Here is a 144,179-nt window from a genome sequence, read left to right as displayed (position 1 = left end):
AGTCTGCCCGAGCAGATTCTGTAGCAGAGAACATGATGATGACCTTTTAGAAGCAGGGCTTTGGTGTTGCTCCTCCTCAACAGTTGGGGTGTCTTCTTCCTTCATTGTGTTAATGCTCTGGGTTTTCCTCCTCTTCTACCCTCACCTCTAAACACAATGAGAAGAACAGGTAAACACCAAAGCCTTACATGTCCAAATCACAATGTCAGTATTCTCAATCTCAGCCAAATTTGAACAAAATTATTAACAAAACAAATGTACTTGTTCTAATTCAATATCAAAAACCTTCTATTATTATGGAATAGTTGTTATTTGTTCAATTGTAAGTTAGAAAATTAAATGTCTTAATCCCAGAGTGCCATTTTACATGAAATAAAATGGCAGAATAACCTTTAGTGACGCAGCCTCAGCAATCAGTCTTCATACGTCTCCACTCTCTCCTCCTCAGAAAGGAAAGGCAGGCCCTTGAATCACAGGTCAAGAGCAGAGGCTGTGGAAAGACTGGTTCTCTTGTGTTCACCAGTGCTGAGGTCCCCACTGATGGCCTGTTTTATCTTCCGGACCACTGATGACTCTCCAATTACTGTCCTTAGTGTCCTGGATGAGTCGAGCTTGCAAAGGAGCTATCAAACAGATGGTGGGGCTGCTCTCTCCTCTGTCACGAGAGTAGTTGGGTCTTTCATTGGCTTTAGGGCCTTGATAATATCCTCTGCATATGAGTCACTGTTCCACCTGGTGCTCATGTCTGTTTCCAGCTTGTGTCGCGGCAGACCAAGTAGCTTCTGCTTCTCTTCAAGCTGGTGTTTTGCAGTGGTGCTGCGGTGGAAAAGCATAGTGGGGCGTCTCACCCTCCCCATAAGCCTTGACACAGTGGGCAACATGAGGGCGTAGCATTTCACATGTAGGAATTGTTCAGCTGCAACAACCCTGTTGGATGCGTTATCAGTGAATAAAACTAAATCTTTCTTGGTGATCTGCCAATCCTCTGCTACATTATTTAATAGCTCAGCCACGTATGCACTTGTGTGGCTGTCGTTCACCGCTCTTGTTTTGAGCACATGAGACGCTAGCTGCCACTAATTGGTGATGAAATGCGCTGTTATGGTGACATACAATTCTGTGGCAATGGGTGTCCACGCATCACATGTTACAGCTATCCTACCCGCCTGCTTCAGTGATACCTTGACTTTAGTTTTGGTCTTAAGAGTTGGCATTGCTGTGTCCGTAAAATATCTTCGAGATGGGACGTTGTATAATTGGACGACTCCAAAGTGCGCAGCATAGCGTAGAAAGCCCTCGTTCTGAATCTGTTGAACTGTCTTGTGATTCCTCTGACGATTTTATAAACGACCTGTAAGCAAACAAGACCAGTGCCTGTGCCCGGGGTTCGGATCACTTATATCACATATAAAATCAGATATAAATACGTTCTCTCACTCGCTTCCAAAAACAAATGCACGCACCCCCGGCACGCTCTAGCAAAGAATCTGCATACACCTGACCCTGTATTAAGCATTGTGGAAACTGGCACATTTGCGCAAGCATAATTTCCATTCAAATAATTATCCATCTGTTTTGCGTGTCAAAAGGCTTCTTGTTGCTGCTCCACCGCTCAATAGACCTGGAGAAAAGAAAAGAAGAGCAATGCAAATTAAATGGCTTTGTGCCATCAGCGAGGTTCTCCAACACAGCAGAAGACATCAAATGCAGACTTTTCAGCTGTGATTGTTTGTAGTGCCCTGATTGATATACCTGTAACCCATCATCACGGTAACATTGCAATCATCATTCTTACACTTCAGAATGATGATCGAAGTTCAGAGCCCCCATTGAAACAGACCTTAAACAGTGCTTTTCAAGTCTCAGTACTGTATTTGTGATACATGTTTAGGCCAGTGAGTATGAAGAGGCAGAATACCAGTGCAGACCTGATACATGCAAAACTTGGGAAAAGGTATTTGCATGTGTTTTTTTTTTTTTATCTGCATTAACCTGACAGCCCTGCTCTCTATATCTTCAGGTGTACCACAGTTTCTCATCCCCTGCCAACTCCAAGATTGCAAGAGAAATGTTCAAAGAGATGAAAGCTGAACTAGGTGCACGGACAGAGACGACGAGCGATCCGGCCGGCAATGGAGCAAACGGTCGGCAGGACACTGCTGGGACTGCTGACAACAGTGACGTCGCACACAGTGGAGGGGAAAAAATCAAGCCTGACGAAGCTAAGGGCCAATCATCAGGAAACACTGACGCACCAAGCCAAGCAAAAGGCGCGGGTGTGATGCCACCCCCTCTGAATCCTTTTATGATCCCACTGAAACTGTTGAAGCGCAAATAGGTCGGAATCAAATGTCTGATTACATTCATTGTTTTGTTGAATTATTTTGTAATCAGATAGTTTCCATACATTTTTGTCAAGTTCTCGTTTAGCTGCCATTATTTAACATTTAACACTGATGCATTGAGAAGATTTGCTTATTTTGAATAAAAGCAAAGAGTTTTATAATGAGTCTATAACGATTGTTTTCATTATTGATCTGCTGAGTTTTTCTTGATCAATCAATTAATCAATCAATATAAAATGGGATCAGAAAGTCAAGAAGTGACTAGAAATGTCTAGAAAAACACCTGGCAAGATAATTATTGTTCTTTTGCATTAGTTAAGTTATGTTATGTCCCCCTTTTCCAATAATGACAGCATGCAGTGAGCTGGCACGGACCCCACAAGTTTGCGGGTTCATGTTATCCCAGCAGGATTCGACAGTGTTCCACAAAGCTTCTTGTGGTGTCACTGAATGTTTGGCTTTTGAGGTGTCTGGATGGCAACACATTCTGATTTTTGAATTTACTTAGTGTAGATTAAATGATGACTAATTGTTTCTCCTCATTTGAGTTAAAGAGTGCAGACAGAGTGAGGCTCACAGCTCCAAAGTCCTAAAGTAAAGTAGTTTTTCAACTGGTGAAGGCTAAAGGTTAGTAGACGGCAGGCCATCATAAAGTACTAAAACCTGAAGTTGGCCCCCACCAAATGGTGGGAGATGCCCAAACGTTTATGTTCCCATAGAGGGATGGGGAACCCATTTGGGTCATTTTTGGGACAAGACCTACAGTTGACAGCAGCCAGGTCAGATGAGTTAGGGGAGAAGAGTAGGGAAACAGGTCAACTCCTCTTTTAGTCTATTGGATAATATGCCAAAATGCCCAATTAGAAGAAGTGGGTGTTTACTGGAAAGGGGCCTCTAAAGGCCGGTGCAGGGAAAGAAAGGGGGGTGGCACTTGGAAAAACCTCCTAAGAGCAACAGGCTGGGGTTTTGAGGGAGCAGAGGGCAGAGCATTTTTTGGCATAGTTTTGTCCACAGATTTGATACTGTCAGAACGCGGCCGCTTCTGATCAGGACTCAAGGCGCTAGATTTTGTTTCAATAAAGATTGCTTCTTCATTCCACCCGCCTTGACTCCGCAGACTCCTTTTATGATCAAACTATACGCCGACACCTCAAAGAGGGGAAGCCCAGAAACCACACTTTCTCACTCTTCAAGTGCCCCAATAAATGTTGAATGGGGTTGAGGTCAACTGAGGAAAGTCCTTGACAGTCAGGACTCCTTGGTTCTTCTTTGGTCTTCAAGTAGTTTGAGTTAAAGCTTTGAGGTGTGTTTGGGCTCATTTTCCTGGTGCAGTGTGAATCCTTCTCCACAAAGTTCAAACCAGAGGCTAGCATGTCTCTGAACAATGGAGTGATGCTTCCTCTTGGTCAAGGTGGAGTCCATTCTGTGCAGGTGTTCATAATAACAGGAGTTAAGGTGACAGGATAATAATTACCAGGTCCCTTGTTTTGTTTTCTTTGGAAAAGGTATTATATAATATATATTTCAGGAATACTGTGGCTGTCTATAGAACACCTGCTGATGATGTAAGTTTATTTTATTCAGTTCCTTTGAGTGCCCGCATGCAGTCTTGATCACAAAGCACTAGCACTAGGCAGGGGTGGGAGGACGTATTGGACACATTTTTGAATATCATGGAAATGTTAATTTATTTTCATAACTTGTTTCAAAAAGTGAAATTATCATATATTCTGGATTCATTACAAATGAGTGTGAATAAGACCAATCAAAAAAAGAAAAAACGATTTATAATAAAAAAATGTCGACCTTCGTGAAGTATATTTCATTTTTCACTCCATTCTCGGTTCGAGCTCCTTTTAATTACAGCATCAGTGAGGCCTGGCATGGAAGCAATCAGCATGTGGCACTGCTGAGGTGTTATGGAAGCCCAGATTGCATTGATAGTGGCCTTCAGCTCATCTGTATTGTTGGGACTGGTGTCTCTACAGTACCCCATGGTATCAGGCAAGTTTGTCAATCAAGCACATACTGTATAGAGATGCTGATTTCCTTTTCCCGCAGGACTAGTAACCGGTTTGCCAGCCGACTCGCTGACGGAGTCCAATCCATGCCTTCGTCCGGGTGGAAGGAAAGCTCTTGTCTTTCTCCTTTTTGATCTATTCTAAAGAGGTACCCTTTTGTTTCCACCACGGACTTATGTCTGCAATTTTTTTTTACAGATAAACTGCAGTATGAATTGGAAGAGATGATGTTAACTGTAGAATTCCATTTCACATGTATTTCATTGGTGAAACTATTTTCCTTTGAGAAACCCTGACATTTTTACGGGAAATTAAAATACATATTTCCAGAGTAAGTTATGCATATTTACACACTGTGATTTAACACCACAAAAAAAAACAAAGATATGTGTACGTGGATATTGAAATATGTGTTGATAATGGTAGACAAATAAAGATTGTCTTTAATGGGTCCAAATACTAAACTAAATAGAAAAACTTCCATACACAGGTTTGATACACAGACCGATCCTCAATATCACCGATACTCAAAATCACTGCTGGTATGGGTTTCTTTAAGAACTATATTTTGAATGTTCACACACACACACACACACACACACAATTGAGGCATATTTTGATTTCATTAGAATCAATTGGACAAAAGTCTGAACCTTTAATGATGGCCCGAGAAGAGTGGCGTGAAAGACCACTGGAGAATTTGAGAAAGCAGGTGCACTTTCAGGGTGGTGCCACTGAGGGTCACTGTAGCCTCATTTAAGTGGAGCTTCCAATCACTGCTTTGTTAACCACTACAAAATACACTTTGGCTAATGTATGTTTAGATTTAAACTAAATTGTAATTTAGTATCATCTGTGCCAATGGAATTTCTTGTATTAAAATTTCAATCGAACGATGTTATATGATTGAAATATGAATGTAATGCGTGATACAAAATGATCTAATGAACTTTTATTGACAGATATGGGGTGACTATTAACAGAAATTGCTTAATGTTGTGTTTTTAGTGTGTTGTTACGTAGTTGTGAACCTATATCATATTAGATTCCTTATGAGTGATGGCACCCAGACCCCAAACTCCGGTCTGATCCCATGAGTGGTTTCATTTTACTGGAATGTGTCTCCATGTTTGATTTACACGTTCCACCGCAGAATCTAGAAAATTAAGAAACTACCAACCAAGTTGATCTCTTCTTCATTTAACCTTAACTGGCACTGAAAAACATTTTCCTACCAAACATTTAGCTAAATGCATCCAGAAAATATTCAAATTTAACCACATTTAAACACTGATGGAAACATGTTAATGCATACAGTCCATGTCTAGACAAAAGATGGACATACCGACCTGCTGTTGGGCTTTGGATCTACAGAATCTGCTCTGGCAGACAGTGCCTGGATGGATCTTAGCTACAGAACTGAATGTATGTATTGTATTGTATTGTATGTATTGAATGTATTGTTACTGGACAGATGTTCCAATATGTGACAAATGTCTTTACATTTTTATTTTAATGTTTCAGTTTTAGTCATTTTGTTTTGTTCCCTGTTTCTCTGGAAAGTATTTAAGGTTCAAGCTAAAGGACATTAAAGGATTTTTAGGCAACTTATTTATGATTACAGATTATGTATGCATTAATGTCATTCATGAAAACATGCTGCGGTGTTGTTGACTTTTAAATATGTGCTTTCTGCTTTCCACAAAGCCATTTGCTTCAATTCACAACAGCATGATATGACCGGCAACTAATTTGGGGTTCAGTCATCCATCACAGTAAAGCTTACACATCTGACAACAATTACGTCTGATAAGTTCTCCACTTATACATTGTGTACCATAGACAAGGCTCTGCAATCTGATGGGAACCAGTGTCTGCCTTAAAGTATATGCATTGATCCTTTAAGTAAGGAGGCCACTTACTGTCAGTTGAAATACAGTAAACTCGGGTAAAAGGAAAATCAAAAAGCTGACATCAGTAAAACAAAATGTAGGAAAGTAACAACAGCAAATATCGTGTTTTGCTTTCAGCCTTTTACTGCACTTTAAACAGATTGTGTCGGGGTGTTTCCATTGTGGATTGTTGCAGTGATGCACTCAGTAAGCCTTGCAGCTGGGCCACATATGCTGCCTGTCCACATGGCTGAAGAACTATAATAGAGCTTCTAAAACACTTTGAATGGAAGGGGGAGAAAGAAAAAAAACATTACCTTTCTCTCTGGTGGTTTGAATGGATGCTAAAAATGTCTGCGTCTAAAAGGGAGAAATGTGAGGCTGATATATTTAGCACATTCTTTTATTTTAATACCACTGTATTCCTTGCTTGATCTGTGATGAATATGCAGTACTTATTTAAAAACAAAGTTAACTGATTAGTGTTACAGATATCAAAAGATCATAAACATCAGTCGCAGAGTGAGATTTTGGCTTCAGGCTCCCTTAAGCTTTAAACATTATCTGCCAGTCTGCCAGTCATTTAAATATCCAAGTGTCCTTAGTGCTGTTAAATAATGCTGTCTCAGTCTGTAAAGAAAAATCTGGAAGATTCTAGATCTAAATCGGCATGTAACTCCTAATGCAACACTGATAGACAATTTATGGGGCTTCTTCATAACCTCATGGTCCAAAGCCATATTCAAATTAGGTGCGTGGACTAGAGTTTACAGGTCGCTGATGGGGAACCACAGACAAGGGCCAGCCGTGCCACCGACAGGGAATCAAAGACAGGTTTTGGCTGCTACGGATGGGGAACTAGGGACTGGAAGGGCGTCGGTTGACCAAGGAACCGAAGGGAATTCGGTAGTATTAATGTACTGTTGTGGTCAAAAGTTTACAAAAGTTTGTAGAGAACATCATGGCAGTCTTGAGTTCCAATGATTTCTACAGCTGTCAGTTTTCTGTGAGGGAATGAGTAGAAAACAAACTACTTTGTCACGAAAAAACAGTCATGAAGGTTAGTTCAATAATGAATTGTATCATAGGACTTCTAAAAATGTGGCCAAATCTGCTGGGTCAAAATAATACAACAATACAAACGTCGTTTGTAAATTAATGATTTCCCAGTCTGGGATCATTAAAGTAATTCTATCTATCTATCTATCTATCTAGTTTTGTTCTTGTTCTGTTGTTCCTCTTGTACTCTGAGTGAAGATCATTTCTCCCGACTATAAGTGCTTAGTAGTCCATTTCACGGATATTGTGCACTGTGATGTTAGGTTCTCTGATATCTGGTTTGTTTAAAAAGAAAAACTGAGATATGTCTATGTGGATGCTATGTATGATGATGATGAAATTCTGGCTTGGTGGCGGGAACCAATCAGCTCCCTGGACAACCTACACTCACTCAACCAACACCACCTGCAACCAATCTCACGCACACGCACACACTCTCACTCACATAACAGAGGGGCACTAACAGAATGTGTACAGAATGTATTATCCGTATGAAATTTGCCTGACTTTTTACCTGGGGTGCTCGATGTCAAAATTAAAGTAGCCAGCCATGACCTAAGCATGTGCAAAAAGAAGCCATGAATGAGTAGCAATGAATGATGGGACTATTTACAATTGCAAAACAATGCAGCAGCCAGTAGCTGGAGTTAGTTAGTTCGTTAGAGTTAGTTAACAGATTGATTCAAGCAGAGAGATCGCAACCAACGAAGCCGACCGATCTGTGGCGGGTTATGGGCACGTCTCATGAGAACTCAGGCGGGATCCATAAACTTGGGAGTCTGTCTACTTGATCGGTATGATTGTGCCCTCTGCTGTTCAAAGAGAGCAGTACAATGACGAGGAGCGATAGTTGAATGTATTTCTAGGGGTGTGCGTCCCTCCCGTATAAAACGATCCGATATGCATCTAGACACAGGGGGGTTCGATACACTTCAGGGACGATAATTATTTAATACAGGGCGATTCAGTATGATTAAAAGCGATACGATGCAAGCTGCAAGCTGTACTAGCATCCACATAATTAGTCTTCATTGACTACTAGGGATGTCCGATAATATCGGCCCTCCGATAATATCGGCCGATATTGACTTAAAAATGTAATATCGGGAATTATCGGTATCGGGTTTTTGGTAACCGATGTTTGTTCTGTAGGCTTCAGCATTTCCGAGCCTGCATGAACGCAGCATGGGACGTTGACAGGCGTGCAGTTTATGACGTATAACAACAACAACAGATGCTACACTCGTGGGTTGCTAACCGTGGCTGCCCGGTGCATGAGACGTCTGTGGTTTGGAACTATTTCCAAGTGTCACCTACAAGTAGATTTGATCACCCACCTCAAGAAGAATCATGCAGAGTTACACGCTACATTTGTGCAGCAAAGTGATGAAAAGACATAACGAAACACAGAAAAAAACCTCACAGTTGTCGCTTAAAGAGTCAACTGGAGTGTATTGCACTGGATAACCAGCCTTTTTCTATCATTCAAGACACCGGATTCTCCAAACTTGTGGAGTTCCTGGAGCCACATTATGCCCAGTCGCAAGTATATCTCAGACCAGTGCTTACCCAAATTGTACATTATTGTTTACAGCCATGTCGAGAAGCTAACCTCTGGTGCCATATGCATTAGCTTCACTACAGATAAGCATCTTCAAGCGTTAACCAGGTTAGCATGTTGAGTTTGACTGCACAATGGCTAGATGAGGACTCTGTGTTGAAAAAGGCTGTACTTCACTCTTGCACAGTTTTTACATTTGGAAAGCCATGTTGCATTTATGTATGCATCACAATATAATTAGGCATAATGTGTTAATTCCACAATAGGAGATATGTTATCTTGTTACCTAACAGTTTTGTTGTAAAAAGACTGCATATATCGGTATCGGGTGATATCGGTATCGGAAATTAAGAGTTGGACAATATCGGAATATCGGATATCGGCAGAAAAGCCGATATCGAGCATCCCTATTGACTACATAAGTTTCATCAGGCCATGTCTCATGCCAGTGTTACTTTCCTGGTAGTGGTGAACGTACTTGTTGTTCTACAGACCTGACCAATGACCAGACTTTTGTCCAGTTTTTCCTTCTTTCGTTTTGTAGAATCCAAATGTCTTTAATAGACTTAAAGTTGCACTTTCAACCGGCATTGTTGGGCTCTCATAACAACGGTAATTTTGCTTGTAGGCATTGAATTAATTATTAATCAGATTTCCAAATACACAGTTTACTACCTTTTAAGAGACTGAATTATCGAATTGAGAATCATTTCCCTTCGTTAATGATTGTGCTCCAGAGGCGATCGAATGTAAATTTGATCTTATTATGTCATATAATTAATATCACCTCTGATATTCAAGAATTCTTGTTGATAGCCAATTATTATTATTTTTTATTTTTTCCAGGCACAGACACCTTTATTTGACAGTAGATGGACAAGGAAATGGGAGAGAGAGGGGGTCTGACATGCAGCAAAGGTCCTCCGGTCAGGATTCAAACCGGCTTGACCTGCGCACCGTTGATAGCCAAATTGAATTTAATTCCCTATAAAAAATGTGTAATGCCCAAACAACGCAGGCTAATGTAACTCAAGTAAAAGAAATGCAAGTCTCACTCTGACTTGTGCATATTTAGAAGCCGCGTTAAGCCTCAGCCAACTAATTATTAACTTCAAAATCGTCCATCAACTGATTCATTGTACATTTATATTGATGCAGTGTGTACTCGCATCTCTAAATGTTCATTTTTTTTTTTTTAAATTTGTGTTGGAATTGGTTTTAAATAGTTCTATATTCCAACAATAATCACTCTGATATTGTTTGGTCAGTAGCCCACGTCTCTCCTCCAGCCACTCAGAGAAAATACATTTTCTGGTATCCCTGCCCACTTTAATCCAATCAGAACAGAAAACTCAGCAGAGAGGTGATCCTGTCTGCTTGTGAACGTGCAGAGAATAGGATCCTTCTGTTTACTTCTATAGCTGGTGATTACCACTACGTGTTCATGGGGGGGATGTCGAGTGGAGGGAGGGGGACTGCTAACTGCAAAATGGACAGGAAATTAGCTAAAGCCAGCCAATGCTTGCAACAGCTTTAATCACAAAAGCAGCATTGGTCATGCTCACGAAGCGCATGGTCAGATTTCCACATATTTGATCGATGAAGGACCATCACCCCACACCTCACACACATGCAATAATGGACCAGTCAAAAGCTCTTTTTTGTGAGGGCTACTGTGAAATATGGCTTGAATATGTAAATGCAATGCCCCTAGTTGGATACGGACTGTGGACTTTGCATGTCAGCTCTATTGGTGTTTACCCTCACATTTATTGTTCAAGTAGAAGTCAAAAAACAAGCAACCAAAAAAAGGATGTACCTAAAGATTGTTGTAAATCAACGTTGGTATGACAAAAGCTCCATAATTCACAAGCAACAACGCATTTCACTTTACATTCTCACAAGCAAACAGGCGACTGATGGAACCTCCAGTTATCTAAGATCTGAGTTGCCTCCTCTGTCTGCACGCCAGGAAAATAAACTTAACCGACGGAACAGCTTCACATTTTGAATGCTTGTGCTTAAACAAAATGCCCTTGTGTCTCCTTCCTGCTCAACAAAGGGGGAGGGTCGGGTATGTAATTATTAGTAAAAATTTGACCTGTATACTGTTTTTTATCTGATACAAACAGTATCTTACCGTTGGCTGTAAATTTAGGGTTTAGTCTGGTTGTAACAGTCCTGTACTTCAGCAGTGCTGGCAGTGCAAAGACTGCTGCAACACGTTATTAATGGGGGGACTTTGATAACTTACTCTATGTACCTACGGACGGAGTCCACGCATATATATTCGACACGCTTAGATAAGCATTTGGCAGCAAAAGGCCATTATGTACTTAAGTGTAAGATGTGTACAGAACTCTGCAGTGCCTATCAGAGTAAAGAAGATAAAACAGGTTATGTTGGTTCCGCCCTGAGTTCTCCTCCCCATCTCCCCGTGAGGTTTATGAGTCCTGGGAGGATCAACACCAAATGGAGAAAAAAACATCATGATCATATAAAACAAAACAAGAACATGGCGGTGGGAAGAAACATATGACCAATCCTGGTAATGAGCAATATTGTGTGTACAAAGTGAGTGTCTTTGTAAGCAGTAAGTGATGAACAGAAAAGAAAAAAAAAAACAAATTACACAGCAGATATGGAAGCGAAGGAGGGAAAGAGAACGAGGAGGAGGGAGGGAGAGATTGATGTGTTATGCCCAGTCAGTGTTGCTGCAGTAGCAATTAGATAATAGGTCTGGATCAGCAGCGCGCAGCCGGCTAAACGCCATTAGAGATTAGCCTGCGAGAGCTGTTCCACTGCCTGCTGGATGTACACCTGTTCACGACCACGCAGACTTCACTGGTCTCATCTGTACACCTATCTAACTCTGTGGAGTATAGAACTTTAAAAAAAATACATTTGAAATAAGCCAGACGAACACATTCCATAAACTTAGTCCCCATGTAGCCTACATGGGTATTTTTCGGGAACTGGATTTTAAAACAAAAGTGATCTCCGTCAAGTCAAGTGCTTTAGACCCGTTTCAGAAATGACACTTGAAAACGCATAAGACACGGCCATTCACATACTGGACATGCGTGTGGAGATTGCTTACTCATAAGTTGGTTGCCAAGTTACATAAATTGCTATGAAAGAGGCGGTAAAAGGTGACTGCTCTTCACAGGATTCTCATGTATTCTCCTGCTGTTCTTCTTAAACCATTGTCTACAGACGTTTTGGTCTCTTTTCCATCGTTGTATTATCAATGTCCCATTACATTTTACTAAATTTGGATATATAGCATCTTTTCTTTCAGTGTACAAACTCAAGTACTCAATATCCTCTGACATGCATGCAGATGCAGCAGCGGGTAATCTCCATCAATTTTTTTTTTCAGCTTTATGTCTGGTTACAGGGGAAATGAAACAAACTCAGGCTGGCCACGCAACGGTAAAGCAGAGACCTCTCCCCCCCCCAACGTTCAAGATCAAGGTGTTGCACTTGATGGGTTCCAAGCCGGCAGAGTGCCGGACTACAGCTGGATGAGGAGAGGAGGACTCTGTGGTTTTCATCGTTGATGCTCGGTGCTCACGCTCCAACTTTTGATAGATGTCGACCATGTTATCATTACCATCTTGCTGCTTCTGTTTACACTCAGCCCGACAAAAATTCCCCAAAAATGCACCCCATGTTTAGGTGTATATGTTGGCCAATATAAATGACTGTATGACTGGTGTAAGGAGTTTCCGAAATTTAATTTTGGTTATGCAACCCTGTGTACATAACACATTCTCCAAGTTCACATTTGAAGATGGTGGCAGCATCGCCTCTAACAAATTGAATGTGATGCGTCAACAGCCTGGCACAGGCCGCTGATTTGCCATTTGTTGTGATCACTGAAAACAGATCCTGGTTAATATGAGATCTAAAGGTGCAATTTTGGTGAACAGACCTCATGCTTTCCCAACAGCGCTACATTATAGAACATTCTGACCTACAGCCACCTACAATCGCCTTCAAGCAGCCTCCCATGTGGTCCTGATAGTTCTCCTCTTAGCTGCCCCCCGTGATGCCCAGCAACATGAATACTGTACAAAGTGAATAGTGAGTAGCAAGTTCTTCATCCCTGCCCTCCAACACTGCTCTTCCACCATCTGATATTTGACACCTTGATTCTGTTATGGGGCTCCTTGATCTGATATTTCCAGGACTCAATAAGGTCCAACTAGAATACAGTCAATGCACCCTGCTGCTCATTAATATTGGCCTCGCAGCTCCAGGCGGCTCAGCTGGCATCTGTGTGTGCCCCCGGGCCTCCTTGTAGAGAATGGTACGGGGTAGCTTCCTGGCGCACCCCCCCCCCCAACATGTCGCCACCGTCCCCTCTAGTGCTTTACGCATCAGCCAAGATCCGACGGAATTAAATCACTGTATTGTAAATGGCTGCGATTTATGTGGCTGGGTTAGAAAATGAATTGCATTTGCCTCTACACAGGAAAAGCTGGTATGGCTAAATGCTGATGTGAAATGTTTTCATATCAGCGTGATGTATGGGACACTGGCTTGATTTCCATAATATTCACAGAACTCTCCTCTGTATTTTGTTGCCAAAGATACATAACACAGTGAGTGATAGGGTGGTATTAGGGGGAATACATGGTGGGGGCTGACTGCAGTAATGGCCAATGAAATCAAATGTTCTCATTGCCTTTAAAAACAGTGCAGCTCCTGACTCTGGTGTGCTGTATAGGAAGGTACACATACACACGGCAAGGTTCTAGGCAGCCAAGTCACCAAGGTTGCTATGATTTTTTATTTTTTATTTGATACGATTGGGTGATAGATTGATCATTCGGACTCACGCAATCGTGCAAAAGGCCGAAGTCGTCTTACAGTGACAGCTCCTATCAACCACTAGCACAGCATCCGTGTTGTTACAGAAACACCAATTTGTGCTTTGTGACCTAAGGTTCATGTATCATATATTTCAGCCTGTTTACACAAATTGTGACCTGGGTTAAATCTGTCAGATTAAGGGGAAATCAAAGGAATAACATACTAAGGCCAGATCAGGTTTTTCCCTCACAATCAACGGATAAATGTATGATTAGGCCATTAACCAAATGGATGGAGTGTGCAGCGGTGTTGATGACAGTGAACAGTCTCTGCACTTTTAGGGCCGGCCATATTGATTATGTAATATACAACCAGTGGTGCTGCAATGACTCCTTCTTAATTCCCTGAGAGCTGTTTGCCATTATGCTGAGACAGACACTGTAATGGAGAGGGAGAGAGGGATGGAGATAGAGTCGAGGAGGAGGGCAGAATGAGATTAATTCAACGACGGAGAAAGAACTGGCTGCAAAATTCAATGTGTGTGTGTGTGTGTGTGTGTGTGTGTGTGTGTGTGTGTGTGCGTGCGTGCGTGTGTGTGTGTGTGTAGTTGTTACACATCCTCAATCATAGAAGAGCAGCTATTCAGTGTACTCACAGTATGCATGGTGGGTGAAAACGGTTTTGTGCCGTGTTTGATGTATTTTGGTGTATTTCAGTGCCGACTGATCAAGCGGAAATCTCTGGCCCTTAGAACTGAGGCCTTTGAGGAGGTACCAGAGACAGTTGCTGCAGTCCCTCGATTGGCCACTTGAGGCTGGCTCCAAAAGCACGCCAATCCCTTATGGCCCATGTTATGATGCCCAGCTGTACAGCAGGAATAAAAATGTTTCAACCTGGTTCAAATACAAATCTATACCTAATTTATCACTTCATGAAAGCCGAAGGGGCAGTTGCCAGAGAGCTGACTGGCTCTGGTAAGCTCTGGAGGACCCAGCTGTGGGCAGACCCGGGAGCTTCAGGGATCCAGAAGTTCCTCAAGAATCTGGAAGAAAACACCAGGAGCTGAGGAGTGTACATAGTTTGTTTTTTAAACTTCTGGGATTGAAACATTGCTTTACCTTCACTCTCACCTGCCATTAGGAGCTACAGAGGTGACAAAATCCACTGTAATGTCCAGTGACTCAATTGACTTGTAAGAAATGTAAGTTAGCTACTTTAGCTGCACAGAGAAGCGATGGCGCCACAGGATAACAGTGAAGAACATATTACATTATCTCCGAGAATCAGCATTGAACACAGACACACATCTGCAGTGCCAGATGCCAGATGGTCGCCAGATTAGGCTAATGTGCAGTTAAGTGATGTAAAAAGGTGAGTAATGTGAGGCCAGATCTGCTCATCTTTTGTGGAAGCACAGCTTGATAGCCTTGGTTTAACTGACTAGGATCTATGCCAACCAAAAACCATGAGCTGTCATATCACCTGTCAACCGCATGTTCGCACAGTTTTCTTTTTTTGTTGTTTTTATTCAACAGTTTTCAGGTCACCAAATCAATATATTTATGTGCATGTGGTATGTGTCCTACCAAACTCAAAACACAAGTCAGAATTTACACACATTCATACACTGGTGGCAGAGGCTACGATGCAAGACACCACCTGCCAGTCAGAAGCAGTAAACTGTCATGGACTTTGCTCAAGCTTCCTGCTTCTCTTAACCCCCAGGATCCTGCTGCTACTCTTAATGAATTTCAACAACTCTGTGCACTGGAGAGTGTCCCTCAGATGGTGTTCACAGTCTGACAGCTAGACAGATCCATCACTCATCAAATAAAAGAGAAACACTACAGGACCAAACGACAGCATCCATCTTGGAGAAGTGTCTGTCATCCTGTCTGTCCGACCAACCCTTAATCACATTTGTCCCCGGCAAAATTTTTTAACTCCTTCGACTATTGTGTTGTTGTAGTTACTGTCTTGAAAAAAAATCACAGTGACGGTCAGCCCTCCCGACCGAGACTTCAGTGAACTTTCCCCCAGAAAACAGCATCCGCGACTGAAAGCGTCCTGTTTACTGAAGGTGATTATGTAGTCACGTAGTTTAGAGCGAAAAAAAGTAACTTTATCACTTTACAGGATGTATGGTGGTTGAGTATCTCAATCACAACACATTATGACAGCATCCATATGATTTTAAACAGTCAGCCAGTACATCTCAACCTCATGGTGTGTACCGTCACACCTCTTTTGGTTCCACCACTGCAGCTGCTTGGTTCAGTGTGAACAAACAAATGCGGAAATAAGGCAAGCCTTCACTGAGCTGATAATGCAGAGTCTCTGTGTGAAAAAAGGCTACTGTGAACAGATTCCCTACCTGATAGGCACAACTAATGTTCTCATAACATTGGGGCATTCCTGGCTGCTCAAGCCTGACCAGCAAATTGAATGGGCTAATAACACCATTACTGTTGGTCGCAGTGTCTTTGTTCAGCCTTGACGCCAGGTGGTGCAACGGAATTTCCGGATCTGTCTCCAGTTTCAGCTGAATACATGGACCTTAAATCTGTGTTCAGCAAGTCATGTGCCACTCTACTCTCTGAGAGCCCCTAAATGGAGGCCATGAACAAATACATTAATGACACTTAATCTGCAAGATTTATCTGGCATGCATTGTCCAGCCACCCCCTTCTCCAACAGAGAATGGCTTCTTCTTTGTGGGGACCAAAGAATGTTCCCTCCTGCCTTGTATTGACTATTGGGGTCTCAACAACATATAAGAACCATTATCCATTGCCACTAATCTCCTCTTCTTTTGAGAACCTTCAGGTAGCGACTGTCTTCTTCAAACTGGACCTCAGCAACGGCAGTTGATAGGTGAAAAGCGTTTTTCACTTTTTTATAGAAGCATGAAACTTGGTACAGTTGTACAGCTTGGGGCCCTGAACATTTTTTAGATATGGAGCCATCACAAAAATGTCCACCATAACTTAATTATGTAATTTTGTGTCATATCTCCTGAGCCAAACATCATCAGACATAAACAGTGCCGTGAGACTTCTAAACTCATCTTCCACACTTCACCAAGAATTTTTTATTTTCCGACTTGATTTTTATTCATCAAGTAGTCCCAAATGTTTTTTGTTAATTTGTTTTTACGTGGCTAAGGGAAGTACAAACAGACATTTCACTCTACAGTCTTGTGCTGCAACATGACTATTAAAGCCATCTTGAAATCTTGAGAAAAATAAAAAGAGCAAGAGAAGGTAAGACAGAATAAAGCAGTTACGGTTGAGCTCTAATCTGCTGGAGTCAGCTGCTGGCGTCGCTGATATTTATGACAGTCTGCGCCTGGCTGATGATGTCATGAGCCTCGGGCCAAAAGGAATGAAAGAGTGAGGCGGATAATTAATATGTGACTATTTTCACGTTTGATTATGTATGTAGGTGACAGTGAAGGGTGTAGCCCAAGGACAGGTGCCACCTGATTCTGTGCCTCATGAAGACAAGACGTTATATTTGATCCGCTACAACTGCATGACGGTATAGAGTGTGTGTGTGTGTGTGTGTGTGTGTGTGTGTCACTGGTCAGATTCAAGGCACTTAAGTTGATTAAAATCTTCCTCTGCTGCAGTGCCTCCTCCCCTCCATGCATTCTCACTCCTCCTCTCCTCGTGTCCTTTCCTTTCCTCTCGTCCTTACCTCCGCTGTCCTCAACCCTCTCCATTTGAGAGAATGCTGCAATACGCCAACCTTGTTAACGGAAAGGCAATGGGGAGGTTAGCCAGACTCCATCGAGCTCACAGGGAAGGCAAAATGAAGACGGTAAACATCCTAAACGCAGCGGTCACTGGTCGACCCGAAGAATATGCAAGCTTGTCTGTGACACTGATCAAACTGATAATGATATCTAAAGGTTGATTCCAGTTTACACAGTTTACGTACTTATTTGGAACAACAATGGTTCCGAGGATTTTGTCAAGTAAAAGGTGGTCACTCATAGGGATTAAGTCTCCGAATATTGACTGACTGTCCTCAACTTTACAGTAAAATTCATCAGCAAGTCTGTATGATATTTTGAGTTAGTTAGTTCAAAATGCCCAGTGATAACTCTTCTTGCAGGGCTAGTTGATAAACTGCTGGCCGGGGTGCTATGCCATTGATCTGACAGCGCATTTTTCTGAAACCCCAATGGTCCAAAAGCCCCATGTTCAAAAGACATTCGCTAACAGGAGAATAAGTTCATGCTGTAATGGCGTTCTGGTACCATTGAATCTTGTCTCATTACTGTGTGTAAACCAAAGGCAGACATTTTTTTTGTAAAATCCTTTAAGTCACAGGATTCCCGTGGAATTCCCACAGGATGGGTGCCAATTTAAGTAGCCTATTCACCTCATGGCACTGGACAGGAAAAGGTCAACGGGAGTGGGCAGGATAGGAACCATGATAGTTCAGCAATTTTCTATATATGGATTATTTTGTTGTTGTTGGGACCTGCCACAATACCAACACTGACTACTATGTGGTTTTCTATTTCAAAATGGGTAAAACCCTATTGAATTGTGGCACTGCATTGATTAGTTCAGCTCCCACTCTCTCTCATTCTTTCTCAATTTAGAATTAAATGTAAAAGGACAAAAATTGTACATTAACCGATAAAAAATTGATTCTAGCTGGTAGAAAAGTATTAGTAGTTTCCACCTACTGCTGTGTGCATTACAAGCAAAGTGTTTCTTCTGTGGGGAGTCAGGTTTTTTGGGGTCACTGGCAACCTCTCCTCATGGCAAGGTTGTGCTTACTGAGTCTGTCCATGGCCAAGGTTTTCCATTGATTTGGATCAGTCAAAATTAATCAGGTTACCCATAATTACCTGGCTGAGTGGTCTCTCTCTAGGTTAGGGCTTTATTATGATGAGAGTTCTTTTATATGATTTCAGGTGACAATCTTCAATGCTCTTTTGGATATTTCTAAATTACCAACACACCAAATCAAAACATGATCAAGCACAAAGTCAGTCATTTAAGATAACACGCATCACGCACTGTCCCTATGCAGATCAATAAAGTGTTTCTGATTCTGATCCATTCCAGATAATACGGTACGTTTAAGGCAATATCAGTGACAATGGGAAAAATAATGAGCTTAGCCTATAGCTCATTGTCACCATACTGTGCTCGTTCCCACGCCATCTCATCTGCAGACTCACTTTATCTGTTACTGCTCATGTGTAAATAATTCTGTTCAGTGCATAATAACTTAGAGAGAGCATCAGTTGAAGCTAAAGCTGCATATGCACCAACCGGCACGTTTGATACACTTAAATTAAATTGGTTATTATGTCTTCTGTGGCTCAGGGAGAATCTTGTTTCATTTTTGGTATTTGTGGTGTGCTTTGTGCGTCAGGCTTAAAATGCTTCAGTAGACCTATTTCCATTTGCATTTTATGACAATTGGACCAATTGTTATTGAGTTATGGCCAATTTGTTCGAAGCGATAGAGGCTGTTTTTCCACCGGTCTTGCTCATTTGTGAGACAAATGTGCATCTTCGTCTCCTGATGCCGTATGCTCAATTTGGGGTTGATCGAGTCAGATTTGACAAGGTAGATGTCACTGTAATGTAGGCCGGGCCGATATGCCTTAAGAGTATATCATGATGGTGAAGTTTCATACTGGTTTTGATATTGATAATTCTTAATGACCTGTCCTTTTTTTGAAAATCAATCTTTAAGGCCTGTCCGCTCCTCCTCACAAGGCAAGAGACACTTCTTGCAGTGAAGAGCAGCTCTGGAGGAATGAGTAACACCAAGAAGGAGCAGCAGAGGACTGGGACAAAGGCCAATGAGGTCAGTGTGTTTAACAAGCGAAACTACAGATCATAAAGCACCTTATCAGATCACTAGAAAAGACGAAACTACCATAGCTATTGTGCGAGTTCACAGCTTTACAAATGAAACTGAGTCTGGTCTTGTCAGAACTTCGGTGGGATTGATGATGATGCCTCGCTCCACTTGTTGTCAGGAAGGCACCAAGGCTTGTGTGTGTCTATATTTGTGCTCAGTTATACGTTAGCTTCTGACACAACGCAGCACTCACCAAAGACTGTGGTTCTTTCCATTATCCTCTGGTGTCTCTTCTTTGTCCAGTATCTTCTCTGTACATTAATTAAGTGAAGTACATTTCCCCTGCATACAGCAGTAAAAAAAAAAAAGAGGGAATTACAGACTGTATGTCATAATCCTGGTTTTCGTTGTTCTCTTATTTCCTGTTTTATTTTGAAATTGTGCCCTCGTGTGTCGCGTGTTGTTTTTTAGTTCCTCCCTCTGTGATTTTCCCTACTTCCAGTGTTTTTCCATTCCTTTCCCTCACCTGTCACTCCACCTGTACCTCCTCCCCTCGTTAGTGTGTGTGTTTGTGTGTGTGTGTGTGTGTGTGTGTGTGTGTGTGTGTGTTTGTGTGTGTGTGTGTGTGTGTGTGTGTGTGTGTGCATACAGTCTTGTTGGTTCTGTCTTCTCCTGTGCTCCCACGTTTTTCAGCCAAAGTCCACCAGTGACTCTAGCAGTTCTCCATTTTACCTCATGGTGTGTGCTAGTCTTTGGTCCTTGTGTTTTCGTTTATATATACTTTGCTTTTGTTTGCACTTTGGTTAAGCTCTGTTGTTGCTTCTTTGTGTTTTTGACATTTTGACAAATTTCTGTTTTTCTTGGATTCTTGTTTTTTTCATTCAGCTTTTGTTTAATAAAACTCAGAATTCAGCTTTTGCACATCTTAGGCGCGACAATTGCATAGGAGAGGACCGAAGGCTGGCAAAATCAGGAAAAAGACTCCCGCACACTTAGATATTCATCAGGTCATCTTATCAAGATAACCTGATGAAGGTCTAAGTACCAAAACGTTGTTGTCAATAAACTTAATCGCAAGTTAAGTGGAGAGTGTGCGGAAGTCTTTTTCCTGTTTAATAAAGCTTGCCTCTAGTTCCTGAACCCTGTCTGCCTCCCGAGTGTTTTCTGCATTCGGGTCCTGCCCTTCTCTGATAATTGTAACATTGTGTATATATATTACAGTGTATTTCAGCAGCTCTGCTGTTATATTGTTTAAGAAGCGATAGTGAAGATAAATCCACTTTACTCCAAAAAGTTTAAATCATAAACACTATGTTCTCCTTGACTTTGGGTGTTTATTCCTTCATAAGTTGCGGGCTCTGCCCATGGCTGTCTCCTCCAACAGCTGTAGGCCAGTTAACGCTAACAGGGTTGTTCGAAAATCTGTAAACACAGGCATCTGTCCCTCCGCTCCTTTCAGTACATTTAACCACACAGTATTTGCATTCGAAGGCATCACAAACAATCCTCGAAAAGTCAAGATCAGTTGCTGGAATCAGCTAAGGTGAAAACTGCGGCTGTCTGGCAGCTGTCTCTGCTCCATTAACTATCCCTTAATTCTTGGGAGTTGAATTGCTTTTGGAGTCAGCCTCAAGTGGCCCTTCAAGGAACTGCAGTTTTTATCTTAATTTTTCTGCCCCGGAGGTTGCTTTGACCTAGTTAGTGTTATGTGATTTATTTTTCTATATATATTACTGTTGGGTTTGTGGACCAAAACAATCAATACAATCCATGTTTCTGTACATAATTATAACCTGACAAAGATCCACTTGTGTTGTATAGTCAGTGTGTGAGCAGGCGGGCCCTTTTAATTTAACGATGACTGTTTTTTTTCCTTTTTTCCTGGGGACATTTTTATTCTTCTTTCCTTTCTTTCAGTATCTGAACAGTTGAAGTACATGTTCATTATGTGTTTATATACACGATTGTGATGTAGCTATTTACTATTTGTCAATGTCAGCTTTTGAGAACTCCTACAGAGACATGGAGACCCACCACCACCCCCCCAACACACACACACACACACACACACTCATACGCACACACACAGACATGCACATACAACATCTCCACTATTCTGAGCGTGACTTTGGTAAAATAAGCCTGTGAAATAGTTTGCAGAACAGTTGTTGTCTCCAGTGCCAAAAAAAGCCAACAGTTGTCCCTTTACAAGCCTGGAGCAGACAGGGACCATGACTTTGTGTGTGTGTGTGTGTGTGTGTGTGTGTGTGTGTGTGTGTGTGTGTGTGTGTGTGCGTGCGTGTGTGGAGGAATGGTCAATCCCATTCTTATTTGTTATTGTGAACAACCCCTCAAAGATAAGCGACCTAGCCTTGATAGTCTTTCCCTGTGCATCACTTAAGCACTGGAAGGTAAATTGATTGGTCAAGTGATTGACTGATGGACTTGATTAATAAAATCGACTAACTGACTTGAGGTCTACAGTCTTGAAGCCCAGGTTAGGAGGCAGGCACCAACAAAGTGGAAAGAGGAGGGAAATATTTTGACATTTATTTTATGAAACAATAAGAATCTACCAATTTTAAAGATCCTCTCTGCTTATTGTTAGCACTATTCACCCCTCATTTAAAATGTGGCTCTGGGAGAATCTTGTTTTACATCTGTGGGTTCAGATATAATGCAAAGTGAATTTTCGAGGCGGCACAATTGCATACACAATCAATGTAAGGATGTAATCAGGCTCCAATTTGCCTGGCATGTCTCAAGGGGAAAGTCTTTTGATTCATACAAGAGGCGCCCACAAATCAGTAGCTGCATTCTATATGTATGATGAAGTCGTGAATTAACTTTTTTTATTGGTATTTTACTGAGGGAGGGTTTCGTCACCAGGTGCACCCTCGTATCCCTCGATACGAGGGTGCTTTTTTTAGGAAAGTCAACCACGAGGAGTAAAGGGATCGCATGCCAAGACTGCAGCCATCAAGTCAACATTGGGGGGCAGGGAATCTGCTGGGGACTTTGATTGAACTTGCCCACAATAGTAGAGCAATAGCCTCCGCTGGGGCTAAGCTATACAACTTGGACAAACCACAAATGGAACTGCAGCACACCATAAAACCAGAACCAACAGAAGCATGGGCATAGGAAGCATTTCCACTGTGGATGGGACAATTATTTCTGAGGTTTGGGGGCTCTCTAGTAGATTTTTTGTATATTTGTTTTAAAGTGTATTAGCCCTATTGTGTATTCTGGTGCATTTTAAGGAGTGGTTTGATACTTTATCCGGCTATAGTAGCATGAAAGAAATTATCAGTAGGCTTTCAGTTCACAATTTCACAGAGGAAATGCCCTAGATTGCATAGTGTATTATATAAAAAAGCTAAACATATATAAATTGTATTAAATTCCCTTGCATTGAACATTTTCTTCAACATTTTAATTCAAAAGTATTAAATCGATCATTATTAGCCTCCAATTTGTTTTCATTGGGTCCACCTTTCATAAACACGTAAGCAGCCTGGGAGCCACTGAACATCCACTTCGGAAATAGCATGTTAGATGGCTAATTATTTCACATTGACCTGGGTATTGTAACACACACAACTCAACAATTTGACACAATTTGATATTTAGAATTGATCAATAAAAGGCAGACCACTATTGCATTATTGTTGTCTTTTCTTTTCCCACAATCTCCTTTATCCATTAACCAGACTGCTTTCAGAGCTTTATTGGTTGGCATTTGAAGTTGTTTTTGTTTTAGTTCATTTTGTCTAGACTGACTTTCTTTCCTTCATCATGTGTCAGTCAGTTGGTTATATGTTGGCTACACAGCCATACGAAAGCCTTCTGCCAGTTAGTGTTTGTTGTCTGTAGGCTATTTTGCAATTAAATCAGTAGAATTCCTATTATCAAGCTCAAAAATGCAATGTTTTTGCATTTATTTCCTTCTTTTTTCGACTTCCTCACAGTGAATCAGTGAATTAATGTTGCAGCACTAGTTGTCAGACCCCCCTGGCTTGGGGAGAGATTTGGCATAACAGCCATTCCCATACTGTTTGTCAGGAGAAATTAAAACGTTGTTCTCGCGAGAGGCAGCGCCTGCACTATGTTTACAAGCAGTATATATTAGCAGCAGTCTCCCCCTAGCGTTACTGCTTTATGGTCCGGGCCGAGCGAATGTTGAGAGAACCCCGCGGCTGCTGGGAGGAGGCTTCACCGACATTTCGTCTTTTGGCAGCCGGGTCGGAGGCACCTCTCCTTCGGGAAACATTTTCATTTGACCAACTAGTCGCCTCGTGTCTCGTTATCGCTGTTTTGCTGTCCAAGCAGAGCGAGGGAAAAAAAGGAAGAAATTAGCCAGCAAGTCGTCGGCTCGGGTTTGCTCCGCAGGGGTATACAGGTAAGACAGAGACACTGGTGCCGACCCTGGATCAGCGGCTAATGTTAGTCGACAGCCCGTTTTATTATTAATTTTTTACAGCAATATTGAAATGACATTATTGTACAGGATGAACTCACAACCCCATGTATTTTCACCAGGCGGTCTTTTATTGGCTTGTCCCAAGGCAAGAACTGCAAGCCCCATGTACCTTAAATCAGTTTTAACGCTATTTATCTCTTCCATGATTGATGCGTTGCCCTTTTAATCTTGGCTACATCAGCGGTAGCCATGGTTACTGGCCGTTTTTCTCCGGTTCAACAGAACCAGTACCAGGTCAGGCTGCACACTGTATGTGCGGTTCTCCACTGTGGGCTTAGTGCCACATTCAAATGTACATTTGATATACTGGCAATTTAAGGTTTGTCCGCTCGTCAATACATCTGCGTACTGTAGCTCGGTGAACATGGTGACATGTCAACGCTGACTCAAGAGCAATAGTTCGTCGGCATATGTATAAACCCCGAAAAATGACTAGTTGGGGGGAAATTGTCACGCAAATGAATTGCAGCTGTGCCGTGGATGTCCTGCGAGACTGCACAGTTAGACGTGTACGCGCAGGTACAGACAAAGGGACATCTCGTAGTTTGTTTTTTTTATGAAGTAGGTGATTAATGGACCCCGAAGGGATGAGTGTTGTTGCTGGGTTATAGCCGTAGGAGACTGTGGGAAATCGATGTGTGTGTGTGTGTGTGTGTGTGTGTGTGTCGCGCCTCGATGGCGAGACGCGTGTGTCTGCTTGTGTGTGTTGTTGGTGTCTTCTTTCCTTACACGCGTTCACTTGTGTCTGTTTCTATGGCTTCTCTCTCTCTCTCCCTCTCTCTCTCTCTCTCTCTCAATCTCTCTCACTCACTCACTCACTCACTCACACACACACACACACTGTAGCTGTGATGTGTGTACACACGTTTTGGATAAGGGGGCCATAATGAACCAACAACAATCAGATGGTTAAGTGGGTCATATAGTCTAACACACATTACATCATAATTGATCTCATGGGCAATATTGTGGCTTGATCATTCCGGCAGAGGCATTTGTGTGCATGTACGTTGTATGTAACGTCAATTTATCACGTCCTTATACATTAAAAGAGCTATCTGTGTCGGTGGCAGCTCAGATCTCCACCTGTGTTGTGCATTACATAACCGTCGGTGCTTTCAGGGGAGGCAGCGTGTTGGCTGAAGTCAGCGGATGGACGGGGATGAAGAGGAGCGAGTTTGAGGCTTTTCAGGTTTTCAAGTGGTTCACAAAGAGATCCTCCTCTCCTCCCTCTCCTGCTGTAGCCCGAATAATTTTTTCGGCTGCAAGTCGTAACTGTAAATGCATTTTTTGGCAGCCCGCAGTGCACCTTCCTCATCTGCATTTTTCAGCGGCGCGTCTGCCAAAGTGAAATGAATACTGCAGGTGTTACTCATTTATTAAAGGCCAGAGCAAAGAGGATGCCAGGCACTGTCGGGCCCCTGGATAGAGATCAGTCGGGGTCCAAGCTGCAAGGATGGCAGCGTGGCTCCCAATACCATGGGTGCTTGTGATTGCTCAGATTTTGTATAATTAAGCATGAGCACCAAATGATGCGAGGATCCTATTGCATTTCTAAGAACTATCAGGACCTCGGCAAGAGGGCTGGTGCGAAGGCTCTGTGAGGAGGCAAGGAATAACTAGGGGTGTAGGCGACACTACCTTATCTCCAGTAGCTAATTCCTTATTTTCAGTTTCTACTCAAGCTCAGGAGCTACTTTTATCTCCTCAAATCATTTGTCACTTCAACTGCTCTCCCTCTTCCTCTGATCTCTGTACTGCACGTACACCGCCCAGCCTGCCCCACCCTGTGTCTTTCTTTTTTCTCTCTCTCTCCTGCGTCTGCTCTGTCGACTTTGTTCATCAGCAGCGTTATAAAGCAGTTTATAAAGTTTGGGACTTATTTTTTTTCACCCACGATTCAGTTTTCAAAAACAGCAGGTGAGCTCGCTTGTCAGAGAGGAGGCGTGTTGTTAACGATGCAGTTCAAACTAACGCGACACCAAAACAGATACACTTACAATCTGTTTTCAAAAACAATGACATAAATAGGCCTGCGTGTATAGACGGGACATAATATTAGAGCTGAAACACTATGCCATGTGTACGAAAGAGAGAGGGACAGAGAGAGAGAGAATACACAGCTCTGAATATAGAAAATCAATATGTAGTTGCCAGTTTTGTTATTGTGGCTGTGCTGCCACAAATAAATGAATATATGGGTAACCATATTGTGACATACTACCAGCTATTTTGCACTTCCCATTTATTGATAGTCTGTATTTAATTAACCAGAAAAATGGATGTAACTAATAACAAATAATAAAACAAACAAATATCTGGATACCTACCTAACAAACAGATTTGATTAGTTGAATATCTAGGTCCATCCTGAATTCTCTATACATTGTTACATATATTACAATGCACATATTTTTGCTGTATTCTATTTTATTCTTCTTTTTTAATTTATTTTATTCTCCTTTCTGCATTTACATATGTTTTTTTATCATTTCTCTATGCTGTTACATTCCCATTCTCGGACGAAGCAACTGTGATGTGACCAGTTTCGTCCCCTCGGATCAATTAAGTAGCCTATTTCTGATCAGAATTTCATGGAAAGCTTGTGAAAGGAAAATAATATACTGAGTAGATCATACACATTTGTTGCATTTTTTTTTTTGTCTGGAAATGTTTTTGTTCACTGTTTCTTGGTCCTCCGTTCTTTCCATAGTCGCTGAAATCGCACAACTCAGGTAATCAGGTCAAATTAAATCAACACATACTTACCGTACTTTGCATGCACATGCAAAAAAATAGGCTGTGTTTGAGGTATGATGACTTATTAGTTATCCTCAAGAAATAACCACATGGAACTAGGTATGAGGTATTTCATCAATCTTAAAAAAAAAAAAGAGGTGCTGCACTTGAGAGGAGTGAGGTTTGAAAGAAGCCTGAATCGAAGCAAACTCTGTGATGGAGGGCTTTTATAACCCACACCCGCTGAAGGCAGACTGGTTTGGAATGATAATGTTGCAGACACTCTGCACGAACACACAAATGTAGTGAAAATGGGCCGGGGGAGGGTGTAGGGCCCGGTGTGGAATTAGGACTCTGTGTCTGTGGTTAAAGTGAAAGTCACCCAGTATTAGTTAAGTTCAAATCTTTTTTAGGTGAAATGTACATAAGTATTAAAAGTACAAGTAGAAGTGTATAATAGTGTATATATATACAGAATACTTTGGGTCGACCTATAATTGGCATAGCCAGTTACAGTAGTCGATATTCAGCAAGATGCTATCAGGGCACTCTGCTTCGATTAGCTGGTACGTTGTCAGTTGCCTCGCAGTGACAACCGGTCACAGCAGCGTAGAACAAGAGTTACTGTCAGACGTTTAAGCTTGGAGGGCTTCAATCGTATCTGACTGTTCTCACGCCAATCAAATTTCAAACTGAAACGTGACATTTGATCCCTTCACTAGCCTAGAATCTTTCTTCTTTCATCTATAATTGTAATTCCCAGCCACTTGCCTCAAACGGATAGGGGGCAGTATGGGACTTCATCTCAATTTTGCATTTGATTTTGTTACACAATAATTGCTTAATAAAACTTTTCGAGGTATACACTGAAACTTAGAGTATAGCTCATTCTGTCAGTGTAACACAGACAGGTATTTGTAAGCAGGCATGTTAAACAACACCTTTGAGCAAAGCTGGCCCAAAAGCCTTTCCAGCAGGTTGGAATGTTTCATTTCAGTTATTGTCGACGCAAACAGACTTTCATGTTTTGCCATTTATTACAAATTTTACAAGAATATCAGTGCAACAGTGGACACTAAAACGCCAGGAAGGAGTTTGCCTTGGTGTAAATCCCTCTGTACATATAGGATATGATTAATACAATGATAGTTTTTAATATTACAGACAGGATTTATTCGTTGTTTCATTCAGATGTCTGTACTCATAATACATACATCACAGTGCTATCTGCACATGGCTGAAACATGGGCAGTAGAGGAAAACATCAGTGAGATCATCAGCCACTGTAGACTTACTTGTCATGGCCACTCGGCCCAGTGCTCGACAAACAGGATCTTCTAGCTCTGCAGCCCCAGGGCATGTCCTTATGGGGGTAGAAGCTGAAGCTGCTCTTTGTTCATACCTGTTGATTTACTGATTGTACACAATGTCTAAGAGTGTCACTGCTACAGTTAAACACTTGTAATAAACCTTGTAATGTCCTCAGACATGTACAGCGTTTCCCACGTATTCCCAACCTAATCTTGCCTCTTCTCATAACAGTAATGACAAGTAGTTACAACACGATGTATTCAACGGCATGTCTTTCCACCACTGGATCCATACAAATGCTACTTACATTCATCCGTCAGAACTTAAGGGCAACAATAACAAGAATTTGCAAAACTCAACTGGGCTGCAGAACCTCCAACAGCCAAAATAAGTCAGCTGTTTTAGTAGTATTTAGTCTTGTTAAGGTTCTTTTTATTTTGCTTCTGTTCTCTGCCACCAGACGTGGTTTCTATCCAGGAGCCATTGCCCGACGTGATGATAAATGTAATTTTTCTGGAGCTTCTGCACATTCATGTTCACTAAATAACTAGGCTATAGCCGGCTCAACTTCTCCCTCCTGTCCTGCAGCAGACTAGAGGATACAGTAACTCATTATGGCCTCTCGTGGCAGACATGGTATTATAAGAAGGAACAGCCCCGTCCCTGGCTGCATGGCAGTGGATATCTCTGCAATGCACTACATAGGCATCTTGGCCAGAACTGCCAGAACTGTTACTACTTCTTCTCTGCTGATAGGGTGATTTAATTTTTTTAAAATAAAATTGTGTCCAGGGCTTACAAAATGCACCTTTTTGAAGGATTGTTAAGATATAAACAGCTCTGTCAACCTTAGTACAAATGAAAAATTAGAATGTGCTGTGATTGGTTGTAACAAACAGTCATAGCAGAGTGCACCGCTGAGCCCCCCCTGCCCTGTCCCTCCAGCCCATTCTAGCACCAACCAATATGGACTGTGTGTACGACCTTTGAGATGTGTAGAAGAGAACAAAACCTACAAGTACAATATCACTCAGTAAAGCGCATGCCTCTATCAAGGGTCAGCATTCCCCTTTAATTCAATCAAGCCCGATTTAATATCAAATTCGATAGCCCTGTATCACTCTATTTATTGTAAAGCAGTTATGGGTGGTTTAAAATTCAAAGCTCACCAGATCTGTAACAGCCAGCCACCAGAACAGCAAAACAATGCCGGTGGTATCATAAACCATTGTGTTGTGTAAGTGTAATACTGTAGGTTTTTCATCAATCAATATCCTCGACTAGTTTCTCCCTACCTGACCGTTATTACAGGAAACGCATAAATAGGTGGAAGAAAATAACACTGCCTTTCATTTCAAGTGGACTTTAAATGAAGAAAGTGAGAAAATAATTCCTTGATTCAAGGCATAGTTGGGTCTTTTGATGTGGGGTTGTATGCGATGCTTATCCCTAGTCAGTCTATTGCCTGCAGTATATGATGGTCAGCTCTCCCACTGTGTTGAGAAGCAGCACTTAGCACCAGCAGGGAAGCAGAGCACTATACCGCTGTACACTGAAACAGATGCTTTTTTTTTTGGTTGTCCTATTTTACTTGCTGTAGGTAACATTAAGCAGTACAACAATCAGCTTCCCTGTCGGTGCAACGCGCTGCTTCTGCACATAGGGGGGGAGCTGATGGTCATCTACTGCAAGTTATACACTGACCTTTTACAAGTACCCTCGAACAACCCCACATCAGAAGACCCAGACTATCACCTTTTTTCATGGTGACCACAAACGGACATGGGTAGAACATGACCTTCTTGCCTGAGACAGCTGACATTAGATCCCAACCGATCATGTCATTTGAATAATCAGTGACAATAAAGCAACATTATGCAGGGATGTGTAGCATAACACACACACACACACACACACACACACAGTCTCTAAATGCAACACCTTTAACTGTTCCCAGTTCTGTAACATTTTGTCAGACTGTTAAATACTGTTAGTGCTAACTACAAACAAAACTCATTATGTCATCTTTCTTGAAGTAAAGATTTATGTATCTTAGCAATAGGGGCAGAGTGGCACAGACACCATTTACCATATTGCAAGTCAATATACTATTGAAATGATTTTAAAGCTGTTATATAAAAAAGCTACATAATGTTGCTTTAACCTGCTGTGCCTTGTGCTATCTCAAAACAGGCTGATAATCACTGGTCTATAATAATATATATATTAGAGGAATACAAACTTCAGTATAAACAGTAATCTCTGATTGGTATTGGTAGAGACAGTTATATTGTCTCACAGTATAAATTGTCATATTGCCTAAGCCAAAGACTAAATGATCTGACAGAGTGAGAGAGAGTGAGAGAGAGAGAGAGAGAGAGGGCAAGTAAGGCCATACCAGAGTGACATACAGTGTATTGGGTAAACTTGTTATTGAATATAGCATGATTTACTCTCCATTACTTTGCTTATTTTTTTTTACCTTCCTATGTTTATTTCAACCACCATTCCGCAATTTTTTTTTTACCTATACTCATATACCACGCAGGTTTTTGCAATTTCATACGTTAAAACAGGACTTTAGATCAGAAGTTTTTTGGCCCATTAAGGCTAAAGTGAGTTTGTGTTTAACATCGACAGTTACATATTTGTAAAAAGTTTTATATGATCTTCTGTGTAGGGTGGCTATTAGGCACTGTTTTCATTATCAATTGATTTCCAAATGAATTTCTTGATTTATTGTCCGTTCTATTAAATGACATGCAACATTGAAAGCAATGCCCTATCACAATTTTGCAGGGCCCAATGTGGTCTTATCTTTTTTTGTTCAATGAACGGTACAAAACACAAATAAATAAAATGTACTATTGCGTATGACAGAGAGGCCGCAAATCCTGACTGTGTTTGTGCTTGGTAAATGGCCTAAATGTTTAATTGATTACCACAAAATGTGACAATTGACTTTCTGTTGTTCAGCTAATAGTCCTGTCATCTCTGCTCATTTCTGTATATCGGTTTGTGTGCAAAGTTATATCTGTCCCTTGAAGGGGCTATTTGTAAGAAAAGTTTTGAGTCTTATTCACACAAATCAACTTTTCTTATATATAGCCCCTTTTAAGTAGCCTTAATTACAATCACAGTCAGTAATAACTTGATCACCACAACCTTTTAACCCTGCTATTTTGTTATTGTAATTTTGCCTTGTCGCTTATCTTTTCCATGTGATTAGAAAATTGTTTCTATATATAGATATTATTAGGCAACATGCACTTCTATTTACAACAACAGCCACAATAGAAATAGATCCTCTGGCCTTCTGGTGTTATTCTTGATTCTATTTTAATTGGGCATGTACATTGTTGATGCCACTGTAATTTCAAAGTTGACCATCAAACAAATGAAACCCAAAAAGCGCTTCTTTAGGGGATCTTTATACGGGATGTGTACGTGGCTAATTAAAGCTCCATACTTTATTTACGTACCTTTTCAGAAATCTATACATTAAACCGAGTCATTTTCAGTCTGCTATGCACAGAAAAGGACTGATTTTCAAAAGAATTGAAACTCATATTGACTTCTGAGTACAATGTTTAATCCTGATAGACGCAACTTGCACCAGCCCCCAGTGAAATCAATCCTCCTGTGAACTTCATACACAAATTCCTCAGTCTAATTTGAGAAGTGACACACTTTCTCCCACCCATACCCAGGCCCCTCCACTGTCTCTCTCTGCCCTTCTCTCTTATTTCGCCACCCACTGGAACTCCTCTACCCCACCTCCTCTCTGTGTGTTTTGTTTCCATCGATTTGAAGTATGGCTGATACACAGGTGCACTTGAAGGAACTGTTAATCATTTCTGGACATACCCCTACCCTACTGGTTGAAAGTCATTCCCTGTTTGCCATACAGTTCTCTATGTGCTCAGCACAGTGTGACGTATATCCGCTTTTACAAACGGTACAACCTTTCGTTTACGGTGCCAACTCTACAGTACTCATCTACAGTTATCTCTGTTAGTTAAAATGCTTCCCTTTCACAGTTTGCTTTATACTGCGGATAGACAGATCACTGTTAAAGGTGTAAGCTGGCCACACGCTAACATACAGAAGTGACGCACAGTAAGGAGAATTTCCTCTTCTTCTAATGTAACTCATGGATCTGAGTTTGCTGATTGGGCAGAGCATGTCATAAAAAACTATAATTCTGAACAACTGAGGATGGGGTGTGGGTGGTTGAGATAATTTATTTTTAATGAGGAGCATATTAATTACATAACCCGCAGTTGAGTCATTGACAGAAGTATAGTTTTACTTCATTGATTATTAAAATCTCCTGAAACCTGAGCTCCATCCCTGCTGTTTTCTCTGGAGAGTATCCTCTGTACTGTCCTGTTTGTGACTAGAGATTTTTAGTTTTGCTGCTTAAACATCCCATGATGTTTGCTACAGTGAAGTTACATGGAATGTGTAAATGACTGAAAGCGTCCTCTCTAAATATTAAAGCAGACTGTATGTGTGTTTTGAACCTGCCTATGTAGGCCCTTCTTACTATCTGAGCACTGAGTCTTCTGTATACTGTAGCAGGCAAAACACCTCGGCATTGACTTTAGATCAAGGGCCCGTCTGTTTTACTGCAAACGCTTTCTGTTGCCTTGAGACGTGCCAGCAAAGCACCTGATCACACCTCATTTTAAAACCCTCAGTCTTAAACTAGCAACGACACTTGTGTTGTGCTGTACGCTGCTTCGACTGGGAACAAGATGGACCCTGACGCTGGAGGATTGCATCTGGAGTGTCCGCTTGTGATCAGATATCACTTCCCAGCTCTATTTGCAAATGATCACATAGCGTAAATCACTGGGACAAATGGATACAATGCTTTTTCGCAAAGAAAGAAACATATTTTCTTGTCCAAATTAACAAGAGGGCCCAGAGAATGTATTGTTAGCAGCATTTCACAAAGTTTATAAAGAAAAAACTTAATGTATTGCATTTAATGCCAAATTTACAAGATGGAATGAATTACCTTTAAATTTGTTGTTTCACAAAGTTGAAGTTTCTCCACACTCAACTACTATCAAAGTAACACAAATTGTCAAGGAAGAAGTGTTTGGGAGTAGAAGAGTAGTAGATCCGGGTACTGAAGAGTCACTCCTTCTTACAATATGTGAACTCTTTAGTTGTGTTGCCAAAATCCACAAACTGAGAAAAGGCTAATCTCAGTTTAACTGATCTGATAGATTACAACAGTTCTGCAGTTTCAGACTCGAGTGGAGACGGAAAACAGAACGTATCACTCCCAGATATATATTTGATCGTTTTTCAGACTCACCATCTAGTTTAAAATCTGCGTTAATTGTAGGTCTGAACAACAGCATTTTTTTCTATTTCAATGATCTGTTAGTTCTCCCATTAACTTTCTAAAACTACAGAATGGCATATCTGTGTTAAGTGCAGGCTGGAATCAGGAGGAGGTGGAGGCCGGGGTAACAGCTAGTCTGGCTCTGCCTGAAGTTCAAAGATACACCTACCAACATCTCTTCAGCTTTTATAAGCTACCACAAGGAACTTTCATTTTTTGTTAAATCCGGTGGCACAAATGGGGGTGATGGTTAAACAAAGTACACTTTAGTGCCGCACCAGGCTACAGACCAGACTACAGAGCAGCTTCTTTCCACATGCTTTGACTCCTCATCCACAGCACTCCACCACTAAAAAAAATTACCTAACCATCTGAGCCATTTTTACACCAGCACTTTTGGCTGTGCCGAGACAAACCTAGCTGTGCCGATTTGCTTTACCATCACTGGTCTTAATGCGCTGCAGTAAGCAGAGCCGTGCCCGCGTTGGACCTGCTCCAGAGAGGCCCACCTCCAAGCGGGCTGCGGTGATGTCTCACGACTGCGGCCAACCCATGACAAGCAGACGTCGCCCCCTCAAACAAGTGTCTTGCAAATCGATACTCAACTCATGTCTGTGCATTAACATTTTTAAAAGTCAGTTTTTCAGTACTTTTGTAGCTCTTAATGACTTTAGGTTTTCTCGTCCTGTTTGTTCTTACAAACATCTGCTGTTTTGTACTGTTTTGTTGCTTTCGCTTGGTAGGCAGCCATTGAGAATAACTGTACTAACCCATCTTCGTGCTTCTGGTGTTGTTTGCTTATGTCGGCATATACAAACATTAGTAATAAATGTTCACTGTTTCATAACCAGTAAATAAGTTCCTTGTGGTATGTTTAATCATCACATCTGTAGTATTCTTCACAAAAATAAATATGAACATAATTAATAACTGTAGAGGGAGTTATGTGCTGGCACAATTTTTCATTGAGCAACTGTCAAGTGCAGTGACTGTGTGCAGGTTCCTGAAGTCTGCGACAGGGAGGTCACCTCTACAGAGACCAAATATAGAACCTGTGGTCACCTGGCAACTGTAGCTGGCCCAATGAATATACAGTTTTTTAAATCTAAGCATCTAACTGCCCCAAAAACATGTTGGAAAATAGTTGCCCATCGGTTGTTTGGTGCTGAGCAGGAAGTCTGCAGTGAGTGTATCAAGAGCTTTGTTCCCTTGAAAAAGCCAGAACAGCGAGTCCAACTCCTTTAGTTTGGCTGTACGCCGAAAACATTTGGGTTTGACATCAAAAGATGGATATGAGACAAGAGATCAGCATTTCAGCTTTTAATTCCAGATGTTAACATCTATATCTGTTACACAACTTAGAATTTGTAGCAGAACACAACACTTTTAGGTGAGCACCAGTAGAGGAACAGGTAGACTAGAAATTAGAGTGAATAATGATTAATATTTAGTTGCAAATCCTTTGCTTGCAATAACTGTATCAAGCCTGCGACCCACTGACATCACCAAACCTTTGCAGTCTTCTTTTGTGATGCTTTTCCCGACTTTCCCCGCAGCTAATTTCAGTTGGTGTTTGTTTCAAATGGTTTCTCCCTTCAGTCTCTTCTTTAGAAGGTCAAATGTTCAATGTGATTTAAGTCTTGAGAGTCTCAGCCGGTCTAAAACCTTCCGCAACATCTGTTGCTGAGTACACCAGTGGTTTCTTTCTTCTTCAGGACAGTTCGCATGGTTGTACTGGCTATGGATGTTGTTTGTGCAATAGTTCTGATGCAATAGTTCTTCTCTCAGCTTCGAAATTGCTTGCTTTTCTCACACAGCTCTTTGGTCTTCATGTTGGTGACACCTTTCTAACTATAAATGCAGTCTGCAAAAGCAAAACCCAAAACTGAAACTGAGAGTAAACATTAAACGCTGTTTATCATTAGAATAATCAATGTAATAGGGTTACACCTGTCAGTCACATGTTCCAGTTATTTTGCTCACTTGAAAAGTGGGTGGGTTCAAGGGTGAAAAAAGTGCTCATTGTTACATATCAACATATCCTCCCACCCGCAAAACCTCTCACTATTCCACACAAATTCTTACTCCAAACAAACCACCCTGAATGTTTCAAAGAAAAGGGACCGATCATCCATGAACAGTTTTTTTTAATACCTGATACCTTTTTAATACATCTTAGTTTTGCTTTTTTTTTTTCAGACTAAGACCTGACATGGTGCTCTGTGTAAAACACTGCACATCCAAAGAATGAACAACCTTCAAAATCCACTGCTTCCAGAACCCACAGGCATCCCTCATCCTTCCTTGTCCTCTTTTTTTTCCCGCATCCATATTCACTACTTTCTAGAAGCCGCACTCCCCCGCTGCCTATTACATCCTCCGTGTTGTTGCACATTTCACTGCTTTTTAATATTATATATAAACATACCTTCTTCTTATACTCCTACATTCTCTTCCCCTTCCCGCTCTCTTAAATGAGATCCTCCCTATATTTCCAGCACTCCTCTATTGCGATAGCATTAGTTAGTACACACATTGGAGGTGGAACATGGCAAGGGTCTGGTGTGAGCAGAGCAGTGCTGAATAGCATGAAGTGAACATTTAACTATAAAGCAATGACTCTCTATGTCTTTCACCTATCTAGAGAACTGTTGATCTGATCTACTTCACAATTGACAGGTTTATTGCCGAGGAACCAAGAAAGGGCATTGTTGAGTGTGAAGCTGTTCGGATGAGAAATGTTAGATGCAATTTACAGAAAATATTCAGGCCATCATCATCATCATAAGGCATGAGAGAAAGAGTGTGCTGTTTCACCGACGGTGTTACCTGCTCAGCTGTCCTGCTGTCCACACAGCGATAGTGATGGGCGGTGGCGGAGCAAAAGGGTGCTCGCGTTTTTCCACTCCTGTGGGCGACACGAGTCAAGCAGCGCTTGCGGACAGTAGCTCATCTGTATACTGCTTTTAGACATCTAAACCAAAATGCATGGGAAGTAGTAGCACAAAATGTAACCGCAAAAACTGACAATCCACGAATTATAAATGTTTAGTGAAACATGGATGGTGTTGAAGTTTCTATCCGCGATCGCCACATATCACTGAAAAAGTTTATACGTCAGGACTCATGTTGTTATCCTAAATGGCAGAATCTCTGAACATCTGTGAGTCTGTGCACATTAAACAGTCCCATGGGGCTGCTGTAGCTTCATCTGTCCACTGCTGGGAGTAAGTAGGTAGCAGCAGCAGGGAACTGAGGACGTGGGAGTGCTTTGTAGCTGCCAGGAATATATGCATAGAAACGGTGCAGGGTATTTCTGGTTGCTTTTTGTCGCGTTATTACTCCTGATCAATCTATACAATTTCTTCAATGCATTTTTTGAGTTTGCTTCTACTGCAAAAAAACAAAACAAACACTGGTGAATTTTCTGGGCAGAAATCTGGTTAACACAGTCCATCCACTCCAACTGTGTTTGAGGTGCAAGCATTATTTATGTAGACACAGACGATTACAGTAATAGAAGAGGAAGCCAGCTCTAAGTGAAGATGTGGGCACAGCAATCTCTCAGTTGCACATCATCAACTTTATTTTCCTACTGCTGGACATTAGCCAGGGAAGGGCTGGGTAGATGAATAGCATTAGGTGCAAAAAAGGTCAGCTTAGTTCGGATGCCAGCTCTCACGACCACCAGTCCTTTATTTGCTCCAGTTGGTACCCCTCCCTTTCAGACAGATTTCCACCCTTCCTTGGTTGTTTTGTATCAAGCCTGCCTCATATTAGATAAATTAACATAAATGGCTCGACGTGAACGAGATGCCTGGAAAAGGGTGGTGACAGCACAGAAAAACGTGTGAATCAAGGCTTTATCTCAACAAACTAGAGTTGGGGGTTGCTGTACTAGTGGAAAGACGTATTTGGTAAATTTTTATTTCATTTTTGCCAAGTTTGAATGAACTGAGTGCAATATAACAGCTGTTTCGTACTGTTTAACAAAAATGTCTATTTTTATAGCGATCCTCTCTACAATGTTAACAACTACGGACGTAATGATTACAAATACTCACGGTATGAAATCATCACGATATGTAGTCCGCAGTACGATATTTATCTCAATATTAAAATGTGATGTTTATAGCATTTATTATTCATATATTAGTTTGTTTTACTTGAGGTACTTCTGTAGCCATGAAAAAAAATAATAATAATTTTCTTTGGCAATGATTGAATGGGCTATGTACAACACAATACAGCAGCCAGTAGCTATCCCTCCCTGACTCTGGTTGTATAGTGGGACCACCATAGCATCCAGGAGGTGTGACACGAGAGGACAACCGAGAACATGTCCCAAATCTCTGGCAGTGTAACTTATTCCCTAACTCTGTGTTCAGCGGTTTTAATGGGTTGACGTGTTTTTCTTGCGGTTGGTATATATAGGGGGTTGTGAGCCATAGTTTCCCCACCAGTAAACACACCGTCTGGCTGTATCTTACAGAGAAGAGTGGCTCCAGAGACTGAGTAAAGAGGTCGGCGTGTTGATGCGATGAGGCAGGAGGCAGCTCAAGCACTGTTGAGAACAGCATCGAGAACAACGCCAACCAATCATAGGCCGAGTAGGGCAAGTCTTATGAGAACAAGTCTGTATTCTGGAGCAGTGTGATTGTGTTGTCTGCTGTTCGAACGGAACAGCACAGTGGCAAGTACAGATAGTAGTATGCATTCGTACTGATTTCCCTTGTTACATCGATGAGCTTTACGAGCAAAATAACAATAACATGATAGGTTGGTAGGTATCGTCACAGTTTTTTAATTGCAATATCACAGAATTCAGCGTATCATTAAATCCCTGATAACAAGTTAACACAGAATTGAGCCTGTCAGTGGCAAAAACAAGCATGTTTTATGTTGGCAGCAAGAGGAGACCATTAGGCAGCTGATGGCTGAGGCCTCTCGACAATTACATTGAATTGAGACATTCCAGTCTAATCCGCATTAGCAAAGTTATCTGGCAGTGTCAGGCTAACTAAACTTCCAGCAACCTTCAGCCACAACATTGCAGTCATGCATGTCCTACAGACGTTTGACATGTAGTGTACTGACTCGGGGTAAGGTGCACATGTGATAGACATTATTTCTCTCACGGGCGCTTCATCCAGGTCAGGGTTTGAATCTGATCCCTTCACCATGCACCGCACTGCTGCAATGAACTGACACAAACACAGTGTCGTACCTCATTTTGTTTGCATATAAATGTGCAACAATGCTAAGAGACACTTGTCTCCCACCTGTCTGGTTTTGAGACTGCTGTTTATGTTTTGCAATGTATGGTTGCCATAGTGACAGGATTAGTTTGGAGGTGCTGTAAGGGATATGGGCAGCTGTGTGTGCGCGCGTCTATGTGTGTGGGATACTATTTCTGAACGCAAACCTTCTCAGTTGTAAAGAGAATCTATTTTGGTGAACAAACAAGGTGATATTATTATCAATGGACTTTGAATATAAGGACTTGCTTTCAAACATGACAAACGGTGTGAGTCAAGGTAAAGACTGTACTGAGTTACATAGAAAACTCCTGCGTGCTACTGAAAAAAATTCAGGCCTGGCCACTTTATATCATATTGTGACATTATCCACTCTGACATGTCTGTGTGGTCATGTTGTACTTAGCTTACATAGAGTTTACTGATGACCGGTAGTGATATTCTATTCTTCCTGCAGCTTGCGCTGACATTAAGGGTGCATTCCGAAACGCATGGTTTTTATTTTTTACTTTTAGTATGTTTTGCAGCTTCCTTTACAAAGAAAATACAATATCCTTACAATTGGGACACACTTCTTATTCATGACAGTGCGCCTTGAACTTTGACCTTTTTGCTCCTATATCTGTTGCAGCCTTATTGAGATTTAAGTACAAAGTACAAATAAAAATGTATTTATACTTGAATGCACTGTCAGCTGTCATTCCGGCAGGATGACTTTGTTTATCTTCACGCGACACACCGTATGACGTTTGTGACATATCTTCCGCTGCACAGAGGATTGTGTGTCAGAATAGCCAGAAAAGCATGCGTGGCTTGCACACCGCAAAAATTGGACCGGATGTAGTTGGACATCCTGATATTTATTTTTGGCATACTGCATTTTGCATACTTCACAGTGGGACTTACTAAATCTTTTCCTGGCACACTTAATCTCAGTTAAGGGTGATACTACGAAAAACCTGCAGGAGCTTAGGTATATGTCGCATTCTATTCCAGAGGACAATGTAAAAAGATGTATCGAAATTTTGAGGAATCAAGTAATGTTTTCTCATAACATAAATATAGAAGTTTTGATTATTTCAGGTTGATTAAACTTAAAATTTCTTCTAAATTTGTACTTCAGCGTCAGCTGCAACAGTGTGAGGAGGCATCATATTTATTAATAATTATCAAAAGCAAACTCCATGTAAACAGATTAACTATCTAAACTTAAACTTATAATTTTCATAGTTTTCAGTGTCTTATAGTTATTACGTTTCTTCTGGAGAGGAGAGTTCCACATTAATCCATCCGACGGTGTGCCATTTACTAGGGTTTTACTCGGATGCCTTTTTATAGTGCCCCTCGTGACCACACACCTGTCTCAGCCTTTTGTTGCTGAGCACGAAGGGGCTTTAGATGCAAACATATGCTGAAAGAAAATAACTCTCCCCTTCCTCACAGTGGAAACTTTATCATCTCAGCCACTGTGGTAGGATTATTACCACGTATGGGAGTTTCTGGATACAAAGTAATTCCAGCAAGCTTCTCTTTATATACCTGTAATGTGACGGATACAATTACCTTTTATTTCAGTTGACAGACTTGGAATGCGTTCGTCATCACTGTGGTGTCTGGATGGCATAGCACACAACATATTTTATAGTCCTGAAAACGGTTCTACATTGCAAGTCCTCAAAGTCTTTGGTGATATAAATGTAAACTTGATGAAATTGTACTTTTTTGGGAGCGAAGTCAGAAGCCTTACATAATATCCTCACAAGACTGGCCAGGTTAATGAGATGTTCCTTGACATATGACACTGCACAAGCAGAAGTTGGTCTATGTGTTCTGGATTCAGAGTGGGTGCTGTTTTGTTGCTAGCATTATGCATTTAGCGAACGCTGACAAGCGTTCACACATAAAGAGAAGTGAGTTACACTTTACATTATTCCTGTGAGTCTGATTGCCAGAACGCTTGTGTTATTTAAGTTACTTGCAAGAGCTTAAGTGCAGGTTTATTCTCCCCAGATAGCCAGAATAGCTTAATGTACATAAGCCGCAAAAAAGCAAGCAAACAACCAGCACAGAGGATGTGTGTTCATGTTCAGTTCTGTGCCTCATGTTAGTGCAAGGCTGCTATCATGTGATGACACACTCAGTAACAGCCATATCATTTTATAAGCATATAAGAACTTCAACTTAGCTTTCACTGGAGCGTATTGTGATCACATGCCCAGTTATTGGTCACATTATAACAGTACAGAAATAAGACATGATAAGGTGTATTTTGGATCCAATTTGACAAATCTAGAAATAAGATGTTCTTCATCAGACGGTAAACAATCGCAATTGCATCAAGTCTAGACAGTGGCTAAATGCGGAGGGGTTCAAGCTGTTTATTTCGGTGGATCCGTGTCACGTTACGCGATGTGATGAACACCTCATCCTGCAGTTTTATTCACCAAACAGCACTGACTTCACAATATGAACAGAAGCAGTGATATATGTTGTGTCTTCCATTGTAGAGCAGCAGGACTCTGTCAGACTGTTGTTTTATTGGTGTTGTGATTAATATTTAATTAAGTAAGTCTGTTCGGGAAGGCTACAAACCTGCCCACACATCTCCATTCACTCTACTGCCCACTGATAACCTGCACCAGGGTGTGGTGACATCCTCATATGTCTTAAACTGAGTGCCTATGACATGGAGAATGCGGTTCAATCCAGCCTTTATATAAAACTGATTTGATTGAATTGTATATGATGATTTGTGTTATAAATTTACAATATTCTTTCAAATTTGGGATTTTCTTAAGTAAATCTAAATGAATCACTGTTATTATTCATTAGATAAACACCCCTTACTGATTATACATTATTTTGCATAACTTTTCAATATCATTGTGATAATTTAGACCTATAGGGCCACATCACATCAGATTAATCTCAGTGAAATTACTCTGAGCTCAAATTTTCCAACTGTTTCTTTTGTGAGTATTCAATGAGTGTCAATTGTGAGTAATTTGTTTTTTGTAATGCAATGCAGACATGACAAGCTACATGAGATCTATTTCACACATTGTTGCATTCTGGAATGTGTCCCCTGAAACTCATAATGCAACGCAAAGGTGCACTGATCGTTGCGGCGTCAAGGCATTATTGCACGAAGCAAGAGAAAAAGAAAGCTGACCCCTTCTGCTTTTTCTAAAGTGCATGTAGGGCACGTTCAGCTACCTTTTGCCAGTTAAACTGTCTCACACAAAGGAGCTGTACTCAGACTGTGAATTAGTTATGGTAGTATTTTGGGCATTACATAATTTACAATTCCAGTGTCACCTCCCATTCCCCTTAAGTGTCCTGGCTCACCTTGCGCAATGCTATCAAACAGTGGCGCTCGTGTTTGCCGAGGGACAGGGATGTGGGCTCCGACTGCTGGACCTCTCGGCTCTGTCCCATCAACAACTCTGCTTATAGTGAAGCACAAGTCTCAATCGGTGGATCAGGCTGAACGGGTCATAAAAATTATCATTCTGATCAGTAGCAGGTGGGATGCAGGTGGGTCTTTAATGAGAGAAAAATAATGACATTACCTTCAGCGATCCTCCAGCAGCAGGAACAATATGTGTACCTCTCCCTTAGCATGTGCATTTGAGCTGGAGAAACAGCGGATAAGCTTCATTGATTATTTAAAACTCCAAACTCACCACAGGATCATCAGTATTTCATGTTGATTAAACGTCTGTGTTCTTATACACACCACACACACAGTTCATACAGTAAAATTAGTTTGATGTGAAGCAGCTTTCCTCCTGATAAATCCTGAGATCCTGTCTGATATATTTTCTTTTATAGGAGCTACCGTTTTCCTTTTTTCAAGTTTACAACCACAGCTTTTGATTTTGCTCACTGTGTATGTGTCGCCATGTGACCATGTCACTGTGTTCATGGAGAGCTTTTTAAAATGGCTGAAACAGCCTCTCTAATGGTCAGAGTATTTGCATGAAAAAAACAAGAAAAAATACTGCAGGCTTGACTTATGACCAGCTTTTCATGGGTCAATTTGTCAAAGAGCTGATTGGTCTGTATGTAACTTGGGAGATGTTTCAGAGATCCTTTATCAAAGAGAAGCGGGTTCACTCGTAGAGGAAAAACTGAACTGAACTAAATGGATGACATTACCGGAGATTCTTGTTTAATGTACTTGAGAAGATGGTTTACTCGAGACACTTTGTAACAAACTGAATTTCTATTCTTGTTCTATTCTTGTAAATTGAGGAAGGCTGGTCATTTTTTATTGAACTTTATTTTGGTGAATATTATCTAAACTAGTCTAACTCTAACCTGCAGACAGCACCAGGATAAAGTCCTACTGCTGTTGTAAAATACCCCTACCTTTTTAAAGACAATTGTGAAAATGTAGTTGTAGACAGTTCTAACAATAGGATAGCTGTTGTGATAAAAAAGAATTTAATCGAGAATCAAATTGAAGACATCGATTGTATTCAAATCGAACCGTGTTACCCAGCAGTTGCAGATTGATTGATTGATTGATTGATTGATTGATTGATTACATATTAAGTTTGCTTAATGAGTAGGGGTGTGCCAAAATATCGATACTACGATATATCGCGATATTTCATCTTGAGGTACGTTATCGATACACTGGTGCCAAATATCGATATTTAAAAATATAAAAATAAAAAATAAAAAAATTATTTCTTCTACACCCCTCTTCGGAGGACAGCTTTATCTTTATTCAAACATAGGTATACAACCAAATAAAATTTAAAAAAATGGTTTAAGTAGCTCTGAAACCCACACAAATAGATATTTAATGATAGTTGTAGTCAGTGTGTGTGTTAAGAAGAGACACTGTGCAATATACTCTTTGTTTACTTGGCTGTCATTCATGTGAAATTGACTGACAATGTTTTGTAATTCCTGTGAAATGGATTCAGTGCAGTCAATAAATTCTGAATTTTCTTCAGTGACACAGATATCGTGATGTATCGTGGATGAAATTCTTTGCAATATATCGATTATCGCAGAATCGCTGTATCGTGATATTATCGTTATCGTGGGCAAAATATCGTGATAGTATCGTATCGCGAGGTACCTGGTGATACCCAGCCCTATTAATGAGAGAGTTTCAATGTCAGGGGAAAAGATAACCAACATTCTTATAAGCACCACTGTCAGGCAAATTTCCATTTGTACGAAAGCAATACACTATCCACATCTAAATGGCAGATAGCCGTCAAATTCTTTGATTCACAAATCTAAGACAATGAATCTTTTTGGATAAATAAAGGAGGTGTGATTCCATCTTGGGTCGAGTGATCTGTGTTGTATTGTAAAAAGTAATCTATAGTTATGATATGGGCTGTCATCCTTTCTCAGTGAATCTGTGGTCTACCTTGGTGATACTTTCAGACTTCCTACTTCCTGCTGTTCCCTCATCTGATTTCACCCTCTCTCTTTCAGTCTGTTTTCAATCACTCTCCTTTACTGTAATCACATTACTCTCTCTCTCTCTCTCTCTCTCTCTCTCTCTCTCTCTCTCTCTCTCTCTCTCTCTCTCTCTCTCTCTCTCTCTCGCAGAGGGGAAGCAGAGCAGACCCTGCCCTCCCTGATTGGAGAGGGAACCACCACCACTGCTCCAGCCATCATGCAGACCTCCATCCTCCTCCTCCTTTCCCCAATCCTCCTCCTGTCTATCCTCATCCCCACCTGCTCGTCCCAGAGTGAGTCAGACCTTATCGTCCAGACACGTAGTGGTCGAGTTCGTGGCATCCGAATGTCAGTGCCCGACCACAGCTACGTCACCGCTTTTCTCGGCATTCCCTTCGCTGAGCCACCTGTAGGAAAGCGGCGCTTCCGTCGCGCTGAGCCCAAGCATCCGTGGACGGGGGTGCATGACGCCAAGTCCTACCCCAACGCCTGCTACCAGTTTGTGGACACATCATTCCCAGGATTCCAGGGCAGCGAGATGTGGAACCCCAACAGAGAGATGAGTGAAGACTGCCTATACCTCAATGTGTGGGTGCCCTCCTCGCCCAGACCACACAATCTCACTGTCATGGTGTGGATCTACGGCGGAGGTACTTGGTCACGACTTCTGAATGATTCAAAATATAAATAGCTTAGACATGACTCATTCTTCCAGTGAGGTCAGCAGTGCATAGCAAACAACAGAAATAAAGCCCCTTTAAGAGCATTAACAGTATCCAGCTAATATTGACAACAGGAAGTGAGAAACACACAAAATAAGACAATACTAGCCTGTAAATGGTCTTCAGTAATTGGTATTAGGTAATTTAGGCAACTTTTCATTAAGCCTCTGTGCTGATGATAGTCATAGTGTGAGGCATTATATTTTTGGGTTGTCTGTCTGTCCCACTTTTGGGAATGTAATATCTATATGTGTAATGTCTTAAAAGGACTTCCAATTTGACAAAAATGTCTACTTGGACCCAAGCTCCCATGGATGAATAGATCAGCCAATGAATATAATTTGGTAGACAAATATCGAGGTCACAATGATCTCACAAAACACATTTGTTGGTCATAAATCAAGAATTAGTTATATTATACATTGTTGTATATTATAGTCAAAAGATTGGTGGTCAACTTCACTGTGACATGTTCCTCAAACAACTGTCTGGCTATTATTCAATGTCATAGCTCAAGACCATCAACTTGACTGGTGCACGGAGGCATTCCACTGCAAGAGAGCAATTTTTAGTTTGAAAGTTGTTGGGTTATATGATTTACCATGGAGGCACTTTTTAGGCTGATGTTGTCTTTAATGTACAGTATGTCCAGGAAGTTCATTTTGTTCGCATTAAATGACATAGAGAACTTAAGGTATTTGTTTTTAGAGTTAATGCAGTTTTGAAATTCATGCAACAAATTCTCTGATCTGCTCCATCTAAAAACACATCATCTAGATACCTGTGTCAATTAGAAATGTGCTGGATGATGGACTCTAATGTTGGTCTTCTTCTGGTGTTTCAGACAGCAAAGCACCTCTCTGTTGTGGGAGATTGTGATACAACGGGTTAATACTCCACTGTGATATTTAACATGTCCAGGGTTCTACAGTGGTTCTTCTTCTCTGGATGTGTACGATGGCCGTTACCTAGCTCACAGTGAGACGGTCATCGTGGTTTCCATGAACTACCGGATCGGTGCTTTCGGCTTCCTCGCTTTAAATGGTTCCTCTGAGGCCCCAGGCAACGTGGGTCTGCTGGACCAGAGGATGGCGCTGCAGTGGGTACAAGACAACATCCATTTCTTTGGTGGAAACCCCAAACAGGTTAGTTTTTCTCTCACTTTTCCTTTTTTTCAACTAATCATTTTTACGCAAAACACAAGTGTGAGGTAATTTTGATCCTGATCTCTCTGTTTGCCCTCCACCTTTCACACAGGTGACTATCTTTGGTGAAAGTGCCGGTGGTGCTTCGGTCGGTTTCCACCTCTTGTCTCCAGACAGCCGGCCTACCTTCACCAGGGCCATCCTGCAGAGTGGAGTCCCCAACTGTCCCTGGGCTTCAGTCAGCCCCGCTGAGGCCCGCAGACGGGCCACATTGCTTGGCAAACTGGTTGGCTGCAACGGAGGCAATGACACCGAGCTGGTTGACTGTCTGCGCGGTAAAACTCCGCAGGAGCTCATCGACCAGGAGTGGCAGGTAATACTGACTAAATTATTCATCATCCTGTGAAGTTCCAGTCATTCTAATTTTTTGGCTGTTATAGCCTAACAAGGAGAATGCAGTTTCAGAAGGGAATGTAGTTGCTCACTTTCACAAATAATTTGCTGACATCATTTTCAGTTTCCCCAGTTTCTTTACCATGCAGACCCTGGGAGATGGTAGTTTTACCCATGTTGCTTTAGTTGGCTAGTTATCGGCTGTCAAAATAAACATTGTGATTTTTGATTTACAATATTGCCCACAATATTCTGATATTACAAATTATTAAAGGGACAGATTGTCATGTTGCCCACCCCAAACAAGAAACCTTAAGAAACCTAATTTGATAGCTGTTGGATTTATTTCTGTTGAATTCTAAGTTGCTGGCCTGCATCCTGGAGACTTTTGAGTGTCAGTTTATATTTAACATTTTATTCAACATTTAATTTCCCGTTTTCAGTCATGTGCCATATGGCCTGTTGCATCTTGCATGCCTTAACCATTTCACAGTCACTCAGATTATCCCACTGGTACATTATCCTGTTCTGATCAGGTCCTGCCGTGGTCAGCCCTCTTCCGCTTTTCATTTGTACCTGTCGTGGACGGCGAGGTCCTGCCCGACACTCCTGAGGCCATGCTCAACTCAGGCAACTTTAAAGAAACTCAGATTCTGCTCGGGGTCAACCAGGACGAAGGCTCCTACTTCCTGTTGTATGGAGCGCCAGGCTTCAGCAAGGACAACGAGAGCCTCATCTCCAGAGAGGACTTCTTGGAAGGTGAAGCTCAGCCCAACTCAGCTGAAAAGAATGGATAGAGACACAAAGAATACTGCAAAATTCTGTTGAAGAAAAGGCTCTGCTCTAATTTGAGGTCAGGTTGAAGTAGAATTTGTGGTGTGCTCTAGAAAAAAGTAAATCAAAGTTACGCAAAGCTCATTAAAAAATTGATCCTGCAGTCACAGTTAATGATCCGTGTTCACTTCTTCCTTGTTCAATTATACAGTCAAATTTGTCTTATAATGTGTGTGTGTGTGTGTGTGTGTGTGTGTGTACCATGGTAATTGATTTTTTGTGAGATTTAAATGGATGTGGCTTGGTTACATGAACAGTCACACACCACCAAACCAGAAGTGAAGCAATAGTTTATAAACTGCAGAAACTGACAGTTCTCTATGGCCATTCTGTAATGACGTATCATTCTGTCGTTCGTACATTCTGTATGACTTACAAGAGAGAACTGTAAATCGCCGATCAATTTCAACCAAAACAATTACTGCCACGATTACGTAACATCTTTAAAACACATGAAAATGTACCTTAAAACTTTAAACATCACTCTTCCAGGTGTCAAGCTGAGTGTACCGCATGCTAATGATATTGGCCTGGAGGCGGTGGTGCTACAGTATACCGACTGGATGGATGAGAATAACGGGCTAAAGAACCGCGACGCCATGGACGACATTGTGGGCGACCATAACGTCATCTGCCCACTGGCTCACTTCGCTCGCTCCTACGCCCAGCACAACACCCTCAAGGCTAACATGGGTGGAGGTGGCTCCGGGATGGTAAACAGCGGAGGAAACCCACCAGGTAACATATGCTGTATGCTCCATTTCATTCAGTTGTCACCAGTAGAGGAGTGTGGTTTTACTCTGCAGCTTTACGAGTGGAGATATTGTGAAAACCTGAAAGCTACTTTTAGGAAATAACTTTGTGCTGTCCTCTTCTTGGCCTCATCAAAATCAAAGTTTGTGACAAATATGAATCTTAATTTTTTTTTCTATTCTTAAAGTAATTTGCCATGATCTGTGAATATTTGTAATTTTGAATTAACTTCCAAAACACCACTACAGTAAGACTGTATGTAATTTCTCACAATCTGCCGGAAAAATTCGGTGTCCTGGCATTCCCATTGACGCACACCACTCATCCAAATGCCATTGTGGACTAAGTACACAAGGTTTTGTTTTTTTTGTATAATCACCCAAAAATAAGAGTTGTTTTGAATTCATTACCTTATAATGAACCTTTTATATCAAAATAGGGAGTGGGTCTCCATCCATAGAGGTCTCCAGGTTGCACCGCCATGTTTCTACAGTAGCCCAGAACCGACAAATCTGGTGCTAGTCTGTTGTAGGTAGACAACACATGGAACAATAACAAACTAAGATATTTAGAGCTGGGAGTGTGCCAAAGACAGTCAAAGTAATAACTTTTTGTGACAGATGAACTGACAAGTCAGCACATCACCAAGTTAATAAATTCTGTGAATATTTTTCATGGTGCTTAATAATTTCTTGCATCATCCTATTTTTTTTTTTTCTTCAAGAGTTCTAACCTACAGTTTTATAACTTAATACATCTTTACCTCATCACTTGAATTACTAGAAATACTCAGCGTTGTTATGAATCATATTTAGAAAATGTGCTTCTTGTCCATGAGGGCCACAGTAGCTTCTGGAGCTTTGCCAACATCTCTGATAGCCTGACAGCCTTTAGCAATTTTACTACGTTAAACACTCAACACAAGATCAAATTTTGGTTTTAAGTTTACTCAGGCTCTCAAGAAAAAGGTCAAATAAATGAATTACCAAGAAAGGACTCCTGCATATAGAGACAGTGATTTATCCACCAAACAAACACTCTAACACCATCAGCAGAAAATGGTTAAGATGGACTTTTGCAGTGTGTCAAAAAAAGAAAAAATAACCACATGTCCTTTTCTCCTGCTCCTTCTCGAGGAGGTGTCTACCTGTACCTATTCGACCACAGAGCATCCAACCTGGCCTGGCCGGAGTGGATGGGTGTGATCCACGGTTACGAGATCGAATTTGTCTTTGGACTGCCATTGGAAAAGAGACTCAACTACACCCTAGAGGAGGAGAAACTGAGCCGACGCATGATGAAATATTGGGCCAACTTTGCACGAACTGGGTAAGGCATAACAGACTGAAAAGAATTAATCTGCTATATATGTATTAACTATAATGAGCAGCAGAGAGAGTTGTACACAGAAGAGAGGACACACCATCTTGAATAGGTTGCTTGGCTACAGAATAGAAGGTGATCAGTTACAGATCAGACCAGATGTCCATTCGGCTTACTGCAAAGCCAAACTACCAACGATGCAAACAATTCCCACTGCTTATCTGAGTTGTGGAAGCATCACCAAGTCCTATAGTTAAATCATCCAGTTACTTCCGGGGAATCCCTTGACATTTCCAGGTATGATGGGAAAGGCCACGGCATTGGTTGGTTGGTCAGTCCACCACTTTGGTCCAGACTCAAATATCTCAAAATGTATTGAATAGATGTCAATGACATTTGACACAGATGTCCATGGTGGCCTGATGGTGCTTTTGAATGACTTTGTTGATCCCCCCCAGACATTCATGGTCCCTAAAGGATGAAGCCCGCTGGACTTTGTGATTCTCTGACTTCCAATCGAGTACCACCATTAGGTTGACAGTTGGCGATCTTACTGAAGTATCCTTGTACATATTTGATATACAAACTGTAACTGTTGTATGAATTACCACGGCATTTAGTGAAAGTATCAATGGTAGCCTGACAAAGTATTGTACTTAACTTTGGTAATCCCTTTACTTTTAATCTAGCATAACTAGCAGGTGAAATTTGTCCTGAACATTATCCTGTGACATCTAAATTCAAATTATGTACAGAAATCCGTCATTCCCAGATAAGGTATCCAATAATTTTGTACATTTTAAGTTGTCCAATACTTTGGTTGATGACACAAAAACCTGCAAAACTAATGACACTCCCATCAGCCTCAGCTGTACTCGGTTTTGTGCTAATTATCAAACTATAATGATGAATACATATAGCAGCTAAACATCAGCATGTTTAAATTGTCATTGTGGACATGTTAGCATGCTCACATTAGCATTTAGCTAGATTGTGCCCAATCTCACAAAGCCACTAGTACGACTGTAACTCTTGTTCTGGGTCTGGGACAGATGACAAAGTAGACTGAGTGTTAGCGCTTACATTGCTTAGCTATAGGGATGCTGAATTTGACAACCTTTGTTTGTTTGTTAGCTGAGTGGACTTAAATAACTGGCGACTGAGTGTAGAGACAAAGTTTAAAATCATTATTTTATTCCATTTGATCTATCTCCCATTGTATTATCCCTCCTTTTTATAACTTGTTCTCTTTTACCTGGCCCTCATTCTCCATTCCTTTCAGAAATCCCAATGTGAACCATGACGGGCTGGTTGAAAGCAAGAAGCGCTGGCCTGTGTTCACTATCACTGAGCAGAAACACGTTGGACTCAACACTGAAACACTAAAGATCCACAAAGGTCTGAGGAACCAGATGTGTGCTTTTTGGAACCGCTTCTTGCCACGCCTCCTCAACATCACCGGTAAATATTGATTGTTATTACTGCCACTTCTCAACACATGACATCTGAGAGGTGTACTACAAAGAAAGATTAAAGCTTCAGTTTTACATGTTCACAAAGGTGGCTCTGTTTTACCTGGCTAGATCCCCATGGTAACTTATGCTGCACACTTGTCTGCTCTGGTTTTGTTCATAGTTTCTGTTTTATAATTGGGTAAAAAGGTGCCTTTTGGAAATAGTGTCACTTTATTAACAAAAGTCAATATCCTCGCCTGAGGGAAAATATTTCATATGCAGCAACTTAAGGTCAGGAAAAAACACACTGCTTTTACTTTAATGCTTACAATAACAGATACTGAGTATTTGTTGCAAATGTTGATGTTTCAGAGTCCAATAATAATCAGCTAACATCCATTTCCAATGGAACCTTGAGCTGAAAGTGTTTTTTTATTGTCAATGTGTGTAAAGACTGAGTGGGGGGAAGTGGATATGGCATCCTATGTGGATCAGTTGGTGTTGGATTCATACTGGTGAGAGTCCAGGCTGAGAGTTGAGAGTTGCTTTCTTTCATGTGCTCGATAACAAGTTCTTGGAAGCACTCTCTGAGAGAGTGAGATGTTTAAAATGTCAATAATAACATCAGCTGGCTAATTGGCACATGTTTATAGTCTACAGTCAGGTATGGGAACAGGACCAGCACTCTTATACATATTTTTAAGATTAATTAATTAGTAAATATCACAGACCACATCTCTTATACCCATTAGCATTATTAGTGCAGTGAATTTTAGGGGCAAAGTACACATCTTTCTATTGCTATACAACATGTAACTGTGGTAGACTACAGATGATTCTAAGAGAACGTACATTATTTGTAACTTTGTGTATATTCTTTGAAGGCTGCTTGAAACTGTCTGTAGCGCTTTTCAGACACAATGTGACAAATGTACCAAGGTGCTCTGATTTGCATTATTTCTAATGGCTTGTGCCATGCCATGACAGCTCTGCCTGCACTGAGTAAATCAGTGCACCGCTCGGCGCATTTGCGCTGAACCTGCGTCATTATTCCCATTCTGTCTGACAGGACGGTGACTTGGACTGTAGCTTTTTTCAGCACCCCCTGCTGCTGCCGCCTTATTTTGTCCACTTTCTCGGGAAGGCGCAAAGGAGCCTATCACAGACCAATGTCCAATATGAGTACTGAGTGGGACATTTTATTTGGTAAACACAGTGTATTGTACTTTTCCAGACCATTATGTTTCTTTCATTCAATGTCAAGCTAATCCCAAAGAACACCATATCAATTGACAGCCAAACCTAGACATAATTTCTAGATTTTTTTCCAAACCCAGCCTGGGTTCCCTACAGGCTCTGGGTGGGTGTCCATGCTCTAGTCTGGTCGGGTGTGGGCGAAGGCAGCTGACTGATGATCTGTAAGGTTGAAGTACAGGCTGTGGGTCTGTGGGGGCTGCCGGCAGCATCCACTGATTTATTGATTTAAGTGCTGCTGTTGATTTAGTTAAAGGGGGTGTATTGGGAGAGAAACTTTACATCATGGTTTCCAAGAAATTGCACTAAACTGGGTGGAATCTTGTTTTCCTTTTCACATTTTGTAAAATGAGACATACCACGAGGCAGCTGCCTAGGTCAACCACTCACCTCATTTATACAAAGAACTCTCAACACACACTAAATCCAGCAACACAGAATTTGTTGATGACATTTTCCTGAATGCCAGGAAGAGCAAAAACTGAGCATGCAGCCAGTTGGTTCAGACTGACTGTCCGGTATATAACTTATCAGCCCATGTCTCAGAACAAACTGCGCTCTCTGTGAGAATGCTGGCTTTTCACAGAGGCGGTCAGTTCTTCCGCCTTTTTTTTTTTCAACTAACCATACGTTCCTATGATAATGGATGGAAGACAGGGTTTAAATTTGCTGATCGCATTTGCTCTCCTCCCACGGCGACAGTATATCCATGTCTCCTCTAGCATATGTGCCAATATTTCAGTAGCTCATCACAGATATAAGCAACCTTAGTCTCCAGGTAACCTGTGCCCCATGAGTTAAAGTAAACAAAAGTGTTAAACATCACTTTTGCAGCAGGTTGCTTACTGCTCGGTGCCAAGAAGTAGGATGAAGAATAAGCTGAAGTGAAATAATTCAGGGATGACTTTTGTGACAGTTATTAGTCAATGTCCGTCACAGTCTTACTTAATTACTCTTTGCTATCCTCTCTTTTCAACTCAAGGCCCACCGTCTTAAGGTTGGCGACATATCAACACAACGGAGAACCTGTGATCATGACACATTAGTGCAACTCCAGCATGCTATTAAAAGCTCAACTTCTAACCACTCTTTTCCGCTGTGTCTCTGTTTTTCTCATTTCAGACAACATAGACGAGGCAGAGCGTCAGTGGAAGGTGGAGTTCCACCGCTGGTCCTCCTACATGATGCACTGGAAGAGCCAGTTTGACCACTACAGCAAGCAGGAGCGCTGCACCGACCTCTGAGAGCCTCGGCGGAGAAAGGAGAGAATGATGGGGAAGAAAGGGGGGAAGCAAAAGAGAAGAAGCTTGGGCCATTTTCCTTCCACAGCCCCTCAGTGAAGTCTAACTTCATACAAGTTTTTTTTTTTTTTTTTTTTCTGGGTCATTACACACACAAACACAGGCACTGTTAATCTTTATTAATATTATTTATACTATTTATTTATGTGTTGTTTCTTTTATTTATGTGTGTCTCTGTGGAAATGTAGGGCTATGGTGGGAACTTGTCCTCAAAGTAGTGTAATATCGGAAATGTCAAAGATGTGTCAATACCTCCGGTGTGTGTGCTTGTGTGTGTGTGTGTGTGTGTGTGTGTGTGTGTGTTTGTGTGTCTGTGTGTGAGTGTATGCGTGTGTGCGTGCGTGTGTGTGTATGTGTGTGTGGCTGTAAAACCCCCTTGTTTAAGTCAAATCTCAACAGACCCATAACACTGCACCACTACCACTGCTGGTTTACTGTAGTCTCTTGTCTTTATGTTGATCTCATACACTCCTCTTTTGTTTTCTGAGGATTCCATCTCTACAATATATCAGGTTCTTGTTGTTTTTTGTTTTTTTTTTGGACTCAACAGCATTGTTTATTTCTCTCTGTTTATTTATCTCACCTTTCTGTCGATGCCTTTTTAGTCTTGTTCTTGTTCAATACTACTGTTATGCCCACTGTTATTAGCATTACCTGTCTCGTCTTGCTTCACTTGGCCTTGTGTATTTTCTCATGTGGTAAAGCCATAAGCTGGGTTACACTGAAGCATCTTAGACTCCCTCTGTATTGGGGAAAAACCACTTTATGCTAGTTTGATGTGAATGTAGGTCTGTAAGATAGATCTTTCCATTTGTACTATAACTGGTGCATGACATTCAGTCCAACTGATCGGTGCCTAATTTAGACCACTTTTCAAAACTTCACTTTAAGTCACCTTGAAAGTTGGAGCAGGGAATATCTACTGACAAAAAAACATCAGATATGAAATATATAAGATGAAATATATGAATAAGGGCCACTGTAAAAAAAAAAATAAGCTCTGACTTTTTCTTTTTAAGAATTCCGAGTTTAAAGTCAGAATTTTCAAAATAAATTTTAAAAAGTAGTCAGAACTCACAATATGTTTTGCAGGGGTCCTAATCCTCTTGTGTACATATACAAAAGGGAAGTTATTAAAGGAGTTTAAAAAGATTGTAAAATGTAGCAGAGGACAACGCACATCTCTATCTGGTTCAGGTTTGAGCTCACTGAGGTCATTTCATATGGACTCTTTCTGGGAAATTGGGAAACTTCTTAAATTGATCCAGATTGAATAATAATGATGCACAGCGTGAACTGTATATGCTGCATACAGTATTTCTAAACTCAATATATTTAAATGTGACAAGAAGTAAAGAATTCAGTATTCCACCACCAAAATGTTATTACAGATATTTATTCAGGAAAGGTCTGTTACAGGAAACAGCGTTTTAGAAATCCATGTTTCACACTTAGCTGAATAAATACAATATGGGACTCATGACAGCAGCCCTTCTAACATTTTTGTGTGTGTGTGCGTGTGTCATCCTCTCAGTGTTGTGTACAGCTTTGCAGTATTACATTAACATTTCTGTACGACACATTTCCCTCTCTGCTTCATCTCTCCATCATGTCGTTCATCTCACTGGTTCCATTTCCTCCTCTTGATCTACCGTCTCCTTCCTCTTTATTCGACCCCTCCCTCTCCCTGTTTTCTTTTCCTTCACTCTGTTATACTAACCAACTGCCCACTCCTCTCTTTCCTCTCCGCCATCTCTAGCCCATCTTCCTATCCTCCGCCTCTCCTTGATCTCCTTCTCTTCCTGCATCTGTTCCTTTCTCTGGGTCGCGGTCCTGTTGACCGGCCCCTCGTCCTGCTTTTCCCCAGGCCACCCTCCTCTTCTTTAATCTTCTCCTCCACTCCGACTCTCATCTTCGTCTCTAATCAACCTCCACCCACCCTCCTGTCTTTCCTGTCCTCTTCCTTTCATCCTACACTCCCTCCTCCTCCTCCTCCTCCTTCACCCTCTCACTCTTGTGTCAGACCTCCTATTCCCACTCTTCTGTCCTGTCTTTATAGCCCCTCTCGTTTATTTTTCTCCTTCCACCTCATCTAACTTTTCTTCTCCTCATCAGCTCCCTCATCTCTCTTTCCCTTCTCATCCATCTCTCGGCCGCATCACTCTTCCACTTCCTCCCCTTCCCCCCTCGCGCCGCTCTCCGTCCCTGCCCCCTTCCCCCATCTCTCTCCGTCCTCCCGCTTTCTCGTTAGTCTAATGGAGGCAGAGTAATTCACTTAGCAGCAGGATAATGTGACAGAGTGCTGGCTCAGCCTCTGGCCTGCCAGCCTAAGGGACAGGATGGATTGATGGATGAAAAATGAAGTTGGGAAGGTAGAGAGCTGAAGCAGAGAAAGTGGCAGGGGAGGAGGAGAGAGAGGGGAGATGGAGGAGGCAGAAGGCGAGGTGGAGATGTGATGGAAAGATGAAAAGACAGTCGGAGAAATACATCATTACATAATTCCAGTCCTTCTAAAGACTGGGTGTATGTGAGTTCCAGCGTACACATGTGGCACTGATAATGTAACAAAACATTAGAATGTTGTTTTTTTTTTAAAAGTTCAAACACTCCAAATGACACAAATTACCAGTCTATAATACTATAATATAATAGTATCCTGCTCAGATTTGGAGATTTGCGATTTTATGACAGCGCTGCCCAGGATCGGTTTTCCCCGACCCCACCTTAAAATATAGCTGTGCTGGGTTACTACTATATACTATGTTATATTATTCTTGTCTTCATTTCTACTGCATCATCATTTGCAAATGGTAGAACACAATATGTAAATTGTGCCAAAAGCTGAACAAAAAGTTCAATGGGACACAATATCCTCATGTCAGAGCGCCTAGCGGATACTTTACCAATACTTGCAGCTGATCTGGATAACTACACAGCCCTGAAAGATTATGTGCACTAGATTTACTCTATTATTGCAATTAGTGCAGACAACTCCCATGTACTGTGCATACTATCACGTTCAAACATGCGGCATTTGTGTTATGCACAAGTTATCAACTTGTGCTTGACAAGATGGCGTACTTTAGCTGTTAGGGATCTTGTGTCCACAAAATAATGATTGCACAAAACGTCCAGGTTCACTTCTGTGTAATGTTATTGTTTTCCTGCGCACAAGATTTTATAAATGTCCACACGCTATTTTTTTCATGTATATGTCGATCGAAGCACTTGAAGATAATTAGTTGATAACACATGCCATCCCGAATGAAAATATAGTTTTGAATTAAGATTAGAAAGCATATGATTTGATCTTCAAGGACTGTGGGCTCTAAGAGGAGTTCCCGTTTTCTTTTGCTGAACAGGAATTTTGCCTTCTCACTCCAGCTGAGTGTGTAGTTGTGTTGTATCATTTGTCCACCATGCTCAATATCAGTGTGTGTGTGTGTCTGCGTGTGCATGTGCGTGTGTAATGTAATCACTTTACCCGTTTGTCAACCTCATAGCCATTTTTTTTAGTTGAACACTGGAGGGACCTTGAATCTGTGCTCTGATTGGCTAATGGCTGTCCCAGCGAAGTGTCTCTGTCGGCATGTAAAGCTCCTATTTATGGACTGGAGTAGTGTAGTCTAGCTTTAAAAAGAACAAAATATGAATAAAGGATTGTACCTGAATACCAGTGAAGAATGCATGTGTGAGTGAAAGCTCCTCCAGCTCCTCTCATCCAATGGGAGACCCCACTTAAGCCCCACCTCCTCCCCTACGCCTCCTATCAAATCCTTATGCATGTCCTGAAGACGACCCCTCTCCCCAGTATGTCCTACCAAACTTGGACTGTTATTTTCTGTAAAAATTTGTACTTTTGAACAAAACTATTACTAAAGTGAGTAATATATCTATAATATTAGGTAGTTTGATGTCAGCAATAACGTAAATACATCAGTAAAGGAATATATTTGATATTTAAATGCAGTGAAAATATAACGTGATGAAAACAACAATGATGATGGATAGAGGTTGTGTTTTAAAAAGCAATATTATTCTAAGTATTAACTAAAAATGAGTGCCATAAATGTTATTTTTCTTCTTGTATTTTTTCTTTTTTTTTTTTTTTTTGTTCGGCTTTGTTTCAGTCCTCTGCCTCATCGTTGTCTGTTCCAGTCACAAGTACTGTAAGTGTTAAAGGCTTCTGTAGCTTCCCAGTATGTCTCTGTGTATCAATAATGCTGACTTGGTTAAGCTATGGCAACAGAAATAAAGACAACCTGCTGCTTCTGTCCACCTCTGCCTTTTATTGAGTCTCAGCATGCACCGTCAGCCCGGGCCGGGAGACCAAAACTCATTTTCCTGATCTAGGAGCCGCGGCTAAAAGGCTACACTTTCAGATACTTTTCAGTTCAAGCTCGCATGGAATTTATGGTGATACGTGATGCATCCAGTTAATCAGTGCACTGCATGCTCACTGCATTGTAATCTTTGCTGAAATGTGGTCATTTTATCAAGATAAAACAGATAGCAAAGACGCCAAATGCATCTTACAGTATACTGTCGTCAGTATTTGAAATGATGGGCAGTTAGAGTGACCTTTGAACTTCCAATTTAATTACCAAGTATGTTGTTTCCCTGTGGATATAGCTAATGGGGTCTAGAGTCCGACTGTACATTATAGTCATGGCCTCCACCAAGGAGGTTAAGTTTTCATGCCTGTTTGTTTCTTTATTAGTTGGTTGGTTGGTTGGTTAACTGAAGCTCATCATAGTGGAGGTATTTTATACTCCCTGTCACTGTGATAATAACAAATGGGCGTAAAGAACCAATTTTTTGCTACATAGGACAGAATGGAAACAGCCACAACATTAGACTGAACAGGTCATCTAGGACACCTCGGGTGCTGGCATTCTTGTTGTATGCCAGTCAACACTCAACCACCCACCCAAAGAAAATATCCTGAACTTTTTGATAGAGGTGGCTCATAGAGTAAACTGCTCTTAATTATTTAGTCTGAGTATTTGGAAACTCATCTCTCGGCAGAGGCTGTGACACTGAATGTCTTGTAACATCACATCAAGTTCTGCTGGGACCTCAATTCAGGGAGTCGTTGAGTCTAGTGACACCTGCTGGTCGATCTCATCTTAACTCTTCACAAGCAAGCCTCAGGTTGATTCTGATGGGTTTTTCATTTAGACCTAAGAGACCCATTTGGCTTACACTTACATGAGCCCAATTTTCAAAATTTTATTTTTTTTTTATTTTTTTTTTAGATCATGATGCAAATTGAAACTAAAAGAATGTTTTGCCTTTTAGATGTGAGCTGCACAAATAACACTGACAAGAAGCTTAAGGGTTATTAAATTGCTGATCACAAGTTTATTATGTATGGTTTTTTTTTACTGTATTAACCGAAGATCTGTCATCCAAAGTTGATAAGCTTAAAGGTTTGGTACGTATTTTGTCTTCCACAGTTTGAAATGGGTGCTAGGATCATTTCAGTCATCATTTTCTTATCGTCAAACCAACATTTTAGACAGTATCCTTAGTATTTGACGCCAAACATTATAGTTTTGAGTGAAGTGAATCAGTGAAGAAAGGCAGGAAACACTCTCCTCTCAAGAAAACAGACACCATCTGTGGTATTATCTGACTGCCTCTGATTAAGTGTCGCTGATTTAATGATTACCCACAACCTCTGATTTGTGATATCCAACCGTTCGTAACAGAAGAAACTTTGCATGGACAGTAACATTCAAGTGAAGGACAATGTGTTGTTCGTAACACTGGACTGTTATAACTAATATTTGCCTTTACCCACTTAGTCATTACATCCACATTACTGATGATTATTTATGATAAATATCACTGGTTTGTGACAATAGTCATCCCTACAATATTGCTACAGCTTCAGTACTAAGGTGTTTTGTCCAAAAATATCATGACATTCTATCTTACACTCAATCCTAGTATAAATGGGGTGCTTATCACGATACAGCCTAAAAAATACCATGATATTATTTTATTGTCCATGGCAGTAAATTAAAACTGTTTGTAGGCTGAGCGACAGATAGATAGTTAGAGTCTTAAAACCAGTACTCCTTGGAAAAAGGTTAGGGTTAATATTTGAAAGAGATTCAGATATTTAAAGTGGCAATATTTCATTGATCCATGCTGAAAAGTTCATTTGCGCGTTGAAATGTTGAAAGATGTGCAACATGTAAAGACAACACAGATACATCAGCATTGTGACTTCTAGAAGCAGCAAACGCTTGTAGGAAATGTGATAAAGACAGCAGAGATACAGCAGTACACTTAGTTTGAGTTTTTCAGCATGATGGCAGTGTGTGTGCTAGTCAGGCCCCAGCAGTCATCTGATGTGCGACAGCATGAAAATCACAGATGTACATTTGTTTAAATGAGAGATTAGCTGGATTACATTTGAGTTTTAGGCTCCTGGTACTGTGCATGCTGAGAGACTTGAATAGAAACCAAACCATGTTTAATGTTATAAGTAACATCTGCTTTTCCTATTATGACAAATCAAAATGTGTGACGTGGAATAAGGACTATCAAGGTAGTGTCCTCACTCAACCACTAGGGGGCGGTGTAGTAACTCAATTCAGCTGCACTAAAACCCTTCACATTGTAGGAGTGAAAAAGAACCTTGTAGTGTAAATCTCCCGCCACCAAACTGGCAGTTTGAATATGAGCTCAAGTTTCAGTAAGTTGAATCTGTAAGGTAAATCTGAGCACGTGCCTAACCGGTTAAATCTAAAGATGCTATCAGTTCGTGGCACGCTGGCAATACATCCACCAAGTCTCACTCAGTGGATTACTGGATTAATCAAAGAGAATGATGCATTTGAATTCTATGTGAAAGCAACTAAAAGAAATGCCGGTACCTGTTTCAAGAAAACAGATCACATTTCCACAGTGTAAGGCTAAATGTGAGGGTGAGGACCCAAGCGCAGAAACACAAGGGAGACAGACGGGATAAGGAACCGAAGATAAGCAGCCAGGCCAAGCAATACAAAGACACAAAGTAGCAATCAAAAAGCCAAGAAAAAGGACTAGAATGGAAAAACAGGAAGAATAAAACACACACACACACACACACACACACACACAAACACACACACTAAGCAGGGGATGAGGTGCAGGTGCAGTGATGCGGGGACAGGACAGGTGAGCGAAAGGTAACGGAAAAACACTGGAAGGAGGGGGGAAACGGAGCAGATGTGGACAGCACGAAAATGACACTATAGGAGGAAATCTAAAAAATAAAAATAAAAAAAAGGGGGGGCAAAATACAAAATAAAACGGGAAACCATGAACGCAACACCAGAATCCTGATTCCTGACACCTACTGCCAGGCAAAAAGTTTGAGTTCAACATTATTATTTTTTTTATCAAGAACAGGAAAAAACATAAACATAAAGAACTCAGGTCAAAAACAATGGCAGCACATACACGTCAAATATAAGAAAACCAAATGTACATATGGAACATACACTTGCATAGGGACAACAGCTTTTTTCATGAACTCAAAATCAATGCCACAATGTCTTTTGATACTAGCTGAATGAGACACACCTGCTTTGATTGGATTTTGCTGGAATTTCTATTTGTCATGAATACTCCAAGTCTAACCCTCAGTCATTGAAAAGAAAAGAAAAGAAAACACAGAAATAGAAAAATACTCGGTGATCACAGTGACAGACAATGGCTGTCTGTCTTGTGTGTCATCACTGCCTGTCCACCAGCCCACCAACCGTTCTCTCCTCCACACCACGTTTGAATCTGGACTAAAAAGACAAGAAAACGGCTGAAATAAGACACCTCCACCTCCACCTCTTCCACCCCCTCCACCTCCACTGCGTCAACCCACACAGATGAGACATGGTGTGACCGGAAGCACGCTGACAGAGCTGCTGGGTCAAACTGAGTCGTGCTCTCTGTGGTTCAGTCGATCATTTCCACGTAGGCAATAAAAGAAATGACCACTTTAGTTTTGTCCTTTTTTTCAAAATCGAAAACAGGCAATCAGTCTTAACCAGAATAAGCCTGTGTGGGCTATTTGACTAATGTATAGGCTCCAGAACACGTAGTATATCGTCTTACAGCCCAAAAGCATAACTAAATTAAAACAAAAAAAGGGCCATAATACTAATAATAATCACTCGAAGTTCGACAAGAAATAGCTAGCAAAATTAGCAAACAGCTAGCTACCTACAGCGCAGTCACGTTATTCTGGTGTTGGGGTTCTGTTAGCTAACCGTGAGAGGGCCTTTTATTTTGAAGACACCGACCGGAAGTTTCCCGAGGCGAGGTTTTCACTTGCCAACTTGTTCCTGTGCGAGAAATTCCTCAAGTTTTTCGTCTTTTGTCTGCGTGTTTGGACCCAAAAGTAAGTGAGTGGACACATGGGCAGGAGAACAGTCGAAAGGATAAAATTAGAAGAAAGGGCCCAGTTGTAAGTAAGGAATGTGGTCGGAGGCGAGGGAGACTTGAGCGGCTCCTGCGGATGTGTTTTTGCGCTTTCTTTCGGAGCTGGTTGAGTAAGAATACTGGGAGTGAACCTCCTGATGGGAAAACAGAGGACGGAGGGGAAGATAACCAGGAGGAGCTGAGGAAGGAGCCGAGCTAAATATGTGGCAAGTCTCACAACTGTTTCTGTGACGACGAGGGCAGAAGAGCTGTGTTGTACTTCGGAGAAAGTGGTAAGGGATCACTCTTTTGTCCACTAAAGACAGTTTGGGGCGAAACTTTGTCGTCTCTGCGGTCAGACAGTCAGGCCACACACACTCACAGAGTTTTCAAATAGGGTAAACTCTCTTCTAACCCCCCCCCCCCCCCCCCTCCTCCTCTCTGTATGTGTGCGTGCGTGCGTGCGTGTGTTTGTATCATGATGTGATCACATGTTCCTAGAAAAACTATAACATACGAGACCATACACACAATCAAAAAACAAAACAACAGAACAAACAAACAAAAACAGTGAATGAATTAATAAATGTAAAGAAAAAGAAAAACTGTGTGTGTGTGATTCATAATATCAGTGAATGCTTATACTTAATGGTAATTTACTCCAACACTTATTATTGCTCGCCACTCACAGCCAAAATATGTGTTTAATCCCATTTTATTGAATTAAACATACTTGTTTTTAATACAGTGTTTTCAGGGTATGTTACATAGGTACGACATGTAGTAGCTTCTACTGCAATACAATATTTGTTTGAACGCTGGTAACCCTACCTTTTCTAATATGTTAGTTTCAATTTCACAAACGTAGCTATGTTCACAGACATTGGTCCTTCGTATTAATATGTGTTAGAGAAACCAAGAAGCTTTGTTTGACGACCCTTGCTGCTGCTCTGAAGGTATCACCAGATTGTTCAGAGACTTTTGAGCACCTGGATAAGGGCACCAGTACCACATTTTCATTGGTTGCACAAGTGCACCTGAAATATAGCAGGTCAGATTAAAAATGTATTCAAATATACAGACATGTATGATTGAAACCTTTATCCTGCTGCTGCCACCCCTGCAGAGATGGAGGGAGAGAAGGAGAGACAGAGGGAGCAGCGAGAGGAGAAGGAGAGTAACGAAGCAGAAGACAATGCGAGGAGTGATGACGACACCGACCATGAAGAGGAGGAGGACGAAGGTTCCGAGAGTGCAGCGCTCGTGTGGCAGGAACGCTACGGCGAGGACAATCTGGGCCTTCCCATCATGCACTGGGAGGCACTGAGCCTGCGTATTGCCGAACTTGAGAAGCAAGAAGAGGAGAAGAAAGAGAAGAAGGCAAAGGTGAGTTCAAAGTCTGGGAAAGGAGAATATTATGTGAAGTCTTGGGCTGGGAACACTCAGTTTCTTCTGTGAGGACTGTATAACCGAGGCAATGTGTTACTGAATTTGATCTTTGTAGCGGTTTTAGGAGATATTGTATCTTTTGAGAGATAGATACTAGTGGAAGCATGTGTAAGGCGAATAACTTGGGTCCTGAGATGGAGCCTTGGGGTACTCCATATGGGATGGGAGCAGGAGAAGAAGATTCAACTTTTTTTACTCATCTTCGTTGAGGGAAATGGGTGTGATCCCATGCAGCTGTTTCGCAATCACCTGTCCCATCAACAACTCTGTTTGAAAGCATTTGAAAAAATACAGTGATAATTTAAAGGGATATTCCGGTGTAAATTTAATCCATGGTCTAAATCACCGTGAAACTGTGTTAGACTCCCTCTCGAGAGATCAAGTTAGCAGGCCGCTAATTTACGGAGTTTTATCAACCTCAGAAACGACCGCACGACAACAACACACTGCAGTAAATGGATCCAAATATAAACCGCCACCAAAAAGCCACAAATAATGCTCAGAACAGCACCAAACTTCAGCAACAGTACAAATAGGGTCTCAGCACATAGTCCAGGGCATCTAACCTCCGCTAGCTTAGCTAGGGAAGCTATTGGGAAGCTAAAAACATAGTTCAACTCTCCTCCATCAGCTTCTGGGTCGGGGAAGTCCCGACGCGACGATTACCGAGTGCGGTTAGAAATGCTCAATTCCGTTGTTTTCCCTGTCCGCTCTCGATAATAACTGTTATAAACTGGCAGGTAAGACACATATGAACTTTGATTGCATTTCCATGGAGTCATAATCATACATTTTCATCCATGAGCCGCGGAACTCTACTGCACTCAGTAATCGACTCGTCGGGACTTCTCGTCAACAGGAAGCTGCTGCAGAAGAGTGGTAAATTTTGTCAGCTTCCCAAAAGAAATCCAGCTAAGCTAGCGGAGGTTAGATGCCCCGGACTATGTGCTGATACCCTGAAGTTTGGTGCTGTTCTGAGCATTATTTGTGGCTTTTTGGTGGCGGTTTATATTTGGACCCATTTACTGCAGTGTATTGTTGTCGTGCGGTCGTTTCTGAGGTTGATAAAACTCCGCAAATTAGCGGTCTGCTAACTTGATCTCTCGAGAGGGAGTCTAACACAGTTTCACGGTGATTTAGACCATGGATTAAATTTACACCGGAATATCCCTTTAACTGAAGAGGAGGAGGAGAAGCACTGCTGTGTCCCTCCTGATCAATGGGGATGAGAGGGAGAAATACATCCTTAAAGATGAAAGTATTAATGACATTACCTGCAGCGATCCTCCAGCAGCAGAAACCATATGTGTATCTCTACATCAACAGATGATAGTTAACTGAGATATTATTTAAAGCTCCTGACTTGTTTCCCTTTGGAGAGTTTATAACTGCAGCTTTTGCTGATTAAACTTGCCACAATATTTGTTACAATACATGACTGCGTTCATGGAAATGTTTAAGATAAGTGAGAGCAGCCTGTTAAATTATAAAATCAGAGCGTATGGGTGCAGGTACCTTTTTCTTTTCTAGTCACACAACGTGGGCACTGGGAGTGAAAATGACAACTGCCTCAGTCTGAAACTAGCAGTGACAACTAAGATAGAGCCCTATGTCATCATTATGAGTGAGGGATACGGGTTTAGCCTTATTGAGGACAGCAGGGCAAGGAGGACAGAGGGGCCACGGGCAGGCGGAGGAGCATGTTTGACATTTCCTGTGGTCTCTCTGACCTGTCCTGATAATATTGCCATAAAGGCCTTAAGAAAAAAAAGATGTCAGTCTCCTCCGTATAAATCTCAGCTAATCAAAGTTCCTTTCACATATGAACTCCAGACAATATCCAGAGAATCAGAATATCAGAATATTGTCCACATTTGCTTGTTCACACATGCAGCACACAACAGGAGATTGTCCGTGTCAGACGTGTTCACACGTGTAGAAAATACTCTGTATGGTTTGGGTGTGGGGCGTTGCCTGGGTAGGGTTCACAGAATTCTCCAAAATGATCACTGCTTTTGCATTTATCAATACATGTATTTTGACATATCGGCAATACCTATGAAACAGTGAGAAGTGATATACAGGCGTGTATATTATATTATTATTTCACATGTCCCAGTCTTCATTTAAGTATGTGTTACAGTTGATTAAACCAGCACTAACATGGAAGATTACATGTCTTTGACACAGCCTCTTGTTGCTTTAAATTCACTCTGGACAACTGTCTGCTCTATTCACACATGTGGCTCACATGGACTTAGGTCTAGGGAGCTGGCAGGGTAAAGTCCGGGGCAAATAATGCAGACATTTGCGTTCACGCGTACAGCTTCTGATATAGTAACTCTGGATAAACTGAGAGTGACGGTGCATGTGTGAAAGGGGCTAAATTCAACCGGCTGTTATAGAACAGTCATTTTAAAGAAGTTAGAAGACCACATAGCTATCACACCAATGAAAATATATATTTGTATTACTGTCCCAGTCTGCTGTGTCTTTGTATAACCTGCATGACACAGGTGGTATGTTTTTCAGAGTGGACTTTTTCTGGACCAATGCAAAGCTCCAGTGAGCTGGGCAGAGGAGAGAGGGAGGAGAGCAGAGAGCTGGGAGGATGGAGACGACGCCTGCAACAGCCACGTGCTGGCACTCACCTCCCGGTATGCTCACCCACACACACACACACACACACACACACACACGCACACAGCCCTCACTTTAGAAACCGCTTTGACTCATGAGTATGGTGTCATGTGTGATGTCATTTGGATTTGGTGTGTATCATCTCTTGGCCAAACAAAAACACAAATTGTAGGGTTTGGTCGCGGTAATAGAGGAAGAATACCAAGAAAAAACCCAGACTTAAACTGGATTTGATTTGCGAACTCCAGAACTAACAGTCTAAAGAGAGAGAATGACTGGTTGCTTTATTTAAAAAGATGTACGGACAACAACTGTGTCTGGAGCTCTTGGGGAAAAAAAGGGAGAAAAGGATGATTCTGAAGAATGGTGTTAAAAAGTAATAAAAAAAGACTTGATTCAGAAGGTCAACATGTTGCTCAATTTTCCCAAATTTCCATTACTTAATTTATTTACACAGGTATAGACATAGACAGTTGAGACCATTCTAGAATAATTCTCCTCCAGCTCCCGATACCCTGCAAATGATAAGCAGGATGAGGGAAAACAGTATTCTGAAAGGGGAAATTTGCTTGTTATAGTTCTCCCTTAGGGCGCACTCACACTTGGCCCACTTGCTCCGTATTGTGCCAAAGCATGATTGTCCCTCCTCCCCAGTCCCCCGCTGGCTTGAACTCAGATTGCCCCAGCCCCAGCCGGGCCTGAGCATGGTTTTCCTTTGTACATACATCATCGTGTCACAGCATTTTCGCATCACAACAGAGCAACAACGCAGAGAACATGACTTGACTTTTTGTGGCTTATTTTGTGTGGTTTTGGTCACAGACAGCCCTCCCACATTCCTTGAATTCTTTGATTATGCAAGACACAATCGTACACGATGATGATAATATTTCATGTCCACGTTTTACGCACCCATGCATGAGCATCAGCACAGTGCCAAAGCACACCTCTTCCAACCGTGCGAGGGCCAAGGATGTGTACTGTGCTTGAGCATGGTACGGAGCGCTCACACTAGTCAAACAAGCTGGACTTTGGGGGTCGAACGTACTTGGCATGGTACGGATGGCCTAGTGTGAGTGCAGTAACGTTTGAAACTTGCTTTACTTTCACTTTACTGAAGTATCTGCAGCCTCTTGTATCTGCTTTGTTAAAGTTCAAGCACAGCCTAGTTTGAGTGTAGTGGGTTGGCAAAACGTGTTTTGTTGAAGGGTAACGTAATAATGTCGTTGCATTACACACAGCAACATTGCATGGATGAAAGCGAAAGTAACATTGCTTCCCGCTCCAAGGTGGAGGAGTCAGCTCCAAGGGGGGAGAGACTTCAGTAGTGTGGAAGTGGATTGATTACCAACAAACATTTTTATCTGCAAAATGTTGAAGTAAGGGGCTAATTTAACGAATATAATTGTCCAGTCCCACCACATGTGACTCATATGAAATGTTCAGTGAATACCAGCTGTAAACTCAAATGCATCCGTCCACAGTGGCACTGTACATTACACCAATAAGTTCCATTCATGTTTCATGTCAAATGTTTACTACTACTCACTCATATTGTTATAGAGCAGCCCTGGGTTCCAATGATTATATGCAATGTCCGCAGAAATACAGTTGGGAAAAACTTTGTTAATAAGGTCTGTGTACATGTTAAGTGATATTAGCCCAACTCATTTTTGGCCTTTTTCTTTGAAAGTCTATGTATGCTTGTAAATCACTGAAATTATTCATAATTAGCATTTTTAAGAATGTATTTCTAAAACATTTTGTGATTGTACAGACATAAATGAGTCAGGTTGCGAAAGCCTCAAAACAGCACTGTCAGCATGTTTTCTCAGCTTGTCTTTACATGACATTATATTAATAAAGTTAATTTACTCTTAATGAAACGTGTTCACCAATAAACAGACAGACTCAAGAGGGTTAAATCAGCCAGGTGTGGCTGTGCTTCAGCTCCAGTCTTGAAGACCTGCCTATAAGTTTAGAAAGCTACCAGATGTCACTGTGCTGTGTTCAAATCTAATAACGCTTCATGCAGCCATCACTACAATTAAGTCACGTCTTGGTCTAAAGCTGCCACTTCACTACAGTCACAACTCATTTCTCTGTCAGAGGCAAAACAGCAGCTGGGACCAAACACGTACAGGACTTTATTCATCACATTGTGTACAGGCCTCCAGTAGGGGTGTCCGCAATATTGCGATATTCACACTAACCATGATATTAAAAACCAAAATATTGATATTGTGTCAATAATAAACAAATAATATTAATGACTTTCTCTACCTTCCTACACATATACATGACTCATCATGTGATTAGTTTCAGTTATTTCATGTGGGCTAACCGAATCCTCTATATACACTTTTGTACCATTTCTAGACCAAACCATCTAGATTTATAAAGATCAACACATCATTGGTTTCATGCCCAGACAACTATCATTTGCATGTTTATATTTTTCTTTAAAGGTGCACTATGTAGTTTTTGGAGAATAATTTCAAACTCAATAACCCTATCCCTTTTAATATTTACAATAGAAAAGAAAAGACGTCATAATACAAAACTTTTAAATATTCTTTTTTCCATAGGTGAATAAACAAGCTGCTCTCAGTTCCCAGAAAAGCGTTTGAAGCTAGACAGGTGGCAGGGTCCGCCACATATAAACAAAGTAAAACAGTATGTGTTGTGTTGTCCTTTAAGGTCAGTTTGTGCGAGTGCAGCTGCAGGGTTATGGTAAGCTAGCTGTGTTGTTTTGGAGTGCCGGTTCATTCTTTTGAAGTATGTCGCGTATCTTCTAGCCTGCAGACACAGATGAATCTTCAGCTCTGCTTCATCAACAACAGTGAAAGTGAGGAAGAGGAGGACGAGGAGGAGAAGAAAAAGGGAGAGATCAGCAAGAAGGAAAGCAGCAACACACGAGTAAGTACCCCTAACACAAGCCGAGTTAAATCTAAAAGGAAGTTAAGATAAGTATGAGAAATATCTACAGTGCTACACACCCTTGTCCTGTTATTATAATGTACAGTATATCTTGTACATGCTTTTTCCACACTGTTCTCCGTCACTGCTGATGAAGAGAGGGACTGTTCAGGTCCATAAGAATCCTCAGCCTCCTGCCAAGCCGGAGAAACCAAAATCCAGAGGCTTCAGGAACACTTTGAGGAACCTACGAGACAGACTGAGAACAGACCACAAAACTCTGGTGAGGGTCAACTATGTAATCCTACTGCAGTGTCTTTTACTCCAGAATATAGTTCATCACATCTCTCCCCTCTTCTCCTCTCAGACTGCAGCTTGTAGTGATCCTGTCGTCCAGAGAAGACATCTGGAGCGCAGTGATTTACACAACTTCAGTATTAAGGACCTAAATGCTCTTTCCACTTCTCTAAGCAAGACCATACAAGGTACTCACACAGTAATTCTTCAACACTCTTAACTGCAATCCTAATTAGTATGTCAAAATGCGTGAAACTGAACTTTTGAACTTCATTTTTCATCCGTCCACATCAGACCTGAGCACAGAGCTTGTGGGCCGCCTCCAGGTTCGAGACCAGCTGAGGACAGAGCAGGATGCCATGCTGCTGGAGGTGCAGGATCTGACGTCACTGTGAAACTGCCGTTGCCTCTGTCTGAACTCCGCACGTTGAGTTTCGAAAGGGTCCTGTCACACGAACATTCGAAGTGTCACAGCCTTTGAACATTGCTGTGAGTCAGACAGTCCTCCACAAACATCTCAGTCAGTCCCTCCCACTGTTGGTCTGAACAGCCAATCGCTGTGGAGAGTGTCCCTCCAGTACTTGGACTCTCAGTTGTACAGTATGTTTTTAATGTTGTTGTCCGTGTTGTATATTTATATGGGAAACTGTCTCCCTGTGTCCACTAGCAGCTGTTTTAAACTGGCATACAACACAACCAGCTTTGTCAAGCAGGCACAGTCCCAGTGTCAGAGTTGATGGTACCCACAGCTACTCAAACGATCTGGACACATGGTGGCCTCAATGGAATATCTTTTGGGAAATGTGCTCTTTTGCCTTCTTACTCTTCATCAGATCAGAGGGTCTGTACATCTCCACCTCGTCGAGAGCAAATAAGGGTGTGGGTCATGCTAGACTCAGCTTAGCACCAAGACTGGAAACAAGGATTTCCACCAATACACTCCATCACTAAAAGCCTAAAGTCAGAAAAAGTAAAGAAGTTGGTTGAATACATTTTGCACATCAAGTTGAAGTCAAAATTGTACAGTTGTAGACTGTTTTGTGTTTAATTTTCTTCTTATACATCAGATTAGCAACGGAGTCTCAAAGCTTCAGCGGTTCAGATGATATTTGAGTGGTTCGTAAAGGAAAATGTCAGCCAAAAATGAAAATTCAGTAATTATCTACTCAGTCCCATGCCAATGGAAACTTGGGTAAAGTTTCATAGTCCACAAAACATTTTTGGAGCTTCACAGCACAACAGCATCGCAGCCTTCTCTTACACAACTGAAGTAGCTGGGGGCTTGCTTACACAACTGAAATAAACATAAAATGGCTCCATACAGCTAGTTTATCGCAATCTATGTGTCTGGAAGCCCTGATATCCTAGATTGATTTGAAAAGATAGAATTTATATTTTTGGCCCCTCTGTTTTTTAACAAAAGAAAAATATATCAGCCAATCCTAATGAGGTGAGGAGGTGTTTTTTTGTTTACAGAACCATTCAGTCCGGTCGAGTGAAAAGACAATGTTTTCCATCTCGTCACTTACATCTAACCGCCAGGATTTGTTGCTGCGGGTTCCTCAGCCAGCGCTGATGACTCACATCATGCACGAGAACCAGAAATGTGGAGTGTGGAAATGTGGATAATGAAATTTATGAGGACGGAACAGCTCCGAAATAACTAATACAGAAAGCATAGAAACAAAAATACTGAACTACATTATTTAAATACTAATATGTCTTATGCCGCTCAAATTTTACTCACACCAATCCGTGGTGAACTGTAGATGTCTTGATGGTTGAGCAGATACAATACATTTTTTCACAGAGCTAGGCTAGAATTTTGTCACTGGTTCTAGCTCATACTAAGTATGGCTGTGCAATATATATGTATACGATATATATCGTTATCGTGCAACGAGACTGAAAAGTGTCTGAGAATTTGAATATCATTATATAGTGATATGACATAAGTGCTGCATTACCATATGGTGATGCGATTTTTCTGAACATACCAGACTGTTCTACTTGTTCCAATACTTGTTTTTACCCGCTTAGATATTATATCCACGTTACTGGTGATATTTTATCATAAATCTTTTTGTGACAGTGTTCTGTGAAAGTACCAATAGTCATCCCTACAATATTGTTTCAGTATCGAGGTATTTGCTCAAAAATATTGTGATTTGATGCTTAATCCAAGCATTGATGGGGATCAGTAGAATGCTCTAGACACTAATACTGCAAAACTAACTAACATGCACATTTCAGAGTGTTTGTGGAAAGGATTTGTCCAGTGTTGATGAAAGTTCATTTCAGCCTCTCTACCTTAAAGAACCCTGTGGACTTTTTGACCACTGGTATGCTATAGAGCAATATTTTGTCAGAGTCCAGAAGAAAATTAGGGCCACTGAACAAAATCTTTGAGTTGTGACTTTAACCCCAGATTTGAGTTAAAACTCTTTTTACAGAAGCGCTATCTGTTATGAAGAGTCCTGCTGATGGTTTCACCATTCTCCGCTGGCAGTTAGTTGCAGTAACATGCCAAGAATCCTCCCAATGAACCAACAAAGGTACAGAAGAGAACACTGCTACCTAGTAAACCTAATCATGGCTGTAAACAATGAAATATGCTAATTCTATCAATTGAGCAATCTGTCTTGGTTTTGTACTTTGTTTCGTTTGTAGTTAAGGTCTATGATCTTCCTAGAAAACAGTTCATGCATGTGTTTTTGTTGGTGATCTCAATATCTCAACCCAAAGTGTTTGTTTTGTTTGGTTATGTAAGAGGAGATTGAAACAGAAACCAGGACGAACACAAAAGCAATACATAAAGGGAAATTAAACAATAGAACAAGGTGATGTTAGTTTTCTGTGGTGTTTATATGGTGTTGGTGTGTTTTTTATATGTGTCTCTATGGGTTGGGGTAGTATAATGTGTATACAGTGGAGCAGAGGTGGAATTCAGAAAGTGAATGAAATTCGGAGATCGGTACGCACGTCCAATAGCTCGTCTCAAAGTCTCAGCCATTTACTTGGTTTTCAGTTAAATGTCTAAAATAAGGTTTTCGATTACCACAGGCTTCAGATATTTACATGTTCTGTTCTGAGACATAAAATACATCATTAGATGTTCCTCAATTTAATTGTAAGGATCTTGGGTGTCTTAAACAGCAGCTGCTAACAAGTGTCTAAATGAGACCACAGATGTTGTCAGGGACATTAAACGTCATCATGCCAAACACGGAGACTCATCTACTCACTAATCCATCTTTACGGGTTGCAAACTATTCTGACGCTATCATAAAATGTTTAGATGATAATAACCTGCATAGTAATTGTGTAGTGAAAAGTATAGTGGTGGTGACGTTTAAGTCATGCGACTGCAGTGTAATCTGTTTATAGCCTGACACTAGCTTTTTACTTATAGGGATTTATTTCTGATTTGATAATCAAAAAAGTGGTGTTCACCTGTGTGAGTGTCATAAACTGAGTGTTTTATTTTCAGTGATACTCCAAAATCAAATTCAATAATCCTGTTGGTTTTTGTGAAGGGGAACCAGATCGATGCTGACTTCCGGGTTAGCATGCAAACACAAGTCATCCCTACAACAGTCTATTGGCAGAGGCTGAAATGTGAAGCCCCGCCTACAGGACCGTGCACTGCTGGTCGGACGAATCAGACGCGATCCTACTGGACAGTTTTGAACGTGTTGACAAACTGACCTTTGACAGAACTACTAGAAAACCACATGGACTTTCCTCCACAGTCACCTGACCTCAGCCTCATTCAACATTTATGGGAGCGCTTGAAGAGTGACAAAGCCGAGCATTCAGTGACACAACAAGAATTTTTGTGGAACGCTGTCGAAACATGCTGTGATAAAGGTTTTGCACAAACTTGTGGAGTCTGTGCCAGCTCAGTGCACGTGGTCATTAATGGAAAATGGAGAAATACTAAGATATTCTGAAATACCTTTCTCCTTTTTTCAAAGATTCAACCTTTCAATCAAATTGTAAAGCTGATTTGATCATTCATAATAAAAAATAACATATATGAAAATAAATGCAAAATAAAGTTGACTATTGACGAGTGGTCTACAGTGACCCAACTGTATAAATGATTTATGTAGGAACAATAAAGTTTGCTGATGCTATATCACTGACCTCTATTTCACCTAAAGTCAACTTGGATCCATTTTTATAAATTGCCTCCCATATTGTTCATGAGTGATAAAAAAAAAAAAAAACTGAAGTGGAATAACAGCCTGACATTGAGATGATTCCCTGTATGACCTTCTGTCACTCCCTGCTGGTAGTTTATATAATATTTATACTGATAATATGTCCGAAGATTATTTACTTAAAGGTCCTGGTCATTTTTGAGTCTTTTTTCCCCAACTTGTCAAACACTGATGCTTTGGGATTGTTGCTCATCAGTATTTGACGAGATGGGAATGAGACTCAGACAAATAGGACATTAAAAGACCCGTTAGTAGTTTTCTAGAGCTAGAAGGCTCACTGTTGATGTAAAGAGACTGGAAGTTATTTAAGAGGTACACAAATATACATGCATTGGCAGGAGCTGTTCATGTGTCTGTGTTCTCAGAATGACCAGTCTCTGTTGCAAAACATCCAGCTCAGCTCAGCAGGTGAAAAGAGAAAGCCCCTCTCTCTCTCTCTCTCTCTCTCTCTCTCTCTCTCTCTCTCTCTCTCTCTCTCTCACACACACACACACACACACACACACACACACACACACACAAAGGTGAAGCAGGGAAGAAGAATTGGATGACACACAATGACGGACAGAGGGAGGGACTGAATTACCATAGAAACTGGTCAGACTGTTCAGAGAAGCGATAGAGAAAAGGTGAAAGCTGAAGTGGTCGAACTATCAAGGTCAGCGGTCACCCAAACGTCTGCCACGCTGATCACTTTTTTCAGATGACATTTGCAGACCTATTTAAGTAAGCTATATTTTCAGGCTGCTCACATATAGGTGGACAGCAGTTAAAACCTTTTGGATGTGTTTTTGTGTTTTCTTTTGATTATTCTGATGGGGCAAAAGAACAGAAGCCATATGGAGTAAAAGTCCTTGCTGGCACAGGTAAGCTCTTCGTCTAACATCAGATTGCAGTGATGCAGGTATTTATGAGTGTGATGCAGCTCTCTACACAAACACTAAACTCCTAATGCACCTCTCGAGACTCGACAGCGGTTATTTCAGTAGTCCGAAATGTTTGCCCAGGTCATAAACTTTTTATTTTTAAACAGTACATTGCATTCGAATCTCACCCCTGGAAGATTTCTTAATGAGCCTGCTTATGAATTCAGAGGCAGAAGATACATCGGTTGGTTGACTGTGTATCCTTGGTTACATCAGATACTAGCTGCTCCTGGAGAATAAACGCATTTATTAATTTGGCCTCAGTCCAGTCCAGAAAAGAATTTGCCTTTTTCTAATAACAGGATATTGTAGAAAACGATAATTGTGACATGAGATTTGTCAAAACTGTGTGTCTGCATGCCCTTCAAAAGTCTTCAATTCAGTTCCCTTAAAGTCATGGAAATGCCTTGAACTTGAATTAAAGATTTTGTCTTAACAACAATGCTCCATTGAATCTGTTGTTGATTTTGGCTTTTGATCACAACTAGTGCACCTATTTTGCAGTAGAGAGGCTGTTGTTCAAGAACGAGTATGATCTGTATGTAAAAAATCTTACATAAAAAAATAGTGTGTTTGCAGGTAACCACAAATCATGTATGTACACGCTGACATTTTATGATATAAAGTCAATGTGATTTGTTGTAAGTGTGTTTCCGCCATTCCAGACTGCTGTTTGTCTCTGTTTGGTATCAAAACACATTAGTGAGTCGTATGATCCATCACGGTAAACATCACGTCTGCCTTCATTTTCGTCAACCGTTGTGTGCTCACATGCTTGAAAACTTGGTTACAGTATGCATTGTGCAAATGCATGTTTTCATAAACATCATGTACACATGAAACCCCGTTTCCCAGATAGATTTCTCCTGAAGGAAGCTAATGCATGTGGCACACAGATGAAATCAGATGTGTAATCTTCTAAACTTCACACTTGAAAGCCCAAAATTAAAGGTTGTTTCCACAGCTTAACATTTGATTGAATCAGATATATTCATGCCGTAATCAAAACACTACGCTCTCCACTGCTGATGGCTAGTAGTTAATGAGCTAACAAAAAAACATCAACTGGTTTCCATTCATTTCTCTACAATATAAAAATCTATCAACAGACTCTGGAAATGTGCAGAATACATCACAATGATCATCATGTCATTGCACACATGATAGACTATTCACACTCTGACGTCATGTTCAGGATGGGCAGCACAAATGTCATACTCCCATGTTCCAGGTTGCAAGCCAAATAAAAATGGGGAATCTGACAAACAACTTCATTTAAATGATTTCCCAATTAGAAGGAAATATTATATATTTCTATTGTATTTTTCAAATTGAATTTGATAATCCATCAACTCCCATTAGACAGTGGGTAGGCCTTATGAAGTCAATACATTTTGATAGGGTTACACCATAAGAAAGGCGGGAAATAATAAGGAAATATCGGTGTATATCTAGGACACATTTATTTAACCCAAGCCTCAAAAGTGAAATTCACTCGACGTACTATCAAGCTTGCAGCGTATAATTCAAGTTACGCCTTTCCTTCACATGTCATATAACGCCAGTGCCATATGCGACAGAGACATATTCTTGATTAGGAGTGGCTGGCTTATTTATCATAACAATGGTTTGTATATCTGCAGCATTGATTTTGAAATTCAACTAGAGAGTGTACCAACGATCCCCCCCATTCAGACCAGTGAGAACCACACGCATGGCACATGTGGCAAAAAAAGGTTTCCAAGCTGTCCCGTTCCTGGTTATGTGGCCCACTGAACAGATGCAGTAGTAGAGTTTCTCCAACTAGTATTTCCTGTTCCTGCTCAGTCCATAGACTTGAATTGGGATGTCCTCGGATTTCTGGGTCACGGAACAGTTTTAAGAATATAAAACAAAGACTGTTAACAGAGATCACAAAATGGAAAGAGTCATAATTGACCGCATTCGCATTCTGAGTTTTCCTGTCAATTGCTTTACAGACATCTCTTTAATAATGGTGTTCTACGGGTAAAATGCTGCGCTTCAATGCTGCAAATCTTTGGCTGCATGGGCAAAATTGGAAGCAAAGCTGGTCAGTGCTGTCGTATCCAGGTCTGTTATACAATCCTGATTCGCGGTCCTGAGGCTTCTTGATATACCTTTTGGACAACAAAAACAGGCTACCGCTACCTGGTGGTATGGGAAGTTATTTCCTCTCTTGGCCATTGGCTATATCTTTGAGGTGCGTACAAACAGACTGCAGACTTGATGGTAACCAAAACTCAAGCTACTTTTTAGACTCTGCTAGTTGATTTTTGCCAAACTTAAAATGTGTATTATGCACTGAATATAGTAATTAAATTAAATATAGTAAAGTAAAACTATAGTAATTTTTTGTTAAGGTGCTGAACTTTCAAATAACACCAGTCATTAAAAGGTTAACAATACCTGATGCTAATGACTGTCTTAACGGTTTACTTTATTAATAGGAAGTTATCTCATTAACCATTGACAGGGAAATCAGTTACACACCAGGAAGCTGCTCCAAAAATGTACTTGCTTTTAGTTCTGACACAGAATCATTAAACCTCTGCACACAGAGCATAAGAACATATTCAAGTCAGGATGTTGACCTTTTTTATCTTATTTGTGTTGTACTGTTAATATGTCATGCTACTGGATGACGCATTACCCTTATTTACTTGAACTCTATAGTTAAGTGGTGGTATAAACTGCGGTCGGGTCCCTTACACAAACACACATAGTGTCACTGGCCTGTGTGCTAATCCTTATATGCAGGGGTACAGCTGATGGTGAGGAGTTTAACTGAGAGCTGAGGTGTTGATTCTAATGATGCTGTATGCGTGACATACAAGTTCATTCTATTTTTAGATTTGTGAAGACAGCGATGACAAGTTATTGTGAATATAGTCAGTAGATAGGGGGCAGGACCAGTGTACAGCACAGAGGGGTGCATGAAGACACCCAGGGGAAGTGTGGTTACTTATTGCTGAGTTAATGGGGTGAGAAGAACTGAATCAGCAGCATACCCTTGTACACAGGAAGGCAAACAAGCACTAAGAATCAGCAGCATACAGCAGGAGGTCAAACAGATTGTGCAAAGGCCCTAGTCAACAGTGAGAGAGGAGGGGGAGGTGGGGTTATTCAGAGAACTGCCTCTTTCCACTACTCCATCTCAATACGAGCCTAGAAAATAATTGCAGTCTGTAGTATTTACCATGTTCATTATCTTAGTTTGCCATGTTTTATTCTTATGCATTTCAATATTAGCTGAGTAGCTTGGAAGTACAGCTAAGGCTATTTAAATTGAAATTTTGACCTGTTGATGATGCCTGAGGAAAAGTGAAGAGGCCCCCAATGTCACTGGGGTTCATCCTATTCAGGTTTCCCAGTGTTCACAGTGATTTGAGAGAGTGGTGAATATGACACCACATGATATTGTTGCTGGAAATGCACATTATACCATGTTCGGTATAGGTCTGATAAATAAAGGCCTGGTTGTCTCTGCAGCTGAGGTGAATGAAGGCCCCAATCAGTATTTTGACATTCGGAGAATCTTAATTTTGAAAATTTGAGGAGGTTTTGGAAAGCCAAGTACAGTGAGTGCAATCTGCAGGTCAAAGGGCCTGTGAGATCAGAGCACCTCAAGCAAAACACAGATGGAAATTAGTCTCAGCACCCATTCACTCAACTAAAGTTACATGAGTCTGAGCAGCAGTACTTGTTTATTAGTTAAACTTTATTTAGATGATGACCAACCATTGCTTTGTAAAGCCCAGCCAATGTTCGATTTTTGGGGCAGATGCCGATATCAATGTTAGAGTGAAAATAATTCTGATATAGATATATCAGCCAACATACACATATTTCTTAAGTGATCCTTGCGATGCGATGATTGAACCTTTCCAACAGTGTAACAGAGGCAGGATATGTGACATTTTCACTTTAAACTTTATATCCAAAATGACACCTGATAACAAATTATAGCACAATCAAAAATATCATCAAATATCAGCAGATAGAACTTTGACGTACCTCGGAGGAATGATCGTCTTTAACTCAACATGTTTTGCAGTTCTTCATAGGAGGAATTTGATTTGGTATGTAGAACCTAACTTTAATAGGTGATCAATAAAATCTTAAAAGAAACAAACAATGTATAGACTTACTTAAACTAATAAATATTTGTTACAAAAAAAAGAAAGATTAGATTTAAACCAGCTGTATGCAGATTCATCAAAACCAACTGAAAGCAACCACTTGTGATTATTTAGTGCAATGTGTCACTAAAATGTTATTGATTGCGACTCATTTCTTTGTCTCTCTGTCTCTTTATCTCTAGGTGAACATCTGGCACCATCTGGAAATCTACCGTACAGGATTGTACAACATGACCATTAAACACTACCAGAACAAGGATGACTGAGAAGAAGCCTGACAGAATCTCAAACGTACAAGCCACAGCCTTTTTCGTCCTTTTCCTCGCCTAAAAATATATTCATCTCACAATGTCATCAAGAGGTGGTGTACCTCCTAACATCAGTGTCTCGGTACTCCAAGACTCCCTGGGCTCCTTGTTACCTTCTCCTTCAACTACCCCTCCATCTCCTTCTTGCAGCATAGATGAGTCCTACAAGTATATCTTCCTTCCCATCTGTTACTCTTTTACGTTCATCTTCAGCATTTCCCTTAACTCAATCATCCTCTACCGCTCATTCCGCCAGACCAAGCGCTGGAATGCTTCGCTGATCTACATGGTCAACCTGGCATCGACCGACTTCATGTACGGCTTGTCACTGCCATTCCTTGTGGCTAGTTACATCATGCGTGACCGCTGGGTCTTTGGTGACTTCATGTGCCGCCTGGTCCGTTTCCTCTTCTACTTCAACCTCTACTGTTCCATCTTCTTCCTTACTTGCATCTCTGTCCACAGATACCTCGGTATCTGCCACCCGATGAAAGTCATCACACTGGAGACCAAGAAGGCTGTCAAGTGCACTTGTGTCGTGGTTTGGATTGTGGTGTTTGCCTTGACCTGCCCCATCTTCCGGTTTGCTCAGACTGGTCACGTGACAAGATTGGCAGGGCTTGGCTGCAATGCAAGTACTAGTGACAACCAAAGCCATGAGGTATCATTGATGAATTGTAATGCCAGCCATGGTAACTCAGAAGGGGTCATTGAGAAGTATCAGAACTGCTGGGACGATGCCATAGATAAGGAGTTTTCTGATTACGTACCCTATGGTATCATACTCCATTTGCTGGGCTTTTTTGTGCCTTTTTCCATCATAGCTTGGTGTTACTCTCACGTTGTGCTGACTATATTTAGGACTCTACATTCTCAACCTTCATCACGGAGAGTTCAGAGAGACAAAGGACAAGAAGGAATAGAGAAAAGAGAGAGAAGTAGCCCTGCAATATCTGGACGAAAAAGAAGAGGAAGCAATGGAATGTTGAGGGCATTAGGAAGACAAGAAGGGACTTCTATTTTCCTTGGCGCCCACTCCCCTTATGCCAATCGCAGACGTAAATCTATTAAGACAATCATCACTATCACCCTTTTATTTGCTCTATGTTTCTTCCCTTTTCATGTTACTAGAACCATCTTCCTTCTGTTGAAAGTCACCAAAGGAGTTCCCTGTCACACTATGACCATGGTGTCCATGTGCTATAAGATCACGAGACCTTTAGCATCGTTCAACGCATGGCTTAATGCTCTCCTCTACTTCCTGACGAAAGACAAGGGGGGAGCCAACTGCTGCCAAGCTGTAAACACCACCACCCAACCACATGGTGGACTTCTATTGCCACTGAGGATGATGGGAAAACAGGGGGATACAGCAGAGGGAGGGATCGAAGACGAAATTGACAATAAGGAGAATAAAGTATTTCAGAACTGTCCGTCATACATGAACAGGGCAAAAGTCAAATATATAGTTGAATGAATGTTTTCATAAGGAATGAAATACTGAGTTTTAGATGCACTGTAGGTTGTCCTAAACAAACTATTTTATCATATACAAAATGGTCACTGTGGGAAAAGCAATGATTAAAGAAGAAGCAAGAATCATAATATGCTTTCGATTCTAAGTTTAAGTACCTACTGCTGTTCTGCTACAAGCCATACCTTGACAGTTACCTAGTGGATAAATGCAATCCCAATCTAAGATCGCTGTGTTAGTGTTGTTCCTTGAAATTCACAATTTATGTTGTGAAATGGTCTATCAAACCAAATCATGTTTTACCTACACCAGACCAAGTATTTCAGTTGCCTAAACCTAACCAAGCAGCAACACAAATCTGAAAAGAAATGTAAAATGATAAGTTAAATTAGCACTGGGGGCACTGTGCTTGACCCACTCAGCCAAGACTGCTTGCCACAACTTTAGTTTTTTGAAATAACAGTCCTGGAGAAATCACTGATTATGATCAAAACCAACATGCCCAGACTAGCAACTGTGTTCTTGGGCAGTTGCAATGATGATCCTGGAACAAAATGAATCATTATGACTCTAGGAACAACACCACCACCACAGCGATATCAGATACAATGTAAATGAATATTCAAATGTGACAAACCATCAAGGAGATAATCTGTTTTATTTCAGGACGTGTGTGTTTATAGTGTGTTATAGATTAAATGTGCAACACTAGGATCACTGATTCCCTTTTCAGGCCAGAGTATGCTTGTAATTAAATTGTTTGTACAAGGATTCGTCCAACCAGGTCTCAAGGCAAAAGGGTTTCTAGGAAAAGCCTGTGGTCAAGATATTCCTTCATTGTACACAACATAATTGTGTTGAGGATGAATAAGTTGAACAGAGTTTGACACAGACATCTAAACCCTCCATTCATTCACACCAAACATTGTTGGGGCAGGGGGTTTCGGTCGCCGTTAGACAATCTGACAATCAGTGCTACATCACAAGTTACTTTACTTTCATTACTCAACCCAGCTTAAGGCATCTAACGCTAATTCAGACTGCAGGAAAATCCGACTTTGTTCCTCACATCAGTTCTTTAAGACAGACTGTCCGCACGTTTATTTTGCAAATTATTTGATTGGAATTTTGTGTGTAACTAAATACACATGCTTTCCAACAACAGAAGCATGAGAAACTGAAATCCACCACCTTGTCCTCCAAACAATCATGATGCCAGCAGATGGTTACTTTAGCGTGATTATTCTTAGACTGATGTTCACTGTATACAGCTCGAATAATTCTGTTGCACTTCAGTCTCGCTGTTGTGCATCGTGCTGTGACTGTCACAAAAGATGCTTTGAAATACAACATGAGTGGCCAGAGTTTCAAGACAAAGACACATCTATAGAAATCAGATTTTAATCACCCTTTCAAAACGTCTCCAAAATGTTCCTTGTATCCGGATACATTGGGATATTCCGAAAGATGGGTTTGGGCCGTCAGTCTGAACAAGGGCTTCATTAGTGCAGTCAGATTTTTTACCCATCTGCTGAGGAAATGTGACTCTGGTTACTCTACTGTTGTGGTGGTGCTACATTCCATAGGTCAGTGTTTAGTAAATATTCCATTGACAGTGTGCTGGTGCAGTTACTTTCCCCTTGAACAAAACTGCCCTCCCATTTATTTGGAGAAACCCAGAGATGGCAAAATAAAATGCAATAAATTATATAATATACTGCACATATCAATCTTCTCTTCCACTAATCTAATACTGGTGCCATATGTGGAAAATAAAAGCAACTCACTCAACTGATGACTCACAGTTATATATGCCATTTTAGTTCAGCCAAACACAAACATTCTTTCATTTGATGGTATGACTTGATGATGATCGTACGGACATATGAAATACACATGCTTCAAAGGAAGTGCATTGCAGATTATGGAACAGCGGTTGAAGCCCCTTTAACCCCCACCTCTCCATCATCAGCCTTGGTTGGGTTGCCTGACACAATTCTTGGTACTTCCCAAAATCGACAAACCAATATTCACAGCTACTTCATACAGGGATTGACCAGGTGTGTGGTTAATTTTTGCTTGAACAAATGAGTGCAACACTATGAAAGCCTGCAAATAGAAACAGAAAAGAGTAGACTGTTACCCCACCTTTGCCTTTCAGATTAGATAATAGCACTATGATAATAAGTAATATCTAGGGATGCACAATATTGGGGTTTTTTTTCGCCGTTATCCGATATGCCGAAATTTTACAACGCATTTGGCCAAGAACCGATACTGATTTTGGGGGATTTTCCACTATCCAAACATGCTGTCAAAAGCAATTGCGATTGCAGCTGCAGTGTGAGATCCTCAGCACTCTCATGAATGAAGGTCTCTCCATTGTGCCATGAGGCTCAGCATGCTAACAGGGCTAACACTTGATACCAAAATGTCTGTCGTAAAATACAACCAAATGACACTGGCAATGAGCTTCTAAACATTGTTGTAAATGACTGCTTGCAACTCAGGTAAGGCCACATCAGAAAAATACCTCTGACTGGGGACCGTCTAGCAAGGCGACTCACGTCATCCTCGCACTGGTGACATGATGACATGGAAGTCATGCATTTGATCAAGGAAGCAGCAGTCTATTATTGTATCTGTTTATTACATCGGTGGATATCAGCATGTTGGCCGATGTAAGCTAGTTCGTTTTAAAGCCAATATCAGCCGATAATATCGTGCATCCCTAGTTTTATCCTGTTAAGTGCACCATAGTGCATGCCAACCAACACCACAGCTAGGACTAACAATTAAATGGAGAAAAAAGGCTACAGAGCTGTTCAACTGTCCAGACAAATGTGCTGTAGTTAGAACACTGGTTATGTGCTTACTAATTATGACTTCTTTTCCATGGTTTAAAAATGACCCCCAAAATGTAGATACTGCACTCTGATTTTGTATTGCTTTAAACTGATATCTTGTGAACGCAAAGGCAAGGTGCAGTATCCACAGCCTTATGTCTAATTCCTGAGAAAATCTATATCTGATTAGATTTTTTCATTAGAATGTAACTTTTCTTGATTGTTTGCATGATATAAGAAAGAAAACTCAATCAAGTCCTTAAGTATTATCATGTGTAGTTTTACCTTTTATGGCTTGATGTATTTATTTTAATTGTATTTATGTAAACATTAGAATAATACAGTCTGCTCTCATAGAATCAAATTCCTGAATAAATTTTCATCATCTTTTGATCAAAATCATCCATTATATAAATTATGATTTTGCTGCATAGTGTGCAATGTACCACCTGATTTTGGTTGTACTATCTGTTCCCTGTAACCCCTAAAACATAGGAGAGAGGGGGGGAGGCAAAAGGAGGAGTGGGCTGTCAGTCTGTCAACTAATGTCAGTGTACTCTCATGTCCTGTATAACTAGCTAGCACTAGCACAGTGCTATCTGAGTTATTGTGACTTATACTGTGATCAGGTCAGCCGATAATTCAACCAATCAATCAATCAATCAATCAATCAATCAATAAGTCAATTTGTCTCGCTTTGTTCATTCTTGTTCACAGAAGTCATTCCCTGGCACCTCCTTCCCAATGACATTATGTTTCATGACTTTGTTAAAGACAGCCAGCTATTATTGGTTGGGGACCACATGAAGTCTAGTGAGTCTCTTGGTCAAGTCACAGCATGGCAAGTATTTATGACCATATGATCACATACTCAGACACTGGTACTCAGAAACTGGTGTGTTTGAAGCAAACTGAACCCTGCAGGGTCTATCCAAGTTAACATTGGGCGAGCGGATGGACAGGTCACCAGTTAATCTAATTAAGACCATATTGTCAAATATGTTCTTGATTAGATTGGTCCAATGCCAACTGAACTTGTCAGTTTTTGACAGCCAGGGAATGAGACTCATCAACACCCACCTTTCTTCGGATTCACTTACTGCACCTTTAACTGTTAATCTACACTGGTTTCATTGTTTTATCACGTTGTCATAAACATTGTTACTGTTTTTCTTGTTACTGTATTACTCTACTATTTCTCTTATTTTGTCTTGATGATCTTTTAATGCAGCTTACAGTGTAAGTTATTATACTGATGTTGTTTTGTTTTTTTTGTAAATATGAGACATTTTGGTGTGACAGTGCACTTAAATAAAACTTGATTTAAACTGCAATGTTGGAAAAATGAAAATTTGACCTGTTGGTGACACCTGAGGAAAGGTCAAAGTCATGAGGATTCGCCCTTTAAGTGTGTCTGAATGTCTGTATGGTGTGAAGAAACGATAAACAAGATATTGTGATCTTAGGAACTGTTCGATATTTCACATTTCTCTTCTCAGTGTGGATCAGACAGTTTTGGGGTGGCTTTAAGTGTGAGTCTGTAGAAAATCTCTACCTAACAACTGAACAGTACACCCCAGGTGTCCAAACTACTCTATTGAGATGTCGTCTTTACTGCATACTCTTTGTCTAAGACCATCAGTTAGCCAAGTGCCATAAAACAACAAAAGAGAAGCTGCTTTGTAGCTCTGCAACTGGGTTTTAAACTTGCGCACAAGAGCAGATAGAGTGATTACAAGTGAAACTCAACTTTCTGTGCTGTTGTTTCTGTAGCATTTATCCATGTTACTAGTCCCTCCATGACTGACCTGTACTACTTTGCCTCTAATCTGCAGGTCATACCTTTGTCAAAGTAAGTTAGAATGCCGGTACTGCAGTGACTATCCACATTGACAAATTAAAAAAAAGGGTTTTAAACTGGTGCACAAGGCAAAATTGAGTGAATACACAGGGAAAATTACATTACACTCCCTCATGTTTTCGGTCTTTCAAGCTGCTAGTCCGATTGCCAGCTTGCGTGATGGAGGCTGCAACATGACTTTGGGTTGCGTTTAGACAAGATTGAGCCTGTTTTCATTTTTGGTTGCCGATTTATTTTCTATTGGCACACCCTGTGGTCCACCACAGCCCTCATGCATTTCCCTCATTAAAATGAATTGGTTTCTGTTGTCTATCCCTTTGCAAAGAAAACAAATAAAATGAAAGAATACAAATGGATCAGATTTATATACAGTTTACATCACTAAACCACTCAACCACCCTTGACACCTCAAACCATAATTTGCATCATACTATACAACTGGGGCAGTTTTACAACCCGGAGATAGAAAATTATCCGCTGACAATACAATCTACCAGGACTCCTCACTATGCATCTATGTTCTGCATTATTATGTCACTGGAAACAATTACATAATTGTTGAATTCTATATTAGCTACTGTTTTCTTTTTGTAATCTTGGCACCATCTGGTGGCAGTATAAAAAAAAAAAAATACTGTAGCCACAGTCATCTCAGCTTGTATTTGAGGGTTAGACCAGAGGTCGCCTAAAACAATTATTTTCCACCTTTTTGTTGTTTTTTTCTTTTTTACAGTTTATGACTGAGGGTGATCTAACGTAATGCTAGCAATTTACACACACTATCAAAAACGAAACAAAAATGAAGACACCTGAAAGAGCTAAAAACTGGTAGGCCTTGGCACATCCATGGGTCACAGGACGGGTCAACCACTTCCAACCGCTGGCAATTGCTGTCTCCAGTGTGGCTGCAGAATGCAGGTTCAGAAGAAAATTAAAGTGGCCATACAAAGTTGTCTGCCCAAGACAATGACGCAAAACCAAAAACTCTCCTCTGCAGCAATATTTCTTGATGGATTTGATTGCGCTCAAGTATGTGCTCGTTTATGTCCTTATAGGCCAGCAGGAAAGACTGAGTCAAGGGTAGGCTACAGATCAGTTGAGTTTGATTTCATTTCTTGTAAATGGTAAGTTCATTTGGGCCTGAGATATGCAAAAGCCCTCTTAAAATGCAAGGAATTCTTCAAATGATTGCATTTTTGATAGCTTAGACATGCTCAAAAACTCAAGAAACTTTGCACAAAATTCAAACTTGGTGTAAATGTATGGATTTCATGAGCCAGGCAACATTGCTCACTGGCACCCCCTGAAATGTAGCGCCAGGGACTACTTTCACTGACATGTTTGAAATTTGGTACAAATTTGTTAGGGCAATCTTATCAACTTTGATTAACAATTACTAAAAGCTAAAGTTTTTGGAGAAGGGCATGCTCAAATCTGTACCAAACTTTACATGTTTGCTAAGACTCCCAACTGAAATACATTTACATGTCAATATTCTGTTATGGACATAGCACCCCCGACTGGCAGGAGGAAATTACATTTTTCTATAGTTCTTTCAACAGTCCCTGCCATGAGTTTGATGCACACTCATGGAATTCATGTTTGCACTTCCTCTAATGACTGACAGCTGCGTTGCTGTAGACATCTGTAAATTCCTGATCCTCAGTTCTTCCCACATCCACGACTGTGGCAGACTGCATATGATGACTGCACTGACCGCATAGCGTGATAAAAGTATGACATTCAGCGGCAACATTCACTGTCGAATCTGATGAGCAACAGCGTTTTCTGAATGATGCTGCTAACTTTGACCTCTAGCTTCACAGTATCAGAAAGTGACGCCTCTCTCTTCTACAAATGGACAAACCAGTACCGAAGCTAAATGATTACTTAAAAACAAAGCTTTTAGGCCTACCTGTTTATTCCAAATGTTCATTGGTAAAGTTGGAATGCCATCCAGTGGACAGAGCAAATAACAACCACATGGTGGCATCTGCCATGCTTAAACCTGTGTCTACAGTGCAGGCTTATGGTAATTATTAATTGTAAATAATAATAGCTTTGGGATTCAGAGGACTACTGAAAGCATTTTACAGCCTTTGAGGATCCAGAGAACTCCTGCTTTTCTTGTGTTTCTATTGTTATTCTCCAACTGGACTTAATTTGTCTTATTTCCTAGATTAAGTTATGAGTTATTTCTGATAAAACAAAAGACGATGTGAGCAGCACCTGGGATTTTACCCTATACACTATATATTTAAGGTATGGTTATTTTTTGTGTTTAGTCATATTTATGTGGTCCTTCACATCTTTGTATCAACAATGGACAGTGACCAACATCCTTCTTTATTTTTATTTTCGCAACATGAAGCTACATGAAAAAAGAGACATCTAATCAGAACCAGAAATACTTTGCATTACAGCTGCTCCCATTCAGTCTCCCAGGAAAGTAAATGATAATAATAGTGATAATAGTAGTAGTAATGATAATAATAATAATAATAATAATAATAATAATAATAATAATAACTATAATGTAAGTAAGAACAATAAAAACTGAACAAAATACAAGAAATGTACATTCTGCTAGAATATATGATATAATACAGTGTAATAAATAATGTTACAGTTGAAATATATGGGTAATTGCACTTTTGTCACTTTATCAGGTTCAAATAAGACAACATAAAGGATTTTTGAAAAATAAATCTTACTTCTAAAGCTAATGACATTTGGAATGTCTAAAATCTTGGCTACGGACCTGCAATTTTCAGTTAGATAGCCAAGGAGAGGTTAATCTCATGATATGAAGTCTAGAACTTCTCTAAAATGTCATGTCTGTCAGTTTGACCTATGTCCACGCGCACCCCAGCGTGTACAAAGTTTGACTTGACAGTCACAAAGTTATCCCTGGCACGCGCGCGCGCACGCGGCCCCTGCAGGGGGAGACACTGCCCTCCTCTTCTGTCAGACCGGTTAGAAATTCAAAACACAACCGCCTTGCACAATTTCCCGTGCTGCACCGCGGCCCACAAAAGCCTCTGACGGTTATTTTCATTTAACATAAAAAATAAATAAAAATCACAGGCGCGATATTATTCAAAAGCAACGACGGGGCTCGATTGTGCCGGTCGACGGGCACATTTTGATATCGGTGAAATATTGCTGCATGTCCATTTGATTTTCTATTTATTTTTTGTGTGTGTGACGGCTGTGTGGGGAGCTGAGGAGCAGAGCGATTGGCGCCACTTTCAAATTCTCCACTGACACAGAATGAGAGTCCGGCTTCAAATACATTTTACACCCCACTTAATTTCTCCTTTTCATATTTACTGTAAAACGAGGAGTAACTTAACACAATTTTCATGTTGGACAGTTTTTTCTGCGGAAGGTAAGCAGTTCAGTCATTACATATTTTCCTTTTTTTTTATTATAGTGAGATACTTATTTATGTTTTTATTCATATTTTTCGTTAAGTACTATTGCTTTTGGCATGTTACACTGGTGGGGGAAGAAAACGAACAGCTTCTGTGTGAATTTGGTGTCACTGTATTGTAAAGCCGTTGTGTAACCTCCTGCTCAGTAGGCTGTAATGAACTGCTGTTAGAAACAAAGGTTGTTTCGCATTACAAACAAAGCTTTACATGGCTCCTTTGTCGGACAGCAGCTGCTTTAGCCTTTTCTACATTGAGGCAGAGAGGCTTTTTCTTTTCTTTTTTGAAATACTAAGCAATTCCTCCGTGCACGCTAACATTAACACTGGATGGATTGTTTTATATTTCTGTACAAAAGAGTTAAGCAATAACTTAGTAAGTTTAGGTGGCGGACACTCCCCCAGTCACAGCCCCCTCCCCAAAGACCCCAGCCGGCGGTCCGCTCCGACTCAGTACACCTCGAAAATACTCTTAAAGTTTAGTGAAATTAAACAGCTGCTTCTTTTTGAACGTCATTTTTGGGGACAACTGGTTTAATCCGGTTTAAACTCTGTACAAAAAAAATAAATAAAAATCCGCTCAGGCAAACTCGTCGGTTCGCTAGGAAAACCCTTAGTCAGCAGTTTGCCGAAGGCTCACCCGGTCTGTCATCCTGCCACTACATGCAGAGAACTGTCGACAGTTGGGGCAAATTTCAACAACTCGTCAGATACAATCTTAGAGAGGCACTTCTCTTAACATCACATCAGTTAAAGACTTTTAACCTGCTGATAATTCCGTTAACAACCCACTTACCGCATTTATTAGACAAGAAACACCACATCAAAAACTAAAGTGTTAAGAGTTGATTTCAGGTCAAATTTGGCACAACACTTCTGATGTTCAACTAATAAAACAGGCCCTTTCACAGAATAGTTAAGTTGCTCCACAATAGAATATTTAATAGGCTAGCTGGTGTCATTTTCCAGGAAATATAAACATAGCTATAGTATAGTTAAAACTTCATAAACTATCATTTAGCAGCATCTAATCCAATAACATAATTTATAGGAATGACTAGCCTAAAGGTACAGTGCAGGCAGTTGTAATGCAGAGAGTCAAAACCTTTTTATACAGATCAAATGGGAAAAATTGTGGTCTGTTGAGTAATGTGTTCCTTTTTTTGAAGAGATTCGACTAAGTGAATATATTAAGAAATCCATATTATTCCTCCACCCCCCTCCCAGTGCTCAGCATTAATTTAGTTAAGACTGGTGTTTAACATCCAGTGTGTAGTCTCAGTATTTGATAAGTATAAAAAATACCACCATCTCAGCCCTACATCTGAGTTAGCTCATTGAGTGTAGATAATCATAATGGCTCATGTGTCCTGTTTATCTTGAAAAATTATTTGAAGAAGTTGAAGAGTTTGTGTTTATTGATTGAACTCTTTTTTAATGATCTACTGAGATTCAGAGTAAACGTCAAGTAGTCAGCTTTGTCTTTATTATTATATAAATAAGGTATGTTTTCTCTGAGGAAAATCACGTAATCTGAGATAAATAGAGCTGAATATTGCTAATAAGGGTGGTTACATAAAAGTAATGTGGAATGTTTTTTCAAGGGCTGCACCTAGTCTTTATCTTTATTATTGCTTAATATTATTTAATAGATTTCATCAATAATAAGTCAAAAAGTATTACATTTGCCCATCAAATTTTACAGCAGCCAAAAGTGGTGTCTTCTTATAGCTCTCTTGGTCTGAGCAACAATCCAAAACCCACAAACACAAACAAGAAATTAACAATAAGGTTAATAAAAAAACAAAAATGAAACAAATATTCATGACATCTGAAAATGTTACAAGCATTACTTTACATTATCACAATTGTCCATCTATTTCCTGTCAACTGAGTGATTATTTAGGTCATAGAGACAGGCTTTAATTAAATTACCAAGGACAGAGAGGATTCACCATATTCTCCTACAAAATTTATAACAATGTCTGCACTACAAGAGTGTTGAGAGTATAATTCAACATTCAAATAGTTCAGAAGTATGAAATAGCCTTTAAACATTACATTATAATGATATAATATTCATTATCTTATATGTACCATCAATTTACCACATGGTAGGATGTAAACTGAACATATATTTCATAGCCTTTATAGTACAAACGTACCTTCCTTTCTTTAAAGGATGAAAACTTCTATGCAATTTTTTAGCTTAAACAACAGATACATTTTCACTGAATTGACAATTATTTTTGGATCAATTATAGGTCTATAAATTGTCAAAAGGAAAGGTTGAAAAGGTTCCCCTCCCAGAGGTGACATGTCCGATCAACAGTCTAAAACCTAAAGAGAAAAGCAGCAAATCCTCACATTTCAACTAGATGATTTTTTTTGCTTAATAAATGACTTAACAATTAATTAAAAAACTGTTAATCAATTTTAATCTTCAAGGAAAGGAGCAGTTTAAACTTTAATGCAAAACTAGGGCTGGGTATTGATATTGAAATTCTTTGATACTAGTGCCAATGCCTGATTTCTGCTACAGATATGCAAAATCCTACCTTCTTGAATGGCTCACTTGTTTAGGAAAACAACAGTTTTCTACCAGGACCTTAGTTCTTCTAGACAGCATAAGTCTCTAATATTGTCTTGATGCAAAAAGACATACACGAACTACCCTAAATATAACTTAAGAATAAATGTAACAACAGTTTTGTATCAGGGAATGCTGAAATAAACGAGTCTCACCAGGTACAGTATTTAGTTCAAATGTTTGGACTGACAGTTTGTCATTAAAGTTTTAATGAACCATGCATAGTTCTAGCCAGTTTCACTAACATCCCCAGCATTATTATCAGCATGGAATGATGGAATATGGATAGTGTGGAGCCTGGTGGTCATTATTAAAAGATATAAGTGAGGTAATTTCTAGTGTTGTTCTAGTGTTACACTGAGTAATTCTGAGGATTAAGTTATTCGTATGTCTGGTTGAGGATTTTTTTTAAGTCAGAATTTAACCAACACTAAGAGCAGAGTCTTTTTTTATTATGTTCACTGTTTTTTTTTTTTTTGCGTGTGTTTGTGCGTGTGTGTGTACGTACGCATGCACGCCTAACAGAAAGGGAGTGGGCAGGGCCTCGGTGTCCTCTTGGTAAAGCAGTGTAGTTTGAGAGCAGCACTTTCAGCCAACTGAGAGCCGGCCTCCTGCTCACCGATTCCTATCTAATGACCGAATTACATGAGAAAATGCTGGAGAGTCAGGCAAACGCTGAGCCCAGCCGTTCGTGCAATTAACAGCATATTTTGGCATTAATGCGAGTCTACCTGTGTGTCTGTTTAGCCATTTCCTTCCGTGTTTGGCTGTGTAAAAGTTGGCCTGTTGCACTCACTTTCTCCATGTCTCTGCTGTGGTTTATGGTTTTTATTTTCCTGTGAAAGTAGACTTCATAAACCGTGTGTATGAAAGTGTAGCAAGCTTCCTCTCTGAGCCACACTTTCTTCATTTTATCTCCCTCCCTCTCCCTTCTCTCAGTCTCCTCCGTCTTTTTCTTCCAGTCTGACAGCCGAGCAGCTTGGCAGGCTTACAGCTCAGCGCTCAGCACAGCGCAGCAGCCCCCTCACCTCCCACAAATTAATTTTTTACTCCTGACCAGTAGCTCCGTCAGACCCCTTCTTTCACACCTATCTCAAACACACCCACAGGGGTGACCTGATTTTTTTTCAGATTTTTCGGCGCCCCCCAAAATGGTGATTTTTATTGTAGAAAGTGATGGCCAGGGAAAAAGGCTGCAGCCCTGTAGGTTTTTATGCCTACTGAACCTCCTCACTGTCTCAGTGTGCGTAGCTGGGGCTCCAGCGAGGCAGCAGGCAGCACTGAGGAGGACTGGGACACACACACTCACATAGCTAGGAGGTGAAGATGTGAAGGGCCAGGATGGAAGGATGGAAGGATGGGGGTGGTTGTGGTGGTGGTGGTGGTGGGGGGGGGGGCACTCAGTTTTTGGGGGGACATTTTTTGGAACTGGGACCAGAACCCCCCGACACTCCCCCTCTTACTAGAAACAGAAGCAGGAGCAACCAGAAAACCCTAACAGGCCTTTTTTCTGCTCTCTCTCTCTGTCACTATAGTAGACTGAGTATATTCCCATTGGTGTGTGTGTGTGTAGTGACGTTTTTAGGCCTGCCGTTTTTCCTGTTTTCATTTCAGTACCTTTGTCATTCTGTAGCTTAAATGCAGCGTGTATGTGCCTGTTTGGTGTTTTTTTTGTATTTTTAGTGTTCATTTTGTATTATTTTTTGTGATGACTAGTTGTGACTATAGACTAGTTTGTATCTGGTTCGTGACACTGGCCTTATGGTAAGAGCATCCACACAAAGTGAGGGGAGAGAAAGTGAGGGAGACTTTCTTCAGATAACTACCAGTGTTGTTAGACAGCAGTCAGTCCTTCCATCATTTGGGTTATGATCTTAGCAGCAGAAGGTAAGTGAATCTTTCTTTTTTCTCTGAAGCATTTAAAATGGCTTCTGTTGCTGTGAATGGGAGAGCAGCAGGCCACAGACAGGAGCTTTTGCTCTGCGTTGCTCCTCTCTTTCTTCCTTTCCCTCCACCACAATTGTAGTTGTGCCCTTTTTTTTCCTTCTGTCCCTCACCCCCTCCTCTGTCTACCTCTCTGTTTCATGTTTGTTTTTTGTTTTTTTTGTTTTTGTTTTTTCTTTGAATGAGACTGGGACTTTGGATCTAAATCTAATGCTTGTCTGTTGCTGCTGCCCCTGCTGACATGACCTCTAGTTTCAAATCCAATCACCTTCCATCTTTCTGATTGACAGTGTGGCCGTCTGGCTGAGCAGTCCTGGAGGCTCAGCATAAGTAACCAAGTTACTGCTTTTTCCACCTCACCACGTTCATATTTGTCTTAAATGTTGACCTCTCTGTTCAAATTCCTAATCTGATTTTTTTCAAAGTGTGTTTGATTTCTAATATTTCTTTTTGGGGCATAGTATTTGATGTATTTAAGCAATTTTATCACCTACACCCAACTTTACTGAAAGTGAAAGTCTAACACAGGCGGGTGTGGTGCTTACAGGCCATGATTCCCTCCCCTGTCCTCTCCTCAAAGTTTATTTCAGCTTTAAAGATAGAAAGGGAAGGCGCAACTTTTGCTTAGCAGTTGCACCATACTTTATATATTTTGTATTATTTATAATTCATTTATCAATTGACAGAATATTAATGAAAAGCAATTTTGATAATGGAGTAGTCCTTTTATAGGCAAAATGGGCACAAAAAAATGTTGGATTCAAGCTTTTCCACAGATTTGTATTATTGTTAACTGAATATGCTAATCTAAATACATTTGGGTTTTGTCACTTTGGCATTGGGAACCTAGAATTGGGGTTTGAATTGACATTTTACAGACAAATTAATTATTAAAATTTTAGCTGCAGCAATTAATCAATTAATTGGCAACTATTTAACCAATCGGCAACTATTTTGATAGCTGATTAACTGATTTGAGTAATTTTCAAGAGAAAAAAAAAATAAATTTGATTACAGCTGCTAAAATGTCTGGTTTCTTTACTGCTCTATGACAGTAGACTGAATATCTTTTGTTGCAGACAAAACAAGACATTTGAGGACAACATCTTGGGCTTTAGAAAACAAAGATCTGTCATTTATAGACCAACAATTAATCAAGAACATAACTGACAGATTAATGGATGAAGAAAATAATAATTTGTTGCAGCCCCAGATCAGAAATCACAAAAAAAATAAAATAAATTGGCAGATTAACTGTGTTAGTCACAGTCTAACACAGCACAACTCAAATGTTGTACTTAAATCCTATTTATAGTGCAGTTTAGTGCTACATAATGCATGCATTGGGCTAAATGGATTGTAGATAGACAGAAAATAACCATCTTCCACAAATTTGATAGTTATATGTAGAAGTCATTTACAATTTTTAAAAATTTAAAACACATCTTTAACTATTGGCTGAAACATACGTTTGAAGACCTACACTTGGACTGAAAATTGTGATCAGCATTTTTTGTCATTTTCCAACTTTATAGAATTATTCAAAATCAAATAGCATTTATCAATAATTGTGGGTTGTAATTATTGCTTCAGAGTAGCCATGTGTAGTTTGTAATAGCAATGTCTGAGACATTTACCTTCATAAACCACGAAAATATGCAAATAATATGCAGTAAACATGGAAATTTGTCAACCACCGTATTGTTGACACCAAGGTGTCTATCCCTTAAAGAGGCCAGATTGTAAGAGTGGGTTTTTGCAGTTTGATACAATACAGAATTGTTACCCATATGGCTCCCCCTTAACTAGTAGTTATATTATACATTTTAAAGACAATGGTTTTATTCCTCTTGTTTACACACCTATTGTATATAACAGACCTCAAGTGAGTCCACTGTAGAGACAGTGTAACAATGCTCACCCTACTGTTCATTTAACTGACACATAATTTAGTAATTGAGTGCTCTTACATTGTTCCTATTAGAACCCTCTTTATGGAGTATGGCTGCAAGCACAGTGTAACAGCTTTATTCTGCTAACATGGCTCAACAGCTCTCTTTTGGTTATGTTGCATAAATATGGCTTTATTGGATACAGATACGGAATCTGATAAATTCACAACTAAAAACACAACTTGTGAATCTGATTCATTTATAGGTGTCCTTGTGTTTTGGTAATTCAGATTAAATCTGGTCTCAGTTTGTCCAGTGCAAGGTTCTGCTGCTTTCTCTCTGTTTTTATATCCTTGTTAATTAGATATCATTGATCAGAACCAAATAAATGATTTAAATACCTAAATCCAACATTGAATAGAGAAACGATCCATTAATACAGCAGTTATTAGTGGCTGTATAAAACAATAGGGTTTTGCTGCTGTAGCTGTCCGTGATGGCATTGTGTTCAGAAGTTTGGATAGTTCTGCATCACAAGCCAAAGCAGGTTAGTCCTTCAGTTTGACTTGCTGGATCCTTCTCAAGCGGTACATATTTTCTTATACTCTCATTTGACACATATGTTCAAATCAGCTTCCCATTCATTTTAATGAGGGTAGTTAATTTTGGCTGTGGCGAAAACCTTTGGAGAAACGCAGAGCGAAGTCACATTGCGGTGGCCATTCACGTTAGCTGGTGCTCAGACTAGCAGCACGAATTGCTAAAACCACAGTGGATTGTGATGTCATGTGTTATGTGTATTCACTCAGTTTGGCATTGTGCACCAGTTAAAAACTTTTTAATGAAATAAAATACATTGGTGGATGCTTACAATTACTGCAGGACTGGCATGCTTAACTTAATCTGGCAGAGGCATGACTGGAGATCAGTGACCGAGTAGAACGGGTCAGTAGGGTGGCATGCTATTTAGCATGGAAAAATGCTGCCGAAGGAACACAACAGGCATTCCTCTGTGTTGCGCTATGTTTCACTTCTGATCTGTCGGTTTAGTCTCGTGCCCCAGTTTAAAACACACAGTTATGATATGCCTGACATCCTGGTTGTTAAGCATTGTTTATAATCTGTCGATGAGGACAAAAAACGATCACTAGTAGGACCAGCATGCTAGTAGCATAACAACATAACAATTTCATCTTTCAGCAAACTGATTGGGGGGGGTGTCAACACGTCAAACAAATGGACCATGGAGTGACACTCATGCCTGCTTTAGTCTAAAGTACCCTTAGACTGATCTCAATCTCTTCAGTCTGAGGAATAGATGCAATAATAAAGTTTGGTAAAAATGTGCGTAGAGATGGACAGCCAGTGAGCTGGACCAACGATCAGTCATATATAAAACTACAGTATGTGGCAGTATCCGTGAATATTTACAAGGGCCACTTCAGCTACACATGACCTGTCACTTGTCTCATACCCCTCTCATTAACTCATCTTCTCCTTTTTCAGGGTTTAATGTGTGATCCTCGGCGGGCCTGCAGGTAAGATGCTGTTCAGCTCATCACACCTTCCTTCTAGTTCTTTTTGTCTTATAGACAAACTCCATCCGCGCCACTTTTTTTTTTATTTTAGCCTGTGTCACATGACAGAATATATGTTGATGTTCTTTACCATGCTGATATGTGCTAAATTATATCAGCATAAATTAGATGCTGATATACGAGGGATCTCGTATGGGCAGTAGACATTAGATCAGGTAGGCAAAAATTGGGCCAACGGGCCAAAATTGGCCCACCATAAGGTTTGATTCAGCCAGCCACATGTTTCTAGTTATTTTTAGAAATATATGACACATCATAAAATATGTCATATATGATTTGAGTCATCTTTTGCTGTTTGTATTTTTTGTACGATAAAATGCTGTGTAAAAATATATGTTTTCTAATTATTCATTCTTTTTTATCCGAGCATGTTGGGTACAGATACACTTTGTGCAAAAGTCAGCCAATTCAGGGGATTTGGAATCCTAGTATTATGAAATCCCTGAGAGGCAATTGGAAAAAATGTGAGTTCCCTGAAAAAGATTTCCTGGCAAAAAAAACATTTTTTCACATGATCTTAAGTCATTACACAGCAGAGAAGACAATTTAGATCACACTTGCTTCTCAGGACCTCCATACAGTACCACTGTGTGTCCTACCAATACATCATAGTACAGTACAATATAATGGGTGTTTGCTCTTGGCCCATGGTCCACCATTAAGTTTCAGTTTTGGCCCTCCAAGGGCCTCTGCAATAGAGTTTTGGAAATAAAATTTAAATAATTTTGCCCCATCTGATATGTGAGATAAAATAATTATGTAAGAATATTTGCTTTATATTGTTACACACTACACCACGCAGAGAATTATTGTAATAAGGTGATTTGTGTTGTTAACTAGTCAATCTCATCATTGGCAGATATAAAACTTGTGTGTAAAAAGATCCAGTTGAGCTGTTAGGGTGTATTTTTGCAGAGTGGAGATATAAGTTCATGTTTAGACACATCAGTGTTAAAAATTATATTGTCAGTCTTGCACTTGTTCCTTGACTTTATTTTTTACTATTTCTCGAGTTCTGTTTTGATCAGCATGGTGATTTTCACTTTTTCCACTGTGTTGGGCCTCTGCTTTATCACAGGCAGGCTTATTCATATTCCATACTGGGAAATGTTTAATTTGTTTTCTGTGCTTCTTCATTTGATTAGTATTCAATGTAAATTAGAGAGTTTTTAGAAAATACAAATAACATGAAATCTGTAATATGTGAAATGGCCCAGAAAAATACATAAGCAGATTGACCTGCACCCATGTGTTTTTTCCTCACTAAGCACTTAATACATAGTGAAGAAAAATACAGAAAGGGACAGAAAGTGAGAATATGGTTTATAACATGGTTCTGGAAACAAATTGTTTTTATTTAAAGTGTTCCACTATAATTCTTTAAACAGACAGGCAGTGTATTTCATGTACTCTTCTCTTCTGGTTCTTCCTCTTTTTTCTTCCTCTTCTACCATTTTGACCTCTTCAACCATTTTGTCTGTGTTAGTTTTCCTTTACTAATAGAGAACATTCAAAAATGTAATGTGTGTCCATCTCAAGAATAATTCAATTAATTCTGTAATTTACAACAGATTGTTACACTTTTGGCTGGAATTAACTGCTAAAACAGAACCCCCACTGAAGCAATGTGCAAGCATAATAGCTATGATTGTATTATACATTTACATCAGAATATTAAGGAGTGTTTTGTGTAAATTAACATAATTGATAAGAAAAGAAAAAGGCATAACATACATATGGACTTCCCTGTTATGTTTTCTCCTAGAGTGTGTGCAGTGTGAGCCAGTAAGTCTGATGGACTCATGGTCTCAGTATGTCCAGGGTACGCTCTAGCAGCACATCATGTTTTGCAGATATGTGCTGATTCACTCCAAATCATTATGTGCTGCCACCGTGAGCCCTGGGATTCAGCTCCCAGTCAAACTTGACATATCTTACAATGCAGTAACTCTTGTTCCTACTTCTTCTTAAATTTCAGAGCTGATTTATGTGTTCTGCCTATGTGTGGATGTGTGTGCATATGTGTCTGCTCTGTGTAAGCAGCTTCTTCTGCATCACTATGTCATTATTGTGTTTAATATTGTCCAAATTCTTTTTGACAAGTTTAGTTAATTTCCTTCTAAAGCCTTTGTAGGAAACATCTTTCTGACCAATGTAAGGCGTAGGAGCAGCATCAAGCTGTGTAATATCAATGTTGAGGGCATCAAAATTAAATGACTCTAACTATCTAATGGTTGTAGTTGCTCCACAGTGGACTTCTTAAGCAAGTTTTGTCTTTGTCTTTTTTCGAGTGTTTATCTATTATCTGCTTTAGCTTTTTTTACTTTTTGTACACTGATATGGTAATAATAATGGTCCAAAACTATGTTTAATGACATACTTTTTACTGGAAAATGTAACATTTTCTTGGGATCTTATTGTGTTAATATTATGTCAAAGTACCAGTAATCATCTCTACAACATTGTAACAATTATTATATCGAGGTACACTGTATTTGGTCATAAATATCTGATTTTGTCATCAAGCACTAGTCCTAATTTATGAAGTGCTTTAGAGGAGATTTCAACATGTTAATTTATACATATTGTGTGTCACAATATATAGCCTAAAATATCACAATATTATTTTAACTTAAGGCTATATTTCCCAGCCTAACAATACTCTTGGTACCACCACTGAATTTTTTTGTGTGTGTTGTGGTGTTATATGTTGTGTATATTTTAGCTCTGTCAGCCAGTGACACACTGGTCAACATGTGATCCTATGTACCTCACAGTTCCTGTCATGGTGACTAACACTGCCCTAAAAAGGCATTTCGTCTGAGCCTTTTCTGCAATTTCTGCTCAGATCACTCATTGCTTCCCAGTTAGAAATTAGTATAAAGTACATTTGAAAATTTGTAAATTTGTATTGGAAGCAAACTGTATATGATTTAGCTTGATTTTGTTAATTTGGACAAAATGAGGTTGAATGAAAGACAATGACTGAATGACTTGTCACAGTGGGCATTTTTTGAAAACTCATTAAAAAGGTTCAGCATAAAACCAAAGAACTTAAAGACAGGATTTAAAGTGGTGTAATGAGTGACTGGAGTAAAATGCTGTTCAGCTGACTAACTGTACTTAGCATTCTCCTACTGTGTGTTATATTGCTACCTTCACAAGGGCTACAGCAGGGAGACAATTTTACTTTTCATAAACAGTCATTAAAAAAATGGCCACAAACATTTTGGTAACACAATTAACCAAGGTCAGAGTTTATTGAAATAATAATTTGTTGAACATGAACTGCATCTTACTGTTCACTCTTCTTGTGAGCTACAACCAAGCCCACCAGGGGTCGTATGGTAAAAAAACAAAAGGTCTTGAAATCTGCGTGAATGGATTAGGAAACCGTAAACATGGATTGATGAACTGAGAGCAAGGTTCAGGGGAAAGCTTGAAGTAAAAATGATGGTACATGTATCAGGCATTCAGAGTACAAGCAGTCACTTCACTGTTTGCAGCATACAGACGAGGATAATTTTTGCAATATCCCGTTTGCTGACGGCAATAATTAATCCGTCCATATCAGAAGAAATTAGTCATTTGTGTTCTTGAACTGCACACATTTTGATTAATAATTTTCGCAAAAACACGAATATCAAACGGTATTGTTAACATTTTATGATGTCAAAGCACAGCTGACTAAATTTGGGCCCATAAGGTTTGATTTGGGCTGCCAGATGTTTTTAGTATAAAAAGAAATACAAAAAAAAACATTTTAAATTGAATCGCAGGTTATCATTGTTACTATTATTATAAAAAATGTAAAATGCTCTTTGACACTTTGGGCAGGAAGTCAGGCAATTAAAACAAGGAACTTCCGCTCCTAGTACCATTTTTGGATCTTAACAATGTAAGCGTTTGCTTATTGCCATGGCTCATAATTAAGTTTTTCAGTTTTGGCCTTCCAAAGTTAAAAAGTTTGGTCACCCTGTGTTAAAGAAATGTCAATCATTAAACAGCTTTGTTATCTTTGACATAAACTATTAAAATGGAGGAAAGCATATCCACATACAGTATGTCTGGCTAAAACCCCAAATAAATGTAATATTGTATAATTGTGTAGTTTGTTACGAAATGATACAAGAGCAAATTGTTGATCCAAGAGCACATGCAATAAGATTGTGTGAACGATGAACGAATCAGACAATGAAGGAAACGTAAAAAAACCAAACAATTAAGCTGCGACACCTGTCAACATGTTCAAGTTCTGACCAATTACTCTTCTGTAGTCACAACTACATTATTACACGAGACCACACTCATCTGTAGCCTTCATTTCAATGTCAACCACATACCCGTAAAGTTTAGTGACTGCATCTTGCACAGTTTTAACACTATCCCATATAAACACCTGGTAAAGTGCTCAAAACTGATTCTTTGGTAGTCCCCCCACTACCACATTTTGTCATTGTGACGCACACAAACTCACAAGGTGAAAATGTTATTAGCCAATGCTGTTGCGGCTGGTAATGGTAAGAGTGGGGACACTTTATGAGGACATGTTTACTGGTACCAAATAACAAAAGATGTCCATGGTAACTTTGGCTGGTAATGGTAGAGATGTTTTTTCCCCCGCATCATTGCTTTAGTGTGTCTAGCTGCCAGTGACTGACCCCAAGTGTCTGGGTGATGATGAGCGTTAGCAGAGCGTGCTTAACAATCTGTGTATCAAAGGTACTGTGTAAGATGTTGACCAACACTGTCACCATGAGTGAGTTTCTGTATATGGCCAGAGGAAATCTGGTCCCTTCAGTCTTTAAATTGGGTGCATTTCTGTCATCTCAGTAAAGTTTTAACATCCAATTATACATCTCAGAAATGGCACATCCTAGCTAAAATAAATAATAACATGATTAAATAATCAAAACCTCTGCAACCCTTAATATTATAGTCTAAGTGCACTTCATGGGTCAATGGATTCATTTATTTCGTATCTCTAATCATTTGATTTAGATTATAGGGGCCGTGGTTGTAACCTCTGTGTGCTCACTCACATTTATTGAAATGTATACCAGTGTCCCTGTATTACCCATTTATGTACAAATTGTAATGTCACACACACATAATAAAAAGAAAAGAAAAAAGCTTGAATTAAAACTTCCTGTTCATTAGCAATCAGTTAGTTAGCAGTTCCCGCTCTCCTCTCTACATCACCACGCAGCAGTGACAATCAAACACAGCAGCAAATAGAAGTTCTGCTCTTTGGTTAGAGTGGGCAGGGAAACCAGAACATTTCTTTTCTCTTACTGCATGAACAGAGGGAGGAGAGACATGGGTTACTGACCAAACAGTCTATAACAGTGATTACTGTTGGAATATAGAGCTTGAGTTATCACTTGTTTTGATAAAAATAAATCACTTCAGCAGCTTTTCGGTATTTGTTTAATATTCGTTTTTGGTATTTCAATTACTTAATTCTTTCCTTCACTGTTCGCATGAATATTTGTGGACCTGACTTGTCAAAGGTCTTCTTAAAAGAGATTATGCCTTGTTGCTATTTAATTTTTCGACCAAAAGAAATTCTTAGTACAACCAGAGTATTCGCTAACCAACAGGTAGGTACACACTACAAAGATATACAGATGTAGTGAATGAACATCTTGATCAACAACACAGTGGAAGTACACGTTTTTGGATATTGTTTAATTGTTGTGTGTGTGTGTGTTGAGGCAGTGTGTCAGGCTGTAGCAGCACATCATTACTGGTAGTTCTCTCTGCATTACCAGTGTGATATGTGCTGCTCCCGTCAGACACATGCACAATCTCCAACATCAGCTTCTCCCAACAAAGAAGGAAATTATTCTGTGCTTTTTATTATTTTCTTCTAATGTGTGAAAATATGCATGTCCGGTGTCATTTAATAAATATAACCCATTACTTCAACATATTGGAATTTGAAAGCAGACAGGAATATTATTGATGTGCATTTCATAATGTTTGTGAATTAATAAAGCTCACCATTTGAAAAACAAAATGTCTACGCCTTTCATGTTTTACACACTTCTTCATACTAAACCAATTAAGGTGAATGAAAGACAACCAAGCCACTTTCACTGAGGATTTCTCAAGGATTTTTTTATATATATATATTATTTGGGAAAAGGAAACATCTCCAATGGTTTCTTTAGTTACAGGTGCTTACACACAGAAAACAGACAACTCAGATTAAATTGAGACTGACAATATTAATTAATTAATCGTATAGTAATTATCTCAAACTGCTGAGGAGGAGGGGGCTTCACTTGATTACAAAATAAGGACTGAATATGATTGTGTGAAATTTGGTGTGAATGCAAACATGAAAGAGACTTGATCATCAGTACAGTCAAATCAGTTTTATAAAACAGCATGTAATCCCATACAGTCATTTAATCCTAAAGGGCCTCTATTAAACTACAAGTGTCTACTTCTATACACCTTTAAAGGAAAATGCCACTGTTTTTGAATGGATAGTATGATTTCAAACTAATTACCTGTGTTGTATTTTTAGGTTATCAAATGTGATTGTCAATGCCACCAGTTTCCCATCATTTTAGCACAATATACATGTTTGAGATGGATAGTTTTTATCAGGGTAAGTATGATGTGTGTGCATGTATATAAAAAAGTGACATTCTACAGAAATCTTTTTTTTTTTTTAAATCACATTTAAGTATTAGCAACAATATCAAATACTTTTTACGACATGGTTGTGAATACCTTAGTAGATATTCTGAGTTATTGATATGGATCATTTTGTGATTTTGCATCATCATCATCATCATCATCCAGCTTTCTATGAAAGGCAGACAAGTCAACATAACCTATACTATATAATCTAAGGGGAAAATCATATAAAAAAATAAATCATATTAAATACATAGCTATTTGAAAATAGCTCTGCATTAAATCTCAAACATGCCATACATGATGCTACCATCGCTAAAAAAAGAACAGTTTGTATATACATTATTGACAGAGGAAAAACAAACTTCCACAGTTACATTTTATATGCATGTCTGATCATAAATATGGGTTATTGCTAGTACTTCCACATGGAAATATAGCTGAAAGCCAGGCCAGGAAGATGTTCCAGCACACATTTCCTTCTGTAACTGCACATATATCTCGCTTACTTCTTTCCATTGTTGTGAAAAGAGAAACAAATAATGAACAACATATGAACCAGTGAGTCTTAGAGGTGCTGGTTGGTGCACAGACTAGCTGTTTTCTCCCTGCTGAGCCAGATCAACTGTCTGTCTGAAGCAGTCATGAGATTTAAAGAAAGTGAACACGAGAAAACAATGACAAGTTCCACTTTTCCAAATCTTTCATCCACTTCTCCTTCATCAGTTCAAGTTTGATGATGTCATCGCCATGACAACTTTGGTTCAAAGCTCAGAAGGAAATCATTGCCAATGGACCTTGAATTAAGGGTTTTTATATTGTTATAGAAAAGGAGATAATTATGGAGAGTATGATCTGACAACTGTTTGTGTCACACACACACAAACACACCAACCAGCTGTGTCCAACATTCTAAATACTCTTAATATCTGATAATATTCTAATGTAAACTGAGGCTTGTGTTAACATACACCAAAACACCTGTTTGCAAAATGTAGCAGTACTGTGCTGAACCTGAAATAAATATTATTGTTGATAAAAAATATTTGCTGTCCTTTTGCAATATTGGCACATCAGTGGGAAACAAAAACGTAAAGTAAGATCAAGAGTATTTGATCTTGTTGGTGCAGCTGAATTTCTCTGCTACGTGGTGTTGATTTCCTGTTATTTTCTCTAAAGAAATTAAGTATGAATCTAAGGAAGGGTTTCCCCACCACAAAATGTCTTTCAATTTTCTGGTTTTCAGGACATTCCTACGAAAAGGAAAGTCAATGAGAAGGGGAGGGCACCATCTAAAATAAAAAGTTAAAAAAAGAATCTCAGGAAAAGGAAAACGTTAAATGATCCTTTAAAGTTTATAAAAGTGGTCCTGCACGACACAACACTATGTTCGGTACTACTATAGTTCCTCTAATGTGTGTCGTCAGTCTGGCTCAAAGTCCAGATCATTACAAACTCATTTTCATAGTTTTGTCCATCATGGCAATGAAGTCGACAGAAAGTGAACGGTCAACGGGAGAGCAGAGGAGGGAGGTCGCTGGGGTTCATGATTAGGCTCGAGTCCAGGTTCAGGTTATCTATGGAGACACAAAAAACAGCATTCCTGGAGTTATTCATTTTATATATATATATAAAATGAATAACTCCAGGAATTCCTGGAATAACTCCAGGAATGCTATATTTATTATATATATATATATATATATATATATATATATATATATATATATATATATATATATATATATATATATATATATATATATATATATACATACATACATATATACATATATATACATACATACATACATACATACACACACTCTGTCAACAAATTCCATGAAAATACCAAAATGAACAATGGGTCAGTCTGTCCTGCAATGCTTTCTGACTTCTGTACCCTGTCTGTGGCTCTCTGCTCCAAGCCTGTCAAACTGAATTTAAAATGTCACAAACATAAATCTGTGAAGGTTCTCAGTCGTCCAGTTCCTGATATGAAATTATAAAAGGCAACTGGACTTTCTCAAGTTCTTGAAGACGTTTCACCTCTTACCCAGAAGGCTTCTTCAGTGCTAACAGACTGGTGAGGAGTCCGTAGCGATAAATCATCTGTGGGGGTTGTTCAAATCTTGAGGTTTGCTCAGATCTCAGGTGAGTTGTTGACACATCCCTGGTGTGATGTGTAAGGTCACATGAGTTCTTTGTGCGCGGGAGCACCAGGTTGACAGGCGACTGTCGCTGTGCGGGTTAGGGTTAGGGTTAGGGTTAGGGTGCGAGCTGACGGTGAGCGTCTGTCGCGTCTAGTTTTAGTGGTGGTTGCGCATCACTGGCACTCTCTAGCCTTTGTCAGCGGCTTTTTGGCCATTTCAGCATGTAGAATTGGTGGCAGTAAGAGAAATCACTGATTGGCTGTTCTGCCAGGTGAATCAGTGCACTAGAATAGAAATAGGCAAAGGAAGGAGAAAGCCCTTTGAGCCTTTTGCTGTAGTATTCATTATTCCACCCATTTAGTGCAGTCTCTCCTAATTTCTCTGCTCTGCCTCTTCATTAGAGCCATTTACAACTTTTTATCAGACATGTTCTTGGTTGGACAGACTGGTGTCAAAAATTCTGCTCTATGATATGAACTGTTATCAGCAGTCCTGGGTCATCTGGTTTCCCTTTTTGAAAGACTTATACAGACTAGCACCACCTGGTGGCATGGAGTTATACCTTTTCGAGCAGATGCAGAAAATACGAGCTAGATGGCTGTTTGCTAGTAATCTTCACAGCATGTTCAAGTTCAGCTTTCCTCGAGGAGACACAGGAGACGTAAAGCCACGCGACAGTTAGCCTTCATCAACACTATTTCTTAAATGTCAGTTTGGTGTCTCTGGGCCCTGAGGGTGGACAAGATTTCTGCCTCAGCGTGGGCAAAATACACAGGCAAGAAGAAGGGCGATGTAGCGAAAAAAAAAGTGTTAATGACCCACTTTAGAAGCCTTTCAGGTGAGACGTGAAACCTATTCAAGGAATTCAAGCAGGTCCAGTTGCCTTCTTTTTGCACTTTGATATCTAACAAATTTTTAGTTTCTGTTTTTAGAAAAGGTTCAATAGCCAGCCAATGTACTTTGTAGTAGTGGTTAGTGAATTAATCAATATTAGGTGGTAATGAAGGACCATGTCGTCACCCAAGTACTACAGTGCAGTGACTTTCATTTTCATTTTTCAGTAGCATGGGACAGGGCTGGGTGTTACTTGAGGGACACTAGATTCAACATCAGTGTTTCAGAACGGATACAAACACTTCTTTTCTGAACAAGTTTTTTTGCGCCAACTATTTTTTTTTTTTACCGTTCAACAAAGTTGTCAGATGCCTGAAGTTATCCAAACAGAAGCAGCTGGAAGCAGCCGTACAGACTTTGCATCAGAAACTGATTGCAGAATTATAGTTCATGAACTTTACCTTGGTCAAAGTTGTTTAGTTTTTTGGAGTTGGATCCTTCACCCAGCCCCTCGATGTCCACGAGATCACTGTTGACATCTGAGTCATTCAGAGCACTGAGGGTCACATCTACACACACACACACACACACACACACACACACACACACACACACACACACATGAAAAAGTTTAGTCCCGTTTGTGGAAATCGGAAAGAAAAACTCCTCATACCAGTTAAAATAAGCAAAAATTATTGTATATTTTTTTTTTATCATTTAAAAAGGAATTTAAATAAATCTTTTGATTTTCTTAGAATTAGATTCATACTGTAAGGTTCTATGTAAAGGTTCACATTCTGATGAAGTACAATGTTACCAAATGTAGTGTACTAAAGCAGGAATACACAGAGTTGTGTGGCCTGGTGCCACCATTGATATTCTTCCAGTTGTTGATTTAAAAAGAGAAAAATGAATCGTCTTGTCTTGTATTTCTGCTTTATAACATCATGACTGACACAGCTCAGGAGAAAAACTGCCACAAATTGATCGATTTAATTACTGCGAAAAAAATCCGTCATCGCCACAGATAAATGACGGCTAGAATTTGTCTCATACTTGTTGCCAAAAGATGTTACACATATTGTCACAGTTTAAAACTTTATATATTATTTTACATTTCATAAACCCGAACTAGACTACAAGCTAGCGGTTCAACACGTTAAGCGATGTTATCACCTTTGATAAATTCAAGATATAAAGTTGTATGATGCTTGTGGAACTATGTAATGCCAAGCAAGGATAAATTACTGGTCAAATGATATTGTGTGAGTAAAAAAAGAGTATGTGGATTCTACTTTGTTTTGCTTCAATGTTTTCTGTTTTTTTGTTTATGACATGTGTAAGTTTTCCTGACTCACCTGCGGTCTTCTGTTTCTTCAGCGAGGCCTGGCTGGAGGGGGAGCCCTGTCGTCCTGAGGCTACGACAACCTGAGCCGTGGGCACAGAGATGATGGTTGGAGTGCCCTGCGTTGCCATGGCAACGGTAGTGGTGACTTTCTTGATAACCTTCTTGGAGCCCTCGGAGGGGGCAGGCAGAGCACCGTCCTCATACAGCTTCCTCTTCACTGGTGTCTTCGTCTGACCTCTGGAGGGAAGATGGAAACTACCCGGTTAGCAGCAGCATCGGCATACATTTATTCTAGATGTAGAGAATCCCATAATTTACTCTGTTCAACTGGGGATTAACCAGAAATGTGTTACCCTGCAGGACTGGACTCTGCCACTGGGTGAAGCTGCATGGTGAGCTCTCCTAGTTTGGTGAAGGCTGCCCCAGCTGCAGAGAAGATCTCACCAACCTGTGAACACACACCCATCCTAGCATCAGAGCTGGACTCAGTGGCTGTCAGTGTTCCTGTCACTCACACTGTTTGCGCGGAAACGACTGAAATATTAAGTGAAACTGGGAAATGTAGTTCTATGGAATCATTCAACAGGGTGGCAGATACAATCACATGAAAAGTTGCACAGTGTGTTAAGCATTGCGAACGATTCGCAGCATGACCAGAAGTAGCAGGGGGGCAGACACTGAGCAGGAACAGGATACTACCAACTACATCTCGCTGGTTCGTGTGTAAAATGACTTACTTTAGTGGAAGCTGAGGTCATTGTGCTGCTCTGTGTAGTACCACACACTGTATAGCACTCTGTGATGCCTTCGGGCGGACGGAACAGCTGCTAAGATGCTAACAGTGTAGCTAGGTAGCATTTGATGCTCCGTTCGGTGTAACGCTAGCTAGCAGAGCAGCTAGAAGTCTGCTCTTCCGTTGCTTTCAGTGTCGACGGCTAGAACAGTCCGACATTTGAACGGACCATTGCATGACGCTAACACCGGTGTATCAGGTGAATTACCGCCGGGAACAGATCAGTCAATGGATGCAACGATACGGCTAGTGTTGCCTTCAAAGTCCCCTCGTAAATTCCATGTTTGTATTGTGTATTGAGACCCTTTCCCGCCAATGCTGATTTAAAAAAACTAACAAAAAGCGATCCTTTAATGAATTACAATGTACGGAGAGATTTTCTCAGAATAAAAACTTGGTACCTCAAAATAATAACTATCTCAATATAGAGACGTAGTTTCTTAAAATAATGAGATGCTTTCTCAAAATTATGACCTTGCCATCGCAAATAAATGCTCTCAAAATAATAATAAGGTTCTCAAAATGTGCATAGGTCCGTGTGTTGTGCCCTCATATGCCCCAAAGCAACAGAAGCAGGTGGGCGCGAAAAAAGTTTAGCAGACTAAATGGATAACGCAGGTGTGGAGCAACGTCAATAACAATGTTTTTAAAAACCCATTTTGATAGTACACGACATAAGAACGACATTATTGCATTATGTTCCATTTTGCTGTCTGTGTGGGCTGAAGTTTGTTTTATCCGCTAGTACTCGAACGCAGCGTAGTAGTACGTCATGCTGCGTTCGCGCCCGGCTTTGTATAACGTCGCCGGGGATGTGACTGAACATGTGAAGGCCACATCGTTTTTATCATTAGTGCAGAAGGATAAACATTGTTGAATAGCTTGCTAAAACGTTTTAAAGAAGTGTTGCTTTACACCAACAGTTGTCAGTAATACTAGTCTGATGGACGCATTTTATTCTTGACATACTCAATTGCGTTTGGCCATTTCAAACCATCAATAAAATGTGGCATATTTAATTATTTTAATTTACATTTTCTTAAAACGAGCTCAAACGTCCATAAATATGTACATGCTTTCAACGTCCCGGACACTTCCGGTATCCAATCACAGTCACCTGACTGAACTAATGATCATCAGAAAGTCAGTGGAGTTAGTGAGCGCGAGCCGCCTGCCTTTTCTTAACCAGACTTTAATAATGCGCGTGTTAATTTGTGGACCTAAACTCGCCGCGTGTGGCATGGTGCTGAGCATGTGGGGTGTCATAATGCTGGTGAGCGTGACTCTTTGTTGTCCTTTCTCTTTCTGCTGTCAGTCGTCGTGTCTTCATTTTCGGAGGACCACAGCGAAGCTACAACATAAGAACACAGTCTTCCTTAACTGAGAAGACATTACGTCACAGGTAGTTTCCGCCACAGCTTCTAGCCTGTAGAACTTTCAAGTCGAGTTATAGTAATCTATCTTTAACATTTAAAGCTAAACGTAAATTATTGCAGGATTGTCGAAGTGGAGCACGGGAAAATGCCTTTTAAAAATATGGAAACATTTTCATTCTATTAAAGTTGATTGTTTTGAATATATGCCTCAGGAAGAGCGCAGAGGAGGGAAGAGGGCAGGCCACACAAGATGATTGGCAGTAAAACAGAGCGATCAGAGTGAAGAGGCATCACATTGATCAGAAACACAGATGTAAAGAGATGGTGAAACAGAGGAGATCGATGATCCAGTGGAGCCCAGGGTGTGACGACCGAGAGCCATCTGTATGTGAGACAGCAGGAGCCAGGAGAGGTTGATGTAGATGAAAAGGGAGGAGGAGGAGGAGGGAAACGACGAAGCTATACAGAGTGAGAGCGGGACACAGCTTGTGGGAACAGAAAACAAAAGTTGGAGAAATGCAATGTTAGGATAAACAGATTGATTCTCATCTGCAGGACAGTGTGAACAGTATAGTGTTCTCATTCTTTTGAACATTTTACTCTGATTCCCATTGATTCAAAGAAATACATATCGGTGGCAATATTATTAGTTATGTCTGGTGTTCATATAGATGTGTTGCCTCAAATATGTTTACCATTATTAACCAAAACACTGATTGAATCTCAGCTAAGTTTCTTCTGCTTCAGTTTCATTTACTGGTAGCCTTAACACAATCCATCGAGCCTGCCGCGTTGACTGTGGGACCCATGATTTAACCCAAGTCTCCCTCATCTTCATCAGGCCATACTGGGGATTTTCTTCACCACACATTCGGCGGTGCTAATCGAAGACGTGCCTCTGACATATAAAGACATCCGCGAAGAGTAAGGCTTTTACCGTCGCACCTCTCTCCAGATCTGCCTTTACAGCTTTGTTGTTGAGTTCCACTGCATTTCACGATGGCATCACTAGAGCTCTGCTGTATGTCACTTCTGTCCCTGTGTTAAGCTAGACTAGGCACATCCATACCTGTACATAACAAAGATCTAGATATTTATCTTCTCATCTGACTCTTTTAAATAATGCAAGATTGCAAGTATTTTACCAAATAAGGAACTATACATTCAGTAATTCTAATATTTGGTTTTATATCCATTACAAAACCTCAAATGTAGCCCGATTGATCCATTCCCTCACCACTTTTTAATGTGTGTTTGGGATCACAGTCCTGTTGGAACACCCAACTGTACCATAGAATCGATCTTCTGCCTCGTGATTTTAGGTTTTCCTGAAGGATTTGGAGATAATCCTCCTTCATTATTCCATTTACCTTCTTCAGCGCATCAGATCCACTGGCAGTAAAACAGCTCCACAGCATAGTACTACCATCACCAGTACTTGCTTGACAGTAGGTGTGGTGTTCTTGGGGTTAAGGGCCTCACCTTCGCTCCTTCAAACATTGCTGCTCATTGTGGCCAAACAGCTCAGTTTCAGTTTCATCTGACCACAGAGTTTTCCTCCAGAAGGTTTTTTTCTTTTCTTTTTCTTCGGCAGCAAACTTCAGTCGAGCTTTTAGGTGCCTCTTGTGGATCAAGGCCTTCAGGCCTTTCAGCTCATGTTGATGTAAAACACACTTGACTGTGGACAGTGACACCTGTCTTCCAGCAGCTCCTAATTCATTGCTGACTTGCCTTTTGGTGGTTTGGTTGACTCTTGACCATCCAATAGCTGCAGCTGATAGTTTGTGTTTTCTTACTGATCGTGGTAGTGACACACCTGTGCCATGCACTTAATACTCACAGTTGTTTGCACAATTGCTTTTGGAATGGCTCCAAGTGACTCTCCTGACTTGTTCAAATCAATAATGTGCTGAGCTCCTTAGACTTTCCCATTGTTGGGTTTGTGGCTGAGTCTAATGGGTGTACCAAACAAGTCTTATCAAAATGGGCCCAGAAAAGTCACCATTGTTATCAATCAGAATCATTCAGAAGAAGTCAAGAGACCATGCTACACATAATATTTGATTCACACAACTTTCCATAACAATCTTAATTGATTGTTTAAGTTACTGTGTGTATTTTTTTTGAGCCAGCTGATTTGGTCACAGTTTCTGAAGTCCTATAATAACTTCAGATTTGAAGCCAACAAACATGAAGGTTTTTTTTTTTGTTTTTGAAGAAGTGTGTTCCACTCATTCCATCACTGAAGAATGAGAGCGGTAGAAATCATTGGAACTCACTGACATGATATACATGTTCTTAACCAGTCTACGTAAACTTCTGACCGTGGCAGCATGGCAGCTATAACGGATTTAAGTGAGTGTATTGAACGTTATGTACTTTCTCGCTGACTGTATTGTTTTAATTATTTTTTTTTCCTTCAGTACAAACCCTCAGCGGATCTACGACCTGTACAACAGTGTGGGCTACAACTGTTTCATAGCAGCTGCTGTCTACATCCTGTTTGGTGCCTTCGCTTGTTGCCAGATGAGGCTCAATAAGCAGAAGGTGATTTCATTTATTTAGATTTTTTGAGATCATTGTTATTGACATTTTTTTTAACTCCTGAAAGGGCCAGACCACGGTGAACAGAGATGATTAGTTCACCAAACGTCCACCAGATTGTGCTGACGGTAATCGGTAAACCTGTAGTATCGTGATGTCAATGCTATCAAAATATCGATAGGTATCGATACTGAATATTTGAAACAGTTTCAATTCTCAAATCACCAGAGGAACCACTAACTGCTGCTGATAATTATTTGGTGCAGCTATATATGGCTGTAGCTGCTGTTAGCTAGTTAGCACAGTCAGCCATGCAGCTAGTGGCCTTTAGCTGATTGAGTCTTCACAAACCAGGAGCCTCCCTGTGAACAAGGCCAGGTCCTGACCTTACATGGCCTCTGATACTGACATATGATAGTTTGAGGTGAGGAGTGGCGCCTCTGACAAGCTCTAAACACATAATCCAGGCAACAAACACAGTTAGTTATTGAATGCAGGAAGGATGTCTGACACAAAAATAATCACATACTCTGTGAATGTGTAAACTGATTATAAATATTGCTCATGATATCACTGCCTCATCATTAGTGCACGAGTAGATCTGACTATAACTACGTTTGTGTATTCCGTTAAATGTATGTATGAAAGTAAAGTTGTAGTAAATGTATTATTACGTTGTGTATGACAGTTTTAACCTTATTTGTTTCAGCTTCGAACCTGCAGTAAAAAAAAATAATGTAAAAACATATTTCAAAGCAGTACTTTTTATATCTTATAACAAGCACAAGGCTTTAGTGTTTTGGTCGGTCTCTGTTGTAAGATAACAATTCAAAAAAAGCACAATAAACAAACCGGCTTTGACATCACTTGCAGCCAACAGGAGGGAAAGAATGAAATGACTGTTGTTCTGATGTTCTGTAGGAACTGGTGCATTAATGCCGGCTGTTGGATTGAGGAGCACCCAGCAGCACCCCGACAGCACGAGGGCGGCGTTTGGACATTCACCTGTTCTCTGATTACTGACCTGACTGTGTCGGGGTTGCACATTTTCAATGAGAAGCTATAGGGGTGAGACTGAATGCTGTGTGAGAGCAAGTCATTGTTCTGGACCTTGATGTATTTATAATGAGATTAACTCTACCTCTGTTCACAAGTGCTGAAATTATAATGCGTTTGTTTAATAATTACATTTGTTGAAGGCCCAGTGTGTAGGATTTTTTTTTTTGGCAGACATGGGGTTTCCATAAAGAAGGGAACGCCAATACACTTGGAATATGGGGGTGAAGGCAATCTGCCATCTCAAAACTAAATGCAGCTCAGTCCTACACACTGGACCTTTTTAAAGGTTGTTAAGTATGTTATCTTGACTTCCTCTTTCATACCTCCTGTGCTGTACAAGGGAATGTATCTCTGATTATTGCGAGTATCTACCTATGTTTGGAATACTAATCATTAGATCCAAGTTATTAATTCATTTCATTTTGTTTCTGTCCGTAGCAAACCGCAGAGAAATCATATTCTGAGTGTTGTCTTTCTTATTATTATTCTAACGTCAACCAGATTGTGCTGACGGTAATCGGTTATTTGTTCCAATGTGTCCATCAGAGTCACAAGCAGAGCAGATCTTACACACTGCTCACACTACACTCTGCTCTTTTCAAGCTCCAAAAACACACATGACGGATAACATAACGGTAACAGTGAACTGCTCGCTAAAGTCAACATTCTGTAGTTTTGTGCCAGTGGGATCCAAAGGATTGTTGTTGCACTGTAGGCATTTTTAGAATTTAAAAAGAGCATAGACAACTGAGTTAGAACATTGTTTTATTGACATAAGCCTTTCATTTCACAGTTCACTTCCAGCTCATCTTTCCTTAAATTTCAAACCCACACAAGTACAGCCAATTCACAGTCCACTTTTCAGCTGAACACACCACGATCTGTCACTGTGATTGTTTGAATTCGATACGGACAGTTTAAAAACAGGTGATCGAAGTCGATACAGCAGAACTAGAGACGTGGCCTTTCTCTGTTCCGCACATTCCTTAGCTGTATCTCGTGGTCTTCATCAGTAGATGTTCTTGCTCACTTCTGACAGGTGGGAGATGGTTGCCACTGTATCTGGTGTCGGAAGTGAATGTCCACGTTGGTCTTACTGTCTGTCCACTGACTATCGACCCCCTACCCAGTTGAACACAAGTTATCACATTTTCAGACTAAAGCAATTCTTGTATATTTTTCTCAAAGGTATATTTCATGCTTCAATTATGCTTGTAATTCAGTGTCTAACCTGATGCCTGGCTAACAGTAAAACCATTAAATAAACCTAAAACATATTGATTCCTCTTTACACGACTTTAATAGAGATAAGTCATTGTCAATAAAAAATTTTCACACAAATAAACGTTTCCCTTTAATTTTCTAGTTCTTCCTATTTTATACAATATTGAATAACATTAGACTTTTGTAACATGATCAAAACCATTTTAAATGCCAAAGTAAAAACAAATGTGAGCGATGTCCAGATACCACACAGAATGAATCCCTCTTGGAACAGACTGTTAGTCTTTCTATATTGTGATGCTGTTTTCTATGCGGCTGGGCAGCAGGAAGAGGTACTGAAGCTCCAGTCCTTCATTCTGCTTCAGGATGTGGTCCTCGATCTTCTTCAGTTCTCTCCTGAACTTGTCAATCTGCTCCTGGGCTTTCCCCTCGGTGAAGTGCTCCTCTGTGTATGTGCCCAAAGGTATCTAGGCAAAAGAATACAGAAAGCTGCTGAAGACAGAGGAACTAATGTAGATGATGTAATGTGATTGCCGTCAGATTAAGTCAGCAGCTCTGCATACAAACTGTGGGATAACTGAAGTGATCATTAATATAACAACCGAGAATAAAAATAAAAATGTGCATTATGGTTACTTTTCTTACAGTGGTATCAATGGATGTGTTGTTGGTTCCCTCAAAGGCCTGACACCATGCCAAATGGGAATAACTCAACACTGTTTAATTAGATTCCATTTATGGATGCAAACGTATGACATCATCTATAAGACTGTAAGAGCCTAGTGATGCTCGTCCGCGAATTAGAGCCCTTCTGAATGACCCTTCTGTTCATGTTGCCAAAGTCTCAGTCTGTACAAACGAGCCTACTTTGTCCTTGGTAGGCGCATCTTGTTAAGTAAGTAGACAGATAAATCTGTCAACAGGTCAGCGTTCGGTTTAATATTAATTAATCCAATAAATTTCCTTATAATTTAAAGTTGAACCACAGTAACTGGCGATCATACTATGTAAAAATACAAGTAGCTGACTTGTGCGACATGTTTATTGCTATTCGTATAGTCCAATAAATGTTACATATTAGACAGAAGTATGCTGTTTCTTTGTTTGTTTTTTTGTTTTGTTTTTTCTGTTCACACCTGTGGGCAGAGACACAAGATTTGGAAAAATCTCTATCTGATCACATCAGGGTCACTGTGACCTGCCAGTGATTTCAAATAGAACCTACTCGATCCTTGACCGTGAAAGGGAGATTTCACTATTTGTGAGTGTGTGTGTGTGTGTGTGTGTGTGTGAATAGTTATAGCTCCTGATGAACAGCCGGTACCGTGCATGGTAGCCTCTGCCAGCTTATGAATGATTGAAATGTCATCCAGGTTACAAGTGTTTTGCAAGTTATTACTGGCCCCAGGCCTTAAGATCAAGGCCATGTCACAAGGTCACCAGAGAGTCCGGATAGGTCAGAAAGGCCAGTAGTACAGGTCAATCAGTTGGGCCGTTCTTTGGAAGATTCTACAAGCCAGGCTTAGTTTTTTTCAACCCAACTCTGCAAAGTCCATCATCCTCATTAGATCAGCACTTCTGGGTGGATGGAGTTGGGGCAATCTGCTGCTGAACTATTTTCTACGTATTTTTTTTTTTGTGCAGTGAGCAAAAACACAAAACCCGACGGTTCACTTGAATAAATACCTTTCAAGGGAAGTGAGAAAATGTGTTTTTCTCGAATTTGGTTAACTCATCAGTGACGTGAGCTTCTTAAAATTACAATCCTCGTTTAATACACAATTTCACACTATATTAACCAGGCAGGGGTGGACTCACCGCATCTGGTTGTGCTCGCCCCAGATGCCACGTGATAGCCATCTGTATGCAGGACTGGCTGATATCAGGAAGGGTGGCCATGATCATCTCCATGGTGACGGCATCTTTGTCCGTTGGCGGGGGACGTCTCATGGTGCAGGGGGTGTTGGGGACCCAGGCACACCAGTCGAACTGGAGAAAGATCAACAGAAAAAGACCAACTTCACCGGGGCATCTCAGATCTAACAGCATCATTGACAAAAATCATAAACAATATAGTGTATGTGTCTCTGAGTGTCCAGCACCTGTCCATTGTTAGTCGCGGCATGCTGGGATGTGCTGGAGAAGATGGCCACTGACAGCAGGGTGGAGAGCTCCTCTCTGGTGTTGAGCTTACTGGGCAGACCTGAACGTACAGCACATCCACCATCCAGTATTGGAATGGATTAGCTTAGATTGAACTTTTATTGTCAATACACAGAGTAGAGATGCAGTAAAGATAAGGTAGGCACCACCCTCAACACAAGGGATCTCATAATTTACACTGCAAATGATCTAATACGTATCAAAAGTAGTTTTCTGGCAATAAATGTACTTAATTATGAAAATTAGATACATATTAACATGTAAATAGATACTGTAGACTATGGGTCAACTGATGATCTGACTCAATATTCAGCATAGGGGTGTTGCTGATTACCGGTATTGACAATAACTGTGATATTAATACAAAAAACAATAAGTGATATTGTCTTGATAATTGCCATATGATAATATAATCAATATCGATATCAGCGCCTCTTAAAACACTTCTGTTTCTTTTCTTTCTTGCTTTGTTATAGCAGGTGGCAGTAGTGAGCCTTGCCATCGGCGGCCAACCACCACGCAACGGGAAAAGCTGCAATAACAGAGAACTGTTAGCGTGCTTGTGTGTAGCAACATATTTTAGTGTAGCCACTTTTTGTTTTTGACATTGTTGAAAATGGATCATAAATGATTTCAAGTGTGACAAAAGCATGTTTAAAAAATAACACTAATACAATGACATACTGTACACTGCACATTGTATGTACATATTTAGATGTCACGATTTCTAACAGTTATTCATATTTGGTAACAGAGTCCCAATAAAATATTTACAAAATTTCTTACATAACATTGTCTCAATTTTTGACCGTTATGTTAATGCTTACAATCTAAAAATTGTTTGACCAGAAATCTTTTAACCTGGATGTTTAGATATAGGAAACATTTTTTAATGCACAGACCAAAGTTGGGGAGCTCTGTGAAGCCTTCTTCTGATATGTCTCTGAACCAGGCTTGAATCTCCAGGTCTTCCTGCATATCACGGTCAGACGGGTAGTACAGGTTCACCATACCTGAGACAAAACTGAAAGAAGAGGTAGAGTTAGAAATATGACTCATGGTAGAAGAAGAGGCACAAATGCATTTGAACCTCAGCGATATCCTGTAATTACAGAATTCACTTCCTTAAATCAACAACATTAAGTCAACTCGTGCAGGATTTGACCACCTCAAACGTATGATGGCCATAGAAATGGAATAGAGTAAGACACTGTTGCTGATGGGATAATCACAAATGGGCAGACCGTTGCCCTTCTCTGCCTCCGATTGGTTGGCTTTGTTGGTTGCTTCCTACGCGCTTTAATCAAACTGTTAACTCACACATTAGCTCTTGCTAACAGGGCCAAAGCCAGGATTTTAGTACTCCTTGCATGGCCTGCTTACTTGAGCATGTTTGGAATGCTCTGGATGGACGAGGGCGACAGTATGTTCCACTTCCTGCCCATATCCAGCAACTTCACACAGCCAACCCAAGAGGACTGAGCCAGCATTCCACAGATACTATCAACAATCTGAACAACTCTATGTGAAGGAGATGTGTTGCACCACATGAAGCAGACGGTGGTCATACCAGATGCTGAACATATTTATATGAGGAACTGGATCAAATTTCATAAAACTATGTGTTTCACTCTTAACTGAATCATGGTGCTAAAGATAAAGATGCTCTCTCTTCACTATTAAAACCTCTCAGATCCATCTGATGAGTCTTTTTTTCTTTTTTTCTTTCAGAAAAGACCAGACCCAGCCGTGGTGTCAAGTCAACTGTGCATGATGTGTTTTATGTACCCGTGAATGGCCTCCCACAACATTAGGCTGTGTTCTCTGTAGAAATACTTTGGGAGCTGGGAAACTCCTCTGTCGGTGAAGTCATTGTGCGGCTGCAGGGAGCGGTAAGTCAGCACCTTGTACTCCCTTTGAGCCAGAATCAACAGGCCATCACCGCCAGTGGACACAACCTGCATACAAACATGACCATCATGAGCACCATCAGATCAATCACTGACAAGTGATTTAAGTTTGTTTTTCATTTCTTTTATACAGGACATCACAGGCTAATAATGAGCACATGGTAATGTGGCTGAATAATATCATTTTGTGCAGTTTTGTGAAAGACATGAAATCTCTTTTGATCAGCTATCATCAGTAATGTGGATATAATGACCAGTGGTGGACAGTAACGGAGTAAATTGACTTGAGTACTGTACTTAAGTACATATCCAGAGGATTTGTACTTTACTTGAGTATTAGATTTCTTTGGTACTTATTACTCTTACTTGAATACATTTCCAAGACAAATATTTTTACTTTTACTCGAGTTAATTTCTAGGAAGGCTGAAAAGTACTCGTTACTTTCAGGTCTGCTCTTTTTTTTTTTTTTTTTTTTTCTAAAATACTATTGGACACAAGCTGTGTTTGTCAAAGAAGGAAACCTATCACAGTGCACGCTCTCCACTGGGATCTACGTAAAAGCAGAAATACGTCATCCCTCCCCATAAGGATACCACCAAAGTAGCCGCGCTCTCGACTGTGTTTGTCAAATGCAAAACCGCGACAATGGCTGCATCAGATGTAGTTTTTTTGTAAAGCAGTAATTCTCAACCAGTGGTCTGGGGACAACATTGGTCTTTGAGGGGGTTCCAGTTCCCAACTTAGCTAAATGATAGAGAGTTAGTTGGACGGTGCAGGTTCATTTGGTTACAGTTTTAATGATTGTTAATAAACATCTGCATCTGCAACATCTGCTGTCCTCCTGTGATCCCATTCATGTTTTTTTGTTTGTTTTTATAGGTGTTTCTGCAGGCTTTATATAACATTGTGGTTCTAAAAGCAAGCACATCAGTGCAGGTGGTTTCAAAGAGTTAATTCTCAGAAACAAGAGTTAAAAGGTCCTTAAATTCATTTAGAAATAAATTATAGTAATTAATTGATGTGAAAAATAAGAAATTTACTCTTACTCTTACTTTTACTTAAAGTAAATTTAAAAGCATGTACTTTTGGATACTTAAGTACCTTTAAAAGCAAGTACTTTTTTACTCTTACTCGAGTAACATGTCGATTGAGCTACTTTTACTTGTAACGGAGTAAATTTTGACCAGTAGTATTTGTACTCTTGCTCAAGTACTGGGGTAGAGTACTCTGTCCATCTCTGATAATGACTAAGTATTAGATTAAGTAGAACAGTCATAAATCGTGACATCACTTTACTGTAATGAACCAGGAAAAGATAACACTAATGCCGTATCACAGCCAGTTCTCACTCCCCATACTAAAATTACAGCAGCCTGGTCAGTGCCCCCGCACTTGTGACCTTGACGTCACACCTATAACATAACAACTATAACTCGTGACGAGCCTGCAGTGCAGCAGCATAAAGACCAAGCCCGAGTTGGGGAGTGGTCGAGAGTTGGCTGCGTCATACAGTGGACACAGCTTTCTGTGTCCAGTTTGTGAGCAAGAATCACGAGTGATCGAGTGTCACAAACGTTACGGAACATGAGTTAGACTGAGCATAGTTATTTTAACCAAAAGTATGATCTAAAAACTAACAAAGTAGTTTTGCTACTTATGATAATACGTCATATTACATTCCATATAACATTTGATTACTTCCCTAAACACCAAGTCTTTAGAAGGTTAGGGTAGAGCGCCACTGTTTGAGGCTTAAGGCCACTGACTAAGCCGCCCTATTATACACACTGGGAGTGAGAAGGTGTTGCATTTCATGATATGACTACTGTATATCTAATATCTAAGACAACATGTCAGTTTATATCAAGATAATGATTTAATATCAGCATATTACCCAGCCATGATAGCCTCTGGCGAAATATATCAAGCCTACATCAATTAAGTTTGAAAATCCCAATCAAATGTACTGTTTCTGAGTGACACACCCGTTTGAAGATGCCATTAGCAGAGATGAGCTGAGTGCGGCCCCTGCAGTTGATCTCCAGAGTGTAGCGCAGATGAGGAGCCAGGAGCTGCAGCAGGAAAATAAAGACAGATGTTCAGGGTACAAGGGTTCATAATAGTGTTATCTACAACAGTAAAAACAATAAAGTGTAAGACACCAGAAGCATCAATTTTTTGTCCAACATAGATCTCAGGTGTCTTCATTAAATTTCTGTGGCATGCTTTGGTAAAATACTTCAAGGAACAAACCCTACTCACAAAGACTGATTGGAGTGCCTGTTTCTTTAAATGCTAATTTCATCATCTTTTCCTTAACCTAGCCAAGTACAATTGTGCCTAAACCTAACAACATCAGTAACATCATAATATGTCATAATATGTTATCTTTTTTCAACAAACTTTATTTTGAAAGTCTAACTGAATGTTGTTTATTTGTTATCTGTAACTTGACCTCAGAGCCCCTCGCATGCAAAACTGAGTCAGAGTCAAGGTACAGTGTCCACAAGGCCATGCAACGCTTTCCAGTGCTGCACACCTGTGATCAAAACAGACTTCACCTTTCAACAACAATGCAAATGCTCAGTGGCTGCACCTGATTGGACGAAAGCCACTCATGAGCTGTGTTGCCCCTGGATTTCCCGCTTAACTGACGTGGCAGCTCGTTTGGGAAACTTTTTTTTATATCGCAGAAATAGCCCAACAAAATGTTTCTGAAGGCGCAAGAAATAAGCCATGCACGTATCTTTTTAACATGCGAGTGTTTTACAGAGGTGTCATGTCCAGCTGGATGCCCCTAATTTGCAAGAATTCAACAACACAATGCTGTCTCTTGAAGAGCACCGCGTCGCTACCAGAATGGACTGCATGGCTTCCTACATAGACAATGAATGTGAAGACAACAGAATCTTGCTGACATGTACACTCGGAGCATCGTTTGAAGCTGGGAGTGAGAGCGTGTTGTATGCTGTCATATTGACCATTCACTGTAAACTTACATTAACTCCAGTCTCCACAGAACTAAACACAGACTTTGATCAAATCCTCCGACTAAAAAGCAATAATTCTAAATAATGTGACTTGTGTGGATGTTCACCTTATATATAGGGTGCACAGCTGGCAGCTGTCTCAGAGTAGCCACACAAAACACTTCTACGACCAGGTGAGTCCTGAGCAGGTGAGACAGCACCTGGAACACCTGGAACTCAGAGTGACGCACCCACATCTTCGCCAATAGCCAGGCCAGGGGTGGGTCCTTGGGCAGGAATATGGGTGTGTCCAGGGATGGAATCTGCCCGAGCTGAGGACGATTTGGAGAAATGATTACAGTCAGCCCTGTTCCACTACAACTTGAACTTCAGAACCTCCCAGACCAAAGGAAGTTCAGCTATAAGTCACCAGATAACTCATTTCCCTTCAGTATTCTCACATTTTTAGAAATACTAATAATAATGGCATAAAGGTCTCTCAGATTTAAATAAAATCTTCCTACATTTATAATCAGTATTCTCATATTTTATCATTTCTATAAAAAACACATTCAGTATTTTCAGAAGTTTATAAAATGTTCCCAGGTTTACCTTCGGTATTCTCACATTTTTAGAAATATTACTCATGTTTACATTCTTTTATTACATTTTCCATATTTTATATTGATGTCATGGTTTTCAGTTCAGATATTTACTTTTTAATTAGTAGAATTTTGTTGAATTCGTTCCACTTCCTGTCTTCCCTTTTCCCGCCCTTATTCTGTGTTCACCTGTGCGTCATTCGTTCATTAGCCCTTTTGTGCTTAAGTGTGTCGTCCGTTCAACCCATGTGTTTTAAAAAATGATCACACATTTACCTTGTAACCCGGTAGTTTCATTCAATACTCTCATGTTTTCAGTATTGTCAGGATGCATCAGTGATATGTTGACTTCCTTCAGTATTTCAGTACGGGTCTATGGGCATGATGGGTCTAAGTGATCTACCTGTATAGCAATCGGTATGAGTCCTTCATCTGGGTGTTGGTACAGGAGACAGAGTGGAGCAGCAATGTGCTGAAGTTTTCCCTTTATGGTGTTTGCGGGAACCCCATCCATGATGACATAGTCTAATAAGTAGATGTTCCCAGCCTGGACGGAAGGGAAGCAGAAAAGAGAAACAATTAGAGCAGTAAACGTGTCATATTAAGCCTAAATTGTACAGATGGATGAAGAGCAATCATCCACCTTGAGTTCTTTGTCCAGGTCGGTCCTCGGAGCCATGGAGCTCTGCACCATGTTTGGGGTGACGGGAAAGTTCTCTGGCAGCTTCTTGCACCTCTTGATCATCCTCGGGTTAGAGCCATTCATGCACTGGTAGCCGAAGAACCAGTCTTCCTTCCAATGCTCCATACAGTACTCTGATACAAACACACACATACAGGGTGAATAATTGACTCTGGAGGCTTCTGTTGAGAGTTGCACATGTGCAGTACTGATCAGGCAGCTGACAGGTCTCAGATCTGCCAAGCAACAGCGGCTATTTTTTAAACATCGTTTACTTCAGTCTGTCTTTGAAACTCAGTACTGACTGACTGATGTCTGTTGGAGCTGCTTAAACAAAGGTAGAGGTGATTTACACCTGTGGCTACTGCAGTCACGTGGGTGTGAACCTCACGTATTATTTTGCATTTATTTTATTTTTTCTGTCGCTGTCTGGTAAGGTTTAGGAAGAAATTACAATAAAACTTTTAAAAGCTTTAAGAGGTGTTTAAAAGGACCATTTCTCTCATGTACATACATTTCTGGTCTTTTTCCACCAATCGGTGGGTTAGGGTTAATTATGACATTACAAAACTGTGATTGGTCAGTTTCTTTGTAGTCTTGGGGCAATATTGATTATGATGTCCCAGGAACAACACCAACTAATCACATACATATGATGTGTATTTTTACCCACCAGCTATTGGACTTCGTAGCTTCCAGAAGATCCGCTTAAAATCGTCCAGGTCATTCCAGGACTTCCCAAACCTGATGGCCAGTTTCTTCAGAGACAATTCCAGCAAGCTAATGAGAAAGAAGGATTCATACACATATAATACAGAACATTGTAGGAACTAAACTTTCATGTAGGGAAAAAAAAAATCGACTATGTGTTATTTGTGTATGTATGTGCGTGTGCACCACCTACGCATAGTGCAAGGAATGTTCGAAGTCGCTCCTCTTCTCATTGTCAAAGCGGACGTCTTGGGGTAAATCTGCTTCTGTTTTAGCGTCAATACATTTGGGAATCCCTGGAGCCCACGTTACCCATCTGAAAGACATAAACACATAGTATGATACAAGTGAGGGGTAGAGGGTTCACAAAAGTCACTGTTCGCATATCATTTATGAGTCACAGTTCAGATCGCTAAAAGGGGGGGGATGGGTTAGCTGCTCCAATTAGCAAGTAGAGAGGTGTGACAAAGGGTAAGCAGCAGATAATGCCGAAGTTGCGATAAACATCACAGTTTCTCAGTTACAACCAGTTTGTTGGCTGATAAAGGGGAAGAAGAAAAGCCCTGAGGACACTGCTGACTACCGGGTGTCTGACTACCAACGCAACAGCCCTCACCTCCAGCAGCAGTGAATGACTTCTTTGCTTTTTATTTAATGAGGATGTTGCAGCTTCTTGACCACGCATTATTAAGCAACAGTGTTTTTTTTCACCAATGTCACCAGCGGGGCTCCGTATCTTTCAAATCTGACATCGAAATCACTGAACGTGGGGCTCAGTGATGGTCGAATCATTTAACCACAGTAAAGACTATATCATGACTTTGGAGAGCGAATGAGTTCAGTGAGTTTGTTTGTGTGCGGTCGACACATTTCTGTCTATTGATATCATTTTAGTTTGATTACAGCCAGATGCCTTCATTATCCTAGGCATGCCTGCTATATAGTTTACATGGAGTTTGATAATTGATAATTCGATAATTATCAATAAATGACATGATTTTCCTTTATCTCCTTTGAGTAAGCGAGGGGAAGCACGAGGGGAAAAGAGAGGGAAGTGAGAGAAATAAACTGCCCCTCACCAGATGGGTGTATCCTGTACATGTCTGTGACATATTCTGCACATGCAGTACAGACATTAAAAACAATAAAACTGTGGTGAAACACTGCTATGATATCGGTATGAATGTCTACAGGTTGTTTTCATGTCTATTTTTGCCCACAACTGCGCGCGTTGCCGTAGAAATAGGCAACTGAGCAATGTCTGAACACTGCTTGAACAGAGATGGATGGAGAAGTATTAACAAGTCAGCAGCCTGAATTCAACAGATGTCATAGCATCACACCTGTAAAGGGGAGAAAATTAGCATGTCCACCCGGGTGTGTAAATGTCAATTGTACCCATTCAGATATAAGACAAAAGTCAGATGTTAGTGAGTGTTAGTGTGTCTTTTTCCTATGTGAAAGGGGAATAGTACTGATAGAAATCTTGAACGCAACCGCTCAGGTTAGTGAAGCTGCATGCATCTGTGTGTTGTTATGCGTGTTGGACCTGTAAGTCTTCTGCCTCTCCTGCAGCTCTGTCTTCCTGTGGGCCTGCAGCTGAGGGGAGGAGTCGTCACTCGCTAGTGTCTTCGCTACAGATGCAGGTAGAGGAGAGAGACAGGAAAGTGGAAATAGGTTAGGTTAGACATACATGGGCTGATGCCTGCTGGCCCAAGGTTTGAGAATGGGGGCCCACAGAGATGAGTAGAGGTGACGAGTAGAGGTGTGAACAAACCTTTTAGAAAAACTGATTTGATTTGGATGCTACTGGCCATGTGCCAGCACAAAAGAGGAACCCAGAGCTAGAAGTGTGCCTATCACAAGAAATTTTAAAATTCAAACAGTTTTCCAATTACGCAGCTGCAGAGTCGGCTGCCTTGCTGACATGGCCGTTCCTTTCCAGCTTACCAGTAGGAGTTAATTCTGAATGGAATCCTTCCTACCTGTTCCCTCTCTTATCTCCACCTTGGTGTCTCCGATCAGCCAGCGGTAACAAGGGAAAGTCAGCACTGTGTCTTCCCCTGGAAGTTCCACTGTTACATAGCGACAGAACCAGTTATCTTCCACCCAGTATCTCTGTTTCTCCAGTCTGACCAGTAGCAGGGAGCCTAATGGTGAAGGGCTTGTAACCTTGTACTGATCTACCTGATGGAGATGGAGAGATGGAAAATAAGAAAATGAAAAAAGCATTGAAATCCAGAAAGCCTCATATTTTATCTCAAACCAAGCAGCCCAACCTGTCCCCCTCCATATTCCTCTTCCAGAATTTGCACCTGTGCCCTTTTGAACTCATTCTTTCCTACATAAACCAGAGACTAGCCATCCAAGCTTCTCAAGCTGAGGTAAACTTGGCCACCGTTCACCCCCTAGCAATCAACCCTATTTCATTCCGTCACCAAAAATGACCCTCATTCCAAATGTCATTCCATCACTAGATAATGGCGTGGTTTACCATCAAAATGTATTCACAGAATACTCGGATCCCTCCTTTATCCATTATCATCCCTCACCCTGGTCCTTCTGCTTCTTCTAGGGGATCCCAAGATGTTATCAGACTAGTTGGGATACTTCATATAATCCCTCCACTGTATTCTGGGTCTGCCTCAGTTTTGAGTTTGCCCTGGGAGAGGACCAGGATGCCTCCTGACCACATGCCCCCACCCAGCTACCTTGCACAGGAAACACATTTGGAATCTCATTCTTTTGAACATAACCCAAAGATATGTGACCCTGAAGTGATCAGAGTTAGCTACTTCTATTTCTTGGAGGGGACTGTTAACAAACAAGGATTCTGGTCCTGAATTGGTCTTGAAATTGTCTGATTGGTAATCTATTGTAGGTATCTATCATGGACATAGTTTCATCGCTATACTGTAGATAACAACATGTATTTCTTGTAAGAGGTTTTTCCTGCCAAACTTGTCAGCGTACAAGGTGATCACAAGGTGGCTGTAAGGGTGACATGATTGTTTATCGGGCAACATGTGTTGTAAAAAGTTTGAAAGGTCTCTATAAAGCCGGATCAGAAGAGCCGATCAGATAAACACGCAAGATCGTTTATCTATGAGCTGTTAAAATGCCACAGCTACACACACAGCAGGACTCTGCCGCTCACTGTCTGCTAACAGCTCACTAGCTATCCACCTGTCAATATCAATATGGATTTTTAGTGCTCCCTTAGTTTACATACTCACATATTTACAAATGTGAGTATGAACGGTTGTTTGTCCCTACATATCAGCCCTGTGATGAACTGGCACCTTGTCTAGGGTGTACCCCACCACTCGCCCAATGTCTTTTGAGACTTGCTCCAGTTTGAGTTTGGAGTTACAGATGCTTTACATCAATGTATATTTCACCAAACTTCTGTCAGAGATTTAAGTGATGAGACACATGATCTGACGTTAGGGTGTCAAATAATGCTAGAATGACCAAATCAGATCCAGCGCAAGAAAATGCTTTTACATTTCATGCTAACATACGTCTTGAGATTGGATATACAATTGAACAAATAGCAGAAGCTTCACTGGTAAACATTGGGCATTTTTGTGTCCGTCAGATTATGAAGTTTGAACCCCGGTTTAAATCACCATTACAAACACACTTACTGCTCCTCGACAGAAGTCCAGTCCAGGGTTGTCCAGAATGGTGCGTTCACTCTCTCCTTTCTCCCCCACCAGGGTCACAAAAATGTAGTTGTTGGTGCCTGAATACTCTGATGTCCCAGTTGCTACAGTTACATTGTAGACTTCCATCTAAGGATAAGAACACATACACACAGCATGCTTACAACCAAGGGTTCAGTGGACAACATATGGGTACTCTAAGGCAACGACAGATGCTATTGGACTGCAGCTGTCAAATGCTAAAAATTGTTTCAAGTCAGTTTAAGTTGATCAGCACTGAAACCCACATTTTTTTTATTGGGACAGCGGTTCATATAAAAAGTAAAATATGCATACAGAGTGAATTATTTGTAGTTTATCTTTTAGTTTATACTCATCACTAATAGTATTCCATATTTTTAGCTAAGCGTTGAGGAGTGGATTCTTTGCATCATTTATGAATCCCATCAAGTTTTTGTGGGGTAGTACTGCATGAATCGGAGGGTCATTCATAATGGAAAGCTCAGTGTCTCTCCACCTACCCTGGAATATTGGGTTTCATTTGGGCTGCAAAACAATAACTTTTAAATTGGATAGAGTCATTCCTCCTTCATTGTAGGGTTTTGCATTCAATCCTAAATTTGTTCCGTCGCCAAATAAATCTAGAGGTTAATGTATTCAATTCAGAAAGATGTTTTGAGGTTACTTCTACAGGAAGGGCTTATGATATATTTGATATAAGGTGGAAGTCTTTCCATTAGAAATGTATAAATGAATAAAAACCCATGCTTGTCCCATCCTACAGCAAAAAAGATGCCCAGCCTACCTTTTGGTTATGGTGGGTGGCATCACAATTTAGTACATCGTAGGGCGGAGTGATATACGGCATTGAGTAATTTCAATGTAGAGGCATCAGTTTTTCCATATTTAACATCCCCATATTCAAGAACATGTGAAATGTTGATTAAACAATTATTTTTTCTGTGGTGAATAGGGAAGCAATTCTTATTACTATACAGGAAACCAAATATTGGTCTCAAATTGGCAATTAGTGTCTTAGTGTAGTGCTTGAAGCAGAGATTCAGCTAGCCAGATACCAAGATATTTATACTGAGGCACACTCTCTATGCATGTACCATTTGCAGAACAAGTAGATTTGGTGAAAAGCATCCATTTGGTCATGGTCTAAATTTAATACTAATTTCTGGTTGTGCAGTTTGAGTTGGTGTAAATCTAATGAAAACTGGAGACATTTAATGGCTGACTGTACAGAAGTATTACAATGTAAAACTGTGTCATCTGCGTAAAGATGAAATTTGCAGGATTCAGACATGGGAATGATATAATTTATACAAATTGTAAACAGAATTGGACCTAACACTGAACCTTGAGGAACACCTTTACTTATAGTTAAAATATCAGAGTAAACTTCATGCATTCTTATACACTGTTATACATTAGTGGGGTAGTTCTCAAACCATTGACAACTGACAGAATCAAAGCCAATACAGTTTTCTGAAATGTAAGAAATGGTCAATAGTGTTGAATGCTTTTGAAAAAGTCTCTCAAAAGTGCAGCTCTATCTAAGCCTTGTGCAATGTCATTTAAAAACAGGGCTGTTGAATAAATGATACTGTGTTTTGGCCTAAGATAGGACCTGACCTAGTTATTTACTAAAGACTCTAAAATCTCCAAGCAACACAATTTAGACACAGGATGACAGTCAGATCAGTTTTGTTGCCATTTTCGTACAAGGGAAGGACATATGCTGTTTTCCTTGCAGTACCACTCCTACAAGTGAAGACAGTCGAGTTCAAAATATGAGATATGAATTCTGCAATAAGTGGCACTGGGAGTTTAAAAAGACTTTTGTATCAGTTGTGAGAACGGCATCAGTAACTTCCCTAAAACTAAAAGGTAACGAACAGAACCTTAAAACCCTTTAGCTCAGCTTGTGGTCGCTGATTTGAAATTAACTGGAAAGCAGACTGGGACATGCCTTATCACTCAGAAATGACCATCCTCTATAAATTGTCTTACCTGAGCTTAACCCCCTCTCGTCTAACACAGGCTTTGTCAATTCAGTCATGCATTAGTTTGCATGGCTTGGATGTTATTTAAAACAAACAACCCACACCATAAAAACCACAAAAAAGTTTAGTTCAGTTTAGTTCAGTTTTTGAGTAAGAAACACTTTTCATGAACTTACTGTTTCAACAGTTCAAGCTATTGTACGAGCTATTACATTGTTCAGCATGTCATAAGAGTCAAACTACTTCCAAAGATTAATAGTTGTAGCTGTCACACATTCCGTGAGGGCACTGATGTGCTGTTGTGAAAGTTATTTCCTGGAGGTGATTTGAATATTTTTTCAAGAGTAACCAAATGTGTGAAACCACATGATGCAAATGAGATTATGAAACAACAGATAAGTGTAAACATACCTGTAACAGGATGTGACTAAGATCTGCATTTTACACCATGAGACATGGCTTGCCTTAATGTCATTTGCACATTTGTTCACAATAATATAGCTCTTAAAGCAACTTTAGTCATTACATATCGTACAGGTTGTACGTATACGGTGTGGCTAAATATTAATCACAAAGTTAAATATGTTTTTAATTCAAGCTTAGATGGATAAATGTACTATACTTTGTTATCTTTGTATTAATAGGAAAGATATGGTTCACTTTTTGTATAAGAATTGTTCAATGTTAAATTGATTGCATATAGTGTTTACTAAGCTACCGACTACTCAGAGTGCTTTACAACACATGTCGAGTTCTACTATTCACACATACATTCATACATTGATGACAGACGATGCCATGCATGGTTCATACCTGCTCATCAGGAGCAAAAGAGCGCTTCTATCCAGTGCCCTACAATATTTCTGTGCTCACCTATTTAGAAAAACACTCACACATCATTGGAATGGCCACCAGGAGCAATTTGTGGTTTGGTGCCTAACCCAAAGTCCTTTGACATGCAGACTAGTGAAGCCGGGTGATTGATCCACCACGACGGCCCTAAGCCCAACAAACTATATTGATGTGAATTTGTTCGTCAACATCATCACAACCCAAAGTGCATGGACATATAGACCAAATTAACCAGCTCTGAGGGTGACAAAATTTGAGGAGCCCCTCAATCAAGATGAGTTTATGGGTTTAGGACCTCTGATATGGGCCTCTGATATTCAGAAAATAAATGAGTGTTTAGATAGTATTAATATAATGTTATTTTACTTATACCCTGTAAGTGGAAGTACAAATTATTAAACGGTGTTATAAAATAGGAAAACATGTCTCCCCTCCTGTATGCTGCTGATTATATAAAAATGAGCCAAGTAGCTTAGCTATATCAATTCCACACTATTCAGGTATATATTGAGATAGAAACTGTTTTAATTTGGTAATTTGGAATGGCCTTTCATTGTGACTTGCCCAAGGCACACGATCTGCTGCTAACACAGATTTCAGTAAATTTGTTCTGAAAATCTGATCGAAATTTTTTTTTTTGTGCACAGTAATCATCTTCGATCTTTTACTCCAGCTCATTGAAAAAAATTGGAGCAAAAAAAATAGTGTGTTTATTTTTTAGTAGAAACCTGAATCGAATGGGTTGTGATAATCTGCAAAACCTTATCATCATCAGCTTCATTGTTTTTTGTAAATAAATGCTCATTCTGAATTAGATGCCAGCAATACGTTTCAAACAGGTTGAAACAAAGCCTGGGAAAGTTGCCGGATGCTCCAAAAAACCTGTCTGGAACATTCCACGGATAAACATGTTTATAGTTGCATGACTGAGTACGACAGATGCATCCTTGTAAGGGCCAGTCGTTTACAAGCAAGGATGGGCTGAGGTTCACAACTTTGTGTGTGAAGGATGGAACTACAACGCCTCCGGAACACTTTGTCAAACTGTTGCCTAACACAGTTTGTTTTGCAAATGATGGCATCTCGTTTTTTATCGGTTTACAGAGCCTACAAACTGTTACTGAGCTGTATATATAAGCCTCCAGAACACCTTTTGATGACGGTGGTGGAGAGAATTGCTGACCCTGTGTCCTGTTTGATGCATCTAAATCTGTCATGTTTGTCTATGTTCACTGACAAAAAGATTTTTATTTCAGTCTATTAAATACAGTATACAGTGTGTAATGGCACACTGAGTGACTACCATATTGATGTGGGATCTATTGAAAATCCCCCCAAAAATATTGATTGCCTTGGCAATAGAGAAAACACTACTCTATGTCTACGACTGAGGAGAAGTTTAAGTACTTCTTAATAAAAACTTTGGAGAAACTTACTGAGCGGCTTGAAAAGTTAACAGCGGCGGAAAACAACACTGAGCCGCTCAATGCAAAACTGATCAGCATGGGTGGACACGGATGCAGGAACAATATTAGAATTCAAGGATAAGGTGAGAAGACGAAAGGTAAGGATCCAGTGTGCTTCTTTGAATAATGGTGTTCCTGCATTCCTGGGACTCTAAACTAAACGAGGCTTAAGTAAAATTGGCTGTGCGCATCGCAGGTTTGGGAGACAAAGAAAAGAGATGCCTCGGGTGGTTGTTATCAAGCTCCATAACTATACAGAAGAATCGATTATTTCCTGACTTCTAGGGCAAAAATGGTTGGAAACAGAGAATTGTACAACTGGCTCTAGATCATTAAGTGACCATTCACCTATATTCATTACAATCTCCCCTCCATACAGAGACCCTGCGAGGAGGGGGGAAAGCTTGCAGAAGCTATAAGAGCTAATGATGATATGTAAGGTTTATACATGGACAGAAATACTCACAAAACAGCATTGTATGCAAATGACATATTGTTATCTGTATCAAGATAAGCCCAGTAATCTCATTACCTGCTATCCTGAGGGGATTTACAACATTTTAGTGGCTTTTCAGGTTATAAGATAAACAATCTTTTTCAGGTGATACCCCATGAATCTGATAGAGAGAATGCCAGAATTGTGCAAACAAAACACTACAAAGACTGTGTGATAGTCTTGTTTTTCACGTTTTCACACAGCAGACTGCAACAGACTGTGGTGAGATCAAGCAGATCCCCTGAGCAGATTCCAACACTATGGAATTTCAGAGTCCGGTGTCTCTGCACACTCTGTTCAGCAGCCAGGAAAACTGCGTCAGTCTAGTAACATAGTTGATTATCCGCATTGCAACCATGCTCATTTGCACCTTAACAATATGACGAATAGCTTTCCACAGCTGACAAGAAAGCAGGTGACTGGAATGTTAGGATTTCCAAAAAATTGAGTACATTTGTTAAGAAAAACGGGAACTATCATGAGTTTAAAGGCAGATTTGAAAGTGTGGAAACACTCAAATTTGAATACTGGAACTAATTAAACCTGTGGATGCAGCATGTTAGGGCTTATCCAAAGCAATCAAAGTCAGCTGAAAAACAACAAGAATGCCTCTTACTTTAGTCCAGAAGTGCGTTCACAGTTCAGTATCAGTTTCCTCTTCTTTCTTTCCTGAATATTTCCACCAGCTGTGTTTGCCTTCTGTTGCTTCCCTTTTTTTCTTCTCCTCCCCTCTCTGTGCCGTGTTTTAAAAAGTCCTGACAGGTAACAGGTCGACAGTTGTCAGGGTCAGGATGGCATTTCAAAATGCAAAAACCTTCCTCTTTCTCTCTGCTGGCAGTTTCTTTAACGGTCTCTGCTTCAGTGTTATAACAGAGCTCTACTGACTTTCTCCCTCCCACTCACTCAATCCTCAAACCCTCCTTTGTGCAGTGTAACCTGTAGAGAGAGAGAGAGAGATGGGGGGGGGGGGGGGTAATGGGAAATTGGGTCAATATCTGGGTTTAGCAGCAGGCCAGCAACTGCTGCAAAACAATTCAAAATCATAACAACAGAATCAAAAGAAGTAGGACGTACGCCACATACACTGGAGATATTAAAAATGTGATCAATCTTAATTAGCTTGAGAGTACCTACATATACCTCAACTTACTGTGTGTTGTAGCAGTATGATGCAAATAACTTGACCTTTGTCGTATGGTTTGTTGAGTTTTGCACTGATGTTATCATAAATGTTTCCAAGAGAGTTTTCCAAGTAACAATGCGTTTTCATTTGGTCGTTTGACACCATAACTTCTGGGAGAGATTAAGAGAGTGAGGAAGGAAGCCAGAGGAAACCTGAAAAAACACGACTTTGTCTGTGAGCCGAGCACTCACCGGAGACTCCAGTTCTCACTCTTTTGTTAAATTGTTCCAATCAGCTTCATGTTTGGCTCCATCGTATTAAATCCTGAGGTGAAATCAACAGTCAATGGTAGCCTGCACTCCCAGTTTGCCTCAGCAGTATTGGCTTGTATGGGCACGGTGTTCTAGACATGCTGGTATTTAGCCTCACTGAAGAGTAAGCTGAATAGCATCTTGACACTCAGTCACGCCCTGACTGAGTGTCAAGATGCTATGATAGGAGCTGCAGCTGGCAACTGGGAGGAAGTTGACCCCATCTGAGGCAGTGCAGCAAGTGAAATCTGCTCCTAGGCATGGAGACATTGTTATGTATGTATGTGTATATATATATGTATATATACAGTATAAATATATATATGTATATATGTATGTATATATATATATATACAGTATATATATATATATATATATATATATATATATATATATATACAGTATGTATGTATCGTGTATGTTTTAATTCCAAAGCTTTGACAACTAATTGTTCTGAGTTTTGTACAATTATTCACAATTCTGACAAGTCTTTTGAGAAGCTGCACCCAAGTGTTGCCCCCAGTCTACAGTAACTGTGCCTTAAACCACAATTGTTTGAAAAAAAAATTATATTTATAAATGTTAACTTAACTAGATATGTGAGAACATTTGCAAAGATGCTGTATTTTGCAAACTTGGAATTATTGTCAGTGAGCCCCAATACAACTGGAGGAAAAAAAAGTGTCAACAGCTCCCACGTTTTCTTAACAGCATTTTCAAAATTGAAAATAAGATGGCCTTCATTTTATTTGGCTTAGGACGGAGTGGCAGCATCTTCAAATATGTAACATCAAATTTAGTAACATTTCACTAAAATCAGCATGAATGTTCTTCACGTCCCATTTATTTGTTATGTATTTATCATATAAATGGCAATATGGCAAGCCGTGGGATAATAATCTCAACTTCCTCATTATGATGTAACCAGCACTTAACCGCGTCTGTGTTGTAACCATAGAGACTGATTTCCAGATGTACATGTCTGTGAGAGAGATGTACAACCCCAGTCCAAAAAGGTCTGCTGACACTCTTCAACCTATTTTCAAGTTAATGTTTAACCTGATCATTGTTTTTGATTCACTCAGCAGTTAACATCATTCTTCTTCTCATAATCCATCCAGCTGCAACAGTCAGGCCTCTACAGATTTTCAATATGGTTGCATTGGATGCGTTAAAAAGTCACATAGCTGTGTTCCAGATACAGACTACACAGTCATTCTTAACAGGTTTCAAGTCTGAAATGTATTCATGTAATTTTCTGCTTTTCACTTAATGATGGATCAGCTCACAGCAGCACAATACAACAAACTGTAGACTGTTACGAGACTTCCAGAGAGCTCTAGAGAAGGCCGATGCAACTACTTTTCAGAAGGGGGCAGATTTGGAATGGGAAAAAAAATGGCCAAGCTGACTCCTCATGTGTGACCTGTAAAGCTCGTACTTTGGTTATTAGTTTTTACAGTTGAAAAAGGAAACGTCGTTTACAGAAGTACAGGAAAATAACAATGCACCTTTTTAATTCTAAAGTAGGTTGTTAGACTGTTTAATGAAATAAGACGATTTCTTTGCCTGGCATAAGATATAACTCATAAATGGGCTACCAACACAATGATCACAGGGCTTGACTTAGGTTGCAAAAGGGCCACATTGGGCCCCTACAGGCCACCAGCTGAATAGGTCTGCTCAAGGGAGACATGATGCAACAATTGTTGTCTCTTACACTTTTATGTCATCAGCGTTTCAGTCTTAGATTAGCTGACATCTGTTGTATATTTGCTGCAAGTACAGAACTGGGAAGTATGCGATTTAAAAATATATATATATATTCAAATGCAAAGTACAATGCTAGTTAGTGTATAGAAGTAATATATACAGTAAGTGTGTAGTGTTGGGTCAGACTTCTCAATGTTAAGGGTCAGTACGCCCGCATTATACAGACACATTTCCACTCATCGGTATCTGTACAGGTTTATTTTGCCCAGATTTTAAACCATCTGTCTGCCTTCACAACAATTATCTAGAGGTGATGGAATTTAGTTTGTGTGGATCAAAACAGTAAAAGTTCCATTCCAAAATACAAAAAGCCAAAAAGTTGTTTTGAAAAGTTCCACTCTGGTCACAATGAATAATCTGCAGACCTCACTGGGCTAACCTAATATAATTTGTGGGGAACCAATCCTTTGAAAAAAAAAAATACAGGACTATTGAAACAACCATTAAATCTCAGAAAATGTCATGATTTTTCTTTTCTTTTTTATAACAAAGCATGTGACAGTTCTGACAAAACATACAGAGCATAAAAGGTACATATAAATCCAAGAAAACCACATCATAGTCTGAACTGTAGGATATAATGAACTGCAAACAAGAACAAAGGCATCACAACATTCCAGGTGATTCGTTTGATCGAGCCTCAGCTCTGGTCAGGGCAGCTGTTCTTGGGGCTTTAGAAAATGTACTGCTTGGTTTAGTTAAGTCTAGTTCGTGCCAATTACAAGGTGGGTGATGTGATGCAGTAAAAAGTCAGATTTTTCCTTCTCCCAAATATTCCCATGCCCTACATATTGTAGCTTGAAGTTGGAAAAGAAAAGGGAAAAATGACGAGATGTTGTATGAGGTAACTAAGCCTTGGAAAAAAAAAAATGATACAGTATCGTAGCAGTTTATAATGTATCCATGGTCAGTTCAATCACGCTGGTTCAGGTTGGCAATTTTTTTTATGAGCGGTTTGACCCAGTGGCACCGTCTTCATCATCAGGTGGACAGGCAACAAAATCAGCCAACATGGAGGCCATGGCATCCTCATCCATCTGGAGGACAGACAAAGAGACAATGTTACTATAGAAAGGCACCATGTGTAAAATTGTTCGTGATTATGCTGCATCAATCCTACACATTTCTGACCCAGTAAAATCCTGAATGAGTCACATTTTTACCTTTTTCTTCTCAGTGCTTTGCCCCGCCTCTTCCTCCCTGTACGCCTCCTCTCTCTTCCTCTTCACTCCTTTCCCCTCCTCTCCATCGCTCTCTCTGCCTCCTCCCCCTCCCCCTCCTTCAGTCTCCTGCTCCGCTTTTATTTTTTCTCTGGTCTCAGGGTCCGTCTCCTCTTGCTCTTTCGTGTTCCCATCTCTTGAGGTTTCAGAATCAGCCGGTGCCATGTCTCCTTCTTGAACAGCTGCTGGCTGTTCCTCCTGCTGACTCGATGGCTGGTCATCGCTCGTGACGGCTTCCTGTACAGGTTCACCTCCCGACTCCTGTTGAATTGAAGAGAGTCAGCTTTTGGTTGGAGAGCTTGGTTTCCTTGTAACAACACTAAGAATATCAGTTTAATTTATCTACCATTGGTGGCACAAATCATGGCGGAGAACATTTCTGAAGCTTCTCAGCATTCTCCTCAACAACTGAAGTAGCTAGGAACTTGTTTTAAAAAGAAGTAGCGTCCGCAGCACAACCGCCTTTCACATGCTGGTAGACTGCATGATTAAAATGGTGGCACATTCTCAGTTCTCAGCTCAGTTCTCAGTGGTCAAAAATTTCACAGGGTGCCTTCAATGTTAGGTTTGAACGGGGCTAAACGTAGACCCGAAACTGGATGGAGACTTTAAAAGTCTTCACAATAACACAGAATTCAACTTATTCTAGATTGCAATATACAGCTTGATGGTTAAGTGTTAAAGTGGATTTATGGTCTTTCACAGAGTAAAATCAGATCATAATCCATCATGTTAAAAGAGTCACGCTGGAATTCCCGAAGCCAAAGTATAACCTGATAAGATGATCTACAGCAAATAAAATATGGCATTTAAAGGAATCATTAGATGGCTGCACATGTGATTGAGAAGGCACCTTAACACTCCCCAAGACCCTGAGCTCCCGGTGTGAACCGGCTAACTGAGCTAACGAGCTAATGGCAGCTATAGTTAGCAGCAGGTAGCGGTTACTCTGGTGATATTCTGCCCCTCATTTGTTTTGACTATGGAAGTGTGACTTTAATTAAATCCATCATGATTCACACTGATTATTATCATCCTCAATACCTTGTTTCCCCTCTTTCCCCTTACCAGCTTATAGAAAACTAATTGGTTAGACTTCCATTGACACCTCATGTCCTTCCAGCTAAATTTAATGGATATCCCAACTCAGATGAGATGCTACATAGAAGACTAGACTTCCTCCTGTCTCTGCCGGTTGCATGGCAACCAGCGGTGAAACAGTGAATGGTTGTTGTCAAACTTCTGTTTTTGTACAGATTATACAAGTTATACTGGGTTAACCATTCAGCTTTATAGGAGCTTACAGGTGGAGTATGTTACCGTACAGGTACACTGGATGGGTCAGATGTTCCCTTGTTTATGCTAAGCTAACCAGCTGCAAACTGGCTTCCCTGTCCATTTCACATTTGTTCCACTGACTACACTTTTGCACTTCAATTATTGTCAATGCTTACACTTAAACTTCTTTCAGTAGAAGCTCACTTAAGGAGTCATCCATCAACTGCCATTTCAACTCCTCTCAGCTGGCATCATTTTAGGGCTTGTATACTCATATATACTCATTTTTCTTCCAATTAATGCTTTTTTTAATTTTATTTATGAGGCTGCCATATATGAGGATGTATATAAACAGAAGAATGCTGATGCAGTGTGTTCCAGGGGCCCAATCTGAAGGATTACTGTACTAAAACTTAAAACATATAACTTTATTCACTAATTTGGATAAAACTGAATCATATTCAGAGTCATATTCAGAGCAGCTGATGTCCTTCAGCTGCTCTGCCTTAACTCTGGACAGACATACTTGTTGCTAATGTAACTGCCCGGTCTGGCTGTGTTCACTGGAAGCTGATGCTAATGCTAATGTGGTGTAACACACAGTCAGTCTAATTTACCACTGCAAACACCAATTAATAACAATGATAAATCCTCCTCAGCTACCTGTTCTTACAGGAAAAACTTAAGTAAGCCCAAGCAGATAACACCTGCTGTTTCATGAGAACTTTAAAGCTGTGAAAGTACCTGTAGACTCTTATTGGACGTTGATTCTTCTGAGGCAGCTTTCGGCTCAGTCTCATTGGCTCCTTGCTCCCACAGGTTTGCTTCCTCCTGCAGTGCGCCGCCTCCCTCCGCTCTTCCTGCTTCCACAGCCCCCTCCTCGGCCTCGTCTCTCTCCTCCATTGCTCCTCCAGTGACACACAGGATCTGTGGCATGGTGGGGTCGTCCATCCTTTCACTTTCATCATCCTCTCCCTCCCCCTCCCGCGCCTCCTCCAGGACTCCGATGCTCTCCACCTCCTGCACCTTCATCCTGTCCTCCGCAAACAGTGCTCTGTTGGTCTGGATTTCCTCTATCCCTCCCTCTGCTTCTCCCTCCACACTGAAGCCGGGCAGCTCTCCTTCCTCCACTGCTGCTGCTCGAAGCATCTTCCCCTCCTCTGTCCCGTCCTCTCCAGCCTTGTCCTCTGCTCCCTCCAGCGGAGGTATGTCCCCATCCTCTTCCTCCTCCTCCTCATCCAGCTCATCCCCTTCTTCTTCATCATAGTCCTCATACTCTTCACCGTCATAAAACTCTTCATCACCAAAATCACTCACTTCCTCCTCCTCCTCCTCTTCCATCCCTTCTTCCTCCTCCTCCTCCAGCTCTTCGTCGTCCTCCATGTCTTCCTCTTCCTCCTCCTCATCGTCGGTGCTGTTAATGTTGATGACACCGGAGTCTTCGTTGCTGGGGGGCGGCGGTTGGTGTTGGTGGAGATGCCGTCCCTGCTGGCTCAGCTGATTCTGTAGCTGGTGTATCTGGAGCGGTAGGCCGATGGGACCCGGCTGACCTGGGGCGGAGGGCTGCAAGAGCATCTGTTGGAGTTGCGGTCTGCTGGGCAACGAGTCCCCCAGACCACCGGGTGGCGCTGCGAGTGTGCTGGAGTTCAAAGGTGGAACCAAGGAGACCACCGAGGCCCCTGAAGAAGGGAAGGAGTTGATGGGGGTGGTGGAGGTGGTGAGTAGCGGGGAGGAGGTGGCGAGGTCGTTGGGGAGTGCGACCCCGTCTATTGTCGCGGCTGTCGCTGTGGTGGGGACCATGGTGACCGACTCGCCTCCTGGTAGTGCAGCTGTGGTGCCCCCTTGTGCAGTAGAGGCCATGTTCTGAGAGTTTGCCCCCGTCGTCTCATCCTGCTGGTTCTCCATGTTGAGCATCCCCGGAGGAACGATGACCACGCTGTCGTCCGAGTCACTGGCTAGAGAGATCTCAACATCATCCGCTTCCTCTCTGTCGTATCGGACAAACACGGGCCTCTGCCCCTCTGGAGGGGCCAGTCCGGCAGGGTCCTGCTGGTGGTGTGCATGTGGGGAAAGAATCATATCTCCTGGGGTTGGGGTTTGGCCCGGCAGTCCCGGAACCAGGGAGAGGTGGTTCTCCAGCGAACCAAGCAGGGAAGAGGGGCCAAGGCCTAGAGTGTGGCGGGTTGGAAAGGGAGGGCCAGGGGCAGGGCCTCCAAGGAGGGTTGGCAAAGTGAGACCAGAGGTAGGTCCCTGGGAGGAGGGGAGCACTGGAGCGGTAGGGGTGGGTTTCAGGGCAAGTGGTGGCAAGGGCAGGGTGATGGAGGGAGTACGAGGGTGGAGCAGGGAGTTACAGATGGTCAGAGCCTCAATACAGAATGTAGAGACCTGGGAGGGGAGAGAGGAGGGACAAGCAAAGAGTAATTAAAAACTGTGAAATGACTGACAGCAAAATGTAAGCAAAGTACAAGAAGCTGGTTCTAGGGTGTCTTCTTTGCATTGTTAGACACCTCTTGGCATAGCTCACAGAGACTGTTGTCACAAAAATAGAACACCTTATGTAAGAATCGTCCACTTTTTAAAGTTTCACCAGAGAAAAATAATGGGTAACTTGAAGCATTAAGATATTAAGGAGAAGTACAGTTGGTATGGTTACCAGTTCCTCAAATTAGTCAATGCACATATACCATACAGCAATCTCTCCCTCTTAAAGTCTTACTTTCTCACTCACAACAGTAACTCACCTTGAGGTTGCGGTCATTGCGTCCGTTGCTGAGGATGGACACAGCACAGGTCAGAGGTGGGGGCCAACAGGGTGATGGGACCAGGACCAGAGCCAGCAAAAACCTGAAAATCAATACCAACAAAACACTGATATAAACACTACACCATACAGTCTTTGTTGTTCCTATATTTGCAGTAATGTATAAATCAAACTGAACATTCAACAGACGGGTATGAAGTAAAAGTAAATAATTTAACTGAATTCAGGCACACTGTCAGCAGTGAGTTTGTTAGAAATAACAAATAGCATTAGGTCCTGGACTTTTTACCATAACCTGTACGGCTCATTGACTGCCACTCGACAACTTCACTGCTAAACTTTCCACCTGCTCAGATTTCTAACATCAGTGCCCTGAGCGCTTCTAGCATTGCTCTCCCTATTTCTGTTGCCAAAAACCCCTCTTTTAGCATAGCAAGCTTGGAGGATGAAGCATAACTCCCAGCTCCAACCATAGTCATGCGCCATTGTTTCAACAAGAACCATCTTACAATTGACACTTTTTATCACTCAGAAAATTATGAAATATCATAAAAAATACCAAAATACACTGAAGGGGGGCTTTAAGTCTTTGACTATCTTCCTGTTCTGAACGTTCTCTTGAAAACATTTGAGTGAGTACACAGCTCAGTAAAATATATAATCTAACCTAGGTCTGATTGTTCCAAGACATTTTAGGGCTAAAATTCTACTTGTTATATCTTTAACATATTCTGTGTCTTGCATAGATCCATTATGTCAGAGTAATAAATACATTCATGGAGTACATGGACAAAAAATATGTTGGATACACTACATATTTATCTAATGTATTTCACCATAACCTGTATTAAAAATAATTTAGACTTGTGTATTGTTCTGCCAACGCTTACTTCAGCAGACAGTTTATGCAAAGGGCTACTTAGTGTTGATATCAACACTTGAGATTACAGCTGATGGTTAGCCTTTAACATCACGGTCATTAATAAGTTCTGGCAAAAGGTATTTAAAACACGCACATTGAAAGTAATAACCCAAACCACAGCACTTGTACATCTATGATGCGAGTGACTGTCCTACCTGTACAGCTCTCGTCGGCTGAGAGCACTGCTGTACTGCCCACTGACGCCCCCTGCAGATTCACATGTGGTGTTGCTGCTGGACTGTTGCTGTAAGCGCACACACAGTGGCAACACCACATCGTGTAGGCGCTGTGAGAAAAACAAGAGCAGAAAAACACTGACTTTCTGCTATTAAACATGATGCTATGTCAAAAAATAAAAAATACATACTGGTGACAAGATGAAGGCAAAATGGGAGGATCATTAATGTTATCATCTTATCTAAGAACATTATAATCTAACAGGAAGATTATGCTTTAGTATTAGTCGTTAAGCAGTTACAGCCAAGCTTAATGTTCTGGTAAAAAAAAAAAAAAAAAATCCCAAACATGTTTCAGCTGTTTGCAGCAACAATGTAACCCTGACATTTACCTTGTGTATATCATCCTTCATCAGTGTGCCGCTGGTCAGTATGATTTGTCTCAGCACTGTTTAGAAGAAAAGAAATGTGTGAGATTACACCAAAAATACAGAAGACACAGAACTATTACATAAAGATGTAATCACCCCTGAGGGCTGAAAGGCAAGTATCCTGATTCGCCAGAAGGTCTCCTTTTCTCTGGAGTGACGGCCCGACGGCATCTGCCATGACTAATGTTTTTGTCCGCCGCGGGCCAGGCTTCCCTCCAGGAACAACATCTGCTGACAGACCCGCCCGGAGCTGTGGGAAACGACACAGAGGGATAAGAGGGATAGAAGGCCGGCTTGAGCAACACTTACTTGCTGCTGCACTCACATATGACAAACAGCTGACAAATTCTTGATCACGACTCAGGGTATAAACACTCAGGATAAGTTGATTATGGTGACTTTCCATTATCAGGATAAACATTAATATTCGCACACGAGTCGCATAAAAACGCTGTCTACAATGTTCAGTCCAATAATGGTTTCCAGATTTATTTTGCATTGCCACAAGGGAAGTATTTCCTGTAATTCCAACCCTAAAGATGTGTGTCCCATCTGTAATGCAATAAAAATATTTGATTCTTGCCAAAATATAAGGTTAGGTGATTCCAGCTCTGTCATAATTATCAAGATAATACGATTATTTTGCAGTGTAATCGTGACCAGAATTGTTCACATCATCCCATCTTAAAGCGAAACTCTCGCCAAAACGCAACCGAGGCTTTATTTGGGATTGAATATGAGTCAAACCTTCATGTGAAAGCATAATTACGACGAAAGAGGCACTTTTAAGATTTACCGTAGTTTCGGTTTTGGGCACGTTAATTTTGAACGGGAGTGCATGGGGCAGGACATGCTAGCATCAAAATCGCTATTTTTAGAACACTAAGAAGGCTCGACACAACATGAAACTTTGCTCGTAGCATCACCAGGGTCTCTACTCATGAACAAGAGCATTGAGAACATTGTTTGTGTACACAGAGTTTATGAAAAAGAAGGTTTTTGAACTACTCAAATTAGCTGCTGCAGCTCCGTGGCCGTCATGGCAGACAAAAAGTGTCGATCCCTGAGTGTGACCTGACAGGCACGCTTGAGGAGGTGTTCACCATTACTCTCCTGCCTGACAGGTCGCACTCGGGGATCAAAACTTTTTGTCTGCCATGATGGCGATGCGCAGGAGCTGCAGCAGCTAACGTGAGTAGTTCAAAAACCTTCTTTTTCATAAACTCTGTGTACACAAACAATGTTCTCAATGCTCTTGTTCATGAGTAGAGACCCTAGTGATGCTACGAGCAAAGTTTCATGTTGTGTCGAGCCTTCTTAGTGTTCTAAAAATAGCGATTTTGATGCTAGCATGTCCTGCCCCATGCACTCCCGTTCAAAATTAACGTGCCCAAAACCGAAACTACGGTAAATCTTAAAAGTGCCGATTTCGTCGTAATTATGCTTTCACACGAAGGTTTGACTCATATTCAATCCCAAATAAAGCCTCGGTTGCTTTTTGGTGAGAGTTTCGCTTTAAGTGCAAACAAGTGGTTCTTCTAAGCAGATCTTTAAAACTATGCAATTTAAAATATGTGGTGCTGATAAATACATCCAGACTAACTACATGGTGAGTGAACTAACCTTGACAGACTCCGCCCCTGGTGTGATGTCACCTAACAGGTGGCTAAACAAGAGCTCTGAGTGGCCAGGGCTTCCCTGAAGGATGCTAGCAGAGGTTCCAGCCACCTGGAGCCACAGCTCTAAGGTTCTGTACACTGACACGCGCACAGAGCTGCGGGGTGAAGAAGAGACACAGACAACAAGTGCTTCAGCTGTAAAGTTATGATCGGACATCAGCACATCATCCACAGTGCTGCTGCCAGGTAAACCCCTTCTTCCCCCTACCCTGCTGATTTTAAATACATGCTAGCTAACTTTTTCTCATTAGAAAAAGAAAAACTTCACAGTTCTTTCAGCCAGTTTGTATCCTTAATGTCACCCACAGCAAACAAAGAAAGGAAACTACAAAAAAAAAACAGTTTAGTCTATATTTATTATCCAATTATAAAACAGCTGACAGGAGAAATGTTACTGCTTCACTTGTCTTCTTCAATAATGTGGTGGGATCAGTCTGTGAAAGTACTGTAGTTACCTGTAGGCTCTCTGCTGTCCCAAACTGGCTTCAGGTAAAGGCGTCCAGGCAGACAGGGTTTGAGAAAACAGCCTCTGTAGCACAGCAGCATACTGAACCATGCCGCTACGTACACTGTAATACGCACAGTAGAAAACAAAGTGTCAGTACCACAGAACCATCAACACATTATTTAAAGTAAGGTGGCCCAAAGTGGGGCCAGCTAGACAAATGAGCCCCACTATAAGGTTCCATTTTGCCCACCAAATCTTTC

General features: G+C 40.6%; 8 protein-coding genes across 12 annotated transcripts in view; 5 read left to right on the top strand and 3 right to left on the bottom strand.

Moving 5' to 3' along the window:
- snapc2 (small nuclear RNA activating complex, polypeptide 2) overlaps positions 1–2,514 on the top strand; it is a 7,434-nt gene extending 4,920 nt beyond the window's left edge. For both annotated transcript variants that reach the window (XM_030432078.1, XM_030432077.1), the window contains exon 6: positions 2,021–2,514. In XM_030432078.1, coding sequence (XP_030287938.1) covers positions 2,021–2,338 — 318 coding nt within the window. In that variant the 3' untranslated portion in view covers positions 2,339–2,514. The remainder of the gene's footprint in view (positions 1–2,020) is intronic.
- A 21,145-nt stretch (positions 2,515–23,659) lies between these two features.
- On the top strand, positions 23,660–57,580 carry ache (acetylcholinesterase (Yt blood group)). Of its 2 annotated transcripts, none has more exons than XM_030430913.1 (9): positions 23,660–23,939; positions 44,274–44,773; positions 45,767–45,990; positions 46,103–46,363; positions 46,920–47,142; positions 47,710–47,955; positions 49,107–49,299; positions 50,576–50,754; positions 53,124–57,580. In XM_030430913.1, exons 2-9 carry the CDS (start codon positions 44,341–44,343, stop codon positions 53,243–53,245), a joined length of 1,881 nt encoding a protein of 626 aa, XP_030286773.1. In that variant the 5' UTR covers positions 23,660–23,939; positions 44,274–44,340; the 3' UTR covers positions 53,246–57,580. The 2 variants fall into 2 exon arrangements, with proteins under 2 accessions (XP_030286773.1, XP_030286774.1); XM_030430914.1 differs by having other exon boundaries at positions 23,661–23,939; positions 49,110–49,299.
- A 4,041-nt stretch (positions 57,581–61,621) lies between these two features.
- On the top strand, positions 61,622–71,866 carry LOC115590484 (schwannomin-interacting protein 1). Its single transcript, XM_030431855.1, has 7 exons — positions 61,622–62,010; positions 62,844–63,103; positions 65,699–65,823; positions 68,605–68,725; positions 68,883–69,008; positions 69,093–69,210; positions 69,317–71,866. The coding sequence occupies exons 2-7, from the start codon at positions 62,846–62,848 to the stop codon at positions 69,415–69,417; spliced, it is 849 nt and encodes a 282-aa protein (XP_030287715.1). The 5' UTR covers positions 61,622–62,010; positions 62,844–62,845; the 3' UTR covers positions 69,418–71,866.
- A 1,997-nt stretch (positions 71,867–73,863) lies between these two features.
- On the top strand, positions 73,864–84,427 carry LOC115589174 (P2Y purinoceptor 3-like). The gene is made up of 2 exons (XM_030429915.1): positions 73,864–74,114; positions 78,517–84,427. The coding sequence occupies exon 2, from the start codon at positions 78,683–78,685 to the stop codon at positions 80,117–80,119; it is 1,437 nt and encodes a 478-aa protein (XP_030285775.1). The 5' UTR covers positions 73,864–74,114; positions 78,517–78,682; the 3' UTR covers positions 80,120–84,427.
- Positions 84,428–102,643: 18,216 nt separating this feature from the next.
- Positions 102,644–108,302, bottom strand: LOC115589490 (chromatin complexes subunit BAP18). Its single transcript, XM_030430396.1, has 5 exons — positions 108,007–108,302; positions 107,623–107,717; positions 107,280–107,506; positions 106,383–106,490; positions 102,644–104,511 (listed from the first exon to the last, which is right to left on the bottom strand). Exons 1-5 carry the CDS (start codon positions 108,025–108,027, stop codon positions 104,444–104,446), a joined length of 519 nt encoding a protein of 172 aa, XP_030286256.1. The 5' UTR covers positions 108,028–108,302; the 3' UTR covers positions 102,644–104,443.
- Positions 107,711–114,314, top strand: rnaseka (ribonuclease, RNase K a). 2 transcript variants are annotated; one of them, XM_030430398.1, is made up of 4 exons: positions 107,711–107,984; positions 110,280–110,362; positions 111,862–111,985; positions 112,904–114,314. In XM_030430398.1, exons 1-4 carry the CDS (start codon positions 107,919–107,921, stop codon positions 112,916–112,918), a joined length of 288 nt encoding a protein of 95 aa, XP_030286258.1. In that variant the 5' UTR covers positions 107,711–107,918; the 3' UTR covers positions 112,919–114,314. The 2 variants fall into 2 exon arrangements, with proteins under 2 accessions (XP_030286258.1, XP_030286257.1); XM_030430397.1 differs by lacking the exon at positions 107,711–107,984 and adding an exon at positions 108,377–109,335.
- On the bottom strand, positions 113,790–133,284 carry alox12 (arachidonate 12-lipoxygenase). 2 transcript variants are annotated; one of them, XM_030430394.1, is made up of 16 exons: positions 133,172–133,284; positions 132,414–132,733; positions 126,954–127,100; positions 125,289–125,490; positions 124,853–124,937; positions 123,497–123,619; positions 123,266–123,372; positions 122,554–122,726; positions 122,314–122,457; positions 121,437–121,640; positions 120,325–120,411; positions 118,217–118,386; positions 117,331–117,452; positions 116,368–116,468; positions 116,084–116,254; positions 113,790–114,732 (listed from the first exon to the last, which is right to left on the bottom strand). In XM_030430394.1, the coding sequence occupies exons 3-16, from the start codon at positions 127,098–127,100 to the stop codon at positions 114,553–114,555; spliced, it is 2,016 nt and encodes a 671-aa protein (XP_030286254.1). In that variant the 5' UTR covers positions 132,414–132,733; positions 133,172–133,284; the 3' UTR covers positions 113,790–114,552. The 2 variants fall into 2 exon arrangements, with proteins under 2 accessions (XP_030286254.1, XP_030286255.1); XM_030430395.1 differs by lacking the exon at positions 133,172–133,284 and adding an exon at positions 132,948–133,073.
- Positions 133,285–135,187: 1,903 nt separating this feature from the next.
- Positions 135,188–144,179, bottom strand: part of pelp1 (proline, glutamate and leucine rich protein 1) — a 13,365-nt gene continuing 4,373 nt past the window's right edge. The window contains exons 11-19 of the mRNA XM_030430296.1: positions 143,927–144,040; positions 143,416–143,566; positions 141,889–142,042; positions 141,754–141,809; positions 141,341–141,471; positions 140,244–140,346; positions 138,247–139,887; positions 136,168–136,485; positions 135,188–136,041 (exon numbers count right to left, since the gene is read on the bottom strand). Of these exons, the coding sequence (XP_030286156.1) occupies positions 135,949–136,041; positions 136,168–136,485; positions 138,247–139,887; positions 140,244–140,346; positions 141,341–141,471; positions 141,754–141,809; positions 141,889–142,042; positions 143,416–143,566; positions 143,927–144,040 (2,761 nt within the window). The 3' untranslated portion in view covers positions 135,188–135,948. The remainder of the gene's footprint in view (positions 136,042–136,167; positions 136,486–138,246; positions 139,888–140,243; positions 140,347–141,340; positions 141,472–141,753; positions 141,810–141,888; positions 142,043–143,415; positions 143,567–143,926; positions 144,041–144,179) is intronic.

Source organism: Sparus aurata, chromosome 10 (assembly GCF_900880675.1).
Source record: "Sparus aurata chromosome 10, fSpaAur1.1, whole genome shotgun sequence".
Taxonomy (NCBI): Eukaryota; Metazoa; Chordata; class Actinopteri; order Spariformes; family Sparidae; genus Sparus; species Sparus aurata.
This window is presented reverse-complemented; position numbering and strand designations above follow the sequence as displayed.

Bases quoted from the DNA above. Each gene is read 5' to 3' on its own strand.
- ache (XM_030430913.1), top strand. From the start codon at position 44,341: ATGCAGACCTCCATCCTCCTCCTCCTTTCCCCAATCCTCCTCCTGTCT. The intron at 45,991-46,102 runs GTTAGTTTTTCT...CCTTTCACACAG, and splicing joins TTGGTGGAAACCCCAAACAG to GTGACTATCTTTGGTGAAAG. The intron at 47,956-49,106 runs GTAACATATGCT...CTCCTTCTCGAG, and splicing joins CAGCGGAGGAAACCCACCAG to GAGGTGTCTACCTGTACCTA.
- LOC115590484 (XM_030431855.1), top strand. From the start codon at position 62,846: ATGGAGGGAGAGAAGGAGAGACAGAGGGAGCAGCGAGAGGAGAAGGAG. The intron at 65,824-68,604 runs GTATGCTCACCC...CGTATCTTCTAG, and splicing joins GTGCTGGCACTCACCTCCCG to CCTGCAGACACAGATGAATC. The intron at 69,211-69,316 runs GTACTCACACAG...CGTCCACATCAG, and splicing joins TCTAAGCAAGACCATACAAG to ACCTGAGCACAGAGCTTGTG.
- LOC115589174 (XM_030429915.1), top strand. From the start codon at position 78,683: ATGTCATCAAGAGGTGGTGTACCTCCTAACATCAGTGTCTCGGTACTC.
- LOC115589490 (XM_030430396.1), bottom strand. From the start codon at position 108,027: ATGACCTCAGCTTCCACTAAA. The intron at 107,507-107,622 runs GTAACACATTTC...TCTTCCCTCCAG, and splicing joins GCAGAGTCCAGTCCTGCAGG to AGGTCAGACGAAGACACCAG. The intron at 106,491-107,279 runs GTGAGTCAGGAA...GTGTGTGTGTAG, and splicing joins GAAGAAACAGAAGACCGCAG to ATGTGACCCTCAGTGCTCTG.
- rnaseka (XM_030430397.1), top strand. From the start codon at position 109,129: ATGTACATGCTTTCAACGTCCCGGACACTTCCGGTATCCAATCACAGT. The intron at 109,336-110,279 runs GTGAGCGTGACT...CATCTTCATCAG, and splicing joins TGTGGGGTGTCATAATGCTG to GCCATACTGGGGATTTTCTT. The intron at 110,363-111,861 runs GTAAGGCTTTTA...TTTTTCCTTCAG, and splicing joins TATAAAGACATCCGCGAAGA to TACAAACCCTCAGCGGATCT.
- alox12 (XM_030430394.1), bottom strand. From the start codon at position 127,100: ATGGAAGTCTACAATGTAACTGTAGCAACTGGGACATCAGAGTATTCA. The intron at 122,727-123,265 runs GTGGGTAAAAAT...TGTTTGTATCAG, and splicing joins GCTACGAAGTCCAATAGCTG to AGTACTGTATGGAGCATTGG. The intron at 118,387-120,324 runs GTGTGTCACTCA...GTTTGTATGCAG, and splicing joins CTAATGGCATCTTCAAACGG to GTTGTGTCCACTGGCGGTGA.